Source organism: Amblyomma maculatum, chromosome 6 (genome assembly GCF_055883805.1).
Source record: "Amblyomma maculatum isolate TAMU_Amacu chromosome 6, ASM5588380v1, whole genome shotgun sequence".
Taxonomy (NCBI): Eukaryota; Metazoa; Arthropoda; class Arachnida; order Ixodida; family Ixodidae; genus Amblyomma; species Amblyomma maculatum.
Window position 1 is genome coordinate 176,886,160 of NC_139349.1, and position 144,179 is coordinate 177,030,338.

Below are 144,179 nucleotides of genomic sequence, written 5' to 3' on the forward strand. Positions count from 1 at the left end.
TCTAAGCGGGCATGTGAGAGGCTGTAACTCACCAGCCGAACGGGGAGAGGCAGGTTTGCGGCTTTGAACGTCAGGCACGATCGAACGTACCCGAGAACCGAGTTGTACATACTGCGCAAATAGTAACGGAGACCGATTCGTGTGTACGTCTTGAAACCTCCGGCGTGTCCGCACTGCGGATCGGCATGAAAAGCTGTACATATTTGAGTCCGTAAATGGCGCGGAATCATGAGGAGCCATTTCCGTCCACTTGAGTTGTAGTTGCGCCGGTAAAGGAGGTTATCCCGAATCTCATAGTGGGAAGCTTGGCGGCGAAGGGCGCGTGAAGGGGTAATCGGTGATTGGTTTAACAGGTGGTCAATACGAGGTGATCCATGTATCCTTCCGTTGTTTGGCAGGCATGTCACTAACGTCTATTGAAGATGCCACGGAGTCTAAGACGAAGAGGCTGGCAAGGTCGGCTGGAAGCGGTGAGCGAGATAAAGCGTCGGCGTCTTTATGTTTGCGACCAGATCGGTAAATAACGCGGATATCTTATTCTTGCAAACGCAGAGCCAACCGTGCCAAGCGGCCGGATAGGTCCTTGAGTGATGAAAGCCAGCATAGGTCATGATGGTCCGTGACTACGTCAAAAGAACGGCCGTAAAGGTAAGGGCGAAACTTTGTGATTGCCCAGACAATGGCCAAGCACTCCTTTTCCGTTACAGAGTAGTTCGCTTCGGCTTTGGTCAGAGTACGGCTGGCGTAATCGACTACGTATTCATCGAAGCCAGAGGGGCGCTGAGTAAGCACAGCTCCGATGCCGACCACACACGCGTCGGCGTGCACTTCGGTTGGCGCCTGGGGGTCAAAATGGCGCAGGATTGGCGGGATTGTGAGGAGGCGGCGCAAGGTGTTGTCGGCGTCGTCGCATGCTGGTGACCACAGCGAAATGTCCGAGTTATTGCCGAGGAGCTCAGTCAGCGGGGCGACAATGGAAGCAAAGTTCCGTATAAAACGCCAAAAGTATGAGCACAAACCAAAAAATGCTTAGTTGCTTGATGGTAGTAGGTTTCAGGAATGCCGTCACAGCTCGAAGTTTAGCGGCATCAGGACGGATACCATCTTCGGACACAACATGGCCCAAAATGGTGAGCTCACTAGCAGCGAAACGACACTTCTTCAAGTTGAGCTGCTGACCGGCGTTTGCAAGACATGTCAAGAATTGCTTCAGTCGAGAGAGGTGGGTCGCAAAGTCCGGCGAGAACACCACAATGTCGTCAAGGTAACAGAGGCACGTCTTCAACTTTAGGCCACGCAGAATTGTATCCATCATACGCTCGAATATAGCTGGAGCATTGCAGAGACCGAGCGGCATGACGGTAAATTCAAAGAGGCCATCGGGGGTGACAAACGCGGTTTTAGGGCGACCTTCCGCAGCCATGGGCACCTGCCAGTAACCGGATCGTAAATCGAGCGAAGAAAAGAGTTCAGGACCTTGTAAGCAGTCCAATGCATCATCTATACGCGAAAGAGGGTAGACGTCTTTCCTCGTCATTTTGTTTAGGCGATGGTAGTCAACGCAGAAGCGAATAGAACTGTCTTCTGCACTAGGACAACAGGGGAGGCCCAGGGACTGTTAGAAGGCTCAATCACTCCATTCTGTAACATGGTATGAACTTGGCCTTCAATAACTCGGCGCTCGGTGGCCGACACTCGATAGGGGCGGTGACGCAGAGGAGCATGGGAACTGGTGTCAATGTGGTTGGCAACAGTTGACGTGCGGCTCAAAGCAGGCTGGTGAGAGTCGAATGAAGAATGGAACTGATGAAGCAGCGCAAGAAGTTCAGAGCATTGAGGTTCATGAAGACTGACATCGATGGAGCGGAGGAAAACTTCGGTAGAGGACTGGTCCAGCGCAAGAACAGGCGGTGTGAGTGCAGCCAAGTCAGCGGGCTGTGAAGCGGGTGTTGCGTCACCAGGGAGAATAAAATCAATGAGCTGGATGGTGCCGAGGCATTCACCGCGACGCAGGGATACGGGAAATGAGAACGGATTACAAATCCGGAGGCCAGCTGACACAGAAAGTACGGCGTAAGGCAGGAGAAGATTTTTGCGGCTTAGAAATGTCCGAGTTATTGCCGAGGAGCTCAGTCAGCGGGGCGACAATGGAAGCAAAGTTCCGTATAAAACGCCAAAAGTATGCGCACGAACCAAAAAACTGCTTAGTTGCCTGATGGTAGTAGGTTTCGGGAATGCAGTCACAGCTCGATGGCGATGGGATGAAAAGTACATCAGTACGGCGGGATAAAGCACAAGCGGTGGGCACAAGAACGAAAGAGCACGCAGGGAGATCAGTATCTTCGGCAACGAGGACTTTGGGAAAAGGAACATCCGGCGACGGTTCGTCTAGCGCAAAAACCTCTAGTTCGGCACGTGCACAGTTGATCACCGCATTATGACGCGGCAGAAACTCCCAACCCAAGATAAGATCATGAGAGCAGGAAGGCAAAACTACGAACTCTATTGCGTACAAAACTTCTTGAATGATGACTCGAGCGGTGCACACCGCTATAGGCTCTACAGGCTGATCACTTGCCGTGCATAGCGAGAATCCTCAAATACGTGTCGTTGCTTTGCCCAATGAAAGGCTGTCACAAGCTGCTTCACCTATTATACAGCGGAAGATGCGGGAGCTTATGGCTGGAATATAGAGCGAAATCCACGGGACTCTGTCGCTCCTCTGGACAAGATTCGACAAGCCGATGGGGCAGCGACCGCCTGTCCTTGACGCGGCTGCTGCATAGTCGGCCGAGGGTATAAAATAACCGACAGCAGCACGCCCTCACCAGTGCGTTTGGGAAGATTCAAACTTCCGGCCACTCCGCGGTGCTCCGGAAGCGTATTGTGTTCTTCGGGCCCGCGATCGACGCATCGTCCTCTGCACCTGTACGGCCGCCGCTACCGAGCAACACAGCCTTCGACGCCTCAGCAAACAAGAAAGACGTGAGAATTTCATTCGCCACGGACTGTTGTTCAATCGAACATTATTTTCGCTTTGTTAACTTTTGACCTGACTTAGTAGTATTTTACGCTGTGTTCTTATGCAACTTTTGCTCATACTTATAATATCTGAAATACCTGCTTTATTATCTTTATAGTCTTCATATTTTTTTTATCACAGTGTTTTGTTCATTGTCGGGTTATTTTTTTTTTCTCTTATCATTTATTTCTTCGTCTTTATCAATATCTTGTCGTGGCGTTGTATTCTCTTTCATTGTACTCTATTATTATCAGTGTAATTTTGGTCTGCTATTTATACACCTTCAATTGTTTGTAAAAGAAAGTGACCTATTTGTACTTATTCCTCAATCACACACCGACACACGTGCTTCACGGGTTGACCGGCCTAACTTTTAAATGTGTTCACAACCCTCATAGAGGAACGACGGGTAATCGTGAAGGGGATCCCGCACCTCTTTTGACCGTAAAGGCGGGGGTTTGTGACAAAGGCAAAGACTTGCAGCCATGGCAGAAACAGCAGCGCCGGTGTCGACCAGAGCCAGTACTATAACACCCTCAACAGAAACTTAAAGTGGATACGTGAGACCTTTTACAGTTCGCTCGTTGCGCAGTTCTCTCCTCAGGAACTGCGGGATTCAGTTTTTCACATGCGCAAGATTGGGACGCCGGCTCAGAAGAGATAGGGAGCGACGACGCGGCGAGGTTGAGCGGTGAGGAAAAAAGGTAGTACGGTCATTCGCAACGGAACCTGCCGATGAATCGGCGGCTGCGCACTGATCCCGGGTTGGCTGCCAGGAAGCTGATGTTCGGCGCGATAGAAAATCATCGGGAGTGCAATTTCGGCAGTACCGGGCAATATGGCCAGCACATCCACAAGAATAACAAATCGGACGGTTATCACTTGTTCGCCATGGATTGCGGCGCTGCGGACGAGGTGGAACGAAAGGCTGTGGCGCCTGAAGGAATTCCTTTACAGGCGCTAGAGGCGTAGCGTACACCACAGGGTAGCTAAGGGGCTATGGTCGGGCAGCGACAGCAGCTTAAGTCAGCGGTGCGACAGGAGTGGGGGCGCATGTCATTGGTGGAGCGACAGGTGGAGTGACGTCGGCGTATCCGAGGGTCTCAACGTCTTGTGCAGGCTGAGGAATGGGGGCTGGCGGATGGACAGGGGGAAGGGCGTCCGCCACGCGGTCGGCGATGACCTGTCGAAGGGGCGACAAATTGCGGGATAGCTCGCAATTTGTGGGCAATAGTGATATTCGGCGAGCAACGTCCTCTCGGAGGAAATCTGAGCTGCTGCAGCAGCGATGAGGTCTCAGATGTAGCGGAGAGGCCAGAAAGTGATTCCACAGGCGCGGAAGGCTGTCGAGGAGGGAGTCGCTGCTTGCGCAACTCATCGTAGCATTGACAAAGGTTGACAACTTGTGCGACAGTTGTCAAATCCCCGGATGTTAACGTGAGAAAGGTGTCACAATCGATGCCCTTTAGGATGTGCTTTATCTTTTGTGGTTCAGGCATCTCGGCGTTTACGCGACTGCATAAGTGGAGCACATCTTCAATGTAACTGGTAAACGTCTCTCCGAGCCGATGCGTTCGATCGTGCAAGCGTTGTTCGGCGATGAGCTTGCGTACAGTAGGTCACCAAACACGGCGGTAAGGTTCGCCTTAAATGAGTCCCAATTCGTGATTTCGTCTTCGTGGTTACGATACCACAGGTTGGCAACTGCGGTGAAATAAAAAATAACGTTCGTTAACTTTGTTGCGTCGTCCCACTTATTGTACGAACTCACTCGCTCGTATGAAGCAAGCCAGTCGTCACAGTCGGTGTCGTCTGTCCCACTGAAGAGCGCAGGGCCTCGCTGGCGTAAGGAGGCAGAGCAGACGACCGGCGGGATCATTGGGTCGGTTGCTGGGCGTTCGTCTTCGGCCATGTGAATTACCGGTAGCGTGTGGGTGCGAAGCTCCAGCGTGAGGCAAAGGTATCAGGCTGCACCTCCACCAAGTGTAAGAGAAGGTTTAATCTATACGCTGAAGACGACGTCGATGTCGGCGAGGAAGCGCACGATGATCAAACCAGCATGACGATCTGCGCGATCCCAATTCCACACTACCATTGAAATAAATGACAGCTGGATTGTGTCAAACTCCTCATATACTTCAAAAGACTGGCAATATTAGATAACGCAGGTAATGGAAGTGGAACACTCTTCATCGCTAGCACTAAACATTTCAAGAGGTAGCTCCAGAGCAGCGTTGAATAAAAAAAACGCAACTGCGTAGGGTGAACCGGACTTTCAGTATGATCTCACTACGATGACTTCACATAAGCTTGCACAGGCCCTGTAGTAGTCTAGGTGGTGCTGGCAGTGCCTACCGACCACCGCCACCCGACGACACGACTTGGTAGCCCATCTATCGCAACTGGTATGACGTCACTGTGACGTCAGCATCTCATCTGCGGCGCGCGGTGCTTACCGATCGCTCTCACCCAACGACTCAACTTAATACGATATGTGCCACTGAAAGCCGCGTAGCGGCGGCGGTCGGAATCCGAGGCGGGCCCCACGCGGAAAGCGTGGGCGTGGTGCGCGCGTGCGATCTGTCGTTTGTGCGCGTCTCGCGGGCACTTCAGCAGTGACAGCATGTGCAAGGGGATCGCGCTGTGTAATAGTGGACATGTGTTCGATATCACAGCCGTCTGGGACTACATCGCCTTTATATGCATCAAGTGTCTGCTGAAGACGAGCGTCAACAAGGTTGCGTACGAAGTGGGGCTCATTTTGAGTTCCCCGCTTTCATTACATCACAATGCCAATTTGTTTATTCCTTGACCTATGAACCAATGTTCTTCACTTAATGATACACGTTGGCTTCGTTTACATGCAATATATCGCTACAGTAAACTAGGCAGCATCGTCGAAACTGCGAGCGGTTTCGTGCCGGTGCGACCGCAGGAAACGCCAGCGAGCTTGCAAACCAGCATTCTGAGCATATAGAGCTCCTGTAACAAGAGTTCAGATTTTTCATTCTTGCGCTATTCGGTCGTCAAAGATACCGAGCGGGTAGAAACTTTGGGGAAGGGAGATATCAGCGGAGGAATTATCTGAAAAGCTGCATCACAGGTTAGCCAAAGGCATATTAGATTTAAACTTTATATCCTATTTTATTAATTTAATATCTTCATTTCATTCACATTGCCCTCGCGCCCAACTGCAGAATTACAGGGCGCTTTATAACCAGTTCTAGAGCCCTTAGTCTGAATAGCCAGTGCAGCGACATGCTATGTTTTCGCAATCTTGCCAGACAACAGGAACACTGGCTCTGGGCTTCAAAGTAATTGCATGGCAAGATTCAAAACGCATATTGGCAAATGTCTGTTCAATAACACGAGACAGTGGCTCAGGCTACTGGGGATCGAGTTATTGGGACCGAAGTCGACTGCGCCGTCCGCGCTTAGGTGGAGGCAAAACGCAAAATGCAGCCGTGTGCTGTGGGATGTCAATGCACGCTTAAGATCTTCTGACTAAGTGTTTCACTGATCTAATGCATATTGTATCTTCCCAAAAAGCGGAGGCGACCAAGTTTAAACAAGAAGTGTTCACAGAAGGTGCATTGAGATGCAGAAAACACTGAAAACATAATATCATTCAGCCCGGCCACATGATCAATTTAATGCCATTTCTATCGAATGACATTCGTTCAAAATGATATTTGTTGGCTGCTACACGAGAAAATATAATGACATTTGATGAAAACAACATTAGGTACTGAATGAGTTTGCTCATTCGAATGCGATCAACGAAGAAGTATGTTATCTCTACACCAGATACTTGGTGAGAAAATACACCAAACATTACCGGTCCATGGGACTGCAGTGATCTCTGAGAAGTGAACTTCATCAGTGACAGTGAACCTTTACGTCTTTCGACACACTGGCTTAAAGCGTTTCGCACTTGAAACAAGGTTTTTCTGAGTTTTCACGTGTGCAGGAGACGACTAGTTTTCATTTTTGAACCCCGTGAAACACGGTAACTCGAACCACCTTTGCAGGCTGAAGTGCTCGAAACTATTTTGCTCCAGAAGGAGCGCAGCGGGGTTTGCGGAGCCTCTTCCAATTGCACACCCCTGTGAGAGCCGGGCGCCAGGCCGGGGGACGCTTGTACCCAATTTTACCGGTCCAGCCTTGTCCTGTCTTCTTCTTTCCTATGTCTCGTCCTTTGGCTGGTTAAGTATGAACCCTTACCAACGTGCCTAGTCCTTGTTGAATTTCATTACAAAAGTGCCACCTGCATTAGTACTACTGTGCTCCTATAATTTTGCAGCTAGCCATCTATGTGAAATATACCACATAGCATCGTAAAAAAAGATACTGGCACCCATGGCTGACAGCCAACCCTTAGCCACCGCACTCAGCGCGGGCGGAACAGGTCGCTCCTGCTGACGCGGTCCGTCGGCGCCGAGTCGCCGACAAAGCAGATTTCTTTCGCCACCTTCACAAAAGCATGCACTGTTGATCTTAAATAATACGCGCCTAATGTGATGAAGGAATCTAAAAAATATCTTTACTGAGGATCGCTGTTATGTAACGAGATTTTGGAAGGAGTGATAACAGCAATAAAAGCAAATTTCTGCTCACGTTAGCAGCTGCCGCGAGTGTGATGCAGCTCATCCGATTTCGTTCGCTAGCTCTGCTGCTAAAACGTCGCCGAAGTTACACCTTCCGTTTACAGTAAGACAATTTGTGAGACAATTGAGAGGATACTAAGGCAGCTTTATGAATATGAAATTTACTATGCAGCTGCCGCGAGTGTGATGCAGCTCATCCGATTTCGTTCGCTAGCTCTGCTGCTAAAACGTCGCCGAAGTTACACCTTCCGTTTACAGTAAGACAATTTGTGAGACAATTGAGAGGATACTAAGGCAGCTTTATGAATATGAAATTTACTATTTCCAAAGCGCTTCCAGCTACGGCTTTGATGCGAAACCGTTTAGGCGTTTAGGCCTAGCGACGACTAGGGCCCAGCACACCCAGCACATGGCTAGAGCGCCGTCGTCGGCCGCTTTCGCGGGCAGCGTCGTTGCGGTAAGGTCGCGGTATCTGATATGGCAAGCGTTACAAATTTGCCGTATGCTTTTTGATGAGGAAAAGCTCGGGCATTTTTCGACGGGCCTTAATACGCCGAGCGAACGATCTGGCGAAAATACGTACGGGAGTCAGCGTAGGGCGATACTTGAAGGTTCTACAAAAGCGCAGTCGTACAGTACATCAAATATTGTCTATTTTACGTGTTGCTCTTGACACTTGTTTTAGTGCGCGTATGTTGTTGAAACACGTACGCGTTTCGCAGTCGAGCGCAGACGTGCGAACCTTCTGTGACGTTTCGTAAACAAACGCCGCCGACACTGCTGGTAACTTCGTAATTGGCAGTCCTAATCAACAGGTTGTTTACAAGGGATGCAAAACATGAATGTCAATTGAAAGGCTGCTTTCGTTTACAGCGCAGTGATTTTCGCAACCTATTGAAGGCGCACCAACATTTGCATATCAGTCGCAGTTACTATAATTTGGAAATGACATTAGCTTTGGTCGTGTAGCAGCGCGTCGAAAAAATATCTCGAACAAATATCATTCCGTCGGTTTGCTTGCTTTCTGCGTTGAACGCCGCGATTCACGGCAGCCGTCGTTCTCGTTCAGTATAACTGGAAACTTATACAAACGTGTTCTTGGCAAGGTTTTATGTGCGTTGGAAAAACCACGTGTTCCTGGCAAGGTTTTGTGTGTGTTGGAAAAACCAACTGCGCAGCAATTCTTCCCGGACATTGCTAAATGTTGACAGCGGCGTTATATTCGTTAAACCGCGATCAAAGGCGCAAACATGATGCGCGCGCCGAGCCCGCCTATGCTTTCCGGGTTTGGCGACAGGTGGCGTTCTCGGCATCTTGTGCATCGCGTATAGCCCATCTCTCGCAGCTGGTATGACGTCACAGCATTTCGGATCATTAAAGGTCAAACGTGCCTACCGACCGTGGCTACGCGAAGGCCTGACAATGGAAGTAGTATTTCTTTCGCAATAACTTTAGCGCGCAATACGGTTTGATGCGCACAACATGGACTTCGTCGTGCTCCCGGCGCCTTGTAGTCGGGTTGACCTTGTAGTCGAGCAGTGCGAAGCTTTGAAGGACTCTGTATGGTCTGAAGTAAAATACCGCAAGAGCTTTTCACTCATTCCGCGGCAGCGTATCGGCGTCGAAACCTACACTTGGTCTCCCGGCCTGTACTCTGCGTCCCGTTGCCGCAAGTTGTATCGTCGGCATCACTGCATTGCTAGTTTTATTGCGATAGCAATACTGCGCCAGATTTCAAGCCGTCGCTTATCACCGGCGGATGCCAGGCTTGACCTTGAACAGCTGAGGCGAGGAACAGCATAAGCCGAGCTCCGCCAGATGGCGGCACCGTCGGCGCGCCGCGCTAAAGCCCGGCGCGGTGCTTCGGCGCCGCTGCCGCGCCGAACAGATGGTTCGCTGTTGCTTCGGCCTCGCCGTGACTTCTTCGCGGTCAGTCACGCTACGCCGGTTTCGCTACGCAAGACGAAATATATCCCCTTTATACTTCCGCGCTGGGCGCCGTCAGCGGCTGTGTTTGCAGCATGGGCAGAAAGATCGCCAACCCGCGGGCCGTCTTCATCCCGTTCGCAGCCTCAACCGTTCACGGGTAAAGTGATCTCGGAGCTTCTTCCACAACTTATAGCGTTCTTCAACTACAGATAAAAGCTACAGACAAAAAAGATCAAAAGTTACAGTATAACGGGGTGTGTAGTAAGTGGGAAACTCGATTAGTCTGGCAAGCATAGAAATAAAACCGAACACAGCAGTAGTGAACAGCTCATCTGTCAAGAAACCGCTGCTCTGCCTTATCTATTCACATAGGCGCTATTAGCCCTGCTGGACTCTCAAGTAGAGTCGCTTCCTGTCGTACACACTAGTGTTAGCAAAGGAACGAAAAAAAAAACAAAGATGTGAAAGAAAAAGACTCGACACACAAATAAAATACGAAAAAGGACAATGGCTATATTAACAGTTAACCATTCGATTACAAATACACTTCTTCGATTCGCACACGCACTTCGCTCACAATTTTCAAGCGTCCATTCTCTGTGCTGAAGCACCGCTCACTGCTTCGCGCATTTCTTCACGCTCCCACTCTCATTGTCGACGCACCGCACACTGCTGCTTGGTATCCCGTGGTCGCACTCTCTCGCGCCAAAACATGGACGCTGTATTCGATGTGCACTATAGGCCCATTCCAAACGAAAACAGCACAACCAAAACAAGGTAAACACGGACGGACGCCATGGCGTCCGCCAACGCGGCGCCGAATCGTCGGAGGCCCGCTCCAGGTGGCAGTTGTCAGTTTACATCGCACTCACGGGACGCTCACGTGTGGTTCAAGGTTCACACAGCCGCCACCCAGGCGGGAATTCCCGGTGCAATAAGTCAGCCGCTGGCTTCGATAAACCTCTCCACCAAGCTGTCCGAAGCAAATTCAATTCACGTCGCTTATGCGGCCGTCCCCACCTTCCTCTGATCGATGCATTGTGGGTCGACGCGGTCGGCGGCGCCGATGCTCGAATGGAACAGGAGCCATCTCTACACCGGGCCCGTCGGGGCGCGCTGGTCGCCGCCGGTTACGTTGGGCGCTGGAGGTCGCGAAACTATCGACACATTGCTTTCGCCAGCGTAACGCACCGTGTGCGAGCGCAGAGAGAGCGTGTGCGAGAGGTGTCGACAAGTTGCGACAAGAAAACGACAACGTGCACAAGAGACAGTGGAAGAACGTGAAGATCGTCGTTCTAAGCGCCGTGCACAAGATGAAGCTCGGCAACCACGTTCTAGCTCTCCGAGAGCTTCCACCTCATCGGCTACTGATGAACACATGACTGCGCACGAACGTCGCAATGCCACCAAGCGAAGACAGCACGCTGAAGAATCGCCGGAAGAACAGTAGTAACCATTGTGTGTCATGAGTTACTCTATAACCAAACTATCGAACCACACAACCTACGCCACAAGCGAACACACAAGCGTAGCCAGAGCTAAGCGACTGCCAATTTGTTTTACGCGGAGCCGGGCAAGCCGTCGGGCTTTCTCTGCACGGTGAGGGTAGGCGGCGACGTCCAGATTCTCCTCGTCCATTACTGTGCGGCAACATTCCATCGAGCATCATCGTGGAGTCCCTGCCACATACAAGCTTGAACGGGGTCATTATGGTTGTCTCCTGGACGGCCGTTTTATACGTGATCACGTACGGCATGATGGCGTTGCAGGTATTGTGCTCGGCATTGACGTACATTGCGATCATGTCTGCTATTGCTTTTGTGAGGCGAGCCGTAAGTCCGTTGGTTTGGGATTTGTAGACAGTTGTCCTCCGGTGACTGCATTGGCTGTATTGCAAGATGGCCTGCGTGAGCTCCGTCGTTCCGTGATGAGCACTTCAGGAGCGCCGTGTCGCAGCGGGCAATTCGTTCGACGAAATATTTAGCAAGCTCTGCTGCAGCACCATTGGGCAGGGCTTTCGGTTCAGCATAACGGATCAGGTAATCGATTGCCACGATGATCCAATTGCTCCCCTCTAATGAAGTGGGAAGGGGCCGAGGAGGTCTATCCCAATTTGTTGAAAAGGCTTAATCGAGGGCGATATTGGGTTCAGTAGACCAGCTGGTCTGACACTCACGTCAGGTTTTCGTATAATGAGCAACGTCTGCAGAAAACCGCGGCTACTAATATTTCTCTTGTATCCTGCGCAACGTCTGTGCAAACCCGAGATGCCCCGATGTCGGCTCATCGTGCAGCGCCTGCAGAATCTCCTGTGTGAGGTTTTGGGGCACAACAATGAACTGCATGGTTCTATTGGCTGCGAAGTTGTTCATGACGACTTCATTGTTTAATATGAATGAAGATAACTGACGCCAGAACACAGCAGGAAGAGAAGCGAGCTTTCCTTTGAGTGAATCAGCTAGGATTTTCAACTCATAGCCCGAGCGCTGCTACTGTGCAAAACGGCAGACTCCTACTTAAGAATATGTCCGAAATAAAGCGTTTTTGTCGTCTTCTTTCGGTGGCGCGTCAGCGGGGCTCGTGAGAAGCATTCTTCATCGGAATGGTGGCGGCCAGACTTGTAGAGGAATGTGTTGCCGAATTCTTGAAGTCGCAGGCTCCATGGCGCAAGGCGGCCGGGGGGACTTTTTATGTTGGTGAGCCAGCACAGAACACGATGTTGTGTTGTGTTGTGGTTTATGGCACATAGGCAGCTAAGGCCATCATGCGTCCATCTCGGGGTTCACATATCTGTTTTGTGAAAGGAAGAAATCGATTATTTTAATACACTAGAGTAGGTTTAGGATGTTGGCATCTTAAGAAAAATCAACGAGAGAAGACATTTTAACCAGTAAAATTTCTCCCAAGAGCATGATGGTCGCTGACAACCTTGAATGGTCGTCCGTTTACAAATAGGGGAGAAATTTTGATGTAGCTCAAATGATGGCAAGGCATTCTTGCTCCGTCGTCGACTACTTGACTTCAGCTTCCGGCTAGGAATGGCTAGCGCACGCGATAACGTTTTCATGTCCGTCAATTTTCTGAACAAGAACAGCGCCTAGGCCAACGCTGCTTGCGTCGATATGTACTTTTCTCCGCATTTTTGTCGAAGTACCCAAGTACAAGAAGGGACTGTAAGCGGCGCTTAATTTCCTTGAAAGCTTCATATTGCGGCTCTTCTCATTTAAAATGTACGTCATCCATTTTTGCTGCCTCAACGTTTCGGAAATGCGTGAACAATTCCTTACAAATCGCCGATAGTAAGTGCATAGCCCGAATCTGCGTAGAGCTTTCTTGTAGTAATCGACGCAGAAGCGAAGGGTGACATCTTTCCTTTTTACCAATGACTGGCACCGCACAGGAACTCTTTGATGGCGGTATGAAGTCGTCCCGAAGCATTTGTACTACTTGATCGCGGATGGCCTGGTGTTTTCGTGAGGATACAAGGCTTTGGCGCAGATATGTGGCGTGTTCATCCGTGACGGAGTGGTGCTTCGTCACAGAAGTTTGTCCCACTTTCGAAGCTGATGAAAAGCATTCGCTGTAATTTTGAAGCATAGCTCGTATATCTGCTCTTGCCTGCTTCGGGGTAGTGCTGGTTTAATATCGAACCTGGGATGGTGGCCGTGGTCAATTTGGTCAATTCGGAGGTTCGTCGGGGAGTGCGATGACATCACTGATGTCGGCTAATTCTTTGAGCAAAGCGACCGTTTCTTCCCTTGTTGAAACGCCGGTATTCTTTGGTGCCGATAATCTTCTTGGTTACCAGCACCTGAGCTTGTCCTTACCGGAAATGGGTGATACCTCTTGCGATGCCAAGTCCTCTATGAAGTAACAATTGGGTGTTTTTTTCGTCGACCCCTTCAGCGATTTCGACCATTTGTACCCAAGGGACGATGACACTTGATAGGGGCGTTACGGTCAATTATTCGTCGAGGACGTTGAGAGTGACGTGATGTGTCGAAGTTCTCATAGCAGGTATGGCTTTGTCCGTCGAGAGCTTCCGTTTTTAAATGAAGGTTGATGATCACCAGTTGTTCATTCAGAAAATCCGTACCCAAAATTTTGTCACGCGAGCATTGCTCTAGGACGACGAAGCTGTAGGGCGTACCTCCATTTACTCTAACCGTTGCGGTGCATCGCGGTGACGGCGGTGACGGAGGTTACCACCAGCGGTACGGATTAGCGGGCCATTCCAAGTGGTCATCACTTTCTTGAGCTGGGTGGTGAAAGCTTCACTGATGACAGGATAGTCGGCACCGGTATCCACTAAGGCGGGACATGCGATTGTCAACAGCTACTTCGAGGCCACTTGTCCATGTCTTCGTATTGCATATTGGCTACGGTGTTCGATGTCGGCTTCATCGTTTGCTGAGGTCACGGCCGGAGCACACCGTTGTCACTTAGCTGGACGCGATGTCAACATGGAGTCTGGTCATGTTCTCTTCAACGTTGTCGTCGCTTGAAGCGGCGATTGAATGGCTGCGTGGTCACACTCTTCGTCGGCGGCGGCAGAGGATATGCGTGTTTTCGCCGTGAAGCAATCTCCCCTCCAAAGGTTGCTCTATTTTGTCCTGCGCAGGCTAGGGACCCGTCCTTGCACCTAGCATCGTCTCGGCCACGTAGAGCGCGACCGGAACGGCGATGGGGAGCGTGACAGACAACTTGGCGACGCGTGCTGTCTTCTTCTCAAGAAGTCAGCGATTTCCTGTGCTCGCTTGCCAGGATGTGGTCATGGGGCATCGATGGCGAAAGCACTCAGACCGATATGCCTGCACGGAATGTGATGAAAGATGTGTCCTGCCTCACCACAATGGAAGCAGAGTGGTCGGTTGTTAAAAGTCTTCCAGATATCACATTTCCTGCAGCTTGAGGGTCGTTCGTAGGCTTGGCGGGCGCGGGCAAAGAGCCAGCTTTCGGAAACAGGACAGTAGCGGCGAGCACTGGGAATGTCGCATCGGGGCGCAGGATGGCGTAATGCAGCACAGTGATTCATTTCTGTTGGTTCTTGCGTTGAGATGTCGGAGCCGTCACCTGAGGAACGCCCAGTAGTTGCTGGGCTTCCTCACAGATGACGTCCATGAGTGACAAAACCTGCGGCTGCGCTTTTGACGGCAAAAGTCGGCGTGCTTCTTCACGAACGACTTGACGGATCATCTGATGATTATCTCTTCTTGGTGTGCTGTCGTAGTGGCTTGTACAAATCTTTTTCAGAGGCCGCTTGTAGAGTAGCGCCCTTGCTTCTAAGGTATTTGAAATATTCACTGCTTCCTGGGAGAATTCCACCACAGTCTTTGGCCGCTGGCGAAGAATACCTGCAAAAAGCTGACCTTTCACATCGCGCATTAACAAGTTCACCTTGGTCTCTTCTCTCATGCTGAGATCGGCGCGGCGGAAGAGGCGCTTCATCTTCTCAACGCTAGCTAAGAAATGTTCATTTCGAGGCTGAATTTTCGATTGGACGAGTGCCTGGGCTCTTTTCGGAGGGAACTTGCAAAGGCCCTCACAAACTCCGCTTTTGAATGTCTCTCAATCTATCGAAGATGTGTCATGATTTTCCAACCACCTTCGGGCAGGGAGTTGAAGAGCAAATAGATTTGCCAGAGTTTCGCAGCGTCGTTGCAGCTATTGAATTCTGCCACACAGTCGAAAAGATCCATCCAGTCTTCCGCATTTCATTGGACAGTCCTTAGAAGATGGAGGGCTTGTGCTGTCTACTAGGCCATTGCCAAAGTTGACGCCTTGCGAGGTCGAAGGGTCCGGCAGAACACTGCTCGGATTGAAGCCTTTGAAGCCAGCGGCTAGCTTGGTGACCTGCAAGCTGGTCCCCAGGGCGACAGGAAAGATGACGAAGTCTTCACTTGAAGTGGTAGGCCGGATATCAAAGGGCAACAGTTTCACCATATGTCACGTAGTGGTGACAATACGGTCGACAATAAATGAGGAGACTTGATGTTCACAGGATTCAACTCTTTGTCGGGCTGACTTGCTACCGCAAAAGAACTGAATCATTTGACGGCGACGAAAGCAAAAATGGTGCTCAGCAGTCGTCGATCTATTAACTCAGTCATACCCACAAACGCAACCTAGAGCATTTCAGAAACATAAGTGAGTGGCCGAATTCTTGGAGATACATCTGGGCGTAACTTGCGCGACAAAGAAACTGAGAAAGCCGCATCTGGCGACAACGAGAATGATCAAAGAGCATGGATTGATACGTGTGCCAGAATCAGAGTGATAAGGCCGCATGCCTACGGCTGTCGAAAAAAAAAGAACAAATAAAGATTTGAATGGTTTACGGCAAAATCGTGCGTGCACTGAATTCCTTGCCACTCTGTGGTACGTTTATCAAAATTGCAAGTTTTAAAGAATCCTACGGGTGTGCACTTGGAAGACTATCAGGAATTTTCGCTAGGTTCTTTTGCTGAAAAATCGAGGTTCGACATCTCAGCCTGCAAAAGAAAGTAAATGGTTAGTAATCGAGTGCTTTGAAGAGGGTGCGGCAGAACCGCTAGATGATGTGATGACTGAGGCCTGGATATAGGCGATACTTTTAGATGTAGCAAGTAGCAAACGGTGCACGTGTGAACTTTCTCTTGAGTACTGCCAAGCCTGAATTTCGCCCTTAAAGTCTGCACCAGTTGCCAAAGATATGGAAACCGAATTCAATCATGCAGAATAAGGGGGACATCATACCACAGTTTGAGACCTGTTTGTAAGAACTTTATAGCGCATGAGCCCGGATATTACTGGTATAGAACCTGTCATGCGAATAAAGGCCCACTAAGATAACATAGATAACCAATACCTATCCACAGAGGCAATGCATGTACCAGGCGGTACCTGGCCCCGACATTCTCAACAAACGTTTTTTTTATAAGAAATATTTATCACAAAGAGTTTGCATGCACACTTTGTTCATCAACCGCACCACTAAGCATGCGCGTACGTTGGCCAGGGTCGCATGAAAAGAGCGATTTCTCCTTTTCTCTTGCTCCAGGGCCACAAAGCTTCATGAAGTAGTAACGCTTAAACTACCAAATAATGCTGCAGGTTGGATTGACTGCTCGGCAGGTTTCACTTCGAGCGACTCACCGCAGCGCCATCATCACCATGAATTCGAGTGTCGAATTTTCACAAGTGGCAGCGGTGAAGACAGCATCCCACGAAGAGTTGAAGAGCCTCGTCGTCAGGTGAACCCCATGGCCGATGTCGGAGCCTACGTTCTCCGCAAGGCACGAGGCGTAGAATGCACGCAGTTTCAGCTCAGAGGGTGTGGGAGGCGGCGGCTGCGCCACCGCCACAGTTGTGACGGGATCCGAGTCCTGCTTGGACTCGGTGGCTTCCTGGTCATCCAGTGGGGAAAGCATGAGTTCGCTGAACGCTGCTTTTGACGCTCGGACAACTCCGTCAGTGACCGCGTCCTGTGAGCCATTCCAAGAGCCGCACACATACTCGTAGAAGTCGTCGCACGGGTGCACCCTGCAGGATTCAAAAAGTACCAAGCACACTCCAATTCTTAAATAAACTATGCCAAAGTGCGACTCATGTATGAGTGGTCAATGGCCGAAATCGATATGCGTACTTATTTTTGAGGTTGGTAACTGCCGCGACTGCTGTGCCTTCGCGCTACATTTACTTTCCTCTGATGCAACTTATTGAGGTCACCGCTCGACAACGTCCTTCTCCTGTTTCCTCACAAAACCAAGATAGTTTCATAATGATCATGCGGCGTGGTTCTGTAAGCGAACAGAAAACTCTACCCTGTGATGCAGTCACCTGGAGCTTTTATTTCTCTGGTTTTTAAGCACTTGCTTATAACATCGACCGTTTTACTGTTCGAACTGCACATTCTGCCGAACCGTTTCACTGAAGATGATGTGGCGCAGAAAGCGTGTGCTCGACCCCGTTTACCAACAAACTCCTCAAATTCTTTTGCACAAAACTGTGGCCCGTTATCAGTGACTACCTTGGTCGGCAAGCCATGACTTGCGAACAAGGAGGGGGCTATTTAAATTGTGCTTTGCTAGTTCGTTGACGTAATGATTCTAATTTAATAGGAATCTAGAACTAAAAAAGGTCTTTTTCCTTTTTAAGCAAGGTCTAGATGTACCCTATCCCAACTGCTTAAACCTCACTTCCAAGTTGAAAGCGGCGTTAATTGCACCACAGATTTTGGGATTTGGTAAATTTCTCACTCTTTCAATGTTCTTTCAAGGTAATTGCCTACCTGTGGCCCCCAAACAATTGACTTCGCAAATGTTTTCATCTTTGTACTGCCGATCTTTGTGGTACAAAGACTACTGATGTTCCACACAAAACAACTGCAATCACCTAAATGCTCATATTGCCTAACAAAGAAAGGCTGGAAAGGTGTGTCCACAGCACGCGGCCATCAATACCTCACCATTTCCCGAGCAGCACTTAACTCAATGTTTCCCAGTTTAACGCTCGATATATTTCGGAGTTAGAGTTTACTAACAGGCAAGAAATAAATATTTTTTTTTTCCTTGTCACCGGCTTGAAGCAGTGGAAGGCGTGATAAGCCATTTGCGTTAGCTATCTTTGTTCCTGCTCTGTTCAAAATGCGAAAGTTGTAGTTGTCAAGAAAATTTCCGCATTGATGCACCAGAGCTGCAGGTAATTCACTGATGTGGTTCTCTACCTCCAAAATGACGGTAAGCGACTGGTCACCAATGATCGCGTTGAACCTACGCCCATATAGATATTTATGACATTTCGTTGCTGCAAAAACAACTGCAAGATATTCTTTTTCAAGCTGAGCGTAGCTAAGCCGAGCAGGAGCCATTGATAGAGATACGAACACAATCAGTCACTCTACGCCGGCAACCACGTGTGACAGAACTGAAACGAAAAGTGTAAGCAGAAGAATCATATGTCCGCTCTATTTCCTTCTTTACATCATACAGTTACAAAAACTTGTATTCAAAATCAAATTTCTGCACCGTCTGAAACATGCGTCACACTGGCTCCACCATCTCCACGTGCTGCTTTTCCATAACAGTTGGGGGAGGGGTTCAAGCAAATTTGCTATGTCAGTCAAAAGTTTGGCGTAGTAGTTTACTAGGCCCAAAACTGCCTTCAGATGAGTCATGTTACTAGGTTTTGACCAACTAAATGGACTGGGCTGGTTATATTCCGTGAACAATTCTCGGGATATAGCCAGATCTTATACATAGCATTCATTGATTACGAAAAAGCATTTGACTCAGTAGAAACCCTGCCGGTCATGCAGGTATTGCGAAATCAAGGAGTTCACGAGCCGCATGTGAAAGTATTGGGAGATATCTATGATGGCTGCACAGCATTCATAGTTCTGTATAAGGGAAGTGACAAAATGCCTATAAAGAAAGTAAAAAAAAAAAGACAAGAACTCTAGTACTATTCACAGCTTAGCTTTCTTACAGGAAGTATTCAGACTTTGGAATGGGAACAGTTAGGGATAAGGGTTGATGAAGAATACCTCAGTAATCTGCGATGCGTGGATGACATTGCCGTGTTAGGTAACTCAGAGGATGAACTGCAAATTATGATTGATGACCCAGACAGGAGACGCAGAAACGTGCGCTTAAAAATTAATATTGTTACGGACGAGGAAGGAGGAAAAAGTGGACAGTGTCGCGGCCAGGAGCGCTTACGCTAGGCCCGCCAACGTTTTCATTAAACGTCATGTCACTTTAATCGAACATCATCTCTCAGTTCTCTTTCTCTTGTGTTCACCAGCTTGTCGCCACGTAAAACGTGGTCGGAGATGCGGGGTACTGCATCATCACCCCCTCATCCTGGTCCGGAGCTTTGGCGCCCTGCGACGTCTCGCGCCTTCGGCTGAAGTTGCAGAGGCATCGCATGGCTGGTCCCCAGCCTGCCGAACCCAACAAGACCTTGCCGTTCCTCCACCCCGTCACCGGCCCCGATCACAAGACGCCACGAAGGAGACGTGCATGAGACGCCACCCACACGACCACAAGACACACCGAGATAGCAGATGACAGCGTGACCCTACTGACCCGATTTGCCGACCTGTGACCCCAAAGACCCAAGACGCCACCTCGCATGAACACATGACCCCTGCCCATGCCATGCGGTGCGTGCCAGGGCCTCGGTCATCGGATCTTGGCGACCAGTGGTCCGAAAGCATATTGGACCAAGCTTCATCTGAGAATCATCGCGGAGGCAAGCAGTTTTCTTTCTTCTTCCTTTTCATCTTCAGCCATAGGCACGCCCATAGTCATGTCACGGACTCATCAGTATCGAACAATTTCCTCGTCTACGATCGGGACGATCGCTCAGTGGCCGCGGGTCATGTTACGAACGAGGAAGGAGAAAGAAGCGGGCAGTGGCGCGGGCAGGCGCGCTAGCGCTAGGCCCGCCAACATTTTCAATCAAGGTCTTCTCAATGCAATCGAACGTCATCTCTCAGTTCTCTTTCTCCAGTGTTCACCTGCGTGCCGCCACGTAACAATATGCAGGAGACAAAGGTAATGTTCAACAGCCTTGAGAAGGAACAGCAGTTCACAATAGGTAGCGAGGCACTGGCAGTAGTAGACGACTGTCTACTTGGGCAATTAGTAACCGAAGATCCAGACAATGAAAGGGTAATAACCACGAGAATAATATTGGGATGGAGCGCATTTGACAAGTACTCGGATTATGAAAATCAGCTTCCCGGTATTGCAGTCCCATGTGCATGTCCACCATAGCAATTCTTGTGCCTGCTTATCCATCTCAAGCTGCAGGTAAGCCTTATACAAACCAAGTTAACATGGTACCTCCAATCAGTGACGCGAATATGTCCCCTGGCAGAAGCAGAAAAGAGTGGTCAGGTTCAATACCATTATTTAGAGTCACTCTGTAAACCACACATATCCTAAACTGCTTTCTTTAGGCCAATCCCTAGCATGGTAGCCCATGTATTGTGACTAACTCTGTACACCACACCAGCCTTCTCAAGTTGGCCAAATTAATTCTCCAAGTGTTCGCGCAATGCAAATGGTAGTGGTGTCGACTTGGAGCACATAATTTTGCATTTCGATACTACAAGTGAATTCCTAGCTCGAACACATCACCGTACATTGTAAAATAATTTTATACACTTAAAGGTGCAACGCTGTTGTCCCCTCCTTTTTCACACCTGTCGTGGACGGATTCCTCGAACCAGGCATTTTTTTTTTTTTGAACAAATGCCGGGGACGACTCGTATTTGTTCGTCGTGTGCGAGCGCTGCGCCCAGTTTTATGACTACGGGCGAACGCCTACCCAACGCAGAGGGAGGCTGCAGGCCGGCGCCTCGAGGATGGCGAAGAGGGAGGCGAACGTACGCCCCGCTGTGCGCGCAGCACCGTGGGGGGCGGTGGCAATGCTAGTAAAGTCCCTCGCTGGTCGCGGTCCACGCCTCGGAGCGGCGGCGGATCTTCCGAACGGCCGCGCGTCTTCCGAGAACTGAGCGGGGCTTGGAGCGCAGACACAGTCATCGCGGGCAGCGGCGAGGAGGACCCGGAGAGGAGGAAGGACAAAGACACGCGACTTGGAGAAAACAAGACGCGGGAGAAGCGACTCGGGGGCCGTGCAGAAAGGCTGTACCCTGAAGACGTCTAGCCTTTACTTAGCTTGGGCATAATGTAAATAAGCGTTGTTTGTACATAGCAAGTTCTCGTGTACGTGGTCCGGTGCAGTCGAGAGGCAAGAAGTAGAAGAAAACAAAAAAACCTGGTTTAGCGTAACTACACCCTTTTGTGCTTTTTATGTAAAAAGGGTGCAAAGAATCCCTTCACACATTTAACACCTAATTGCACCCTCTATGGCTGCAAAGGTGTTAGGGTGTTTGGCTCCACAGGGTGTAAGGATGTTATAGACATGGCAAAACAGTGAAAGAATATTACATTACTGATTATACTGATGAAGAAATGGTGTTAAACCAAAATTATAATCACAACTCACAAAACATAACACTAATACATTATCAAATATTCATTCAAAACAATGCATTTACCTTTAAATATATTTCTAATTTTTGTCAACACCAAGAAGCAAGGGTAAAAATAGTCACAAACCCACAATCATGCTGTATTTGTTTTATATTTGTCAAGTGAAGCAAGTCAGCTTCATTGTGTGGGATATTTTGCAGCCCTTAAAGGCCCACTGTCCACCCTCCGGTCGAAAATATTTTCTTCCCCGGTGACTGTGAGACTTCGCCCCCAGAACGCATGGCCGAAAAATGTGTTTGAAAGGAGTAGCTAATAACACAGTTACAGCCCCCCCAATCACCCGATTCTGTTGTGTTTCTCTCCTTCCGTTCCCTCGCAAAGGTTTTTCACTCTCCTACCAGGTCGTCTAGCCTCCACAAGACAAATTCCCCTGGCTCCTCCGCGTTTGGCGGGTAGTGGGGCGTGGCACTCCGCCTGCGCGAAAAAAAGAGGAAACGAGTGAGGGAGCGCACGCCTCTGGATTAAGTCGGGCCGTGGCGAGGGAAAAGCGCGCAGCGAGAGGTAGACACCCATCCCTCACCCTCAGACAGCGAGATGGACCAATGGACGCCGTTCGCGTGAAGTACGTCATTACTGTGGCTTGACGGGCCAGCGCAGGAAACGGGGAAGCTGGCTTCCCAAAAGAGAGCATGAGAAAGCTTTGATTTGAATTTTTTTTTTTTGCTTTGCGGCGCACGTGTCACTGTAGCATTTTGCACAGACTATCTCCGGTACCTGATCGAAACACTGTGCTTCTTCGCCTAAAAGGTCCATCCCTGGACAGTGGCCCTTTAAATTTCTTTACCAAGCCGAGGAGAGTCTATTCTATAACCGATTGGACTCAGCTTTCGTTTCACGTATATGCCCTGAAAAATGCCTTAACGACTATCAGAAAAAGCTAGAAACTGCTTTCACGATACTATCTGCATAACTTCTAACAAAGTAGTAGAAGTCTTGTTACCAATGCTTTGCGTTTCAAAGAGGTGAACTATCAGAGTAGCCTCTAGGTACCAGCACTCTATCCTTTAAGTACAAACAGATGGTAACCACCACAAAAAAGTAGAGTTGCAACAAGCATAGATTAGTACCTTTTACTAGATGTCTTCCAGTGTCATGCTTTCTGACAATCTGATTAAGTGGTAATGCTTTATTTCGATAGGATGCATACGGGAAGCATTAATTGTTCCTGACAAAACTATCGCTCCAGAAAGAATTACTGCCCTAGGTATAGGCATCAGCTCAGCGCTGCTTGCTATATGTAATGCATAAACTGCCTCACAGTGTTAAGAAACGAACGCTGGCACTGTAATAAGTCACTTTTCAGAAATTTATTGCACAAGAATGACTATCTTACCAACGTCACCAGAGGTTTTCTTTAGCAGCGATGTTTCCGAGAAAGCTATGTAGCTTTCCTTTGTATGAGGAATTACTCCCTTATGCATTTACTACATCTTTGGGAATTTTCCTAAATATTCGACCGGCCGCATCATCTCGTGTTTTCTATATACTCGGATACATTACTTTTGTGGAGAATATTTTAGCAAAAAGCCTTTGCAGCTTCCTGAACTGCGGTTAGCACAAGTTGTTTCAAAGACAGACTCGCGAGAGCTAGGCGTACCGGCGACGCGGAGACTGCGGAGAACGAAGCCATCTCCGCGTCGTCGTTTAACCTGTAAGCTCGGACCAATAACGGGCGAAGGCTTATATCTTCCCTGCTCAGCGCATTACCGATGGGAGGGCAGCGACGCAACCGTAAGCTATCAAAACAAAACACGAAAACGAGCTGTCGCTCGGGAAGTGCGACGTTTACACACTAGCGATCTCGTGTTTCTGGCTTCGCTCTCGCGAGCCAGGGGTGCCGTTTCTAATGCGATGCCTTCGTGGTATTCGAGCGGAAAGGCGCGCACCGCGCTGTCGACTCTCGACTGAACGTAAATACTCCCGCGGCGCTCTCGCCGGGCCGGCCCAGAGGCCGGAGAACAGTAAGGCTCATCCGGCGCTGTCGGTTCTAAAGTTGATGGAAACATCGCCGCAGCACGCGGCGTTCATGTTGATGAGCGGGGTAGCAATAAATTCTCTTCTTTTCCCGCACTGCTTACGGCCATTGGGGTCCGGACACTACCCTCGTATTTCTTGCTGCCCTGTGTGCCTTTGCACGCGTATGCATTGCTAGCGAAAGTGGCTTTCATGAGTCTTTGTTAATTTGTTTTGCCTCGCCCCTGATTTCGAGAGGGTACCTGTGCGTCATCTCCACAGGGGGAAAGGGCGAACGATTGGTGGGAGGCACGCAGTGCTCGCGAGGGGCCAATCCTGAAGGTGCCGATGTTGTATTGGCTATTTAAAATGTTGTTTTTTCATTCTGGTTGGCTGGAAGAAGCTATTTTCCTCCGAATGGCCACGACATTGGTCCCCAGGATGCTCAAAATGTAAACTTAAGCGGGGTGTTTGGGTGCGAAGGGGACAGACTTACTGCCGACGTACATCCGCTGACTGTGTTTGCGGAGGCAAATTGTGTTTTTGACCCGTGCAATAAAGTGCCCGTAGCGCTCGAAAAGTTGTGCCTACCGTTTCCTGCAAAGTGTCCCCGGATCAACGGACCATCTGAACACCACAACATCCATATACGAAAGTTAACTGGCGTAGTCGAGCAGGATAATCCGGCGGCATTCTACGGAGCAGAGAAGGACATCGGCGCTACGGGGCACGAGCTGAGGAGGACGACAACCTGAACAGAGGTCCTGCAGTCACGGTTCGGACGGCGGCGACATCCTGGTGTGCGACCTCACAGCTACAGCTGATAACCACAACGCCCGACCGTTTGCTGGAAACAAGACACACCTTCGAGAAGGCCTCCGTAGCTCATGGAAGCGAAGAGGTGGAGCTTGAAAGGAGACCACCAGACTCTGGCGGAGCAACGACCAGCAGTATCCTCGGGTGAAGATACCATGACGACAGCTATCGCAACCGTGGCTCCAGCGGGGCAGCACTCCGTCGCTCAAGCGGCCACTAGAGTCGAAGAAGAGAATGAACTGGGGGTTGCGTGGACATTGCTTAACGAAAACACCTAGCGACGCCTGAGCCAGTTCGAGCCGACATGCGGTGCAGGCCATCTGCGGCACTATTCTTCGGGACCGACGCGGGACAATGGCAGTGAAACTCAGGTGGGCCCTTTCCTGTTTGCTCCGAGTGCGGTAATGTCGGTCACCACACGATCCCAGTCTCAGCGCGCAGAGGAATCTGGGAGTGTGGGAACCGATGCTGCTAATCCCCTGAATGTGTCTAACTCGTAAGGGCAGAACACTCCGGAGGGGGAGCAGAGCATGGTAGCCGCGAGCATCGATGATGTTGTCATGCGGCTCAGAGAAAAGAAGCTCGAGATAGAGAGGCTCAAATTGGAGATCCATTTGAAGAAACTCAAAATGGAGGTTGGGACCTTCGAGGGTGGAGGTCGCGACAACAGGACGAGATTGGGAGTTTAGGCGGATGAGCTCAGAGCGGTCCTTGCGCCAATGCCCGAGTGAGACGAACTTGTGCCTGCATGGTTTAAGACAGCCGAAAGCATGCTCTGAAACTGTTCAATCCCTGATGCTGTTTCTGTTCAAATTATACTGCTTTTCCTAAATGAGAGGAGCCGCACGCTGGTAGCCAAGAAGTCCAACAATGGGTACTTACATATAGAGAAATCCGAGAGCTAGTGTTAACTGAGTTGAAACTCAAACCAGGAGAGTACAAGCGCAGACTTTATGCATGTCGTAAGGGTACAAAATATGGGGTCAGTTCATGACCAAAGTGGAAATTTTGTTGGATTAATATCACTGTAGAATAAGCATCACTACATTAAAATGACTTGCGTCAATTGGTGGTCGCGGACCGGGCGAAACAGATTATTTCTGACGAGCTACGCGCATATGTCTTGCAGCCCGAAACCGAAGAGTGGTTTAAGCCTGCAAAGATCGCCCAACTCACTGAGAGGTTTGAGGAAAGCAAGCTTGTACACCGTCAGGCAACAACTGAGGCACCTAAGAAAATCGGTGGCCATCTGCGGGAGGCAGGTAGAAGATCAGCCGACAATGAGCAAAAAAATGAATGCTGACTGGCCCCAAGATGCTTTAGGTGTGGAAGCCTCGGGCATATGCAGCGAACTGTCCGCAAATTAAGCCAAGGAGGGCAGCAGGTCAGGATTCAGGCAGGAATCCCCAGGTTCCTAGACTCTGTTGTGCCAGGCCGGCTGAAGCCCTCGGGCATTTAGGCCGTCCAAGCTTCACCGCGTCACCGGGATATATGGCGCCGCCGTGTCACGGGATGGACTTTTTTCTTCTCCCCCTGCATTTGCGGTTTCGGGAGGAATGTGACCTCGACAAGCGGGAGAGAAGGAACCAGCGTGGCTGCTCCAGTGTGCGCAGGCCTGGATGCGCGGCCGACCATCGGACACTTGTTGCCATCGGCTTCGAGATGGGTCCCGGGACCTGTGGCCCCATTTCTGCGACCTTGGGACCTGCAGCTGCATCTGGACCGCCTGCTGTCTGACAGCGATATGTGACTGTGTGGGCGAGGCCGGACCACAGGAGATGCGAGTGTTTTCGGACAAGTGTGTTGCAAAGCGACTGGGAGATTTCTCGAGAAGCTCTTAACGGAGGCAGGCTGCCGTCCTGCTCTCCGAGTTCTTTGTTCATACTGTATATAGCTGCATAAAGCTCTTTTCCTTTGTTCCTCCTAATTCCGTCTCCTATCGTCAACATGATTGCTGGTCCAACTCCGACACCACGCTACCCGTGATTGACAATAAGTGGCAGCGAGAGAGATAGAAACATGCGGGATCGCACAGAAGTCCAGGTTGACATGGGTGGAGCTTATCTCTGGGAAACATCTGTTCCAAGCTTGCCTTGATTCAGGGGCAGATATAACACTACTGAGAAAAAGCGTTGTCCCCGTTGACGCGAGAGTGCAGGGCTCGGGGAAGGTGCGACTGCGTGGAGCGTTTGGCCACACTGTGCAGGCCGATGTTATGTACGTCCCCCTCAGTTTGGTTACGGAGGATGCTAGCGCGGACCCACAAACATTAATACTTTGTGCCGTTACTGATGATCTGACCCAAGGAGTAGACGCTCTGCTGACCCCCGATGTATTTGAGGGACTGACCAGAGTGGGGGAAGAGGAAGTTGATTTGGCCAATAGAATAATAAGGGCAGAGAGTGAAACCGAGCAGCATGATGTTGTCGAGATGGACGCGCCTGAACTAAATTTCGAACTTGAGGAGGTCGCTGTGCGAGCCCCTGGAGACATTCAAGCGATGCAAACTGAAGTAACTTCTGCGGTGGAAACAGCCGCAGCTGATTGCCGAGGAGCATAGAGCGGACTCATATCTAGCGGACGCTTGGGAGTAAGCGCGCAGCGGCACCCATAGCATGCTGATAGATGAGGGGAAGCTTTTACACCGGGAGGTGGTCGACGGTAGGCCGTGTACGCAGCTGGTCCTCCGGGAAACTCGTCGTAAGGAGGTGCTTATATTGGCGCACTATATGCCATGTGGGGGTGTCACCCGTTAATAATTAGGAGGGATTATTAACGATGCGCCCTTAACAGTACTCCCAGGCACCCTTAGGGTGAGTGGGGGTAGCTGTTCCGGTCGCGAAGGAGATGCCCTAGACGTCCGTGGCAAGCTCAGCCGGAATTCAACTACCTTGTAGTGACAGAAGGGGCTGGCCGTTTGGTGCCAGCTGTTGCCGGTTCTAGCCAGAGTAAGGTTCGGACTCAGAAGTAACAACCAAAACACAATTTATGCACAGCAAGAGACAATACAAAGGAATACACAAGAACACTTGAAATTCACAGACGAGAGGTTCACAGAATACAAACGCTAAGCCTGCAACTACAGAGGTGTTCAATATAACACAGAGGCTTTACAACACAGATGAAATACGAGAGAGTCACATAAACAAACACCAAATTGTTCACCGGGCACTGTTGCAGTCCGACGCCTCGAGAGTCACGATGTAGCCGCCATGCAAGACGAGCGCCGCTCCCTCGCAGGTCCGTGGGCTTGCCAGCAGCGGGCGATCCCCGGGAGTCCAGTTGTCGCATTTGTGAACACGCCACAACCACTGACTGACTGCTGACTGCACAAGCGGCGCGGCCTCTATAAATAGGGCGCGCCGGGTCTTTCTGTTAAGGCGCGATAAGGCTAGCGCGCAAACAGCTTCGCTGGTTAGAGCGCTCCCTTTTCCTCCCGTCGAGCCGCGTGTCTTCATTGGCTAGAACCCGTAGAAATCTCTGGAGAGCTCTGGCATATTCCAGACTGATGAGTCACCTTCATCGCCGGGTGATGAGAAAGAGGGCGACGGCGAGGCGTACTAAGCTACGCGCTCTCTCGTGCGGGGAAAGGTTTTTCTCGAATCTTCTGAAAGTTTCCATGCGGCGACGCGCGGGCCTCGCGCCGCGCCGGCTTAGTAAAAATGTGCGCCGATGTCGTGACAGGGGGGCACGTTTCTCAAAAGAGGACCAAGCAGCGCATACGTAGTGCATTTTTTTGGCCGACGCTTGCCGCTGACGTTAAGACGCAGACGTGCCCCACCTGTGAAACTTTTGCAAACAGGCGTTCCACGAACAGGATGCCTATCACTCCGTTGACGCTTTCGCAAAAACCATTGGAAGTGGTATATATGGACCGCCCCCATTGAACCGGCTTCAGCGCGAGTACTGAAGTACGTTGTTTGTGGAATAGATCTGTGTACGAGATGGCCTGAGGTGATACCACTCCAATCTCTGACCGCCCCAGCGATGTGTCAGGAGCTAGTGGACATATTCTCGCGGCTTGGTATTCCACACCTTATTTTCTGCGATCAAGGGTCTAACTTCACCTCAAGTCTAACTAGAGATCTGATGGAACGCCTTGGGATACAAATGAGGTTCTCAACGGCTGACCACCCTCAGAGTAACGAGATAGTACAACGCTGGAACGGCACATTCAAGGCGATACTCAGACACGTGGTACATAAACACGCGCGTGAATGGGACCGATTTATCCCTGCATGCCCTGGGCGTATTGAGAGGTGCCGCACGAGATAACAGGGGCATCCCCGTTCGAGATGATGTACGGACAAGTTCTGCAATGCCCGCTCACTGTTCTACAAAAACCTTGGACCGGTTTGATGACGCCCCCGGTGGGTTTAATAAGGCGGCAGCTGCTTACGCGGTTCAGATCCGGCAGAGGATGACTGAGGCAACAGAAAGAGCAGACGAGCGGATCAGCCAGTTGCAAATGGCGTACGCGGAAAAGTACTACCTTCGGGTCCGTGCTAAAGAGTTCAACATTGGAGAAGACGTGCTGATTCTATAGACAGGCCAGCAAAGCAAAAGCAACCTGAATGGATAGGCCCGGATAAAGTCAAAGAACGAAAGCGACCGGATAGCTATATCCTCCAGTTTAAGGACGGGTCAGAGCGATGGGTGCACGCAAATCGCATGAGGAAATACTATGTCTGCGCAAACAATGTCGGAGTGATATTTCAGTCTGACACGGAGTTTGGCAGTGTGGAAACGTTCCCAGACACCCGCAGGCATGGGAGCGGCATGCCTGATATATCAGAGGAGGAGGAAAGCCTTAATGAAGACCAAGTGACACAGCTCAGGGAGGTTATAACGCGGCACGCCGTTCCCTTCTCGGATAGGCCAGGACAATGCAAGCTTGGCGAGCACAAGATAAACCTCGTGCCAGGTACGAAACCAGTGAAGGCTTATCCGTATAGAGTGCCCGTCGCACTCGGAGCCGAGGTCGAACGGCTGATAGAAGAATTGATAGAGTGAGGCCTAGTGTACCCATTAGAGAGCAGCTTTGTACACCCGATAGTCTATGTGACGAAAAAGGATGGGACGGTGCACTATGCATCGATTATCGTCAGCTGAATGCGCTGTCAGAGGCAGATAGTTTTCCTATGCTTAACGTAACGGAACTGCGCTTCGCGGTAGTCGGGGCTAAGTATGTCACTATCCTGGATATGGCGCGGGGCTATTGGCAGATCGCCGTAGAGCCGGCTTCTCGTAAGTACACGGCGTTCGCCTCGCGGAAGGGGCTGTTTGGGTGGCGGGTAATCCCATACGGGCTGCGCAACACAGCGGCCACGATTCAGCGCGTCATAAATAAATAAATATGCCTGCGCTTACATAGACGATGTGGCAGTGTACTCGCAGACGTGGGAGTCGCACCTCCTATACTTGAATAAGGTGTTGAGGACAGTTTCAGAGGTCGACCTGACGATTAATCCGGCCAAGTATAAGTTCGCACAGCCCAGCGTGAGGTACCTGGGGCATGTGGTGGGATCCGGGGTTCATTCGGCCGACCCAGAAAGGGGGGACGCAATTCTGAGGATGAAATCGCCAGTGACGAAAAGGGATCAGTGCAGCGCGCTAGGGCTGTTCAACTATAACAGGGACTACGTTCCAGCCTGCTCTGAGTTGGTGCACCCCTTGACAGAGCTCACTAACAGGAGAGTGTCAAACACGATCCTCTGGAACCAGGATGCTTAGCGCGCTTTTAACGCCGTCTAACTGATACGGGAGTATGATGTCGATTGTAGCAGAGGGGTGACGGCCATAGAGGAGAAAAAAAGAAGAGAAGCCAGTAGTAGACTGTGTTGCGGTATTGTATGCGTACGTGACATACGGAAGGACGAGGTCCAAATTTGAGTGGTTGGAGGAGACGTACATAGCATGTCGCCAAGGGTATGATTGAAACGCTCAGTGAGGCCATTAGTCTGAGGATGATAGGCGGAGGTGGTTCTATGAATAATGTTGCTCTTGGTGAGCAAGGCCAGAACGTCAGTGAAGAAAACGCGTCCTCTGTCGCTGAGCAGCTCTCTAGGTGCGCCATGGCGAAGAACAAATCGCAGCAAAATTAAGGAAGCTACTTCTGATGCTGTGGCAGATGGAAGTGCGGCGGTTTCTCCATACCTCGTCAGATAATCAGCGGCTACGATAGCCCAGCGATTGCCTGCCGCAGTGTAGGGAAGCGGCCCGTACAAATCAATGCCGACGCGGTCGAAATGGCGTGGTGGGCTGGGTAACGGCAGCAACTCTCCAGCAGAACGTTGAGGAGATAGCTTGCGACGTTGACAGGTGAGGCATGAGCCAACGTACTTGAGTACGAAGGTGTAGATGCCCCGCCAGTAGTAACGCAGCCGGAGACGAGTGTGGCTTGAAGACGCCCGCGTGGAAATAGTCACAGAGTTGTGAACGTAGCTGCCGGGAATAACTAGCAACCACTTGCGGCCATCTGCGCAGTAGTTGCGGCGGTAGAGAAGGTTATCACGAATGGCGAAGTGGCAACCATGGCGGCGGAGAGCACGCGATGGAGAAGCAGCTGTAGGATTGGAGATAAAATCGGGGATAGAATTTATCCAAGGAACTTGCCGCTGCGCTGACGGCATGTCATTGATGTGAAGCGATGTCGGGGAATCGTCGGAAAAGGAAAGGCTCGCGGCCTCAGCTGTAAGGGGGCAGCGGGAAAGTGCATCGGCGTCATGATGCTTGCGGCCGGAGCGGTAAACAACGCGGACATCATATTCTTGAAGGCGAAGAGCCCATCTTGCCAGTCTGCCGGACGGGTCTTTTAGTGAGGAAAGCCAGCAAAGCGCATGGTGGTCCTACTACGTCAAAAGGGCGACCATAAAGGTAAGGGCGGAATTTAGTAAGAGCCTAAATAATCGCTAAGCACTCTTTTTCAGTGACAGAGTAATTGGATTCAGCCTTCGTGAGTGTACGGCTAGCATAGGCGACCACGTATTCAGTATAACCTCATTTGCGCTGAGCGAGCACAGCGCCGAGACCAATACCACTGGCGTCTGTGTGGACCTCAGTAGGCGCTGTGGGGTCGAAGTGACGTTGGACAGGCGGTGCCTTGAGGATAAAAGTACAGATTAGAATAGCTCAAGTCAGTACAGCAAGCAATCGCAGTTCATACATATAAATAACATTATATGTATGAACTGCGATTGCTTGCTGTACTGACTTGAGTTATTCTAATCTGTACTTTTATGCCCTGTCCTACAAATGGAGGATGAAGAGAAGTCACTGACGTGCGTTGTGTTCACCAACATGCTAGAACATGCTGCTGACTTCCTCGTCGTTGACAGCACCTGTTTCATATTATTGATGGTACCCAAGGACTTACTGCCAATATATGGCTTCTTAACACTAGAGTTCATTGACAGCATTTTCAGCTGGGCAGCTGAGAATAATTTTTAGGAGGCTCTCAATCGAAGTGGATGCCGGCTGCACTACGGTTGATCGATATTTAAATCATAATTTATTTAACTTAACCTGGAAAGTGTATCTTATTTGATGATTCAAATGTTCTTTTGTAACAAGCCGCTTCTTTCTGCTGAATAAATTTTCTCGCGCACTGCGTACCGCATATCATTGTATATCACCCTACCCACACATTTCAAGACTGTATCACCAATTGCAGATATGCAATGCCACATTGACATTTCAAGTGTGTATTAGGCAAGTGTAATAATGTAAACAAACCCATAATTGAAAAGCATGCATGCGAAGCACTAATTTGGAGCACCTGTGCTCGAAAGGGCCCAGGTGTGCATAGCACCCTTTTTACCAAATTGTGTAACACTAGCGCCCCTTTTGACAAAGGGTGCAGAACGCCTGCAGCACCCTTCTCTGTAAAGGGTGCAGATGCAGCACCTTTTTTGGAAAAGGGTGCAGATGGGCATGATGCACCCTTTTGTAGAAAGGGTGCAATGCTGACCTATGTACCCATTAAAAAGGTGCGTTGGTTCCTTCATGCAGCCTTTCTGAAGGGTGTTAGGGGGTTGATTAAAGAATGGCAAAACATCTTTAAGGGTGTAAATTTTTTAGAGTGTAAAGCCGTTTTAATTTGTTATTTGGCTTTCGCTGCTACCATCTGCCTGCCCTCCTGCAAGTTATCAATGTCATGTTGCAGCTGCTGAACAGCATTGTGCAGGTCAATTTTTAGTGCCGTTATCCAATCGCGAGATAAAAGCGTTGGCATGCGGTTTGTTACTTTAAGAGGCAGATCGTAGTTTCGGTTCTGATAAGATACCTTGAGTCTGCTGCTCCTTTCATTTTGATTTAAGTACCATTATATATGACAAGACGTATGTTGTCTTTCGAAATTGAGCAGTTGGAAAAATTTTCATCACTCTTTCGGGCATTATGGCCACAGCGGCTCCCGTGTTTAATTCCATCGGAACCTCCTTGCCATTTGCATTTGTTTTAAGCCCAATAGGTGGTGAGCCAGGAACTTCGTCGGACAAACTTTAAGCAAATCGGTTTCCGCCAAGGGCTCCTTCTCAACTGTGTGCACGGCCTTTTGCATATTTTCGCTACATGACCTCGCTTTGAAAATTTGAAGCATATAGTCTTGAGAAAGCGCATTCAGTCCGCTGAATATATGTCAGACACAAAAAGCGTCTTTCCAACTTCCGTTCCTTTAGCCATATTGGGGGCCACGCAGCTCGCTGTGAGAGGCCTTCTCCGTCGCGTGTTGACGACCTTGCGTGGTGGATCCTAAATGCCAGCCGATATCCGCCGGACTGGTGGCTGACCCCTCGGGTAGCATTTATCGAGTGTCTTTCAGAGCCAGTTCCAATGCGGTGAAAATTTTGCACACTCGCTCCCAGGTGAATTCGTCACTCAACAGGGCAAGAAGATGGCATCGGATAGAATCCGCTCGCATTCCAGAAATCAGTCGATCCCGGAGCACTTCTTCCAATAAGCTTTTAAACGAGCATGTGGCAGTCAGTATTCCTTTCGCTGGCAGAAATGATATCGTTCGGTAACCACGGACAGTTTTGGTGCATAGTACTGCCGGAGAACATCTAGTTTCTTCATGCTTGACTTCCGTGGGTTTCTTCGGCCGCAGAAGGCTATACGCAGTCACGTAAGCCTTTTCACTTAGGACGGTTAAGAAGACTTGCAACTTCTTTCTTGCGTCTATTCCGTTGACGACTGCGTACAGGTGGAAGCTTTCCACGTAGACGTGGAAATTGCCACAGTCTGGACAGAAGTCGCCCAATGATCTCAAGGCGGCGTTCATCACTGATGTCCCCGCTAACCGGGGCGTCGTCGTCGTTTTATGGGGTTGGTAATCTCTTCATCCTGAACGCTCCCATCCTCGTCGCCATATTATTCAGAGACGCTATGAAGTCAAAAATTTCTTTTGAAAGCATCACAAACATACAGGCAACAAAGATTCGGTGCCTTTGTTTTATAAGGGAATCCTGAGTGCAACCGAAGCATGCTATTGGCTAGCTATACAGTAACACACGTGAACAGTGACGGCATACATCCGATAGCGGGACACAGCAGCAAAGCGTCAAGCTTCCATTCGCATTATACGGCACGAAATCTGAATAGACCGATCCCACCGGCCAGTTTCACGACGCCGCCGCTGCCGCGGTGCATGCTGGTAGATGTAGTCATTCGGCCGCTCCGCCCGCCTGGAGTGCCTGCGTGCCGCGTTTCCGAACATTTTTTAACTCCTGTGTATGCTCGAGTGCATTTGGAAAATTCATGTGTTACGTTCCTGGATGCCTTAACAATAGCACAAGGGAAAAGCAACTCCGCTTTTAAGTGTAGCTTGTTCAACTCGTTCGGTCCAAAAGCCGTCGGCGCCGTCATCATCGTAATAGTAGTAGCAGTCGACGAGTGTCGAAAATATTCGGGGGCTGCGGCAAAAAATCGTATCATGCTGATTTTTGTTGTAGTGATTGATCACATATTAGTGTGTGATTGGCGATGATGAGTTAATAAAATTATAATTAGTTGAGTATTTGTTGAATTGGGGAAAGAAAAAAATATGAAAAGGTGTTCAAAGGTGCTAAAAGACTCAAAATTAAATGTCAGTGGTTGCTGATGCTATCTAAAACATTTAGAAAATGCAATTCATCCATAGTCAATTGAAATAAATGAAAAAATGCTAAATACGAAAGAGGGCTTGGTAGGTGAAAAAGTGCTCGTAATAGATAGCCAATTCTTGATGATGCTGATTAAGAAAATTTGGAATGTGCAATTGATAAATTAACTTTATTATCATGGTGGTACGTCAAGACCTTATTTTCTTTATCGATGTAACGTGCTACACGGGCACTTGGAACAACTTACCCAGGTCACTCTGGCCAAAACTCAGGTAAACATTCACAATTCCACTGTGTCAGCGGTATCTCCGAAATCTCACCGATTTTGCGCGGACACAAAGACACGTCACCTAGTCTACTAGAAGTCAGTAGATATCACTGTTGCAAAGGTCTGTTAGCAAATATCGGCTTTGTGCAAAGTCCAGATGACAATTGAAACACAAAGGACAGGCGCCACAATTCAAAACTGTCGCCATCTTCCATTGCATCACTATGGCGTTCGTCACTAAGCTAAAATAACGTGACACGCATCGCAAAGTACGCGCGTGCTAAAACAAAATTTCCAAACAATCGTTTTCCATCAAACTATTCATACATGGCTCAAAGATTCGATAGCGCTTCGCAATCACTCGGTAACAACAGAAACAAAATTAAGGGATCACTTCAGCTCCGCCGCTATGGATGTTTTTCGCTTTCATTTTTTATTTTGTGTTATATTTATTTTTTCTGCTTTTTATTTCTTTTTTGTTTTTATGTCTGTTTATGCATTAATACTTAGTATCAGCAAAAATTGATTTTCCATTCTTAGCAGCTTTATACATTTGAAAGGATTTTTCATTTTGTTCAATTATTTAAAATAATAAATTCATAACCTACACTGAAATTTCTTCAATAGCATCTTCACGCATTGACTTTTCATTCTCAGCATTTTGAAACCTTTGAACCCTCTTTCACCTTTTTAATTTTTTTCAATTCGTTTAATTCATTGTTTGATTAATTACAAGCACTAACTTCCCTTAATTAGCATATTCAAGTATTGGATTCTGATTCCTATTATCCTGACACCTTTAGGCCCCATTTTCGCATTTTAATTTTTTGCGGTTATTTCAAATTATTGGTTCATCAATTACAGTCTAAATTTTCTTAATTACCATCATCAAGCATTGACGTTTCTTTCCGAGCTGTGTGGCATCTTTGAAGCCCCGTTTTTTTAATTTTTATTTTTTTGAATTAATTGACCTATTACGCACTCTAAATTTCTTTTATTAACATCTAAAGCATTGCCTTTTCATTCTCAGAATTTCAACACCTTCCATCCAGTTTTTCCAATTTCTCTTTTTCTTAATTTTTCAAATAAATAATGATCAATTGCAGCCTCTATATTTTCTTAATTGCAGTAATCAAGAACCGGCTTTTAATTCTGAGAACATCCCCTCTCTTGTCTCTCAATAAAGTTTTTCCATCAGCCAGTCATCATTCTGAGCATTTTGACATTTTCGAGCCCCCTTTCTCCAGTTTTTCATTTTTCAAATACTTAAATTAATTTATAAATTACACTCTGAATTTTCTTAATGAGCATCACCAAGCATTGGCTTTTCATTCTGATAATTTGACACTTTTCATCACCCTTACTTCAAATACTTTTGTTCATTTGTCATTTCTTTATTCGTCAATTAATCAGTTATTTACAACTACTTCTTTAACTCGTCATCGCCTATCACACACCAATCGGTTATCAATCACTAGAACCACAAATTGCCATGATATGATATTTTTTGCTCAGCCCCCGATTATTTCCCACATGTGGTGCCGGCTATGCCAACGCCTTTTCAACCCTACAAAGTGTATATGCCATCGCTAAAAGAACAACAGAATGGTTAGAAAGTTTGCCTTGCTTAAAACAGCGCAATTTTCTAAAATAATGACTTAACAAATATATCTCGGCAGCGAAGTATAAGAAATGTGCGGTAAGTTCGTGTGAAGCGGTGATTCCAGGAGTGCAGTGGCATGTGCACGCGCTGACCAGCGGACTAACATGGCGGCGGACAAACTTCCGGGAAACCGGCGCATGCGCAGGTTTGTCGGTGGGATCCGTCTATTGATTGTTATGAAAAAAAAACGGACGCTTCGTAAATAAATTCTTTGCATAGGGTTTTGCAGCAAGGTGGTTATCCTGCTTATGATGGGCCATCATAATTATATTACTTACTAAAATATTTGGCTAATACTTTTTATATAATTTATAGGAAAAAAAACATTGTATTACGAAACTAAATATAAAAGATGAGCCGAGCTTTTATATTTTCTTAATCGCCAATGTGGTTCAAATCATCGTCATCATCAGCCGGACAATACCCGCTGCAAGCCGAAGGTCTCTTCCATATTCCTACAATTAACCCGGTTCTGTGCTAGCCGCATCCACTTGACCCCTGCGAAATTCTTAACCTCATCCGCCCACTTAACTTTCTGCCGCCCCCTGTACGCTTTCTTTCCGTTGGAATCACAGTTGTTACCCTATGCGACCTTCTGTTATCCTCTCTTCGCATTACATCTCATGCCCATGCCGATTTTTTCTTGATTTCCACTAGAATGCTAGTAACCTAGGGTTATTTGTCTGACCCACTGTACACGTTTCCTATCTCTTAACGTTACAACAACCATTTTTCTTTCCATAGCCCTCTGTGTTGTCCCCAACTTAAGTAGAAGCCTTTTCGTTAGCCTCCACGTTTCAGCACCATAGGTGAGTACAGGTAAGATGCAACTGTTGTATACTTTCTTGAGCGGTACTGGCAAGCGGCTAGTCATAATCTGTGACTACTTGCAAAATGCGCTCAATCCCAATCTTATTCTTGTTATTGCCCTTTCATGGTACGTATCTGCGGTTACTACCTGTCCTAAGTAGACATATTCGCCTAATTCTTCCAGTGCTTCGCTACCTAACACAAAATGCTGTTCCTTCCAGATGCTGTTGAACATTACCTTAGTTTTCTGCATATTAATTTTGAAGCATACCTTTCTCATTGTCCTGTCTAGGATATCAATCATTCTTTGCAGTTCATCCCCTGATTTACTTAGCAAGGCAATCCCATCAACGAATCACAGATTATTGAGGTATTCTGTATGTATCATCGAGGGCGTCTTCAAAAGGGGCGGTGGCGTAGTAGGAGCATCGTCGTTACTCGTCGTCGGCGGCTGAAGATCTTCGTTAGTTCGCCGTGTAAATGTTTACCTACACATGTTGCTGCCTTTAGTTTATCCTACGGGTGCTAGGGGACCTTGTTTGCCCAAAACCGCGGCCCGGCGACGCAAATTGGGCGTTGTACGATGAGGAGAAGCGTGACACACGTCTTGGATACGAGTGCTTTCCCCTCTGGAGGAAGTCATTGATTTATTCTGGTCGCTCGCCGGGACGTGGTCGTGGGGCATTGATGGCGAAACCACGCAGGCCAATACTCCTGTAGGGACGGTAACAGAATGTGTGTCCAGCCTGACCACAATGGAAGCATACTAATCGGTAGTTAGATGTCCTCTAGGCGTCGCATTTCCTAGGGATTGAGGGTCGTTCGTAGATTTGGCGGGCGGGGGCAAAGTGACCCATTGGGGGTAAAGAGCGCAAAAAAGACGCGGACATAAGTGCAAAAACTAGCGCTGACTTTCAACAAAAGTTTACCGCTTGTCCCGCAAACATATATACTTGGAGCAATCAACAAAAGAAAACGCAATGACATTGATAAATATAAATAGATGATATCTCCAGCTGCGGATGACAATAGCGGCGTCATTGCCTTGCATTCAGAAACCTCAATTCCTTCGCTGTTAGAGCCACCGAGGCACTAATAACACAATCATCATCTACCTTCGCGATTTCAATGGCTTCCAGAATTTCACGGGTTAATTAACTGCATGCGGTGTTTCGTTATCACTCTCGTTTGTTCAAATTGAGGCGTGCAATTAACACAATCCATGCAGTGAATGCCGAGGTGCCCTTTCACTGCTTCGTGCACATTGTAATGGTGCTCTTTGAGGCGCTCATTGAGGCAACGTCCCGTCTTCCCGAATATTGTTTACCGCATTACAATGTGCATGAAGCAGCGAAAGGGCACCTCGGCATTCACTGCAGGGAGTGTGTTAATTGCACGCCTCAATTTTAACAAACGAGAGTGATAACGAAACACCGCAATCAGCTACCCCGAGAAATTCTGGAAGCTTTAGAAATCGCGAAGATAGATGATGATTGTGCTAGTAGTGCTTCGGTGGCTTTAACAGCGAAGGAGATGAGGTTTCTAAATGCAAGGCAATGACGCCGCTGTTGTCATCCGCAGCTGGAGATATCATCTAATTATGGTTATCAGTGTTATTACGATTTCTTTTGTTGATTGTTCCCAGTATATATTGTTACGTGGTGGCATGACAAGCGATGGAACACGGCGACACAACAGAAACAGAACGACGTGATGACATGACGATGAAATATATGCTTTTTAATGGCCAGCGGGCCTGGCGCGAGCGCTCCGCCCCGCGCCATTGCCCGCTTCGTCATCTTCGTAGCATTACCCGGGGCCACCGAGCGATCGTCCCGATCGATTGCTAGAAACCCATTGCATGAAGTGACGATGAACAGGAGACACAGGATTAGGACATGAAACGCTGGACATCACAATGAATGCGAAGATGGGATGAATACTTGCCCGGAGCATCAGGTCCAGTCTTCACCGTTTGCTGAAGGCCAAAACTCATGGACACACCGAACGCTTCGTCATCTTCATAGCAATATGTTCGCTGGACAAGCAATAACCTTTAGTTGAAATGTCAGCGCTCGTTTGTGCACTTCTTATCTCCTCGTATTTTTTAGGCTGTTTACCCTCAATGGGTCACCAACTTGCCCAAGCGTCTGTTTTGGCCAAGTGACAGCGTTCAGGTGGAATTTGTTCGCGTCAAGGGGGTTTGGTGGGTCGCGTCTTGGTGCAGGACTGGGTGCGGCAGTGACGTAGCTCATAGCTTGGGATTGCTGCTTTGTATCCGTCAAGGTAGGATTCCCAAGAGCCTGCTGCATTTCTTCACGGGCCACGTCCATAAGTGTCGCTACTTGAGGTTATTAGAATGATGGTGCAGCTTTTCCCGAACAACCACGGAGACAAGGGCTCGCGGGCTATCGGCGATTGTAGGTGATCCGTCGTAAAGGCTTCCATAGGCTGCTTCAAGTGGTCGACTGCATTGGCCTCAATAGTCTCCTCGATGAACAACGCTTCTTTTTTGAATTCGGCCACAGTTGCCGGCGGCCTCCTAGTAAGGCCTACAAAAAGTGATTCCTTCACATCTCTTATTAACTGTTTCACTTTCTCCTCCTCCGTCATGTTTGCGTTAGCGCGGCGGAAGAGGCGCTTCATTTCCTCGACGTAAACAAGGACAGACTCATTTGAGAGCTAAATTCGTGATAGGAAGTGCACCTGACCTCTTATTTCTGACGGAACTTGCAAAGATTGTCACAAACGGTGCTTTGAATGTCCCCCAGTCCTTCAAAGGCCTCATTTTCGAACAGAATTTGTGCAGGTCCTTGAATGGCAAAGAATACTTGCTGAGTTTTGAAGCGTCGTGCCAGCTATTGATGCTGCCATGCGGTCGAAAAGATATATCCAATCTTCCGCGTCTTCAGTAGGTAGTCTTTGAAAGATGGGGGATTTCACTAAAACAATCAGAGCTATAGACTGGGCCATTATCAATGTTGGGGCCTTCTTCCGGGGTCGAACGGGGTTCGGCAGCAGAACGTGTTCGGGTTAGACCCTTGAAATTGGCTGCTGGCTCAGAGACCTGCAGGCTTGTCCCCCAGGCCGACAGGAACAATGCTTAGGTTTTCACTCGAAGAGGCAGGCCGGATCTCAAAGGGTAGCTCCACCATCAGATGTTACGTAGTGGTGACAAGCCCGGTAGCCACAACTGTAGGCACTGGCGTTGCACCTTTATTGGGCTGACGCGCCCGCAAAATAACTAAGCTAATCGGCTACGGCGATAACAGCAAACGTGTTCGGCGATAGTCGAACTAAGAATGCTCGTTTCCCTCATCAGCGCTCAATTTAAAAACGACGAAAAAACATCAAGATAGAACAGCGAACGGAGACTAGAACAACCTTGAATATAGTAAAAATACGAGCGCGTGGTAGAAATCCTTCATCTGCCATAACAAAGGAAATGATAAAGCCACGCGTCTCGCGAGAACGAGCATGAACAAGCAAAGAATACAAATTGATTGTTGCGCTAGAATCAGTGATACGATCACGTGGCGGCGGCTGCCGAAAAAGAAAACATTTGAGTGGTTCGCGGCAATATCATAAGCGACCAGAAAAATATGGTGGGCTTTGCTTTGGGAAGAATCTTGATACATATGTTTTGTGTAGTCTTTATTCAATAAATGAGATATTTTTTGTAGTGCGCTTTGTTAAATGCGGCCGACAAATGCTGAGAAATTATTTTTTTTTTTCGCAGTGTTTGACTATACTGTTGACGAAGTTTTTATATACAAGGTTTCTAAGCAAAGATGAACGAAACTGTTTAGATTAATTTTGCATGTGCTCTCCTCAAATATAAATAAACACAAGACTGGATTAATTTCAAGAACATGTTTTCACATTCTTTTTCCCCGGACATCGAAATATTGAAACCATATTCCCCCAGCTGCGTCATATATCGCAGATGATGCATATTATCATCAGCCTCTGTTTAGGTTCATTTTTTGCAATACCACGAGTTTTAGCAATACTTGCCTCCCATTTCCTTCCTTTCTTTAATGCTGTTTGCTATTTTGTGATTTATTTCTAATATTTTTCACTCATTGAATATTGTTTTCATCATATATGAACTATGTGTTCTTGCCGCTTTATATGTATATTTCTTGATTGTTTCTTCATTCTCTTTTAAAATATGTTGACACTTGTGGATGTTAAAAGAAGATGAAATAAATATAACTTTGTTAGGAGTCTTACGAATGGCCCACCGGTATAATTTTCGTTTTAGTTTCTTGAATATTTAGTGGAAAGTACATACTTATCCTTAAAAAATCCAGCATAAACTTTAGTTATGAATAGAAATGCTGCCGGGTGCAAAAAATCTAGTCCGCGCCGGTGCTACCGGCGGGACAGGTTGAGCGTAGACTTCTATTCGACCAATATAAAGAAGGTCACAGTTCAAAATCATCCTGTGAAAGCGCTCTCTGTGCGTTCGAATGCGTCGGAAAACAGCATCTTTTTGAGCGCATGGACAAAGCTGTGCCAGAACTAGCGCATTCAGCAATGCCCAGAAGACAGCTTTACGTTGCCGCAGGCTCGGACTATGCGTAAGCACTGCAGCGGAAGCGCCGGAACAGTGCAGTTTCTACAGCTGTTGACGCTGATCTCGTAACCAGTTTCAAACCGAAGTTCCAAGCAAAGGGGGCGCGTATTTGGCAGCGTTTTACAAAGTCTCGGATGACAGCGCTCATCGCGGCGCTTTTTGGCGCACGGAGTGCGCTGTACTGTAATTTTTATTAAGCTTTGTGCGTTTTTGTTTTCGATGAATAAAGGGAGTTACGATCAGGCTAGTCCGTCGGAAAGACCTGGGTCGTGTCATTCGCCTAGTTCGCAACAACTCTCCTGCGCACACCTTTTCGTTTAAAACCACAATCTAAAAGTTATGGACGAGCACGGAACAAGGGTAGAGAGGGAGCTTCAGCTCACAAGCCGAGGCAAAGTTTCGAAAAGTTTTCATCCTGGCTGATTAACATTATACATTATATTGTTACGGGGATGTACTTACTGTAACGGCGCTGCGATGGGCTTAACTCGACGATAAGACTTCAGCAGCTGTGCAGTATCCACTCTGTCAGCGTCGTCCTCTTTCTCAACGCTTCGTCGTGCCCGCGTTCCTCGGTCGTCGTCTTTGTCAGTGAGTACATCATTTTGGTCCCGCGTTTCCCGGTAACACTACCCTCCTCGGCAAAAGGCAACGTCCCGGTGCGTATTAGGCGTGCGGTGTGGAGGGGGAGCAATAAGGGTTGAGGGGGGCGATATGTACGATTTCGGAAGTGGGTGTACAGTCGGTGACTTTGGGTGGAGCGGTGCAATCTCATAGGTCACGTCGGGCACTGGGAGTAGTACACGGTAAGGACCTGTGTAGTGGGGCAGAAGTTTTTGACACAACCCCACACGACGGCACAGAAGCCAGAGCAACACCAGAGATCCGGGAGGATAGTGCGCATCGCGGTAGTGAGCGTCGTAGCGGCATTTTTGAGCTTCTTGAGAGATGGTGAGATTGTGACGAGCAATCTGGCGAGCAGCGTCGGCTCGGGCGATGGTATCGCGGGCATAGGTTGTGAAGGGGCCAGCGGCGGGAAGCAAAGTGTCGAAGGGCAGTAAGGGGTCTCTTCCAAAGAGAAGATGGAATGGAGAGTACCCAGCAGTGTCATGACGCGAAGAGTTATATGCAAAGGTGACAAATGGCAGACTAATGTCAAAGTCGCAATGACTGTCGGATACGTACATTGCGAGCATGTCGGTGAGTGTGCGGTCGGTTAATACGCTGCGTAAGGCCGTTCGTCTGAGGGTGATACGCAGTGGTGAACTTGTGCCGAACGAAGCAAGAACGAAGTAATTCCTCAACACCTCGGGAAAGGAAACAGCGGTCACGGTCGGTAAGTAGTTGACGGGGAGCACCATGGTGAAGTGTGACGTCGTACGAAAGGAAGTCAGCAATGTCTGTGGCGCAGCTGGTTAGAATGGCGCGTGTGATGACGTACCGCGTGGCATAATCGGTAGCCACAGCGATCCATTTGTTTCCTGAGAAGGACTCGGGGAAGGGCCCTAGGAGGTCAAGGCCAACGCGAGAAAATGGCTCAGTCGGGATAGCAATCGGCTGCAGGTGTCCGGGTGGTAGCACAGGGGGTTTCTTCCGGCGTTGACAGAGGTCTCAAGCGGCTACATGACGTTGGATAGAGCAGTAGAGTCCAGGCCAGAAGAAACGCCAGCACACGCGGTCGTATGTGCGTGAGAGGCTAAGATGACCAGCTGTAGGGGCGTCGTGCATTTGTTCGAGAACAGCAAAGCGCAGGTGTTAGGGAACTACCAGCAAGTGCTCAGCACCACCAGGTCGCATGTTGCGGCGGTATAGCGTATTCCCATGAAGGAAGGACAGGGCGAGGGAAGAGTCACGGCTGTGTGTGCGGAGGCGGTCGATAAGAGAATTGAGGTTTGGGTCCAAGCGCTGTTAGTTGGCTATGTGGGAAAAGTCCGATATACAGAAGACACAGGGGTCCGACTCATGGTCAGTAGAGGAAGGGGGATCGATGGGATAACGGGACAGACAGCCTGCATCCTAGTGGAGCCGACCGCATTTGTATACAACGGAGAAGGTATACTCCTGCCAGCGCAGTGCCCAGCGGCCGAGGCGGTCAGCAGGATCTTTGAGGAAAGAGAGCCAGCATAAGGCGTGGTGATCGGTAATTAATGTGAAGGGTCGGCCAAACAAGTAGGGTCTGAATTTCCCAACGGCCCAAACGAGAGCCAGGCACTCCCGTTCCGTAATAGAATAGTTCTGTTCTGCTGATGACAGGAGACGGCTGGCGTAGGCAATCACGCAGTGTTGGCCGCGTTGTCGCTGTGCAAGAATGGCACCAATGCCGTGGGCACTGGCGTCGGTGCGAAGTTTCGTCGGGGCAGACGGGTTGAAATGGGCGCGTTGTCGCTGTGCAAGAATGGCACCAATGCCGTGGTCACTGGCGTCGGTGCGAAGTTTCGTCGGGGCAGACGGGTTGAAATGGGCCAACACAGGAGGATTGGTGAGAACAGCGATGAGGGTGGAAAATGCGCTAGCCTGCTCTGGTCCCCATGAGAAAGGAACGCCTCTCTTCAGCAGATTGGTGAGAGGACGAGCTACAGCAGCAAAGTTTGGGACGAATCGGTGAAAATAAGAGCACAGTCCTATAAAGCTGCGGACATCCCGGGGTGAACGGGGAGATGGAAAAGCACTGACAGCGCGAACTTTGTCGGGATCGGGTTGCACGCCGGTGGCATTCACCAAATGGCCAAGCACTTTAAGTTCGCGGCGACCAAAACTGCACTTCGTTGAGTTCAGTTGAAGTCCGGCACGGCGGAAAAGTGCCAAGGTGGAAGAAAGGTGACGAAGATGGCTTTCGAACGAGGGCGAGAAGACAATCACGTCATCCAAGTAACATAGACAAGTCATCCATTTGAAGCCGCGGAGTAAGGAGTCCATCATTCGTTCAAACGTAACAGGGGCGTTACAAAGTCCAAAAGGCATAACCTTAAATTGGTAAAGTCTATCGGGTGTGAAAAAAAGCTGTCTTCTCGCGGTCTTGTTTGTCAACAGAGATCTGCAAGTAGCCGCTACGAAGGTCGATGGAGGAAAAGTAGCGGGCTTCATGTAAACAGTCCAAGGCATCGCATATTCGCGGCAGCGGATAAACATCTTTCCTTGTAACCTTGTTCAGATGTCGATGGTCGACGCAAAAGCGCCAACTGTTGTCTTTCTTTCTAACGAGCATGACAGGAGATGCCCAGGGGCTGTTCGAAGGTTCGATGATATCATTGCCCAACATCTTGTCGACCTCCTGCTGCATGACTTGGCGCTCAGAAAAGGACACACGATAAGGCCTCCGATGTAGAGGTTTTGCATCGCCAGTGTCAATGCGGTGAGTCACAACTGATGTTTAGCCCAGAGAACCGGCGGCAAAGTCACAAATGTCGGAGAAGGATAACAAAAGGTTGTGCAGCTCCTGAGCGTGTTCGGGGCTGAGGTCAGAGGCAATCATTGCGGAAATAGGGTCGGTAATTGTGGTGGGGAGTACGGGTGTTGAAAGGACGCTTGAATGTGGGCCAGGGGTGAGTGCACAAATGGTGCAGTCTGTGAGAGGGGACAAGGTAGCAAGGGATATTCCTTGGGGGAGAACTTGGGGTGATAGACTGAAGATCAGGATAGGAAGGTAGGTGCTGTTCGGTGTAACGCGTACTATGAGATGAGGACAAACGACGTTGCAGTCAAGAAAGACCTCGGTGATAGTGCAAGCAACATAGTCACCGTCAGGCACAGGCGGGAAAGGTGACAGAGGTAGGTAAACAGCAGAGTCAGGGGACAGGCGAGCGAACTCGGTGGAGCGAAGGCGCGGTGTAAATGGAGGATGTTAGGAGCAGACAGGTAGGTCCAAACGAAGAAGGCCGCTGCAGCAGTCGATAAGGGCAGAGTGGGCCGTTAAAACGTCAAGGCTGAGGATCACATTGTGAGGGCACTGGTTGAGGACGGTGAACAAAACAGGGATGTGATGACCGGCAAGGGTGACTCGGGCAGTGCACAGCCCAGTGACGGCAGCAGTACTGCCATCGGCAACACGAACGGTGGGTGAAGCGGCGGGGGTCTCTACTTTCTTGAGGTGACGGCAAAACGATGAGCTCATGATCGAGACTTGGGCACCAGTGTCAATGAGGGCAGAGACGGGAACACCATCCACGAACAGGGAGAGGAGGTTACATGGCGAAGAAATGGGCAGTAGAGGATTTCCAGGTCGGGGTACCAATGCAGCGTCACCTGAGGGGGCTGTATTGGCTCGTTTCCCGTGAAGCGGCCGGCAGAGGACGGCGAGGAACTGCGGGTAAAAAGAGGTGAACGGGAACAGCGGGCTGGCGGGGAAGGAGAGCGACTGGACACGGGAGGAGGCGGAGTGGTATCGGTGCGGGGCGGCTCATAACGAGGCGTGAAACGGCGGTGACCGTAATCGGAGTAGCGGTCATCGTAAGCAAAACGTCGAGGTGGCGGGTTCGACACAAGCTGACACTGGATCTCCGCAGTGGCCGTCACCTCGGAACCGTCACGATGACAACCGACGCGGCTCCAAATCACCCCGCACCTCCACCAAGATGTTACGGGGATGTACTTAATGTAACGGCGCTGCGATGGGCTGAACTCGTCGCTAAGACTTCAGTAGCCGTGCAGTATCCACTCTGTCAGCGTCGTCCTCTTTCTCAACGCTTCGTCGTGCCCGTGTTCCTCGGTCATCGTCTTTGTCAGTGAGCGCATCACTTTGGTCCCGCGTTTCCCGGTAACAATATGAAGCGACGTTATATGAATTGAGAAGTAACTAAATGTTCATTACTTAACGTCGACCAACTACTCAGGTAGGCGGAACTAATTATTACTGATTATTTTCTTGCATTTCTCCTAATGACGTTCACTAGACATGCTTACAACTATGTTAGCTAAGGCCCCCTTTTGATATAGTGAGTCATGCTGATTTGATCGTATTCACCGCAAGATTGACCTAGAGGTGGCGCCACAGTCGCTCCAATAGTGTGGATCGGCAGCTGGCGGCGCTTGAATAAACGCACTCGGCGTACGTCTTCTTCAGATTTTAGGGCGGGTTTGTTGACGATGAAAACGTGCCTTATTAGGGATTCACTGTTTAGAGTGTTCCAATATTGCAGAAAAAAAGCCGTGAATTTCGCCAACGCAGCAAAAAAAGAAAAAGATGGGCGGATTTTAGGAAAGCAAAGCATGCAACCACCCGTCGAAGATTTTCTGGCATTGCTTTGCACGCGTTTTGCGTTGTACGGCGTTCAGTGGCCTGATAGTTAGGCCTGAAAATGGCCTATCCTATCGCCTTTTCAACAGCGTGCGCGCGTCCTAAACGAGTGAGACAGGCAAATTTAGTGTCAAGCCCACGGAATACAAGGTTCGTGCTCTGACCTACAGTACTTTAGAATGAATCGAGGCAGCCTAGTTCATAATGTCGTACTTGACTCTAAGATTACGCAGATGCTCTGCTGCGCGGTGGGTTGCCGTATACTGAGCGCTCATCAACTCTGACTAGATAGTATTCCCCAAAAATGAGATTACGCCGACACTGCACAGAAAAAATCGCCGCACAGGAAAGCTGACTGCGCAAGTGTAGAGCGGTGAGTGGATTGAGTTTGCCGAGGTAACAAGGCGGATGCTTCTTGCGTCAGATAATCTGGTGTTGCATGATGAAATGACTCTAAATGATTTCCTGAAACCGAGGGATGTATAAGGAATTTCTGATGTCTCTGATGTTTTAAATGAATTAGTAGTGTAGTTATATTTTTTCAATGAGAGTGAATTTCACCATGTGCTTTTACACACTCGACAAAACATAGGACAATCAGCGATTAATTTTCAGTAACGTTAAAGTGCAAGCTACGAATCAGTAGCTACTAAACATCGTAAAAACTGCGCTTGGTCGCTATCATCTTCCGGCAAGGAATTTTAAAGGTTGAAGATTTCTTTATCATTGTAATTATTGCTGAGCAGTGACTTGGGGGTGGTTGTCTCCTTTACTTTCAAACCAGGTACCAGATATAAAACTACCTGGAAAGGAATGGAGTTCATTTTATGATGTGACTATAAATATGTATTTATTCCCGAACTAAACACCGATGATTAAGCCCGTATGAAGCTATTTTACTTCCCTTGTTAGAAACAACCAGTTTGCTCGAAAGAAAGCACAGACGAAAAGGGGTTCTAGTGATTCTAATGGGCTACCAGTGTACATTCATCTATGTGTATTATATATTATTTAGTGTAATAGGGTGCTGAGAAGATTTGTTTGTCTAAAGCGAAATGTGTTCATTACCACTGCTACCTATGCGCAGAATCCTTCAACAGAAAAGAAATGAAATGCATATATGGGTTTAACGCCCCATGCGACATCGTCTATATGACGGATGATGAAGGGGCGGGCCTCAGTGTCGCTGACCACGTGGCAGTCAAACCCCATAGCTGAGGAGCGCCTTTCGAAACGACCGGGATGGAACCGCCGTTCTCCAAATCAGCAGTCGAGTGTCCTATCACTCAGACAACGCGACAGAGGTTTAATAGTAAAAAAAAGTACTCGGAGAACTCTCTCGTGGATACTGAAGGCACAGAGCTTCTTCAAATTTGATTTTGCGATGCAGCAAGCAGTCTGCGGTCGCATGTTTCCGTAGTTTCAGTGCAAACAGAAGCGGGAATTAAAATTTTTGACCGTTTTCATTAAGTTGTATTGACGGCAGCAACCTGTTTTTGCATAGACCAGGCGCCTAACGACAGCAGCGCTTCGTTTGAGACACCGATTCTCAAAGAATCTGGAGCGCCGAATACCGCGACTGATGATGTCTTTTCCAGCGTAACATACTCGATATGGACAGTATTTTTTAATGAAACATGGGCTAATAGCCTGCTCATATTTCTTTTGCAAGAGGCAGATAGGTAGGCAAAAGTGCACAAGAACCGCAAAAGAAACAAAAAGCACTCTTGTACACGCCGCATGCGCGCACATAAACCACTGCGGGCTGGCAAGCGACGCGAACCCGCATCCACACTTGGCAGGATTCACCATTATGCCGCTAGGTGGCGACTCTGCTCGATCTCGAGGACAGCCGTGTGGTGCGGACGCGTGCTCCATCGCTCCTCCGATTGCACGTGGCTACCGGAAACGGACGAACTGGCGACAGCGGGAGCTTCCGAAGCGTCAAATAGATGAGTTCTTTTTTTTATTAACTTTATTTCGTTTTCAGCTAGTTAGGTTAGGTGCAGCCTAAAGAATATATTTTAGCTCTTGGTCCTAGCGGCCTGGTTTTTCGTGCCGGCAGCTAGGTTTTCTTGGCGTTCATTGTTTAGCTATCTTGTTTAGATAAATATTTTTCTTTCTAGCTATTGGCATTCGCAGAATTGATTTTCAACGCGTGTTTGCTAGTCGTTTCTTGTGTCCTCTTTTGGCAATTTGTATATTCTAAGAATTCGTAATAGTTATAGTTCAGTCGATGAGCGCTTAAGATGTGCAATCAAAAGAAGGTAAAGTGTACTCAGTGTGAGGCGCAGGTTAACCTCAAAGAAACGCGTTTTGACTCTGTAGGTGAAGCGGAAGGCAGCGACTTTTTGTGTCGGTGTTGCGTACTGAATGCACGTCTAGATAGATTTGATCAAGAAAGGGGCAGTTTAGTGTCTCGTGTGGAGAATTTAGAAAATGAAGTACGTTTTCTAAGGACGGAAAATCAGAAACTGCTTGGACAGCTTACTCAAATTGAAAAAAAAAAAGGGCCGACTTTGTCCTTGGAACCAACAAGGACGAACATTCCAATGCGGGCCACGTGGCTGGGGCCAGCACTGGCATGGAAGGCATAAGCAAAGTAGGTCAGGCGGATCCGAACCGTCAGAGTTTTTTAGAAGCAGCTAAGACGCCGGAAAAAAAGGAAGAAGGAAGAATGAAAATTCCAGAGATAAGGACACAGATAACCGAAAGCAGGAGCCAACAGTTGGGAGAGGGAGAGAGAAGGCCCAGGTGCTCATCGCCGGAGATTCTAACATGAACAGGTGCAAGCGAGATATTAAGAACGTGTAAGCGGTGATAAGAGAGTGTTGGTTGGAGCCTTCCCAGGGAGAACAATGAGGGCAGTGCTAGAAGAGAGCAAAAATAGGCTGTTGAAGAATTCCGCAGAGCGCAGTATGGTAATAGTAGCTGCGGGTCTAAACGATGTCCTAAATGGTGACGCTGCAGGAGTGGTGGAAAGTTTAGCTAAGGGAGTTGACGAGATCAGGGAGATAGCACAGCAGACGCAGATAGTTGTATGCACAGTACCAGAGGTGCTAGGATTGAACGGAAAGATGGAAAAGGACGTGGTGACAGTTAATCAGGACATAAGAAAGTTAAGCCTGGAGAAGCGTTTCGAAGTGGTTGAGGTAAACATGGCGGTACATAAAGCAGGTTTTGGTAGGGCTTTTCAGCGAGATGGCATTCATTTTAACAGAAGGGTCGGAACAGAGATCGGCTGGCGCTTGGCAGGCAGGGCTGTAGCTTTTTTAGGGGGTCCGCGAGGACTCCGTGAACAGAGGTAGTTAGAAGTGAAGCAGAAGAAAGTGTAATAATGGCGGCTGATCCCCAAAAATGGCAAAGAGTAGGTCGAGAAAGAAAAGTGCAAAAAAGAAATTTAACACTAGGATCAGCTACATAAACATGCAAGGAGGTAGAAAAAGAGCGAAATGGCTAAAGATAGAACAGCAGTTGAACGATGACAAAATAGGTGTGTACGCTCTTTGCGAGACTCATCTCAGGGATCTAGAAGATCCGCCGTTTATAGAAGACTACGACTTGGAAGGGTGCAACAGAACGAGAACAGAAAGAAAGGGTGGAGGGGTAGGTATGTTGATACACCAGGGAAAAAATTGTCAAAGAATTAAATCATCTTGTAATGAACATATCTGGGTTTCAGGGACCATTGCCAGCATAAGGACGTGGCTAGGGGTAGTTTATTTAGGAACAGGACATCAATGCAGGCAAGAAAACAGGGATCTTGTTGAATGTCTCAGAGACGATATTAGCCGGTTTAAAGACGGGGCCAATATTATTCTGCTGGGGGACATGAACGGCCACATCGACGATCTGGATGGATACACGGATTGTAACGGGAAGCTAATGCTAGATTTCTGCGAGCGACACGATCTAGTTATATTAAATAGAGAAACAAAATGTGAAGGCCAAATCACGTGGGAATTCCGCAACAGGCAGACGACTATTGACTATTGTCTAATGTCGCAGGAAATTTATAGCAAGGTCACAAAAATGGAAATAGACGAAGAAGGGGAGTGTAGTCTGGGAAGTGATCATAAACGTATTAGTGTGCAGATGGGGCCCTTGATGAAAGGAGATATGGAACTTAGACAAAACGTAAAAGCAAAATTAAACGACGATCAAATAGCGCAGATAGCAGCAGACATAGAGGAAGCAATAGAGAAAAGCCCTATAGAAGACTGGGATTATGAACAGGTAGAACTACTCATAAGGAGTAAAATTCAGGAGGTTAAAGTAGCAAACCGCTGGAATGGAAAGAGGAAGCCACGGAGCTGGTGGAATAAGGAAATCAGGGAAGCTATTGAACAACGACGGGCTGCTTCAAGGGAACACCGAATGGCAAAGAAAGCACAGGCTTTCAGGAGGAAATCGACCAAAAATGGGGATCATATCGACAAAAGAAACTTCAAGTGCAGGCCCTCGTCCAAAGTAAAATAAGACAGTCCACAGATCGCTGGATGGCTGATATACACGATGCCTCTAGAGGCGGAGCAAGAAAATTCTGGAACCATATAAGCTGGCTCGGGAAGAAGAATCAAAGAAAGCAAGATCGGATTCAAGATAACGAGGGAAATTGTTTAAAGGGAGACAACGCAGTGAACTACATTACATCAGTTATAGCCGAGTCATTTAAGAGCGACGATAGGGTAATCTCCGCAAATCAGGAAGCAACACAAGGTAGCAGAATACAAAGCACCTTAGAACTGACCAATCTAAACTGGAAAAAGGCAGAAAAAAATATTCCTAAAAGCACATCTACAGGAATAGATCGAATTCCGATCAAGCTGATTAATGAACTCGGTCCAAAAAGTAAGGAAACGTTGTTAAAAGCTTTGGAAACAGTCATAACGAATAAGCAAATTCCGGACAGCTGGCGGCAGAGTAAAATGAATTTGATTTATAAAGGGAAAGGAGAAAGGATGCAGATAAAATCCTACAGGCCGATTATCATAACATCTGTTATGTACAGGTTAGCCATGCAGGCGGTGAAATTAAAGGTGCAAGCATGGGTTGAACGTAACAAGGTACTCGAACTTCAGAAAGGCTTTAGAAATGGTAGGCGCTTAGATGATAGCCTGTTCGTGCTTACCCAATTCATCGAAATATCTAGAGTGGAAAATAGACCTTTGTATTTGGCCTTCCTGGACATAAACGGGGCGTACGACCACGTAAGCAGGGAACTCCTGAGGAACGTATTAAAAGAAGACGGTATCGGTTATGAGATAATAGAGTTCCTACAGGAAATATACCGGGATAACAAAGTAGAAATTACGTGGGAAGGGATAAGAAGTACGGAGGATGTCAAAGTATGCAAAGGATTAAGACAAGGCTGTCCTCTATCACAGGTGCTGTTCATGCTTTATATGATAAACCTGGAACGGAGGATACAAGACAGTAACCTAGGTTTTAACCTGTCATATAGATTAGGTGGAAAGGCGGTAGAGCAACGCCTCCCCGGTTTGATGTATGCAGACGATATTGTGCTGCTAGCTGAGAGTCTGGAAGAATTGCAAACTCTAGTTAAGTACTGCGGAGACGAAGGGGACGCTCTAGGCTTCAGTTTCAGCGCAGTTAAGTCGGGTCTGATCATTTTCAACGGCTCAATTCATCAGGGTCTTGAAATACATGGCCTTGAAATACCTAGAGTAGCAGAATATAAATATTTGGGGGTATGGATAAACGAAGGATTGCCATACATTCGAAAGCATGAGCAATCACTTAAGGCCAAATGGCGAAGGAATGCGGGGTAATGAAGCATAAGGCATTGTGAGGATACAATAGGTATGAGGTTTTGAGGGGTATTTGGAAAGGAATTATTGTGCCCGGACTTACTTTCTGAAATGCGGTTTTGTGCCTAAAATCAGAGGTACAGTCGACATTAGAAACAAATCAGAGATCCGTTGGGCGATTAGCACTAGGTGCGCAAAGCAAAACTACAAATGAGGCGGTACAGGGAGATATGGGCTGGGCATCTTTCGAAGTACGGGAAGCTCAGAGTAAAATATTATATGAGGAACGCCTGAGGAAATTGGACAGTAACTGATGGGCAGCTAAGGTATTTAAATACCTGTACCTAAAAAGCGTTGACTCACAATGGAGGAAAAGAACTAGGAAACTAACTAGTAAGTATGCTAGTAACAAGGACGGAGAAATAAAGAGCATTAAGCAACAGGTGAAAAACACAGAAGGTAAAAATTGGATAAACTCGATGGAAAAGGAGTGTGGAATTGTACCGAAAGGGGAAAATGCCGATCAAGAAGGAAGCTTTTTTGATAACTCAAGAGGCATTGCCCTACTTTTTGAAGCTAGATCAGGGTCCCTTAGAACACGCAGATACAGAAAGAAATTTAACAATAAAGATTACGCATGTGCTGTATGTGGTAACTCCAGTGAAACAATTGACCATATTATACTCGAATGTAATGGTATCCATCCAGAAGTTGATGCAGGCGCAGTCACTGTTCCTGAAGCTCTGGGCTTTAGAGATACCAGTGGCCGGGTGAATAAACCGGCGGTAAAAACTAGCAAAAAACGACAGGAAGATGGGTGGCTTAAAATCAGAGAAGTGACGTAATGTTAGTAATGTAGAAACAAAAATTTAATAAATAGAATGATGGTTTTGTTAACCAATCTAAATCAATAATTAAGATATGGAGGAAAAATAAGCATGATAGTTAATGCTACCAGCCTGTTTTAAAGGGGACACTCCTATATTCCATCCATCCATCCGAGGTTGACAGGTGACAGCCGTATGGTGCGGATGCGCGTTCCATCGCTCCTCTGATTGCACGTGGCTACCGGAAACGGACGGAGTGCCGACAGCGCGAGCTTCCGAAGCGTCAAATAGATGAGTTCTTTCTTTCTTTAACTGTATTTCATTTTCAGCTAGTTATGTTATGTGCAGCCTAAAGAATTGATTTTAGCTCTTGGTCCTAGCGGCCTGGATTTTGTGCCGGCAGCTAGGGTTTCTCGGTGTTCGCTCTTTAACTATTTTGTTTAGATAAATACTTCTTTTTCTAGGCTAATGGCATTCGCAGAATTGATTATACGCGTGTTTGCTGGTCGGTTCTTGTGTCTTCTTCTGCAGTTTGTATATTCTGAGAATTCGTAATAGATATAGTTCAGTCAATACATGCTTTAGATGTGCAATCGAAAGAAGATAAGTTTACGCAGTGTGAGGCGCATGTTAATCTTAAGGAAACGCGTTTTGACTCTGTAGGTGAAGCGGAAGGCAGCGACTTTTTGTGTCGGGGTTGCGTGCTGAGTGAGCGCCTAGTTTATATTTCATCAAGAAAGGGGCAGTTTATTGGCTTTTGTGGATGATTTAGAAAATGAAGTACGTTTCTTAAAGGTAGAAAATTAGAAACTGCTTGGACAGCTTCCTCAAATGAAAAAAAAAAGAATGGCCAAGTTTATCCTTGGAACCAACGAGGACGAACATTACAGTGCGGACCACGTAGCTGGGACCAGCACCGGTATGGAAGGCGTAAGTAAAGTAGGTCAGGCAGGTTTTGCCCTTGGAAACAACGAAGACGAACATTCCAGTGCGGGCAATGTGGCTGGCACCAGCACTGGCATGGAAGGCATAACCAAAGTAGCTCAGGCGGATCCGAAGCGACAGAGTTATTTAGAAGCAGCTACTAAGAAGCCGGAAAAAAAGGAAGAAGTAAGGAAGAATGAAAATCCCAGAGAGACGGACACAGAGAACCGAAAGCAGGAGCCAACAGCTGGGAGAGGGAGACAGAAGGCCCAGGTGCTTATCGCCGGAGATTCTAACATGAGCAGGTGCAAGCGAGATATCTTGCAACATGTAAAGGGTGATAAGAGAGTGTTAGTTGGAGCCTTCCCAGAGAGCACAGTGAGGACAGTGCGGAAAGAGAGTAAAAATAGGCCGTTGAAAAATTCCGCACAGCGCAGTATGGTGATAGTAGCCGCTGGGCTAAATGATGTCCTAAATGGTGACGCTGCAGGATTGGTGGAAAATGTAGCTAGCGGAGTTGACGATATCAGGGAGATAGCACAGCAAGCGCAGATAGGTGTATGCACAGTACAGGAGGTGTTAGGATTGAACGGAAAGCTGGAAAAGGACGTGGTGACAGTTAATCAGGACATAAGAAAGTTAAGCCTGGAGAAGCGTTTCGAAGTGGTTGAGGTAAACAGGGAGGTACATAAAGCAGGTTTTGGTAGGGCTTTTCAGCGAGATGACATTCATTATAACAGAAGGGTGGGAGCAGAGATCGGCTGCCGCCTGGCAGGCCGGGCTGTAGCTTTTTTATGGGGTCCGCGAGGACTCCGTGCACAGAGGTAGTTAGAAGTGAAGCAGAAGAAAGGGTAATAACGGAAGCTGAGCCCCAAAAAATGGCAAGGAGGAGGTCGAGAAAGAAAAGTACGAAAAAGAAATTCAACACTATGATCACCTACATAAACATGCAAGGAGGTAGAAAAAGAGCGAATTGGGTAGAGATAGAACAGCAATTGAAGGATGGCAAAATAGGTGTGTACGCTCTTTGCGAGACTCATCTCAGGGATCTAGAAGATCCGCCGTTTATAGAAGCTTACGTCTTGGAAGGGTGCAACAGAACGAGAACGGAAAAAAAGGGTGGAGGGGTAGGTATGTTGATACACCAGGGAACAAATTGGCAAATAATTAAATCATTTTGTAAAGAACATATCTGGGTATCAGGAACGATTGCCGGCATATGGACATGACTAGGGGTAGTTTATTTATGAACTGGACACCAATGCAGGCAAGAAAACAAGGATCTTGTTGAATGTCTCAGTGACGATATAAGCCAGTTTGGAGACGGGGCCAATATTATTCTGCTGGGGGACATCAACGGACACATCGACGATCTGGATGGATACATGGATTGTAACGGGAAGCTAATGCTAGCTTTCCGTGGGCGACACGATCTGGTTATAGTAAATAGAGAAACAAAATATGAAGGCCAATACACGTGGGAATTCCGCAACAGGCAGATGACCATTTACTACTGTCTAAAGTCGCAGGAAATTTATAGCAAGGCAACAAAAATGGAAATAGACGAAGAAGGGGAGTGTAGTCTGGGAAGTGATCATAAACGTATTAGTGTGCAGATGGGGCCCTTGATGAAAAGAGAAATGGAGCTTACACAAAAGTAAACGCAAAATTAAACAACGATCAAATTGCGCAGATAGCAGCAGACATAGAGGAAGCAATATAGAAAAGCCCCATGGAAGACTGGGAATATGAACAGGTAGAAGTACTCATAAGGAGCAAAATTAAGGAGTGTAATTTAGGAAACCGCTTTAATGGAAAGAGGAAGCCACGGAGCTGGTGGAATAAGGAAATCAGGGAAGCTATTGAACAACGACGGGCTGCTTCAAGGGAACACCGAATGGCAAAGAAAGCACAGGTATCTCAGGAAGAAATCGACCAAAAATGGGAATTATATTGCCACCTAGCGTTGTCAGGTGGCGCATGACTGAGTGAAGAACGACGAAGTGTCGCTTGCGGGTTTTGCGTCTGTGCTGCTCACCGCTGTTGTATCGGAGCTAACCCCTTTGCTATTCTTTATATCCTCAATCACCTTGTACGTGACATTCTGGTGGAGGTGCGGGGTAAGATCACCTATGCAAGAGTCTCCATCTGAAAGACGTCGCGCCAGCCCTGTGCCATTGGACACCCCCGTGCATCGCTGCAGTCGACGGCTCCAGGGACTGTCTCCGGAGTTTCAGCCATCACCCGCCGCCATGACATCTAGTGCTTCTGCTCAGCAGGTAACGGGCGTCGCACCGGCCTGTAACTACACCTTGCAGGCCCCTCGAGTACCGAAGCCTTTTCATGGTGACCTCTTTGAGGATGTGGAGGACTGGTTCCTTCAGTTTGAGCGTGTCGCTGCTTTGAACCAGTGGGACGATACTGCCAAACTAAGGAACGTCTACTTCAGCCTTGAGGATGGCGCCCAGATCTGGTTCGAGAACCGAGAGCAAATGTTAACATCGTGGCAGGAATTCCGTCGTCAACTGCTCGAGGCCTACACTAGCGCGGATCGTCGCGAACATGCAGAACGTGCCATTCACTCCCGCATCCAGATGCCGAATGAGAGTGTCCAAGCATACGTCGAGGACATGACGCGCCTCTTCAGGCGAGCCGATCCCGCCATGTCCGAGGACAAAAGGTCAGGCACTTAATGCATGGTTTGAAAGAGCAACTGTTCGCAGGACTTGTGCGCAAGCAACGTCGACTGTAAATGAATTTCTTGCGGAGGCCGCCATGATGGAAAGGGTGCTCCAACAACGTGCCGCGGCTTATAACCGACCTCTCCATACTGGCACAACTGCGGAGTCATTTGCATCTTCCGAGCGGCATCCTGACGCTTTGCGCGAACTAATTCGCAGTGTCGTGCGCGAAGAACTGAGAAAATTCTGGAACCCCCTGCAGCAATCGCCAGCTTCCGTTTCTGCTATAGTGCAAGAGGAGGTACGACAGGCGCTCAAGAGCCCTCTTTCGCCTCTAGTTACGAGCCCGCCATTGCTGTCGGGGACCGAAAACCGTCCCACATATGCGGAAGTTCTGCAGAGTCAGGCTCCTCCTTCACCGCCACCCATTCCCGCGCCGCCTACAGTTCCGCTGCCCTCGGTGCAACCAGTGCAGTACTTCAACGAACGTCCCCTGCCCCGACGAAAAGCCGACATTTGGCGCACGCCTGACCGCCGTCCACTCTGCTTCCACTGCGGTGAACCAGGCCATCTCTACCGGGATTGTCCTTATCGACGCCTCGGTCTTCAAGGCTTCCGCATCGACTCGCCTCCTCCCCGGTTTGGTCAACGACCCCGCGTTATTGAAGAGTACCTGGCGGAACAGCGTTCATCTCGTTCGCAGCGTCAGTCCCGCTCCCCTTCACCAAGGCGCTCATCGACGTCTACCCAAGGCTCCTCGCGAGAGGGGCAAGGCCGCTCGTCTAGCCTTGGTCGGGAAAACTGAAAACAGCGACCTTCGGGGGCGAGGCCGCTGGTAGTCGCTGCGTTGAAGACCTCCCGTCGTCGCCGCTTCGATCCGACCGCGAGCTGCCGGTGCCGTCCCCTAGGGAAGCCAAAAGCGTTTCTCTGGGCATTCCTGTTATTTTAGACGGTCGCACTCCAGTCAATGCATTAGTCGACACCGGTGCGGATTATTCGATTTTGAGTGGTCGCATGGCGACTGTTTTGAGGAAGGTGCTCACTGCTTGGCCAGGTGTGTACCTTCGAACCGCCGGCGGTCATATAGTTACCTCAAAGGGGATGTGCACGGCTCGTATTCAGATTAACAGATATACGTTCATCGTTAGTTGCGTCGTTTTGAGTGACTGTTCCCGTGACCTTATCCTCGGCATTGACTTTCTGCGAGAATACGGAGCAGTTATCGACCTGCGAAATAGACGTGTCATATTTTCTATGGGACAATCTGCCGAACGAGATAGTAACAGTCCTTGCAGTGCCGCACTTCGCGTTTCCGCCGAGAGCGTCTCGCTGCCGCCGCGAAGCAGTGTTCTTGTGGAAGTCACCTAAGACGATTTCCGTGCCGGCGATGCTGTAGCGGAAGCGAACCATTCACTCCTGCTTGCTCAAGGCATCTGCGCTGCTCGAAGTTTAATGTCGCTTCACAATGGCCGGGCTGCACTCCTTGTCACAAATTTTTCTAGTGAGCACCGGCACTTGTTTCCGAGAACTGCTATCGCTTTCGCTGACCCTGTTACGCACGATCCGGTCTGTTTTACATCCACGGCAGTCGAAACTAATGAGCCATCTCTTGACAACATCGACATTAACTGCCTTTTGTCGAAGGAGAAACGGCGGGCCTTAGAGCTACTGTTGCTGGACTTCAAGCACTGTTTTGCTTCTTCCTCGAAGGTTCGTCAAACGCCCATCACGCAACATCGCATCATTACTTACGAAGACGCTCGCCCTATACGACAGCAGCCTTATCGTGTGTCTGCCAAAGAACGAGAAGTGATCCAGACGCAGGTTCAGGAGATGCTGGATGATGGTGTTGTGCAGCCTTCACAAAGCCCGTGGTCCTCACCAGTAGTCCTGGTCAAGAAGAAAGACGGCACTCTTCGATTTTGCGTCGACTATCGGAAATTGAATAATGTGACAAAGAAAGATGTATACCCGTTGCCGCGCATCGATGACTCACTGGACAGATTGCGACGTGCGAAGTATTTTTCATCTATTGATTTGAAAAGTGGCTATTGGCAAATCGAAGTAGACGAAAGAGACCGAGAAAAAACCGCATTTGTAACTCCAGATGGCCTATATGAATTCAAAGTACTCCCATTTGGATTGTGCTCTGCCCCAGCTACATTCCAAAGGATGATGGACACCGTCCTCACTGGCCTCAAGTGGCAGATCTGTCTTGTGTACTTGGACGACGTAGTTGTTTTTTCCGAAACATTTGACCAACACCTCGAACGCCTTCGAGCTGTACTGGAAGCGCTCCGCTCTGCTGATCTCACGCTGAAGCCCGAGAAATGCCACTTCGGGTATACACAACTCAAGTTCCTTGGCCATGTTGTGAGCGCCGATGGGGTGCGCCCGGATCCCGAAAAGACTTCTGCCGTCGCACGGTTTCCCGTTCCAGCTAACAAGAGGGCTGTTCAGCGCTTTCTCGGCCTGTGCGCATATTATCGGCGGTTCATTGCGGACTTCTCTCAAATAGCGGAACCTCTAACGCGCCTCACAAGGAAGTACACCGCTTTTGTGTTGAACTCTGAGCAGCAGACGGCCTTTTCTTTGCTTCGCGAGCGCCTTCAAACATCCCCTGTTCTGGCGCACTTCGATGAAGCGGCTGACACAGAGGTGCACACTGACGCCAGTAGTATCGGTCTTGGCGCGGTCCTTGTTCAGCATCAAGACGGGATTGAGCGAGTAATAGCCTATGCTAGCCGCACACTCTCTCGCGCCGAAACCAACTACTCCACCTCGGAAAAGGAATGCCTGGCGGTCGTGTGGGCCACTATGAAGTTTCGCCCCTATCTTGACGGCCGACCATTTAAAGTCGTCACGGACCATCATTGTTTATGCTGGTTGGCAAATCTGCGAGATCCATCGGGACGACTTGCACGCTGGAGTTTACGACTTCAGGAATTTGACATAACTATTGTTTATAAGTCAGGCCGCAAACACGTAGACGCTGACGCGCTGTCACGAGCCCCCGTTGACACTGACGATGCTGCAACCGATGGCGACAACGGCTTTCTAGGAGCTCTCAGTGCATCTGAGCTCAGGGATCGACAAAGAGCTGATCCAGACATCCTTCCATTCATCGATTATCTGCAAGGGCGTGATACGACGCTCCCTCGACGCCTATCTCGACACATTGGTTCATTCTGTATGCAGCAAGGCGTCTTGTATAAAAGAAACTCCCAAGGCCAAGAAAGAGCTTTCCTCCTGGTAGTACCATGCGAGCTCCGTGCGGATATTCTACTTGCTTGCCACGACGAACCGACGTCTGGTCATTTGGGTCACTCACGGACGCTTGCTCGAGTCCGCAACATGTATTACTGGCCAGGACTCTCCGCAACTGTGAAACGCTATGTAAGAAGCTGTCGCGAATGCCAGCGCCGTAAAACACCGCCCCTGAAGCCTGCCGGATTTCTCAACCCCGTTAGAGGACCACGTATTCCGTTCGACCAAATCGGCATGGACCTCCTTGGTGCTTTCCCTTTGTCGCAGGCGGGAAACAAATGGATAGTAGTCGCTACTGACTACCTGACCCGATACGCTGAGACGAAGGCAATCCCTCATGCCACAGCTTCCGAAGTAGCCGAGTTTTTCATGCATAACATAGTCTTGCGGCATGGCGCCCTTTCGTATGTCATTACCGACAGAGGGACAGCTTTCACTTCGCAGCTCATCGACCACATATTTGAGTTGAGTTACACGACGCATCGCAAGACCACAGCGTACCATCCGCAGAGCAATGGTCTTACCGAAAGGTTAAATAAGACGATTGCGGACATGTTATCAATGTACGTCGATGTGCAGCACAAGACCTGGGACGAGGTGCTGCCGTACGTCACATTTGCGTATAATACAGCCCAACAGGAAACAACGCGCTTCACACCATTTCGACTTGTGTACGGGCGTAAGTTCAGAGCATGCTCGATTCCATGCTCCCATGCCCAGACGATGACCAGCTTCCGCCAGATGCCCAGCAGTACGCCACCCGCGCTGAGGAAGCCCGCCAGCTTGCCCGTATGCACATCGGGCGGCAGCAGACCTCTGACGCGGACCGCTACAACCTCCGGCACCGCCAGGTTCACTACAAACCTGGGGATCAAGTCTGGGTGTGGACACCAGTTCGCCGTCCAGGCTTGTCAGAGAAACTCCTTTCCCGCTACTTCGGGCCGTACAAAGTGTTGCGTCGTGTGAGTGATGTCAGTTATGAAGTTATTCCAGACGGCGCCGCACTTTCAAAACATCGAAAGCCCAGCTCGGACATTGTGTACATTGTGCGGCTGAAGCCGTACTACCAACGATAACGCACGGCCACCTCCTGTGACGACTCTCTTACTTTGCACACCGTTCTCACCGCCCGTGTTCACTTTTTTTTTTTTTTTCGGAAGGGGGAGTAATGCCACCTAGCGTTGCCAGGTGGCGCATGACTGAGTGAAGAACGACGAAGTGTCGCTTGCGGGTTTTGCGTCTGTGCTGCTCACCGCTGTTGTATCGGAGCTAAACCCTTTGCTATTCTTTATATCCTCAATCACCTTGTACGTGACAATATCGACAAAAAAAACTTGAGGTCCACTGATCGCTGGATGGCTGTCATACACGATGCCTCCAGAGGCCGAGTAGGAAAATTCTGGAACGATATAAGCTGGCTAGGGAAGAAGAATCAAAGAAAGCAGGATCGTATTCAATATAATCAGGGAAATTGTTTAAAGGGAGACAACGCAGTGAACTACATTACATCAGTTATAGCCGAGTCATTTAAGAGAGACGATAGGGTAATCTCCGCAAATCAGGAAGCAGCACAAGTTTGCAGAATACAAATCAGCTTAGAACTGAGCAATCTAAACTGGAAAAAGGCAGAAAAATATATTCCTAAAAACTCATCTACAGGAATAGATGGAATTCCGATCAAGCTAATTAATGAACTTGGTCCAAACAGTAAGGAAACGTTGTTAAAGGGTATGGAAATAGTCATAACGAATAAGCAAATTCCGGATAGCTGGCGGCAGAGTAAAATGAATTTGATTTATGAGGGAAGGGAGAAAGGATGCACATAAATTTCTACAGGCCGATATGTACAGGTTGGCCATGCAGGCAGTGAAATTAAAGGTGCAAGCATGGGTAGAAAGTAACAAGATACTTGGAGAACTTCAGAACGGCTTTAGAAATGGTAGACGCTTGGGTGATAGCCTGTTCTTGCTTACCCAATGCATCGAAATATCTAGAGTGAAAAATAGACCTTTGTATTTGGCCTTCCTGGACATAAACGGGGTGTACGACAACGTAAACAAGGAACTCCTGTGGAACATTTTAAAAGAAGAAGGTACCGGTTATGAGATAATAGATTTCCTACAGGAAATATTACGGGATAAAAAAGTAGAAATTACATGGGAAGGGTTAAGAAGTACGGAAGGTGTCAGAGTATGCAAAGAATTAAGACAAGGCTGTCCTCTATCACCGCTGCTGTTCATGCTTTATATGATAAACCTGGAACGGATGATACAAGACAGTAACCTAGGTTTTAACCTGTCATATAGATTAGGTGGAAAGGCGGTAGAGCAACGCCTCCCCGGTTTGATGTATGCAGACGATATTGTGCTTCTAGCTGAGAGTCTGGAAGAATTGCAAACTCTAGTTAAGTACTGCGGAGACGAAGGGGACGCTCTAGGCTACAGTTTCAGTGCAGTCAAGTCGGGTCTGATGATTTTCAACGGCTCAACTGATCAGGGTCTTAAAATACAAGGCCTTGAAATACCTAGAGTAGCAGAATATAAATATTTGGGGGTATGTATAAACGAAGGATTGGCATACATTGGAAAGCATGAGCAATCACTTAAGGCTAAGGGGCAAAGGAATGCCGGGATAATAAAGCATAAGGCATAGTGGGGATACAGCAGGTATGAGGTTTTGAGGGTATTTGGAAAGGAATTATGGTGCCCGGACTTACTTTCAGAAATGGGGTTTTGTGCCTAAAATCAGAGGTACAGTCGACATTAGAAATAAATCAGAGAGCCATTGCACGATTAGCACTAGGTGCCCACGTCCAAACCATAAATGAGATTGTACAGGGAGATATGGGCTGGACATCTGTCGAAGTACAGGAAGCTCAGAGTAAAATATTATATGAGGAACGCCTGAGGAAATTGGACAGTATACAGATGTGCAGCTAAAGTATTTAAATACCTGTACTTAAAAAGCGTTGACTCACATTGGAGGAAAATAACTGGGAAACTAACTAGTAAGTATGCTAGCCACAAGGACGGAGAAATAAAGATCAATAAGCAACAGGTGAAAAACACAGAAGGTAAAAATTGGATAAATTCGATGGAAAAGAAACAGAGTCTGGATTTATACCGAAAGTGGAAAATGCAGATCGGGAAGGAAGATTTCTTTAATAACTCAAGAGGCAGTGCCCTACTTTTTGAAGTTAGATCAGGGTGCCTTAGAACACGCAGCTACAGAAAGAAATTTAACAATGAAGATGACGCATGTGCTGTATGTGCTAACTCTAGTGAAACAATTGACTATATTATACTCGAATGTGATGGTACCCATCCAGAAGTTGATGCAGCGGTGGGATTTAGAGATACCAGTGGCCGGTGAATAAACCGGTGGTGGAAACTAGCAAAAAACGACTGCAAGATTGGTCGCTCAAAAGCATAAAAGTGACAATGCTATGTAGTAACAAAAATTTATTAAATAGAATGATGGTTTAGTTAACCAATTTAAATCAATAATTAGGATGTAGGGAAAAATGAGCATGATAGTTAATGCTACCACCCGGTTTCAAAGGGGGCGCTCCTATATTGCGTCGGTCCGTCCGTCCATCCGAGCGAGCGAGCATGAATTGCGATTCGCTAGATGTTATCAGGGAATAATACCTAGCTCCTGATAGAGCAGTGAATCAAAGCTGCAGAAAAAAAAAAGAATGTATAGCTTGAAGCTTTCTCGCACACATCAAAGCCATACAACCATAGGTGATAACCAGAAGCCTTGGTTTAACAAGACATTGAAACGACTAAAAAATAAAAAGCACGGATTCTTGAAGACACAACAGGCTCCATTTATTACCAGGGCGAAAAGGACACCTCGACAGACCAGATCTTCCTCTGGTTGCAATTCTCTAAAAAGAATCGAATTCATATAAGCTGATAGACGACGCGATCGCAAAAATAAAAGTTTAGTATTGAGTTTTTCCTTCTCATTGCTGGTCCAGTTGTTGGCCCTCAACCCTGCGGAGTTTTGTTACCAGCGGCAGTGACTCGATCTTATTTACAAGTCGTCATTACATCTAAGCCATTTAAACTCACAAAAGGCTCACAATTTCAAATATGCTTGTCAGGTGTTTTCAAAAATTATATTCGTATGCTTGTGCCTCTTCATCATCATCATCATCATCATACTTTATTATTCCCTTAAATATCCCTATCAGGGACATTACATAAGGGGGGGGGGGGGCGACAACGGTGAGAAAGTGTCATACATTGGCATAAAAAAAGAGGACAAGAATACAAAAATGCATAACATTGACAAATTAAAAAAAAAAAAAGTTAAGGGAAGAAAAAAAGCCAGGCAACCGATACAGTGTACACAAAATACAGATAACCATGTAGCAAGGCACAACAAAATAATGATACGTAGTAAAACCAACTATAGTAAACCAAAGAGGCAAAAAGATGAATTACAGAAAATTAGACGTTGACACGACAGGGCACGTAAATCGGATCGCTAATAATGAACCGCAAGAAAAACTGTCTATAGTAGGTCGAAATGATCAGTGAGTAATTGCCTAAATTTGGAGGGATTAGACTCGGTAACAATGCTTTCGGAAAGTGTGTTCCATTCCTCTATGGCGATGGGGAGGAAGGATTGGTTGAAGGCGTTTGTGGAACCATGCAAACGTTGTATGCTACGGGAGTTAAATAAACGGCGAGATCAGCGGAAAGGAGGGCGTAATAAGTTTTCTCGGAGTGCAGGAAAGTTGAAATACAATTTATGTAGAAGACAAAGGATCGCACGCTTCCGACGAAGCGCTAAGGGCTGGAGGCCGAGAGATGATTTCAAGTCAGTAACGCTGTGTCGAGCTGAATACTGGGAAGTTATGAAGCGGGCTGCACGATTCTGGATGGCTTCGAGCGACTCGTTCAAGTAGGCCTGGTGAGGGTTCCATATTACTGAAGCATATTCTATTTTCGGGCGGATGTATGTTTCGTTAGCTAGTTGTCTAACTGATGGAGGGGACATAGCCAGTGTTCTTCGGATGAATCCAAGTGTTCTGGAGGTGCTAGCACAAAGTTTTGTGATATGGTCCACCCAAGTTAAATTGTTCGGTATTTCAACACCGAGGTACCTGTACGAGTTTGTTAGTGATAATGCAGTGGAGTTTAGGAAGTACGGGAAGTGAATAATGGAGCGTTTACGTGAAATGTGCATGAATTTACATTTTGAAATATTAAGCTGCATGAGCCAGTCAGAGCACCATTTCTGGAGTTTATTGATGTCGGCTTGTAAAAGTTCCTGGTCGGTGTTATTGGAAATGCGGCGACAAATTACGCAATCATCGGCAAAAATGCGGACGGATGACGAAATCCCATGTGGCAGGTCGTTGATAAAAACGAGGAAAAGAAGCGGAGTATATAAGAATACTTCGTTTCAGACGTGGTAGGAGAGAAGTTGGTAGGTGTTCAAACGAACGATTTACTGTTCCCAGCTCACATTTGGCGTCGACGCCCAAACCTAGCACACATTTTTCTTAATTGTTCAGCGATCCAGTGGTAACATTATCCGATTTTGATTGTAAATGTCTATAGCAATATTACGTATTTAAAAAAAAAATGATGCTCTCAAATTGTGAAAAATTAGGGATAAGTGCACAACGCTAGGTTGTATCGCATGCGTAAATAACGATAATTGTTTTATTTGCCGTCTCTGGCCTTATTTGGGTAACAGGTCGGTCGGTAACGCATTTCCCGGACTGGTGTACTCGTCTATGGGCAGTTGTGCAATGATTCTGATCCAACCGGATGGAGAGCAAATATTCTAAATGCACCCCCGAAAGATGCTCTAGCCAAGATGCCTGACTCGATCGCCCCTCCGCCTTCGTCCCTCCGCGGTTAGATTGACTGGTGCTGCCCACAACATAAAACCTCTTCCGAGGTGCCGCCTGCTTAGGCTGTCGAGTCGCTGATGAGAAGATGGAGTGCAATCAAGTGAGTGCCTGATTTCCCGCAGCGTGATGTATTGATCGGCCGAGCTTTCGGTTCCTGGACCTCGAAGCTTGCTTTCCGGCCAACCTTCCGTTTCCCAGAGGTCTTCTCTTTACCAACGCCGGCAGCTCCTAATCTTTATTGAGGACGAGAGCTTTGCTGCGGAGCTTTTCTATCAAGGCTACTAGAGGAAAGCGTGCGCTTGCGACATGCATGCCGCCTGCGGTATGCGCCTCGCTTCTAACCACCTCTCACCTTCTTTCCCATTTTCTATCTGCGCTTGATAGTCACTGGGACATCGCAAGGATGTGCGCCGGTTCTTGCACGCTCCTTTTCCTTCCAAAGCGACAGCGTGTATAGACGCGCTTGCTTCATGTCGTGGTGGCGTTGGGTAACACATATGGAAAGGTAGGCAAGCGGCAAAGGAAAAAAAAGCCAGAAGAGAAGGTGCAGCGTGGAATTCTAATCAGTTAGCCTGTAGTGCGTCAAAAATGATGTTTCTGCAACGCTCCACATTGAGAGATCCGACACAGCGGCCTCACGGCAGACAATATAGCATCATCCTGCACAGTTAACGAAGAGAAAAATAAATAAACGTAAACAAAAAAGTGCATCGCCTATCGAAAGCAGTTTTAGCGGAGATTTTTGGCGAATCACCTATTGACTTAACCGGTCATTCCGTCAATGAGATTGAAGATATACAAGCCGAAGGTTTCACCGTGGCCACACCGATGCCTGACCTTCTTTTGTCGGAGTCAACTCTGAAGGCATCATCAGAGGAAACCCAATACAACGAAACATCTCCGAGAGTGATTTAAAAATGTGATAATTTTATGTGGGTCGAGAACGTTGTCGGCACTCATCGACGAGTAGCTGCTCTACTGTCGGATGTATATTTGGAAGAAGCCCATCGAAATCAGGTGCCATTAGAAACGGGGTTCTCCAAAACCAAAAAAGCTTCGAGCAAGTAATACGCGTTGAACGGTGGGTAGACGGTTCAGTGAACTTTCAAGGAAGGTTTTTTGGTACCACCAAAAAAAGGAGACCCTGAAAAAGCGCAACATGTTGATCCTACCCTTACAAAAAAGCTTAATGAGTTTCTGATTAAATGTTAATTGCATTTCTCATCATGCACATTAACATTTCTATACATTTTCTTGATGCATATTTAATGAGTTTCACAAGAAAGTTGGCCACCGTGTTTCTGGTTGGTACCTAATGTGTGCATTTCTTGTGTGTTGACCAATGAGCGCCTCATGGCTTTCACTTTTGGATAAAAAGTAAAAGCTAAAACATAGCGAAGCACCTCAACTACATTAAAAAAAGCTAAAAAATAAAAAAAATAAAAACTAAGCGAAAAAAAAAAAACTGCACCCTGGCGCGATTCGAACATGGTACCTCTTATTCCGTAGCTTTCTACGCTAACCACTCGGCCACTCGGGAACTGGTAACGTTGGTACCGTATTTGCTTCTTATGTCTGGACTGCATTCATAAGATTGGGACTTAATGTTTCGAAGCATGTTTCGAAGTGTACAGGCCATTGCGGCTGCTCTAACAATTACAACTTCTTGACCATTAGAACTTGCATCTAATGTTCTGGATACCTATGCGCACTATTTTGTCCACTGGAGTCATTTTAACATGTCGAGTTTGGCATCGCTGGCAAATTTATCAGCGCTGGCTCTTCGGTGGTTGCTACCTTGGGCGTAATTTTAGCTGAACACGGAGCTGTAGCACGAACCTTTAAGGAAAAAAAGTGCGACCAAGCTTCAATACCGGCAAGCGCAGCAGCGCCAACACTATTTTACTGGTAACTAAATCTTATTTGTATCTAAACATTTCGGGAAGCGATGCGATGACTGAGGGCTCGGCTAATCTATACGCAGAGCAAGAAGGAGCTCGAAAGCTTAAGAAACACGCAAAATATCATGCATTATAAAGAAGGCATTGCTTCTCGTGCCCTGGTCGCGCACATGCTCCCAGGACGGTCCAGTTCCGAGTCAACGAACGGCTCGGGTTACGTCCGCGCGTCGTCGTCGGCGCAGGCCTCTCCAAAACGGCCTGCTCGCAGGTGCGAGGAGGCATTGGAAATGGAGCGACCTTGGGTCCGTTTGCTTGGAGGCGGTGTGGCAGTGCGTCGGTTCGCGTACACAACAATATCCTTGCCCGTAACACCCTCAAGCATATTGTCCAACCACAGCACCCATTCGCTTGGCAAGAAGTGATTTGCAATGGCACAAACACCCAAGACGCCGGGTGTAAGCGTGTTTTGATGTTTGAACAAATGTCCAAAAAGTTGTTTTTGTTTTTACAGTGCATGCTAAACAAAAATGAAAACATAGTAAAGAATATACATTCGCTTAGTGATGTATAATTTCCCTCATTTGAGAAAGTCAATGCATTTCCACATTAACTCCTATACAAAAATACTGTTGTGTTTTCCAAGTACGAAACTTCTTGCGTAATCTCAAATGAAAGTCTGTTGCGGATCTCATGTTAAAACACATAAAAATTGTTTCTTAGGCAACATCCTACATATGCTAATCAGAAATGAAAACATAGGGCTTTGAAAGTGTGCAGTTAACAAAGAAATAATATATATTGTGAGCACTGTGTGGCGCTTCATCTTCCACACGACTGAACGTGCTGCTTCATCTTCATCCTGCTCCCTCTTGTAGATACCCATCGTCATCGCGGAGTGTGTTTGGCTGCAGTGTGCGACCAAGGCTTCAGGTCTGCAATAAAGCCTGATCCCCCAAGTCCGACCTTCGCGTTACCTTACACGTGGTGGAGGTGCGCCTTGATTTCCCCGCTGCTTCGTCACCTGCATCCACCTGGAGCTTCGTTCTGGCCGCCGTTTGACCCCGACCACCATCGTCATGACTCAAGAGGGCCACTCCGCTAATTCGGCTTCTACCAACTCGACTCCAGCTCCCCTTGCCACTTGGACTGTCAGCAGCCGTCAGCGCGACCCGCAGATGTTCGCCGGTCTCCGAGGCGACGACGCTGATGACTGGCTCGACAGCTACGACCGGGTCAGTGCTTTCAACCGGTGGGACGATTCGCTTAAACTAATCAATGTGTCCTTTTATTTGACGGATGTGGCCAAAACGTGGTTCCTAAATCATGAATCGACGATTCCGGACTGGGCTACCTTTAAACAAAAGTTACGGCAGATTTTCTGCGCTCCTACTGTTCGGACGGAGTCCGCCAAGAAGAAGCTAGAAGCCCGACTTCAGCGGCCCAATGAGACCTACACCTCTTATATAGAAGATGTACTTTCACTTTGTCGGCGCATCAATGACACAATGCCAGAGGCCGAGCGGGTTCGGCACGTCCTTAAAGGTATTGGGCCACTCGCCTACAACGCCCTGGCCGTGCAGAACCCTACCACAATCGATGCCATCATATCCACTTGTCAACGCCTTGACGAACTACAGTCAATACGCCTGCAGCCTGATCCCACTTCATTTGGTTTCACTGCCAACGCTGACCTCCGTGCACTTATTCGCGAATTAATTCGTGAAGAGCTCTCGGCTCAAGGTAATTTGTGCCGCCCTGCATCTGAGCCACATCCTTCAAGTGCCGGCCTGCGTAGCATTGTCAAAGAAGAGCTGGCCTCAATGACCTATTCGCCCCCAACATCGGTCGCTCCCACCATCTGTCAGGTACCAACGTACGCCCAGGTCACGACCTTACCGCCTGCAGTTGGAGCGTCTACGCCACCGGCGCCTACCACTGCTCATGTCGCTGCATTGGCACCACCTGCCGCGGCGCCGACATACTACCCCAACTGGCGCCCAACCCGCCCTGTTTGTTATTACTGCGGGTACCGAGGCCATATTTCCCGCTTCTGTCGTCGCAGGCTCCAGAATGAACGCCGCGGCCACGACACATTTGAAGCAGACTACCCTCCTCGCTTTTCCGGCTCTAACCCCCGTTCATTCCCTGATTATCCGCAACGTTCATCACCCCCGCCAGAAAGCCCCGCTCCGCCTGCTGGTTACAGGCCTTCAAGACGCCGTTCTCCTTCGCCTTTTCGCCGCTCAACCTCGCCTCTCCGTCAAGCTTCTCTGACGACCCCCCGCCTATCGGAAAACTGACCACTGCAGTTTTAGGAGGGAAAACTGCACTCTTCGGCCATCCCAAAAATCCTCCGGAACGTCCCTGGAACATTATTTTAGTGTGGGTTGAAGGTTTATCTGTTGAGGCTTTGGTTGACACGGGCGCCGCTGTTTCTGTGATACACACTGACTTGTGCTCCCGCTTATGAAAAGTGAAAACGCCTTATGATGGACCCGAACTCCGTGGAGCTAATGGGGCAATAATTCGGCCTTTTGCTAAGTGTACTGTGCGAGTTTTTGTTGATGGTGTCCGCCACCACGTACAATTTGCCGTGATGTCACCGTGCGCTCACCCCATTATTTTAGGCTGGGATTTTCTGTCTGCCGCATCAGCCAGCATTTCGTGTCGCGACAGGGTCATCTACATGAACGAGAGCGATCCGTCTTCTGAACCTCCCGTGCCCCGTCATCGCCTGCTTGCCGCTACTAACTCAGTGTTTCCCCCTGGATGCGAACAACTTGTCGCGCTTACTTCTACTGACATTGATAACGGAGATGTGCTAATCGTGCCTTCTGATCGCCATCTGACCCGTGGAATCGCGCTACCACCAAGTCTTGTCCGGTTTGAGCATGGCACAGCGCTTGTCGCTGCTTCGAACACTTCTCCAGAGCTCATTGTGCTGACTAAAGGGACATGTTTTCCTTGTGCCCTGGACATTCATCCGGTGTCCCTCACCACCCTTACCGCCCCCTCTTCCTCACCAGCAGCTTCTTCCGATGCCTCTCTCTGTGTTCTCTTTGGCACCATCAATCCTGACCTTCCTGCGACTCACCGCCAAGCTTTGCAGGAATTACTTCGAAAACACCAAGCCTCCTTTGATGCCACTTCTCCGACCTTGGGCCGAACGTCTTCTGCACAGCACCGCATTATTACAGAAGGTACTTCTATTGTTAGGCGCCGCCCTTACCGTGTTTCCTTATCAGAACGCAAAATCATAGAAGATAATGTGAATGATATGCTCCGACGAGACATTATTCGGCCCTCAGCTAGCCCCTGGTCATCTCCGGTTGTCTTGGTCAAAAAAAAGGATGGGTCCGTGCGTTTTTGCGTTGATTACCGCGCACTTAACAAAGTCACTCGCAAAGATGTTTACCCTATGCCACGAATTGACGACTCCCTCGACTGTCTTCAGGGCGCCGAATATTTCTCCACTTTGGATTTGCGTTCCGGTTACTGGCAGATACCGATGCACGAAGCCGACAAAGAAAAAACCGCATTCGCTACTCCCGATGGGCTTTACGAATTCAATGTCATGCCTTTTGGACTTTGTAATGCCCCCGCTACGTTTGAGCGCATGATTGACACTGTTCTTAGAGGACTTAAGTGGAAAACATGCTTGTGCTACCTGGACGACATAGTTATCTTCTCTGCGACTTTTTCTGATCATTTATGCCGCCTTGATCAAGTATTAACGTGCCTGGCATCCGCTGGTCTCCAGCTGAACACAAAAAAGTGTCATTTCGCCAAGAAAGAAATCAAGATCCTGGGCCACCTCGTCAGCCGCGATGGCATTCGACCCGACCCTGACAAGCTTGCTGCAGTTTTGAACTTTGCACGCCCTCAGCGCACTAAGGAACTACGCAGTTTCCTTGGCCTGTCTTCGTACTTTCGCCGTTTCATTCGCAATTTCGCTACCATTGCTGCACCGCTCCACCGCCTCCTTACCGACAGTACTACTTTCAATTGGTCCGAAGAATGCGAAAAAGCTTTCCAAACCCTAAAGAATGCCCTCACTTCGGACCCTGTTCTCGCTCACTTCGACGACACTGCTGCTACCATTCTCCACACCGATGCCAGCGGCCTCGGTATCGGCGCCGTACTTCTGCAACGTGACACCGCTTCTCGGGAAAAAGTAATTGCGTTTGCCAGTCGAACTCTAACACCAGCGGAACGCAACTACACTATCACAGAGCAAGAGTGCCTCGCCGTCGTTTGGGCAGTTCAGAAATTTCGCCCCTACCTCTACGGCCGCCATTTCACGATCGTTACCGATCACCACGCTCTGTGCTGGTTATCAACCCTCAAAAATTTGACTGGACGCCTGGGCCGTTGGATTCTGCGTTTGCAGGAATACCACTTTGATGTCATATTCAAATCAGGTCGCAAACATCGAGATGCCGATGCTCTTTCCCGCTGCCCGCTCCCAGAATCTCCACCTAGTGCTTCTTCGCGCCTTCCTGCGTGCACCCTCGGCGTCGCAATGTCGTCCAGAGCTCCAAACATCCCCTGTGCTACTCCTGCCGCTGCTCCAGATCGCTACGCAATTATTTCACACCAGCAAGCCGATCCCTACTGTCTTTCCCTAATCAACCTTCTCACCGGTGCTTCTCACCCTCCTACCGCTAGGATGCGCAGACAACTCCAAAATTTCAAACTTGACAACGGCGTGCTGTCCCGTTATATTTATTGCTCTGAAGGCACCCGTTGGGTCCCCGTTATTCCGAGAGCGCTTCGCACCCGTATCCTGGCGGCTTTCCACGATGATGCTACAGCCGGTCACTTAGGCTTTCATAAAACTTACCACCGCGTGAAAAGCCGTTTCTTCTGGCCAGGCCTCGCCTCAAGTGTGGCAAAATACGTCGCCTCTTGTCTGCCATGTCAGAGCCGCAAACGGCCCACTTCTCCTCCTGCTGGCCTACTACAGCCGCTACCTTGCCCAGCTACTCCTTTTGCCGTTGTTGGCATAGACTTATACGGGCCACTTCCATTGTCCGCACGAGGTAATCGCTGGATCGTCACCGCCATCGACCACCTAACACGCTACGCTGAGACCGCTGCTCTGCCTAATGGCTCAGCACATGAGGTCGCGACCTTCTTTTTGGAATCGCTCGTACTACGCCATGGGGCCCCTCAAGTGCTTCTCAGCGATCGTGGTCGGACATTTCTGTCGACGATTGTAGCCGAAGTTATTGAGGCCTCAACCACACATCACAAATTGACCTCCAGCTATCACCCCCAGACCAATGGGTTGACTGAGCGGTTCCACCGCACGCTTTCTGACATGTTGTCTATGTACGTCGACCAGGACCACCGAAACTGGGACGTAATACTTCCTTTTGTTACGTTCGCCTACAATACGGCTGTACAGCGGACCACAGGTTACACCCCGTTTTTCCTCGTTTACGGCCGTTCTCCTGCTACCTTTCTTGACGCCTCTTTCCTTTCTACACATGCCAGTTCCTCACCCTCTCTTCCTGACCAGTTCCTTTCCCGAGTGGCCAAATCTCGCCGGCTTGCTCGCGTCAACACGGAAGCCAGCCAGGAAGACCGCAAGTGCCGCTATGATGCAACCCATCGCCAAGTTTCGTTCCGTCCCGGCGACGAGGTGTTACTTTGGACCCCATTACGCACTCCTGGCCTTTCTGACAAGTTACAGCACCGTTACATTGGTCCTTACATAGTTCTTGCAAAAACCTCCCCGGTCAACTATCGCGTCTCCCCTGTTCACCCTCCTCCGGACAGTCGTTACCGTGGCACTGAAGTTGTCCACGTTTCACGTATGAAACCTTTTATTCGGCGCAATCCTGCGGACTAACTGCGGCCAGGCTGGCCGCTTTAACTGCGCGGGCGAAATAGTGTGAGCACTGTGTGGCGCTTCATCTTCCACACGACTGAACGTGCTGCTTCATCTTCATCCTGCTCCCTCTTGTAGATACCCATCGTCATCGCGGAGTGTGTTTGGCTGCAGTGTGCGACCAAGGCTTCAGGTCTGCAATAAAGCCTGATCCCCCAAGTCCGACCTTCGCGTTACCTTACAATATTCACTTAGTGATGTATACATTTCCTCATTTGAGAAAGTCAATGTATTTCCACATTAGATCCTACCCAAAAATACTGTTGCGTTTTCCAAGCACAAAACTTCATGTGTGATCTCAAAGGAAAGTCTGCCGCGGATATGATGTTAAAACACATCTAATCTTGAATCTCCTTTGAGTGGTTGATGACTCATCAAAAACACATTACGTGGGTAACAGAAATTCAATATCCATTTTTGTAAGGGTATATCTCACGATATATCCGCCCAGCCAGCATCCAAACTAATCCAGGAGCGCACAACAGAGAACATTGGAAGTGCATTCAGTGGCTCTAAGCAAGACAAGGAAATCAAACAGCAGAGATAATCAGCCTCCATCAAAGAGATCAGAAGTGCAAATTGTGGAAAGAACATGAGAGAGGAATACGCCTCAACACTAATTCTAGCAGACACGCCAATATTTGTAGACCTTACGAAGCAGGCCGAGGTGCAAACGAAGAGTTCGTCTACGGTTTTATTACCCAAAGGCGAGACCTAAGTCATGCAATGCCGCAAGCACTTGTGCAGTGCGCAAGGGTGGTGAAAAACGAGAACGAGTCATCGAACTGCCTGGGAAAGTGGCGGTGATAGTCTCACAAGCATAGAAAAAAAAAACAAAGGCCAGTGCGCATGAAGCAGACACGGTGGAAACTCAGAGGGCTGTGTTGCGTGAAAGTGCGTGAGTAGTGCCAGAGTGGTGACGTCTAGGCTCTGCTTCTAAGCTGCAAGCTAAAGATGTGTATTTCCAGTCCTGTACCTCGTTCTTGGTGCACCAGCGTTTATACATTGGCCCCATCGAGTCCTACACGGGGGTCATTAAGAAGAAGACACTGAAGCTGGAACCTCGCGAAGTGGGCCTCAATCCAGACATCCACCTGAACTGGATGAAACCACCAGTGCTCTGGGCATCGATACTGTCCATCTGCCAAATCAACCGTTTTCTCAAAATAGCACGTCACTTGGAAGCAGAGCAACTGGTGTCACAGATGACACTAGGAGGGTCGGGAGAGGAGTCGATTCCGTTTAAGAGCCGGATCGCCTGGACATTGTGCTACATTGACGAGGGCCCGTTAGCTACGATGACTCTCAAGCATATATGCGATTATATCTGGAGCAGTTACAACCATCAGGTGGACCACGACGCGAAGCTGAAGCAGATGCTGAACTACCGCAATCACCTGTGTTCTAAAACTCTTACAACAGCATCTTGGACAGCATCCATCATAAGGGGTGCCAAAGGCTGCGGTGCCACATTACTTTCTGGACTCCTACATGATTTAGCTGGAGCTAATGGCATTCTAGTGGAAATTAAGAAGAAAGGGGCATGGGCAGGGAATGCAGTGCGTAGAGAGGACAACCTATGGTCACTTAGAATAAAGGGAAGGGAAGCGTAGCAGGGGGTGGCAGAAAGTTAGGTAGACGGATGAGGTTAAGAAGTTCGCAGGAGCAAAGTGGATGCAGCTATAAGAAATCGGGTTAATTGTAGGTGTATTGCAGAGGCTTTCGCCCTGCAGTGAGTATAGTCCGGCTAATGATGATGACATGAAGCAAGGGACCATCGTTGAGCGATATATTGTGGTCACTCAGCGCCGACGATTCAGCACAGTCTGTTACTGGGCGATAAGCAAAATAATGCGCGGAAGAACTTGGGCATAGTGTGGGCTACAGCGCGTGATTCGAATCTGCGCTGCCACGGTCCTGCTGCTGAAGTTGGAAGCCGGTCCTCGCGGAGTATCTCATGTCATCATTGATGAGATTCATTAGCAAGATATCAGTACCGACTTCAATGTGGTGGTCATCAGAGACCATAGATATGACACTGCTCCAGCGACGAGCTGTCTTACCTGAGGCCGCACAGCGGGTCGCAGATTCGCGCAGGAATCTGCAAACAGAACGAGGAGAAGGAATACGAGGTTTGGGACTGGGGGCGCACTAAGGGGGTCCGAGCGCAATATTGACTTACTGATAGCCGCGGGGACAGTCAGGGATTAAACTCACTCAGAGAGGTCCTAGTATTTTCCCTTTTTCTTCCAGAGGCAATGTTGCGTCCCCCACCTCAATTAGGTCGCTATGAATCTAATTTTCCCAAGGGATAGAAACTAAACTCTGAGCCTTCTTGTGACCGTTTAGCTAGGATCCTGGTGGTGTCGCCTGACGACACCACTGTATCTACTAAACCAGAATTGGTGGAAAACGTTTTACGTCATCTGTGAGGTGGCGCATTTAAAGAAGTTAATAAGTATTATACAAGGTTTAGGAGCCTTGAAATATTTCTTTGGTGCAACAGCCGCCAGCATGGCCTTATCACACTGACTATTGCACACGAAATAACCTTGTGCTCGTTATTCCTGCTCACATTGTCGCGTAACGCGGCTTTATTATTTGTAGATCGGAGATGCGCTGAGATTTCTCTCGAATGACTGCAGGCAAGCAATATCCTTCTGTATTGTTCCTAACATTTCCGATATCCTTTAGGTGGTGTATCTAAATGTTTCTGCACCGAAGTAAAATGGAGCACTGCCGCATGCAATGGGGATTCATAGTTTGACGACCAGAGAGCAGGTTTGCTGCCTATCGCCACTGACAAGTTCCTTAGTTCTTTTGCATGGGCAAGCCAGCCCAATAAGGAATCGATTTCAGTGCTACTACGGCTGTCTTTTTTGTACCCACGGTATTGCCACCAACATGCGGCAATAGTGCGATTTGAACGCCTCAAAATGTTCCGGACATTCTGACATGAAATGAATCGCACTTATAACAGAATTTCGAGAGTGACAGAAACGAAAGCCTCGATCTCGAGCAGGATCATGTTAGGCCAAGCAACGCAGGCACATTGTTACGACTTCGGTAATAAGGGCTTTTTACGCGAAGTGTGCACACCTCGTTCGGTCGATTAGCCATGGTCGTTACCGATATTGAGACAAACGGTGTAAGAGAAGGCACGCTAGTGATATTCGATCAGTATCTTGAAGAAACTATATTCTTCTCAGCAGCGAGCATAGTGTCGTATCATTTCAATTCCCATTAAACATTACATTTATGATCATTAACGTGACAGGAACTCGAATCTACGGCACATGAAAACTGCAGGATTCAACTGAGAAGATGCTGCGCCTTCGTTTCAGCAAAAATTATATAGAAACATTCAGAAGTATTCACGGAGAAAACATTTGTTATAGGCGCTTGCAGCGTACCCTTAAGGCGTTGCTTGAGCGTCGAAGTATTTTTCTGTTCAAATAATGTAGACATACAAGTAACATGTTAACACAAAATAATACATGCTAGTGAGCACGCGCAGGATGACGTCAGATTACAGTTAACGGCACAAAATTGTCCTCATCACTTTATCAGAGAAGCAGCCGGAAAAGACGTGCGATCCCCAGAGCTTATTTACTACGCCGGTTCGGCTCTGATCTATGGTTTGTGCTCTTGTGTGGATTTAGGAGACTCTATACAGTTCTTTTTTTTTTCGCGATTCTCCTCTGGGATCTGCATTACAAGTTCTTTGGTCAGACAATTACAGCTGCTTTGTTTTTGACAGCTGGTAGTGCTCATTTTTTTCTAGCGTGAGCACTGCGGTCAGCGCCGCACGCTTCGTTCTTATTGTAGCTACAGCGATTTTGGCGCCGCCCTTCGTACAAAAAGCGAATTAAGAGATTTTAATTTCACGCAGAATTGCACACGCGTATGTTTGGACTGAGAAGATAAGCAAAAATTTTGGAGCCCACTGCTAACGCCATTGTTTAATCCTGTGTGACGCCTACTTGTATTTCGCTTAGTTCGGATTTGAATAAAATTGATGAATTGCTGCTCTCCCAAGCTTTCTTTTTCTTTCCATAAGCAAATGCTATAAATGGAACGTTTCTTTTGCTTCATTTCAAAGAAAAAAAAAGCAATTGTACAATTAAGATTAAAACAGCGATTAGCCCAATGACGTGACCGCAGCGGCGAAAATCGAGCCACGCGGTTGTCACGGCCCCATTCTTGGCGCCTGACAAGTTTCTCGACGTATTCGTAACCACACGTGGAGCTTTTAAGTATAATGATCAATTAGCGCTAAAGCCCATTTAACTAACTCGATGGGGATTTACGAGAACAATCGGATCTCGATCTCACCCGGCTAAAATTTTCAAGAATGTTGGAGCATACAGACCTAGCGAAGTTCGGCTTCACACATACTCAAAAGGCAAGTCGTCCGCACGTGGCTTTCAAAATGGAGACCGGTTCCCTATATGTGTACCCGCTAATAACGCCAAGCAAACGAAGGCAGCCACCATGCACAACATGCGCGGCGTGCTGCTGTTACTTCACAGCTCGGAAGAGCACGAAACATTCAGCTTTATAGCGCGCAGCTCTGGAATAGGGCACTCAAGTTAAGCTTCCTCCAAGAAAGGAAAGCGACAAGCGTCAACGGCTGGACGAAGAATTTGCGAAACTTTATTCAGCGCTTGCCTCCATTGCAGCCGTCTCGGTGAACAAAAGAGGAGTGACAGTCGGAGCTCGCGAAGAGTGCAAACTCAGTCTGCGCAGTCTCGCGGAAGATCGGAACAAAAGACGAAATGCAGAAACGCGGCTTCGCTCGAAACGAGGAACCAGAGTTGGAACAAACACGGGACCAAGCTGGGTGACCCAAGTAGCTTCACTGTGTCAGACGTTTCTAAGCACGCGTCTCTTTTACAGAGTTAGCGCTCGTGTTTTCCCTGCCGTACTGCACACACCCCGCGGCAGAATTGCGAGGAACGCGTCCGTGAAGTGTTTATCTCTTTCGGTTGCGCCTCAGCTTCTAGTCGTTCCGTGCGTTATCGCGCTAGCGGGGATTCTGATGAGCAAACCGTTGCTTTGCGAATCATCTTTGCCGCCCTGCGTTCTCGGGGTTGCGTGATACGTTTATCGCCGGCGAGTAATCTCCGCCCCAGTCAGAATTCATTCCTTACTCGCACTTCTCTTTTCCACATTGCGCAGACTCGTCCCTACGCTTCCCGAAATTCAAAATCAACTGCGCAATGAAACAGGCGTGCTATGCTGGGCTGAGGAGAACAGGAAACAGGAGTCTCCCGGCAACACCGCCACGCATTCGCCAGTCTTTAATCATAGAGACAGTGTTCCTGGCACCATTTTCTTAACAGCACGCCTCGCTTCTGGAAGCTTGGGCTTTGCCGTAGTGATCCTACTGTACATCTATTTGTTTAGTTTATTCTTTTCCGTCCATATTCAGGAAAATATGTTCACCACAATGAACTACGTTCAAGCCTAAGCTTTACCAGTATTGTTCAACTTTGAATAGAAGTCGGTAATGTTTGGTGGCACATTCGTGCTGTTTCTTTCCGCCGCAGCTTATAACTGCAGTTTCTGCGGTCATATATAAATTTATACTTTTGAGGCACGTGTTTCAAATTTCGAGCACACCGAAACACGCAGCCGCGGTCTCCATTGCGGGAAAATCACCATGCCAACAGCAACGAAGGCAGTTATAAGCTTTTGTAGTAAGCTGCAAAATCAAACGCTGCCACTTCTGGGACTTCTTATCAAATACAGCGCAGCGCGGAGTCACTTCGCAAAGCTCGTCTAGAAGCCAGCTTTCTTTTGATAAAACTTGACTAGAGCGTCTGCAGCAAGTTTATTTGGTTATCTTCATTCCTTCCAGATTCGCGCAGAATTTTGGAATGGTTTTATGTAGACAAAGAGCTATGCAAGTATACAGCTTCAATAACCTCAAGCTACCAAATTTACTGCGATACATGATTCTTCTGCACTAGATAACACAATAAAAAGAAACGCGAAGAGTGGCAACTTCTGATATAAGTAATTTATGCCCCAGCTAGAAGGAAAAAATAATATTTGGTATAGGAGCTGTGAGAAACGGTAAGTGGTGCATAAAGTAAAAAGAAAAACATGCAAATACCAATACCAACGGCATCACCATAAGCCTGTTTGTGTCCAGTGCTAAACAAAGGCCTCTCTCTCTATGCTCAAATTAGCCGAGTACAGAACCAGATGCCACCCCCTCCTTCAAGCTATATGCGCATCTCCCGATCTCTCTTTCTGCGTGCTTCCTTTACCTTCTTTTCGATTGGGATGTACTGTTGAGCGAGTTGGGCGGGTTTACTACATTAGCCACTTGGTCAACCACAACTGAAGTACTCACATCGGCTAATATTAGCCCATGTTTCTGCTGTTTTCGCTCGACTAAGATAGGAGAGGATCATTTTTGAGGGCCGAGCTGCGTAAGCTCGGCAAATAACTCAACAACCTGTGGCCCTGGGATACACGCAGTCAGTTCGCTGAATGAAGCAAAAAGTTCATTCGCGAATGTGGTTTTCGCCAAACATTTCACATACCGTTAACAGTATAAAGATCATATTCGATACTGCGCAGTGGCAATTCTGCTCAATAAATTACATGATGATACAAACTCTTGTTCCGTGCGTAGGCTATGCAACCTGGCACAGGAAGGTTTAGTGACCTGATCTCATACTTGATCAAATTCGATTAACTTTTCTGCTGCCGCGCTTTGAAAACGTGTTTAGGCCTAAAATCTAGTGGCCGCCTGATTTCATACATGACTTCATTCTTGAAGCGCTCACATCTTCCATTATTCCGACTGAGCACGCGTAATAATGCATGCAATATGTTCAATGGTAACAGTAAGCGTTTTTAACGTGCCACACAGTTGTTGCAAATGCCGCTCCGTCATTTGCGAGCACATATAAAGGCAGCAATAAGTTGTTAACACTTCGTATTGTTCCTTTGGATACCGAACTCGAATAAGCGACATATATAACCACTCGATAATGTCAAGAAAGTTTAACTGCACGAGAAACCATATTATATGAATATGGCAGTGCACGTTACATATCTCCATGTGGTCGAAATTACTGCGTAGCGCTTTATTACGACACCTCATTCTCTTCGCTCTTTCACTCCGACCATAATCCCTTTCCCTTATGGTGCAGCACAAGTGTCCACGGAAAAGGTATGACAGATACTGCGCCTTTCCTTTCCGGTATTCAAGTTATCATCGTCACCAAAATTGCACTATCATCAGGCCGTGGCTGTTCACCGCTTCATACCAGAGGAACCGCGCGAGCAAAGGATGAGGAAGTTCCCACCGGAAGGCGCTAATGGAGCCTGCAGCAGCTACAAAAGGCTACGCGAGCCACTTCGACCCTGCAGTCAGCGGCAATCTGTTGCAGCGCTCTGACTTTTACTCTATTTGTTGGCAGGTGAGCTGCATATATATATATATATATATATATATATATATATATATATATATATATATATATATATATATATATATATATATACATATATTATTTTTTTTTTTCACCGCTGACTGCAAGGCGTTTCTATGACTGATAGCAGTGCAGAGTGTGATTTAAGCGATGCGATGTTTGAAGATGAGTGTAGCATTACTTGCGCAGAATGCAGTTTATCATCATTTTGAGCAGCACTGTTCCGGTATTGCTGAGTCGACATACACATAAATGGGGTCTGTGAAACGGGAGAAACGGCGTTGTCGTGCATGTCGCGGATAATCTAGAGCTACTGTTCCTTCTGAGAAGCTGTCGCAGGACCGCTCTACAGGCATATTAGCAAGGTTATCATCCCTCGAAGATAAGCTGACAGCTATCCTTGGCCTAAAAGACGTCATTGACAGTCTTGCACTGATACCAATGCACGTTGATAAGTTGACGCTCACTTGTCAGACCATGCAGACCACGAGTGTTGAATTAAAAGCACCAGTCACGTTCATGGCATCACAATACGACAAGCTTCTGGAACAGTGCAATAGCAACTCTCAAGCAACGATGAAACTTGATCAGAAAGTGGTCTGTCTTGAGGAAACTGTATCGGAGCAAGCAAAACTGATCAGTCTCAATCTTAACTAAATGACACTGAACAGTATGCTCGCAGAGCTAACTTGGAAATAAGATAGTTACCAGCGACGAGCGCGGCAGCGTCACGAAACGACGCGCGCTCGCCAGGAGAGGGTGGGGGAGAAAACACGAAGCGCTTCCCTCGCTCCCCATACAATGCTGCGACACCACAGCATCGTGATGGCCACTTAGGGAAGGGTAACATTCCGAACGGGAGGAGGAACGAATTCTCGTCGTCTGGTCCCGAGAAGCCCGATTACTTCTCGGTACGCAATACCGAGATGGATAAAACCGCGGTGCCCGGAAGGCGAAAGCCTCTCTTGCCTCGGCTGAGCTCGGAGACCCTCGACGTATTGCCCCGATATTCCCTGCCTGCCGACGATTACGACGACTTGGTGAGCCACCCGAACTCTTATGTTATCGGATAGAACATTCTTCCGCATTGTGTGTGGTTGCCTTACGTTAGGGTTAAAAATTGTTACCTCGCGTGCTCAGTCGTTACCTATTTCGTCCGGACCTGCCATGGGTTGAGGACACGTGTAGTGTACGAGTAGCGCCTGCGTGCAGTTGGTGCCGGAGCTTGTCTACCCCGCCGGCTGTGCGCAGTTATGACCCCATAAGTACTGTTTAGAAAAAACGCTACGAACATCCATTATTAATGAAGACAGCGATGTCAAGGTGAAGACAAAAAGAGTTAAACAACTTCTGCATTCTACCTAGAGGGGAAGGGAATGAAAATGAAGAAACGGAGAAACTTGAAATGGTCTGAATGACCTCATGCACTTTCGCGGAACGCGCAGTAGGGTGTACTCTAAGAGCTCAGGGCCCATAATGTGGCCATGAAGGACTTTGTACAGAAAAAGTATATATACTATTAAACGACGGCAGTTAAGAGAAGGAAGATTCAGTGGGGTACTCCTGGTGGAGCGAGAGGAGGAAGCTGTGCAAGGAAAGCAATATCAAAATATCCGTCAAATATTTTGCTGTACTCTGTCAACCTTGTCCCAGTTCGATTTGCTTGTGCCATTCCAAACAACCGACGCGTACTCCGAAAGAGGCAAGAATATGGACAGGTAAAGCTTTAAGAACGAAAGTGGAGTACTGAACTCTCTGAAAAGTCTGCAGACGAATACCGAGTATGCGCATAGCACGCTGAGCAATGCGTTTAGTATGAGAGGAGAAGCGGAGGGAGCGGTCAAAAATACAGCGCTGTCATTAATTTCATCAATGCTGTCCAACCACGCAGAATTCACAGAATAATGGTACAGAAAGCTGTGCGTTTTACGAGTAAATGAGATCGCCGTAGTTTTGAAAGAATTGTGGAACTCCACTGGTTGCAGGGTAAACGAAGGAAGCCTGTCCATTGACACTGACAAGATTCAGACTGCGACGCCAGAGAGTAGAAGCTTTTTTATGGAGTAATGAGTGGGTAACAATGTCGAACGCTTTGCTGAAATCACAGTACTCAGTATCATCCTGACCTTCCTAAAGGACTGCTGCGGAGGCATGAGTCATAAAAGTGAATAGGTTTATTGAAGTAGAGCGACTCGATATGAAGCCATGTTGATTCGGTAAGAAGAAATGTTTGAGATGGAAGGAAAGTACGTTGTGTAAAGCTAATTCGAAAATCTTAGAGGCTGCACATAGAAGAGAAATCGGACGATAATTGGAAACATCATATTTGTTTCTTGACACGAAAACAGTAAACAAGCGTACCATTTTCCACACGCCAGGAAAGGCATCATTTTTCAAACAATTATTAAATACAGAGATGTTCGAATGCCATCAGGTCCAGGAGACAAAGATGGCCTCAGACGCTCTAGACACGCAGTTAACAAATTTTCATTAAAGAGAACGAAATTAGATGGTGCACAAGATTTGAGGCATACGGAATCGCATTGTGGAGGTTTGTATAAGGAAGAAAAATTCCTGGGTAAAGCTGTCGGCAATATCCCAAATTCCTGACCACTGAGAGTCAACTAAGTTGATACTCAAATCCGATGTAATGGAAAGCTTGCGAAGGTATCACCAGAACTGACTAGGACGACATATGAGGCGCTCCTATCTCAAGACTCAAGATAAGACTCGTGGTCTCGCTTGTATAGGCGTTCCTTACGTTTTAACGTCGTTCTCAGTTCACATGAAAACAAGAAAGTTCATCAAGTTTCTCAGCCAATGGAGTTCAAGGTTCTGTATTAGACCCGCTTCTCTCTGTTTTATTAATGACGTTTTTTCCGTGATCAAGAACTCCTCGTTTCTCTTTTACGCTGATGCTAAAAAAATATTCTAGGTCATACATTCTTTTTGTAAGGCCGCGATAAACGGCACTTTTTTTTTTGGTTTAGGGGAAACTGACCCTGTAAGGACTCGCGAAAATGTTCGCTCCTACGCAATCTTCGCTACTACCCCGTCGGACCAGCCGCCGACGACGCGATTCAAGCTCCAGTCACGGTGAGGGATTAAGGAACGGTGCCGCAGCTTCGCGACACCTTTCTCCCAACGCGACTAGGAAGGGCACCCGCTTCCCATTCAGGAACTTCAAGAAAGATTAACCAAACAATGCCCTTCTGTTTGGACGCTCGGCGCCGGCTTACCCCTCAGCCGTGTCGGCTTCTGTCGTCAATTGACGCCCCCACGCGCGTTTTGTCGAGGGAGACTAACCAAAGGATGCCCCTCTGTCTAGACGCTAGGCGCCGGGCTACCCCTCGGCAGCGTCGGCTTCTGTTGTAGGGGCGACGGACGCCCCCACGCGCGACTTGACGGTCCCTTACAGGCCCCCGGTGGCTAGCAAAATAGCGTCCTCGTCTCAAACACCCCCCACCCCCTTCGCGGCGCTTCTTCGAAAGAACGCGGCAGTTAATGGAGCCGTTGGACTGATGGCGTCTCTCCCGTTTCTGGCAGCAGCGACGGCTACGACCATTTCTATTTTTCCATGTATACCGTGGGATAGAGAAAGGAGAACGAGCGCCGATGGGGAGAGGTTGTTAACCCTCGAGTGGAGAGAGTGTCCAGCATGCACGCTGCATTTTTTCTTAAAAAATTAAGAGCCTGGGTTCGAGATTACGGCCATTCCATCTGGATTGGGTCTTATTTATCAACGGTTCCGATTGGCTGCGTAATTTTGAGGCGGACCCTGTGAAGCGACTGCCCTCATGTCTTTTTTGTCGTTGCCATGAAAAAGCGGCAATCAGACCCGGTTGAGCAGTTCTGTCTAGTCGAGCACAAGCTGGCGACTCCATGCTCGGCACGTAGCTTTCCTCTGTGTGAGCTAAGCGGTTCTCTGTGTGAAATGTTTTGTGCTTGTGATGTACCCTTTTGCTAGGGCGGTGGCAGCTCTGTGTGAGGCCACCAGGGTGAATTCAGTTGTCATTTGTGTACATAAACTGAACATATATCATCTCTCTTCGTTCAGCTTCAAGACTGCCTGACTTGTCATCTTACTTCATCAACCTGCCGAACACGAAATTAACATCACTGGCGCCGTACGACAGGGTTCGGTGACGAGCGACCACGAGCATCAGCCAGAGCACCCAGGCCCTGGGAACCCACTAGGCAACGAGCGTCCGCACGTCCAGCCAGAAGCAGCAAGGTGATCCAGGCCCCGAACCAGAGGCTGCGTTCTGGGGAAGGACTCCGACGAAGCTGCGGCACGAAGGGACGGAGGCCGCAACTGACGACACCAGCACGGGTAAGCGGGATTTCTTGCGCTTTGTTGAAGGAGCTATGGCTCAAGTGTAAAGTGGCGTATGGTTTTAACACGGAGCATGATGGCGAGCGTAGGTGAGAAAGTGACTGCGGGAGATATAACAGATGACAATGAGCAGTCGCAGCAAGCGACCACTCAACCTGTAGCAGGAGCGCTACGTGAAGTAGCGGAGATGTCAGTATCCGATGTGGTTGCAATTCGCCAAATAGAACTAGGTTTTGAGCTGGAAAAATTGAAAATTCTTCCACATGAAAGCCTAGAGTTACAGAAACTTGGGGCTTGATCCAGTGGTTGCAATGGCGATAGCGGGAAGCGGGCAGACGTGTGTAAGGTCAGACATTGACGATCAGCTTTGCACGGTGCCCGATCTAGTCTCCCAATGTGCTGAAGTCCTTAAGGGACGGAAGCTGCCGTGTGACGCGGACGTGCCGTTATGGTTAGAGGAATTCGAGCGAATTTTCACGGCGTACAAGGTAACAAACCACAGCCGCGTTCACTTAATCATGCCAGCACTATAGCTGAGCGGGTTAGGTACCTTCACATTAACCTCAGGGACGATGAGTGTGGCAGCTGCGACTCGGTACAAACAGCCGTTTTAAAGGAGTTGAAGCTTATCCCCGCAGAATACCTCGAACGCTTTGAGCGCGCGACGAAACGCCGCGATGAAACTTGGGCGCAGTTCGCTTCGCGCCCTAAAACGTACCTCCAGTACTACCTTCGCTCACGCGACGTGGAAATCAAAGACGACCTGGCATCATTGATCATCGCAGATCGCATGAAGGGTAGCTTGAGCCCTGCGGGCTTAGAGTAGGTGCGTCTTCGTGAGGAGGAGAGGTGGCTAAAACCGGATGAGATATCTGACGTTCTCCACTCGTTCGAACAGGCTAAGGGCAAGGGGCGCGCAGCGAAACAAATTGTCGTATGCGCGGAAAAACCAGAAACCTCTGCAAGCGGCGCACAGTGATGGCAAACGGCCGATTCAATGTTATGACTGCCGCGCATCTGGCCACCGGGCCAAGGAATGCCATCACGCTTCGCAAAACGCGCAGAAGGGGAAGCGCGCTCGAGCTCAAGAAGTAGCTGTAACCGACATAGAGCCGTGCGAAACACCGGCGTCAGTAACCTCAAAGACAACCCTTGAACAGAGATGAAAACCCACCAGTCATTCAACGAGGTATGCAAATCGAAGCTACAGCAGGTGGAGATTGAGTGCACAGGGATACTGGCGACAGCTATTATTGATACCGGTAGCGAGATAACCGTGATCAGGGAAAACCTCGTGCCAACTCTAGGTCGGGAGCCATCCGGCTCGATAAAGCTAGTTTCGACTTTTGGCGAGACGGTTAACGCAAAACTGGTCACTCTTGCGATAGGCATCAGGCGGCTTACCGCACACATAACAGGGCTCGAGGCAGTAGACATTGTATGCGCGCTTTCTGATAAGCTGGTGGAGGGAGTAGGTAGTTTGCTCTCCAGGGAGGATTGGGAACTGCTTTCGGAGATAGACAGTCGTTACGAGGCACTTGTTGCGAGTGAGGGCCGCCCTGTTCCTGAAGCAGTTAACGCGTCCGTCACCATGGCGGAGCAGAGCGCAAAGCTGAGCTCTACATCACACGAGGAGCGAGCAGCGGGGGCCTGAGGCAGACAAACTAATGAGTGGTGACCAGGGTCTAGCGACTGAACAGTCCTGTGAAGTAGACCGGGAAGAAAGCGAGAAGGAGGATGTAATCTCGATCCAGGATGACGCGGACGTAGCCATAAAACAGCGCCAGGTATTCAGATCCGACGAAGTATCAGACGAAACCCTAAAGAAAACGCGGGCTGAAGCAAAGGCAGGGAAGGCCGGCATGTTTGTTTCAGACGGCTTGTTGTATCACTGGGACTCGTTCTCCGGTAACAAAGTCAAGATGCTCGTGCTGCCCCTTAGCAGGCGCGAAGAGGTACTCTCCCTTACGCACGAGTCCCTTTAGGGAGGCCACTTGGGGCCGAGAAAGAAAGAGACGAATTAAGTACAGCTTTTTCTGGCCAGGCTCAGAGGGAGAGGTAACGCGATACTGCAGGACATGTCACGGCTGTCAAGTCCGCTCAGACAGGCGAGTTAAAGACAGGGTTCCCATCACACCTCTCAGCAGACCCGAACATTCGCTTCAGGTCGTAAATGTCCATATAATTGGGCCGCTCGATATTCCGTCAGGCAGGGGTAATAGGTACGCTCTCTGCCTCGTTTACTTGTGCACGCGGTAGCCGGAGGTAGTCTGTTTACGATCCCTGGCCTCTAGGGCAACATGCGATGCCTTGCTTACGATTTTAGCCGCACGGGCATACCTGAGGTTGTCTGTGCAGATCGGGGAACAAACTTCACGGCGCAGCTAACGCTTGAGATGTAAGCAAGACTCGGATGCGCGCCGCGTTTTTCGACACCTCAGCACCCGGAGAGCAACGGGACAGTGGAAAGGTGGAATCGCGTTTTAAAGAACATGTTGTTCCAGGTTATTGAGAAAGATCCTAGAACTGGGATAGACTGGTCCCGTTCGTTCTCTGGGCGTACAGGGAAGTCCCCCATGACACTACAGGCGTGGCGCCGTTCCGGCTCTTATTCGGTAGGAACCCTATCGGACCACTAGCAATTCTGCAGCGAACATGAACAGGCCAGCAACCCCTCCCAAACACACTTAGGGAAGAACCCGCGAAGTATTTGCGACAGCTACGCGAGCAGCTAGAAGTAGCAGCAGAAGTAGCGGGTTTGACGGCGAGCGCACGTCAGGGAAGTTACGCGCAGGCATATAAAAGGCGCGCACGGAGCAAGCCGTTTGTCGTCGGAGGCCAGGTATTGCTCTTTGACACAGACCCTGGCAGTAAAATGGACCCACAATGGCTTGGTCCATTCGTCGTAACTGCGCGAGAGAGGCAGCACTCGTACAGAATAGACAGATGAGAGAAGGCTAAAGCGGTAGTGCATGCGAACAGGCTGCGACTCTACTACACACGTGTCAGCCATGTCGGAGTAGTTTTCGAGGAAGACGAGGAGTTTGGTGAAATCGAGTACACCCCTCGGTCTGTGCCTGAGAGATGTGTTGGTTGTCTAATAAATGCGGAGAAACTCGCACACCTACCTGCTCAGAACTGCTTCGAGATCTCGGTGGTGTTAGCCGCTTACGCTGATTTGTTCAGCGAGACACAGGGAGTCGCATGGGTTGGTGCATATAAGATAGAGCTGCACGAAGGCCACCAGCTCAAACCCACTTTCCCATATCGCGAGTCGGAGTTATTAAGGAGTGAGGTGAGCCGCCAGGTAAACGAGTTGCTGGACCTCGGGCTGGTATATCCGGTGAAAAGCGAGTGCGCCCCTCTCGTTGTATGCGTGGGTAAGAAGGATGGATGTGTGCGCATGTGTATTGACTATCGCGCTCTAAACGCAGCGACGCGCACGGATGCCTTTCCAAAGAGCTAATCATGAGGGTGGGCCGCGCTAGGTATATGACTTATCAACTTGCAACGCGGATAATGGCAAGTGCCGGTAGCTCCGGAGAGCCAACATCTGACCGCTTTCGCAACTAATGAGGGACAATATGCTTGGCGCGTCATGCCATTCGGGCTAAAGAACGCCGCGGCCATTTTTTAGCGGATAATGAACACCCTCCTCTCGAGACATCAGGCTTATGCGGCCGCATACCTCGATGACATCGCCATTTTCTCTTCCTCGTGGGCTGAACACTTGCAGCGCTTGAAAATCATTTCTGATTTGTTGCGCGACGCCAAGCTTAAAATGAGATAGGAAAAATGTCAGGTCGCACAGGCGCACATTAAGTACCTAGGACACATAGTGGGAGACAGAATCCATATGCCCGATCCAGAAAAGATATCGGCCATGCGAGGCCTCATTCCCTCCTCAACGAAGAAACTGCTCCGAAGTCTGCCATAGGCTTATGTGGTTGCTACCGCAATTAGGTTGAAGGCTAGGACCAGGTGGCCGCTCCACTCACGTCTTTGACGGGGCGAGGTGTATCTAACACGATTCCGTGAAGCGAGGAAACTCATAACGCGCTCGATAGCCTCAATTCAGCTCTGCGCGAAGCTGCAACGTTCAACACCCCCGACATTAAAAGCCCATATTGGCTGATCACCGACGCGTACGATGTCGCAGCGGGGGTTTGTTTAGTGCAGGTGGGAGACGAGGGACTGGAAAGGCCGATAGCGTTTGCCAGCCACCGATTCACGCCACCGCAGACCTGCTGGTCTACGATCGAACAGGAAGCATTTGCCATTATCTGGGTGTCAGGAAATTGGTGCACATTTTGTTAAGCCGGCGCAGCGCGGCATCGAAATTTCCACAAGGTTCGAGAAAAGCGTCCTTCCCCGCGCGAACGCGTAGTTGTGTACGCGTCGCCGTCACCCTCTTTCTCATCACCCGGCGATGACGGTGATTCACCAGTCCGGAAGATGCCAGACGTTTCCAGAAAATTCTACGGGACCCAGTCAATGACGACGCGCGGCTCGACGGGAGGAAAATGGAGCGCTCTAATCAGCGAAGCTAAGTGTGTGGGCGTGCTAGCCTTAGCGCGCCTTAACAGGCAGATGCGGCGCGCCCTATTCATGTAGGCCGCGCCGCTTGTGTAGTCAGTAAGTCAGTGATTGCGGCGTGTTCGCAAATGCTTCGGCGTGACTCCCGGGGATCACCCGCTGCTGGCATGCCCACGGACCTGCGAGGGAGCGGCGCTCGTCTTACATGGCGGCCACATCGTGACTCTCGAGGCGTCGGACTGCAACAGTGCCCGGTGAACAATTTGGTGTTTGTTTATGTGACTCTCTCGTGTTTGATCTGTGTTGTAAAGCCTCTGTGTTATTGAATACCTCTGCAGTTGCATGCTTAACATTTGTTTTTCAGTGAACCTCTCATCTGTGCAATTTTAGTGTGTGTATTCCTCTGTATTGTCTCTTGCTATGTATTAAGTGTGTTTTGTTTGTTACTTCTGACACCGACCCTTGCTAGGGCTTGAACCGGCGCCAGTTGGGCACCATACGGCCACCCCCTTCTGTCACAAAAAAGGTAGTTGAATTCCGGCTGAGCTTGCCACGCAACTCGAGGGCATCTCCTTTGCGACCGGAACAGCTACCCCCACTCACTCTAAGGTTGTCTGGGAGTGTGCGCGCCGTTAAGGGCGCATCGTTAGTAATCCTTCTAATCATTAATGGGCGGCAATTATTATGGCGTCCGTGACAGGACGTTTGGTGCATTTAAGCATAGAGGTCGGAGAACGAGTTTGAAGAGTTTACGAAGAGGTCGTAAACAGTGTAACAGCAGAGTGATAGCGAGAGGTACCGCGCTGAAGTGGTTGTGAAGGTCCATTAAGCAGTGCTATGTGTTACATTAGGCAGTTCAGACTGAAGATGAATCTTAAGGAGAGTATTGCGTCGGGCCTAGAGAAAGATCTTAAAGGAGCTGCACTGCGAGCATGGATGGACCAAAAAGAAAGGAAGGTTCTAGAACAGGCTATGAAGGAAAGAGAAGAGGCTGAGAAAGAAAGAGACAAAGAGAAGTACGAGAGAAAGAATGCATCAGGAAGCGAGCCGAAAGAGAGAAAGAAGGGCTCAGGAAACGAGCGGAAAGAAAAACAGAATGGCTCAGGAAGTAGGCCGAAAAAGAGAGAGAATGGAACAAGCGTAGGCTTGAGAAAGGAAAAGAATTCTTAAAAGAGAGAGATATTCTTCTTAGGAAACTTGCTGAGGTTCAGCATTTGAAATGTACCACCGAGCCTACGGAGATTACCTTTCCTTATATTAAGAGGTACAACGAAACGAGTGATTCGTTGACAGCCACAGGTGTGGAAATGAGCCCCAGAATTCAGAGTGAGATTGTGGAGCAGCCCGTTCCTGCAGCCGAAATTTAAGAAATAGAGGACCTAACTCGAGCTAAAATTTCTCATTTAAGTGAGAATGTTTCCTTTGAGACGACAGTTTCTTCAGAAGCTGCAAAGGCAGTTGTTGAGCCAGAATGCTCATTCCATGTGCTCTTCATCCGAAGAGGAAGGGCAAATTTCCAGCTTCACATCGGAGTGCATGAGTGACCCGGAGGAAGAGCTGTCGAATAACAGCCAGCACGAAAGGTCAGATGGAGCTGAAGCTCAAAACAGTACTGTTCCAGAAATTCAAGAGCTGGTTTCGGGCGACGGCTCAACTTCTGCGGAGGTTCTTCCCGCTGAGGAACATGAGGAATATTTTTTCACACTGGAGAGCGTCAGTGCAGGCCCTAGACTGGGAAATTCAGAAATGGAAGAAAGCGAGGGCTGCATTGCGATGAAAGAATTCAAGGAAACCTTTAAGGAACAAGAAGTCCTTAAAAGTGAGGAGAATAAGTCTCCAGTAGAAAATTAGTCCTACTTTAGGAACGTACGACTGAAGGCCGTAAAGAAAAGGAAGAAAATTGAAAGAATTGAAAAATTGAAAGTTCGCAAAAAGACGCTTCTCCCAGGCAACAATGCTCTGATTATGCGAGTAAAACCGGAACAAACGCTCCTCAGCCAGCTGTGCGGCGAAAGTAAGAAAGAAAACTCAACACTACTGATGTAGGCAAAGTCGAGCGGGAAGAGTCCCAAAGAAAAACAAGGAAGAAGTTCCTGAAGGACTAGAAGTGCAAGCGCAAGGAGAGCAGCCCAATCCCAGGAGAAGAGAAACGGCCGACAGGAAACCGTACTAAGCATTCTAGCGCTAGCACTCTCTACAAGCGTCATACTGGTCGCACGAAACACAAGGGCCAAATTTCCGATCGGGAAGCAGATTGGAATAAGAGGAGATACAGAAGCGGGAAAAAATCGCGATTGAAAAGACTCTATACTAAAAGGAAAAGGAGCTGAACTCGCGAGAGGAAGAAACAACAGAGCCTCGTTAAAAAGAGAGCTTGCTTACCTGAAAAGTGGAGAGGAACTGATAGGTTCCAAGGAGAAGGTGCATCCCGAGTGTGAAAATATAGGCGGAAGTGTGCCTTGAGTTTGAGGACAGCTCATTGGGAAAAAAACGTTGTGCGCTATTGTGTTGCTGAATTTATGTGTATTCTGGCAAAATTATAGTTAGGCTTGTGAACATCATGGAATTGATGTGTGAAAAATTTGTCATCACAGTCTGAGAAACTTGTGAGACTTTTAATGTGGGAATTCTAAATGTCATTGCAGTTTGTGAAACTTGTGCAATTAATGGGCGTTATGTGTTCATTGCCCATGTAGGTTGTGAGCTGATGCATGTGCGCACGAGTTCGCGTGCATTGAGAACAGAAAAAACCTATTTGCGGTTTTAATAGGTCCTGTATGAAATAATATGGGAGTATACAGGAGCCGAATGGGGCATAGAGGATCCGTAAAGATGCATTCAGGACTTGTAGGAGGACGCTCAGGATATGCATATTGGTCCTTTTTCTCCTTTCCAGACTCCTTTAACTCCTGTATATCACATTGGGGATATTAATTATGAATTATGAGAGTTGTGAGTAGGTTCTGTGTACCATGATACAGGAGTTGGATGGGCTCCTTAATCACTATTTATTTATGCAAGGTTGAAACGGCAAAGTTTGATATACGCGTGCGGTGTCCCAGCTAAATTGAATCAAGAATTAAAAACAAGAAAGCCTTTTTCAAATTTGAATGAAATGAACACGAAAGTTTATTTTGTATTTCGATCTCTGCATGCGCTCCTGTGAGCGCATGCGGTAATTACAATCAACACTCGCAGCACGTCTTCCGACCTTATGGCGCACGTTCATATCTGCAACTTATGACGAGTCTGCAAAGGGAAGTACAGGGAATAAATTCGCCTTTCCACATAAACATAAGTATGCTCGAGCATAGCTCAAAACACACGTTGCCGCCCACCGAACTATTCATTGATAGCTGCATATCAACAGTGATGTTTATGTAAGGGTTTGCATATGCAACAGGAGTGGTGGGAAGTGAAATACTGCCGCCGCCGCACCGCTGGCAGCATGTGAAGTTAAAAAGTGATATATGACATGCGTCTCCGTACGAGATATCTTTGTAGTAGAAAGAAAAATGTGCTCTAACACGGCGAAAAAAATAGCCAGTACGTAACATATTTGCATATTCTTAGGAGTACGTGCAAAAAACGTATACGTTTGAATGATAGAGGATATTGCTATCTGTGTTGATAGAAAAGAAAAAGGTTCAGCGTTTTACAGGGCAATCGTCGAAAGATGACCGCACTTGAGAAAAAGATGAAAGTGCGAAACAGCAAAGTAGCAATAGAAAACGACGAATATAAGCACACTAACCATCTGTCGCCGTGGTGTAGCAGTTAGCTGCTAGGATGGTATGCGGTGTAATCCGTGAGATCGTGGTTCAATTCCTGGTGCAGCAAATGTTTTTCTATTTACATAATTTTTTTATTTACCTGAACATCCTTTTAGACTGCATCCGCATTTTCCCCACAATGAGGGGCGCTGGCCACATTCCTGCGACTCCTACTACTCCGTCCACTCTCACAACTCCTACAACTCCCATATCCAATACCTCGATATGAATAGGTCCTTTATATATAGGTTTTTTCAATAGGGTTGGGTCTTATTAATCAACGGGTCCGACTGGTTGCGTAATTTTGAGGCGGGTCACGTGAAGCGACCGCCCTCGTCTTTTTTTGTCGTTGCCATAAAAAAGTGCCCATCAGACCCGGTGGGGCAGGTCTGTCCAGTCGAGTACAAGTTGGCGACTCCGTGCTCGGCACGTACCTTTCCTCTATGTGAGCTAAGCGGTTTTCTGTGTGAACTTTTTTGTGCTTGTGATGTACCGTTTTGCTAGGGCGGTGGCAGTCTGTGTGAGGCCACCAGGAAAAATTCATTTGTCATTTGTGTATATAAACTGTAGATATATCATCCCTCTTCGTTCAACTTCAAGACTGCCTGACTTGTCATCTTACATCATCAACCTGCCGAACACGAACTTAACATCACTCTTTTTAAGATTGCTTGCTTTTGCAATCGGACATATTTTACTAAATGGTGTGCGACAAACGAACTTACCCTCAATTCTTCCAAAACTAGGGTTGTGTCATATACTCGTAAAACGCATAGCTTTTTCTGCCATTACTCAATGAATTCTGTGCTGTGGGCAGGGTCAATGAAATAATGACCTTGGTGTACTTTTTGACCACCCCCTCAGCTTCTTCTTCTCATACTAAACGCATTGCTCTGCGGGCTTTGCCAACACGTTACTAGAGCCAGCTCCAGTTTGTTAACTCCCCGCCTCCGCTGTACATCGCAGGCGGAGCCCAGACGCTTCCCGGGTAGGTGGCGCGGCGGTCGAAATCTGCTCCTGACTGTCGCCTTGGAACGCAGCTGGATGGACGAAGGGCAGCATTTCCGAAGTAATAATCTTTTCTGAAGCAATAATGCAAGCGTTGTTTTTCTTTTTTTCGGTAGCTTCAGCCTTCATAGTCACGAAACAGTTAGGAACTAATGTAAAACCTTGCAAGCAGCCATTGTCAAGGTGCAGCAGTCCGCGCGCGGGATGTTTGTCGGGTTTTCGGCAACAGGGAAGACTACACATTTTGTGGTATATTTTGCGCGATTTATATGACCATTCAATCGCCACACGCCTGATTTTGAGAAACTAGCTGTGTGCTCTTTGTCGAAAAGCTTCGAGAGCAGGCGTTGCAATTTTTTCCTTACCACACTTGGCAATTAGAATAATGAAGTATCAGAATAGCGGCATGAGGATCTGCCGATCGTGCAATTTTTTAGAAAGAATAAGAACCATTGTCAGCTTATGGTTATTGTTGGTTAAGTAATCTGAAATGAAATGAGCGCGCATGCGTACTATCAATTGGCAATTTTATAGCGTAGCTTTATTTGTTTCTTACCCGCCGTGTACGGAATGTGTCTACAGAATGTGGCCACAGTGGCTATATATATTATTGCACTTGACAAGCTATATTTCTCGGTTGTTACGCTTTAATTATTTAACTGTGATTATATTGAACGCTACATTATTAAGTAATATTACGTTGGATTGCTTTGTAAAGTATACCTTAGCTGGACTAACTTTACGACTAATTTAGTTCCACATTATTTTGTTATCCGTGATTAAAATATATATTCATGCTGTAGCATCAAATCCTACATCTTTGGACAACTAGTATCGAGTACGATGGTACTGCTGAATACACCACACATGCTGACAGATAAGTTGGCGTTGCATTTTGCTGTGAACAGAAAGCCCAGAGGGATGAAAGCATAGACAAACGCAGGCGACCGCGCTGCATACTTCTTTTTTTTCGCTTCAAGTTTTCGCGCTAAGTTCTTCGCACCGCACACTGTTTTATCTTTTTTCAGAATTGTCGGAATGTAACGGGCCCGGTCAGTGTAGGCGGGTCTTTGAGCGCGCGCCTTAGTCATCCATTGACTGACGGTGCACAGTATCACGGAGAGGGACTTTTAAGCACGAAAAGGACTCATGGACATACGCACGCCTTAAAAATGATCTTGTAGGCAGAATGAGTAGGGTGGTTGTTTCAGAGGACTACATGAGGTCGGGCCGGGCCTAAAAATGGCTGTTTTTCCAGGCCGGGGCTGGGCTTGAAGTTGCGGACCCAGGCCAGGCTAGAGCTAGGTGTGCAGTCTTTTTTCGTAAGTGATGGAATCCCGTTCTTAAAATCGTTCAAGTGGTTTATGAATAAACCACTAAATGTACATTTGTTAACGCCAAATGAGGGAAAACCCATTTACTTCGGACGCACACGCTTGTTCAACGACACAAACGAATAAGTTAAAACGAAAAAGCGCAAAGGTCTGCAGCGCGCTCTACTACTGTGTAGGTCTCATGGACAGTTGCAATGTATGACAACAAAATTGTTTTTATCAGCACGCGCCTACTAAAGTAGAAATTTTAAGCAATCAGGGAGCACCAAGGAGATTATATTGAACTATATAACCTCATTGGTGAGCACACATCCCTACTGAAAAATCCTGTATAAAATTCGCACAGGAAATTGTATACAGGTATACTGTACAGAATCTGGGATACAGGATTGTGGGCTATTTCAGGAAATTCCTGTACTGCCCTGGAAAGTCAGGAATGAAACCGCGCGGAGCTCTGATACCGGAATGGCCTGTGTGGTTGATGGCCCTCGTTTCCGGAAAGAAACGCGTCGCCAGGCTGGGAAAAGCATGTAACAATATAAAATAACAAGACTACATTTAAAAAGAAATATATAAAATAAAAAAAACTTTTCTTGCCAAGTGTGGATCCGAACTCCGGTCTTGAAACGGGCACCTTAACCCCTACTTCATGGCGGGTTACGGTTAGAGTGGTTATTATTCAATATATGTAGCTTATTTTGCTCTTTCGTACTTTGTATATTTTCCTTGGTTGAATTCGTGGCTCTAATTAACCGATCGCCCTTTAAACAAGCTGAATCGTTTTCCAGGCTATCACGAGGGTTCACAAATGTCCCGTATCTTTATAATGCGTAGCTTTATTGCAGGCAAAACTCAGGATATCATAATTCACTAGTGCTGACGTGTTTTTCATCATCTGCGAACGCTTGTAAGATTTCCTACATACAGAGATATCCGGTGCACTAATACTTGTAATAATGGGCGTTTAGCTTCACGTGCTACCAGCGGAGTAGCGACGTCAATGAATACACTTCCGACTGAGCGGTTTCAATATGTAAACATTCGAGAACGCGTCGCCCGGTGTGCGGCTATCTGCGCATCTTTCGATGGTCAGCGATGTTTGTTTATTTTTTCTCGAGCAGTTTTTAGTCATCACTAGCGAAACGATACGTTCGCGCTTCCACTTTCGTGTTGTAGGCGGCAGATCTTCAGTCGCAGATATGAAGACGCACCGCAAGATCGTACGAGCTGCAGCGACTGTTGTACGCGCAAAAGCGACGCGACGCGCGTATATGCTTGCTAGCGCACACTTCGACGGCTTCGTATTTTCGAGGTATTTGTGAAACGAAGCGCGATCTTTATATACAGAATAGTTGTACATATGTTTGGTATCATGCTTATTTAGTTCGCTGGCGTGTCCGGCATGGTCATTCTGGTTGAGCTTCATCGATCGGCCCGGCTTCTGTTCGGAAGCGGAAATACTCTGCCGGTATCAGTTCCAGAAATAATGCGTTCGTCCGGTTTCCGGTTAATTGATACAGGAGGAACCGAAATGAAACCGCGCGGAGCTCTCATTCAGCAAATTCCTGTATGGTCCATGGCCCTTGTTTCAGAAAAAGAAAACACTGAACGCCAGGCTGGAAAAAGCATGCAAAGCTATAAAATAACATGACTACATTTTAAAAAGAAAAAAAGAAAATTCGCAAGTCGTGATTCGAGCTTCGGTCTTCAGGGCCCGCAAGCACAGTCTTTAACCGCTACACCTTTTTTTCTTATTGCCTGCTTAGACATACATCGCTACACAACAAAAGTGAAAGAACACATGTACATAGCGTCGGTATGGGCTAAAACTTCCAGCCAAACCTTGACTGATGTAAAGGGGCTAAAAACTCTTCATGTGCATAAGGGCTCTATTCTCAGTACCCATTCGGGCACCGGGCACACATTCTTGTGGGTTGCCACGAACGCCGCAATGGATTCCCAGAAGTACTGGCGTGCCGGCCTTGCATCAATGTCGGCGTGTCGCGCTGCCATGCAGGCTTTCCATATACAGTGCATCAGCATTACTGCGTCGAAGGGGACGCCTTCATCATTTTCCACAGCTAGGAAACGAATTCCTCGGGGGTCTAGTGGCAGGTCTTTTTTCACTGTTCTTTGCAGTATGTCCCAAAAGAACACGCCTCCCAAACACTCCAGGAAGACGTGCTCGACGGTTTCGGGCTTTCTGCATAAAAAACAATGCACACCCCAGGGAACGTACAGTCCCTTTTCCTCCATCCAGGTTTTTACCTCTAAGGTTCCGGTGTGCAGCCTAAAGAAAAAAGACTTTGCGCCTGGAGCCACATGCATTCTCTTTACTCGCTTTAAAACGTCGCTACCGGGATTGGCACTGTACATGGTGCGATACAGTGGTACAGGAAAAACTACGTCTGCAAGGTCCTTGTACAACTTTTTGCGCTTTACTACAGCTAAATAATCGCGTGAGAATCGCGCACTTAAGAAATTACAGGCCGCCACGACCTCCCTGAGAAAACCAACAACACGTGCTGTTACGGCTTCGGTAGAAACAACAAAATCGGGTAGAAGTTTGCTTAATCTGATCTGTAACACAGTGGGTAAAAAAGGGTCCTTCACGTCTCGAAGGAAGCAGAAACGGTTAACTACCTGCCGCAGGTATAAATGCGACAAGCCAAGGCCTCCATTACCAACACTACGGAAGAGGTTTGTACGACTTGTCCTCTCCCATACCGACCCCCACACAAAGACAGCGAATATGCGGTGAAACTTTTGCACATTAGCGCACGAACAGTGCAGAACACTTAGCACATACCACAATTTACTCACAAAAAACACATTGCACACAGTGCTGCGTGCGAACATGGACAAGTTCCAACCTTTCACCCTCTCCGTCCTATCACGCATTTCCCCAACTTGATTCCGCCAGTAGGGCTCACTGTCGCGATAAAACTCTAACGGAGCGCCTAGGTACTTCGCGGGTGTACTAAGCCATTGCATGTTGGCGAAAGTATCAGGGGTCTCTGGCCAAGTACCATGCCAAAATCCAAGGCACGTAGCCCAATTGACAGCACTTCTGCTGGCAGCACAGAAACGCTTCACAATATCCACAGTTTTCAAAATGCTCTCATAGTCAACGCAGAAAACCGCAACGTCGTCGGCATATGCAAGGAGTTTGACCCCGGCTTGCTGTAGTTTGAAGCCTTTGCTTCACAATATCCACAGTTTTCAAAATGCTCTCATAGTCAACGCAGAAAACCGCAACGTCGTCGGCATATGCAAGGAGTTTGACCCCGGCTTGCTGTAGTTTGAAGCCTTTGATATAGCAAGTCCCGATGATACTGAGGCAAAGGGGTTCTATGTACATATCAAAGAGTAGAGGCGAGAGTGGGCAACCCTGGCGCACAGATTGTTGCACCTCGATGCGCGCTCCCACCGACTTGTTGATTATTAGCCGCGTCGTGCAACGACTGTACGCCATTTTGACACCCTCTGTGATGACTGTTCCAACGTTTACATGTTGCAAAATGGTAAACAGAATTTCATGTGGCACTCGATCGAACGCTTTCTCCAAATCGAGCTGGAGCATTGCGACGCGCATTTGTAGAGCATCGCAGCAATCCAGCACGCATCTCGCCGTGTGGATGTTTGTGAATATTGATCGGTCTCTGATACCGCACGTCTGATGTGGTCCAACTATATCCTTCATAACCGTTTGAAGTCTTTTAGCGAGTACTTTCATGTATATCTTATAATCAACATTGGTTAAGCTAATAGGACGATAGGCAGTTACTTGCCTTAATGCGGCTCGGGCGGGATACAGCGGCGGTGGTTATATTTCTGCTTATGTAGTCGACATCGCTCTTTTGTACTTTGTGTATTTTTGTAGGCTGTAGAATAATTGGGGTCGTAACTGCACGATGGCCTTTTAAACACACTGAATCTTTTTCCTGGCTATCCCGAAGAGTTATCCGTGTGTTTTTGTTATTTTAGTGACTGGCCAATTTAAGCCTCATAAGAGCCGCTGGAATACGATTAAAAAAAAAAAAACATCTCTCCGCTACGATAAACGACATTGAATAAGTGCGTACAGACATAGGAATCTTCGGGTATTCAAATACAAATACATGCACAATAAACAATTGTTTTGCTTTTCGCCTCCATAGAGTTGCGGAGTGCGGCATTGAACTCTTCAGACAAATATGTAGCTTTTTTCTTCTCCTGCCCTTGCTAACGCAGGTTCTTGTGGCATAGTTGCAGGAGACAGTGATTGAGCAAATAAAGTGCCAGAGCTAATTGCTAATAAGAAGCCATATTTTTATGTGGCGGCCAGCGATGACAACAAAACAGGACAGAGAGAAAATGCTCGATGGTCGTGAGATGACGTTTAATGAATCTGTGTGCGGGCCTAACGCGCGCGCTCCTACGCGCGCCACTGCCCTCTTCTTCCTTTTTCGTCCGTAACATGACCCGGGACCACGGAGCGATCGTCCCGACCATAGACGAGGAAGTTTACCGATGATGATTCCATGGCATGATGATGTGCGTGTCTGGATGCTTGAAGAAAAGGAAGAACTAAGAATAGAGCGGCTTGCCGGTACGATGTGTGATGCGTGGGTGATCCGCCTCCCCTGGAGCTGTGAACCATCCGTCACCAGAGTCCATGGGACCGATGGCTCGAGGTTACGTCGGGCAGCTTGGGCGTGGTTGTGTATTTGTGACCATGGTTCCTCCGGGTTATTCGGGTCTTTTGGGTCCTTCGTCTCGGTTCTGATTGGTCTGCTTGTTCTCTTTGTCTTTAGGTCCGGGCTGGGGGCTGGACGGTGGTAGTTGGTCACGTGCTTGAAGGGCTGGGGCGAAGGTGCTCGGCGATGTCCCTGGGCCCTCGGTCGATGGTCCTGGCTTACAGATGGCGTCGATGCTCCAAGGCGAGGATGGGGATGACGTACGCCGCACCTCCAACCGAATGTTACGTGGCGACAAGCGATGACAACAGGAGAACAGAGGACAAAGAAAAGATGCTCGATGGTCGCGAGATGGCGTTTAATGAATCTGTGTGCAGGCCTAGCGCGCGCTCTCCTGCCCGTGCCACTGCCCTCTTCTCCCGAATGTTACGTGGCGACAAGCGATGACAACAGGAGAACAGAGGACAAAGAAAAGATGCTCGATGGTCGCGAGATGGCGTTTAATGAATCTGTGTGCAGGCCTAGCGCGCGCTCTCCTGCCCGTGCCACTGCCCTCTTCTCCCTCTTTCGTCCGTAACAATATCTTAAATTTCTGTAATTTATAGCTTTTCAACCTAAAATTTTGGTTTGTGATTACAAAACATTTAGGCAGTAACATTTATTTATTTCAAAAATACCATCAGTCCTATTCAGGACTAAGGATTCGGTTGGTTACATTAAAAGTACGCAGATAGTAGTAAACTAAAAACAATTACGCGTGAAATACAGTCATGACCAAATGGAAAAAAAATTGTGACCAGAATAAAATAAAAAAAATAGGTGGACAGTTCCTCGTGTGGTAGCAACTATGTCCGAATTTAGCAACCAACTAGCCCAGATAATAGATTTGGTACTACTGTCTCGCGCTCTTTCTATAAAAAAGGAATACTTCATGCAGGGTTTTGGAATTTTTTTCTACGTGGTTATTTGGAATGATGACTTTTTATCTACTCTTGCATGTAAATGCGGACTAAATCATTTATGATATGAAAAAAAAGCAACAAGAATTTCTTTTTTCGCCTTAACTGTACATTTTTAAGGAGTCCAAACAGACTGACTTCCGGGCTTGGGCAAGGCAGAGACTTTGATGAGCCAGCCCGTTTCAGAACTGCTTCATGTCAGGCCTGGAGCTATGAGCCCGGGCTGGGCTCGGTCTTCAAATGATGGGCATGGGTAAGAAAATTGGGCCTACGCAGTGTTCTAGTTCATTTCTTATCCTTCTCGCTAGCGTTATTAGGTGCAGTGGCAACGTAGCACCTCACGCCGCCTACATGAATGAAATCCATGACTCAACTTAGAGAACTATGAAAAAAGGATCAAGGAAATATGAATGCTAAATTAATCATATTTGCGGAGCCGCTAGGTGTCACGGCGTCAAGTCACCGCTTTTGAACCCGCGAGCGCGCGGCTGAGACGCTGCAGCCGCCGACCGGTGCTGTGAAGCTTGTTTCGCCTGCAACGCCAGTCGCCGCGTAAGACAGTGGCGGCGTTGAGTGGCGCACCGGAGTTTTTAAACTGAAGCTGATTCTAGTAACATTGGGCTATGCGCACACTCGGATTCATCTACATACTGTCGAGAGAGTACTCTACTCCTCTTTCTTCCTTAAAGCTGTACCTGTCCACATGTTTGCCGCTTTTAGAGTACGTGTAGGTTATTTGGAATGGCACTTGCAAATCGAACTGCGCCAATGTTGGCAGAGTACAGTAAACCATTTTCGATGTCGCTTTCCATGCGCAACTTCCTCCTCTCGCTCCACAAGGAGTACCCCACTGAATCTTCTCTTCACTGCCGTCGTGTCAGAGTAGATATGATTTTCCAGTACGAACTCCGTCATAGCCTCATTATGTGCCCTCAGCTCTAAGAGCACATCCTACTGCGCATTCCACGAAAGAGCATAAGGTAATTCAGACCATTTCAAGTTTCTTCGTTTCTTCATTCCAATTCCCCTCTGGACAGAATGCAGAGGTTGTTGTAATGTAGTGTAATGCTACACTACGCCGGTCAGAGAGGAGTTTCGCGTGAGTCTTGGCTATCCATTATGCTCAGGCACGAGAGCCGCCAAATTCGAAGCGATCATCCAGAAGTCTCATGCCTTAAAAAATAATATTATAAACCTTGTCTTCCACCGAGCAATCGTACCTCCATCCCTTGGATCCCCAGCCCAGCGCTTTACCACTGCGCCACGCCCCGAATTTTGTTTTCTTTATTGCCGGTCAACAAAGTACATACAGGCATAGAAATCACTAACCTACCTTTGACTTAAGCAATGTCTTAAAACGTTTTCATTGGGATCAATGCGTCAATCACATTCATTCACTGAGGCTGCTCAGGCTGACTGCGGAGAGCATCTCTGAGAAATGTGACACTTTCAATGAAGATGTCCCTGACCGATCGTAAATTTTCTTCGGCGTGCCTAATGCCATCCACGTTTTCCAAATGCTGTGGAGGTCCAGCACCATAATCATTGCGTATGGGACCACGTCACTTTTTACGGGTAGAAACCGGATGCCGTAAGGATTATTGGGTATACTTCTTTTTTTAAAGTTCTTTGTAATATATCCCTGTGAAAAACGGGATACCAGCAGTCTCTAAAAACATGATCGATGGTCTCTGGTTTTTTATATATTGTGCAGTTAAGTAACCGGATGCCGTAAGGATTAATGGATAGTTCTTTTTTTAAAGTTCTTTGTAATATATGTGAAAAACGGGATAACAGCCGTCGGTAAAAACGTGATCGATGGTCTCTGGTTTTTTACATATTGTGCAGTTAAGTGTCCAAGGTAAAAATATACCTTTATCATCAAGCTATGTTTTTACGGGAAGGGTACCAGAGTGAAGCTTGAAGAAAAACGATTTGCCGTTTGGTTTTACCGGCATCTTCCGAACTCTCTTTAGGACACCTTGTCCTGGGCCTCCACAATATAGGGATTGGTATAGAGGTATGGGTACAAACTGTTTGAGCAAGTCCTTATACAATTTGTTTCCTGGATACACTACTGAGATATATTCAACCGAAAAGTAGGCACGCGAAATTTGTAACGCAAAAACAACTTTTGTTAAAAATCCAGTGACAGCGCGATTTCTGACCGGATAACTAGACACAACAAAGTCCGGTATGACGTTACCTAAGCGCATCAGCATCATTGTGCGCAACAAAGGGTCTGTTTGACCACGCAAAAAAAGAAATCGTGATACAACTTGTCTCATAAACAGGTTTGAAAGACCAAGGCCACCCTTTTGTATGGGAAGAAACAAATTATTGCGTCTAGTTCGCTCCCAATTAGAGCTCCAAATAAAAACTGCGAATAATCTATGCAGTTTCTTAACATTCAAGCGGGACAAGCATAAAAATTGCAGCAAATACCACATTTTAGTAATCAAAAACAAATTGCAGACACTTGCACGTGCGAGCACTGAGAGGTTGCGCCCTTTCCACCCATCCGCTTTTTGCTTAACCTTTTGCGTTGTGTCGTTCCACAACTCCCTGCTGCTCTTATATTGTTCTTATGGTACACCCAAAAACTTCACTGGAACAGTCGTCCATTGCATATTAGCAAACATTGCCGGTGTTTTATCACATTTACTGTGCCAACAACCAATGCTCTTCTTCCAATTTAGTTCACACCCTGTCTTTTGAAGTACTCACACGCAACTCGAATGACTTCTTTAATGCTTTCCCGATCTGAGCAAAAAACTTCGTAATCGTCCATGTAAGCCAGTGCTTTTACCTGCGTATAGTGGAGAATGAACCCGTAGACATGTTCATTATGTATCAATGATAACAGAAACGGCTCAAGATAATAATAAGTGTTCGCTGAGTGATGAAAAGAAGTACGCGCCTCAGAATGAAATCAAACACATAAAGTAAAAAAACGAGGTAGCAAATGTACTGATATAATTCACTTGGCTTTTGTTGAGCAGTCCCGGGAATTGTTTGGGCGAAGACAGGTTCAAGAAGAGGAGTTTATAAATACTTCTTGCCCCGAATGCCGAAACTAGAAGATGAAACTAAAAATAAGCTGCAGAGGCCAATCAGCATACACGGAAACTGAAAGAGCTATCGAAGAGTTTAGCGCTGATAAATCTCCCGTTCCTAACGGCTAAGGTGCCGACTTCTGTAAGAGTTTCAAAGGAGAAATCACTGAGATTCTTCATTGCGTCTTTACGAAAATTTATGACACAAAATAATGCCCCAGTCATTTAGAGCAGCCCATGTGGTTTTATTACCTAAAAGTGAGGACGATGGTAAATTGCTGTCGGTTGGGTCTTATCCTCCGATAAATCTCATAAATGTTGATTATAAAGTGTTTATGAACATACTTGCCAGAAGAGTGCAAAATGTTATAAACGATCTTGTAGGATCTCATCAAACGTGCGATATTAAAGGCCGCACCATAGGAACAAATGTGCACATTTTTTTCCTGGGTTTTGATGTTCCCTTTTTTACTTTCTTTATCTGCACACGTCTGTCCAGATGACTGAGCTTTGCGCCTGTGTTCATCCTTTTTTGTTGGGTTTTTGTTTTTTGACACCTGTACGGCGATAAGTATTGAAGGTATTTGTATTATGCCCAGACAAGTGTTTTTGATTGCATTCTTACGTGGCGGCAAGCCGGTGAACAAAGGACAAAAGAGGACAGAGAGATGTTGGATGACCGTGAGATGACGTTTAAGGAATGCGCGAGCGCTCCTGGCCACGCCACTGCCCTCTTCTTCCTCCTTCGTCCGTAACATGACCCGGGGCCACAGAGCGATCGTCCCGATCGTAGACGAGGAAGTTTACCCATGATGATTCCATGGCATGATGATGGGCGTGTCTAGAAGCTTGAAGAAGAAGATGAAGTAAGAATATAACGGCTTGCCGGTACGATGTCTGATGCGTGGGTGATCCGCCTCCCCTGGAGCTGTCAACCACCCGTCACCAGAGTCCATGGGACCGATGGCTCGAGGTCACGTCGGGTAGCTTGGGCGGGGGTTGCATGTTCGAGTCCGTCGGTTCCTTTGGGACATTTGGGTCTTTCGTGTCTTTCGAGTCCTTCGTCTCGGTTCTGATTGGTCTGTCCGTTCTCCTTGTCTTCAGGTCCGGGCTGAGGGCTGGGCGGTGGTCCTGGCTTACAGATGGCGTCGATGCTCCAAGGCGAGTATGGGGATGACGTACGTCGCACCTCCCACCAAATGTTACGTGGCGGTAAGCCGGTGAACACAGGAGTATAGAGGACAGAGAGAGGATGTTGGATGACCGTGAGATGACGTTTAATGAATATGCGCGGGCCTAGTGCGCGCGCTCCTGCCCATGCCACCGGCCTCTTCTTCCTCCTTCGTCCGTAACAGTATTTTGAAAGTGTCTCACTGTAATGCTGCCGAAACTCTATGCGGAGGGAAGGCCTCGTCAGGCTAGCAGCCTTTAACCTCCCCTTCACTGTTTCCTGTATAGGAAAGAAACCAAATGAACTATCAAACTATCAAACATTGCAAGAACGGTTCTTGACTGCTGTGACGCTTTTCCAGAACGAGTTCATAGGATGCAGCTTCATCTTGCGAAGGCTTTCGATAGAGTGTCGCACGAAATTCTTTTCGCCATACTAGAACATGTAAATGTTGGCTCGCTGATAACACAAGGTGTGCGGATGACGTATGAAAGCTGTGTCACGCGTATCATTGTGATTAAGCCGTTATCAGAATGTGTGCCTGTCAGTTCTTCAGAACGGCAAGGTTGTCCGCTCTCACCCTGGTTTTTGCTATTTATCTGGCGCCGCGCCCCGGATCGTGGAACGCTCTTTATAATTCCCCGTGTCTACATGATAATGATAGCGGTATTCCGCGAGTGACAGGTACTGCGCATTTCCTTTCCTGTAGACGAATTATAGAACTGTGGTGAACTTTAATGCGTTCAATGAAATGCTGGTTGTGTTAGAAAAGGGGCGCGCGATGCACCATCACTACAAAATGCTTTCCCAAAGACTTCGCCAGGAAGCTCAATGACGTGCTATGGCCGCCGTTAAACAACAGCCACAGAAGCCGTATGAAAGCGAGGAAGAGGACGAGGAGCATGAAAGTGATTTCAAGACGCGTAGGTGCACTGAACCGACCATAAATCTCAGTGAATGTGCAAACGCAGCACCGAACATAACCGTAACTTTACGCTACGTATATCCAGGAATAGCAGAACTAAGCCACAGCCAATTTTTTTTTGTCTTAACCATGGCATTTCCTAAACTCGCTCTCAATTTAATCTGATGTTCGTAGCGTTGTATTGTAACCAGTGTTTTATCACGACTTCCGCTTTCTAGCCTAAAGATTGTATTCACTTCACTTTTTTCCCTGTTCAATGCGGTTTGTAACTTGAACTGATTTTTATCCGTTTGTTATTGGTATCTTATTTTTAAACTTTATATTTGAATCTTACTGCCCCACGCCCAATTGTATTTATTATAGTCCTTGTATTTCTAGCCTGTGTATGTGCGAGATTGAAATATAAAGTTTAAGCATAAAATATCTATAAGAAACTGATAAAAATCAGTTCAAGATACAAAACAGCATTGAACAGGACAAAAAGCAAAAGTGAGGTATTTAGGCTAGAAATACACTACAAATTTGCTGCACCTGGAGTGGTTATTTATTTTCTGTATGTTTATAAATTACTATAGTCAATGAATGTTCTTTATTTCTTTTATCTTTTTTTGTGATGTGCTCTACAATTCTTATACCATATGTCTGCAAGACCATGCTACTTCATTCTCTCCGTGACTATTTTGTCCTCATTTTTATTTCATGTTTCTTGTATCTGCTTCTGTCTTCAATCTGTGCGTGTAAAATGCGTCGCATTTTTACTTTATTTGTGCGGCAGCACAAAGACCATATGGTTGTTCCTGTGCACATTAAATAAAGATTAATAATAATAATAATAATAATAATAATAATAATAATAATAATAATAATAATAATAATAATAATAATAATAATAATAATAATAATAATAATAATAATAATAATAATAATAATAATTATTATTATTATTATTATTATTATTATTATTATTATTATTATTATTATTATTAATCAGCCGCTCAGGAGGAACTCGCAGCGGAGCGTCAGGCGTGGCGAATCAGCAATGCAGCCATCAACTTCTTCGTCCTCGAGTGCGCCAGCACGCGATGCGTGGCAATGGCTATGAAGACGAAGATTACCACGCTACATTATTATTATTATTGTTATTATTATGAGCACACTAAGGAATGCACTGCAGGAGTGCGAAAAAATTGCCGCCTCCTCGAAGCTCGTCGCCCCTCTTTGCATTTCTTGCTTTTCTCTATTTATCTCTTTTCATTCGCTTCCTCACTATTTGTCCGGCGTTCAGTGTTACCTTCTCCCTACAGTTACACCCAAACGCGTCCACGCAGCACACAATTGAGCACCGCGTCATCCGGCCTCGCGACGAGAGCCACTGGAGTAGGAGAGGGGCGCCACCGGACGTCAAAAAGTCACGAGTTGCCAATATGCGATGTGACGTCACTGTGGTAGTCAAGGACCTACTTCCTGGTGTAGAGAGGGGCGCCGCCATCGCCGCTGACGTTACCTATGCTAGGCTGCGCCATGACGTAACCGGTGTCGGTCCCCATGGCAACCGCACTGTTTTGACGTCCTTACATCCTCATTAGCCGGAATATACCCACTTCAGGGCAAAGGCTCCTCCCACATTCCCCCAATTAACCTAGTCCTGCGCTAGGTGCATCCATCTGACCACTGCGAACTTCTTAACTTCATACGCCTATCTAAATCTCTGCCACCCCTGCTACCCTTTAATTCCCTCGGAATTCAATTTGCTACCCTAAGCGACCATCAGTTGTCCTATCTACGCACTACATGCCTTGCCCAAGCCCATTTCTTTTCCTTTATTTCCATTAGAATGTGATTAACTCGAGATATTTCTCCGACCCACTCTGTACATTTCCTATCTCTTCAAGTTACACCTACCAATATTTAGTTTCATAGACCCCTGCGTTGCCTTCAACTTAAACAGAACCCTTTTCGTTAGTCTCCACGTTCCAGCCCTGTAGGCAAGATGCAATTGCTGCATAGTTTCCTCTTGAGCGATTCCGGTAAGCAGCTAGTCATAGTCTGCGAGTGCCTACTATATGCACTCCATCCCATTTTTATTCTCCTTGTTATTTCCCTTTCATGGTCCGGATCTGCGGTTACTACCTGTCCTAAGTAGACATATTCGCCTACTACTTCAAGGGCTTCGCTGCCTGATGCGGGATGCTGTTACTTTCCGAGGCTGTTAAACATTACCTCTTGATTTTCAAGCCTAACTTCCTGCTATTCTTATCTAGGTCATCAATCATTATTTACATATCATGCCTTGAGTTACTTGAAAAGGCAATGCCATCAGCGACTCTCAGATTACGGAGGTATTCTCCATCTACCCTTATCCTTAACTGCTCCCGTTCTAAGTCTCTGAATACTTCTTCTAAGCAAGCTGTGAATAGTAGTGGGGAGATTGTGTCTCCTTGCCCAACACCTTTCTTCATAGGAATTTTGTTACTTTCTTTATGCATAACTATGGTTGTTGGTGCAGCCATTATAGATATCTTCCAGTACTTTCACATATGGCTCGTCCGCACCCTGATTTCGCAATGCTTGCCTGACCACCGATGTTTTCACTTAGTCAAATGCTTTTTCGTAATCCATAAATGCTATGTATGACAGCTGGTTATATTCGGAGCATTTTTAATCACCTGGTTAATGGTATGAATATGATGGATGGCAAAGTACCTTTCCAAAAACATGCCTGATCGTTTCCTTGATTGCAGTTTAAGATTGTCCTGATTCTATTAGCGCAAAGCTTATCTTATACGTAAAAGAAAATAAGCTGACTGGGCAAGTGTTCATGTCCTTAGCTTCCCCTTTCTTATGAATTAAGATAATGGTTGTGTTCTTCAATGGTTTCGCTACCTTCGATGACATCAAGCACTGCGTATAGATGGCCAGTTTTCCTAGTACGATATCCCCCCCCCGTATTTCAACAAATCTGCACTGACCGGATCCTCTCCAGCCGATTTCCCCCTTTTCATGGTTTCTTATCTTTATCCTTCGTCACTTTCCGAAAGCCTGACTGAGCTTCACTTCCACCAATCTAATTATTGTCCTGACTACTTCGGCTGCTGTATAGATCAGTATAGAACTCGGCGTGTACTTTGAATATCCATTCCATTTTCGAGATGATCCTGCCCGCCTTGTCCCTTAGCGTATACATTTAATTTTTGTCCATGCCCAATTTCGTCTTCACTGCTTTAAGGCTGCTCCTGTTCTGTAGAGCACGCTCAATTTTCCCCATGTTATACTTCCTCATGTCGGCTACTTTAAGCTTATTCATTAGCGTTAATATATCTGCCAGTTCTAACCTGTAAGTTGGAAGCTTTCAGACGTTCGCGTTTTTTAATCAAATCAGTCTTTGTCTCCTTAGTTAGTGTATCGATATCCTCTCTATCTTACTACATACTACTTCCGCGCGCTCAGTATTGATACCTCTGAAATTATAGCACAATTGCTTCTAGGCTAAGGTCATCATCCTCGGCTAAAGCTGAATATCTATTCTGCAGCGAGAGACAGAGCTCTTCTGCCCTCTCCATCAGCGCTATTTCGTTGATGGACTTCTTTCTTAATATAGTACTTACATCACTACATATGCGTAGCCATTCTGCGAATTTGTTTTCTCTTTTTCGCTCTTTTACACTCTAATTATATTTTTATTTGAATCACTGACACTCATTACAGACTTCTGATAACATCGAATATTTGTTCGGCTAATTAGGTCAGAACCACATCAACTTCCAGTTTGCGTGACGTCACATCTATAAGGCGTCGACCTTAGCTGTATGGCTATTTTGGGGCCTGATTGCTTTTACTGTTATATGTTTCGATAAAGTTAACAAGTAATCATGCTACTGCCATTTTTTTTTGTTTATCATTCTCCACTATCCTCTGACAATTAGTCACTCATTTGATCCTAACACTTCCGAGCACGAAATAAGACTGTACAACGTTTTGCACATGTGACCTTCCCGATAGCCTAATAATGCTTTAGCGTTCATAATAAAGTTCGTTTAGCAAAAAACACTCCACTAGTCACTTTCTTCCTAAGGTCAGACTAGCGCTTCATATTCATTCATTACCACTTAAAACTGCTGACTTGCCTTTTCTGTGGTAATGAATGGACTGCCGTAGAGCGCTTTACGCGCCCCGAGTATGGAAATAGGCTTTCCTGTAGTATGCTGTGAAAGGCTTCAAAGTATCTCGTCATCTCGATGTTTTTAGGATGCTGCGGCATCGCACTGTACGTTTTTTCATTAACATTATGTCAGTGCATGGCTCGGCCTCGTAGACCTCGCTAATCTAATGGAACGCATCGCTCTGGGGAACTTTCCCGTTTGCCTAAATTTAGGAATGATTTGAATAAATCAGACAATTAATTTAGAACCATCGCCGTTGTTCACACAGCTTTTAGTTAACCCTGTATGAGCCGTAGATCCCTTCCCGACCCTCCGCTGGCGCTCAATGGTTCGCGCTGTTGGCTGCTGAGCGGCGTTTCGATGTAGGCCTAACATGAAATTCACTCGCGTTTTTCGCGACGCCACTTGACGCCAAACTACTTGCTACATGAATTCGTTTCGATTTTTCCTCTGCAGCGCCTTCTCACGCTCTTTCATTCCTTTCGTCATGATGTGATGAAGCCTCTAGAATTGTGAGCGAGTCGGTTCACCATTTATCTCACCAATTTTATTCATCTTTATGCAGATATCGTCCGTAGCGCCAACATACTTGAGAGTCACTCACCTGCCTTTGGGCGCCGCCGCTTGTCGCAGCTCCTTGAGCGCCCGCCGACATCCATCGCTGAGGCATGTGTCGCCGGTGTCTTTGACATGCTTCTGGTGCAGTATGCCGATGCCGAAGAGCAGCACAGTAGAGACGGTCACGAATGCTCCTTCAGCTGCGAGGAAGGCGCCGCACGGCACGGCCAGCGGCGGCGCCACGGGGTCGGCACGCATCGCCGCCCGCGCTCGACCCATGCGGCGTTCGTAGGTGCTCTGCGACGAGGTGGTCATCGTTGGTGCGCTGTGTAGGCACTCAGATTTCCTTGCTTGTCACTGACACACGCCTTGGGTGCAAGAACGCAGGAAGCCTACGCTGGCAAAACAGCAGGGAGACAGAGGGCCGGAGCGGAATGTTTGCACGCGCTAACTTCTTCTCCTTTAGTTCTTGCGCCCATTCGTTTTTTTTTTTTGTTAAAAAAAAGGCGATGTGCTGTAGTTATTACTGTGGTCCGGCTGCATCGGTGAATTAAAAACTGTGCATTTTATTTACAGGCCTTCACACAACTCAGTGATGAATAAAATAATATAAAGATCGCAATGTAGGAAAAACTTCTACCCTAATTGAGGTTAAATAAGTCACAAAATTATTTGAAGCAGATATTTGGGCAAATAAAATAAAACATAACTTCTAAAAGAGTCCGACCAGTGCGAAGAACCGCAGGAAGGATCCGTGTACTGAGCCGCAGGTCACCTGGGCGAAAAACACTTTTAATGGTAACCTAATTACTTGCTATATTCGTCTGTACCTGGCCGATGTCGGTTTATTGTAGTAAAAAAAAAAAGAAAAATGAACAGACAGAAGAAGGTGTGTTTTAAGTACGCACTGATCCTCCTGTGCTAATTGTTGCGAAATACGAGACCGAGTATAGAGTACGGACCAGGGTATTTCCTTGCTAAAATAATTTTCTTCTGATGATAACATAGTATTGTTCCTTCTATATACAGCAAACGTTTTATTATCAGTAATGTTTATTGTATTGCCACTAAAGTCTCATTACAGTCACGGTTAGCGTTTATGGCGTTTTTGCCCTTTCAGCGTAACCTGAGAAAGTATTCGCTCGTGCATATTTAATCGACATCTTTATCAGCAGCAGCAGGACTATACCCGCTGCAGGGAAAATGCCTCTCCTATATTTCTTCAATTAACCAATCCTGTGCTAGCTGCATCCTACTGACCCCTGCGCACTTCTTAACTTCATCCACCCACCTAAGTTTCTGCTGCACCATGCTTTTCTTCCCTCGGAATCCAATTTATTATCCTAAGCGAATGTATCGCGTTACGATAAGACGTGGGCCAGCCTAAGCTGCGTCACTCGTGCCACTCGGCACAGGGCTCGCCTCTTATCATTGCCCTCGCCAATCGAGCTGGCCGGGGCCTATATAACAGAGCACGGAATAAAGGCTGGTCATTCGCCTTCCTGATGTCTGCCTGTCACTTCACCGTTCACGGAACCTTACATGGTGTCAGAAGTGGTGCCCCTTCCTCGACAGCGCCCTGAACAGATAGAAGACTTCGACGCCAGGCTGCAAGGATGGAGCTTCTGAAACCCCCAGAACCACTTCGCATCACAGGTAACGATTCCAAGAATTGGCAGCTCTTTAGACAGAAGCTGGAACTATACTTTACCGTAGTGAAGCCACGTGACAGTCCGTTGAGCGATTCAGCAAAGACTGCGATGCTCTTGACTTCAACCGGTGACGACGCTATCGAGGTCTTTAATAGTTTTACATTCAACGATGGCGAAAGCAAACAGGACTATCAGACCGTCGTAAAGAAGTTTGACAGCTACTAGGGCGCACAGACGAATGGGGTGTACGAACGATACTTGTTCCGGACTAGATTCAAGGATGCAGGAGAAACCTTTGAGCAGTTTTCACGGGACGTGAAAAAATAGGCACGGCACTGCAATTTTGAAGGGTTGACTGATTCCATGATCCGCGACCAGATAGTAATTGGAATCAATAATGAGACCCTCAGGGCAAAACTTCAGGACAATCAGCTGGCCTTGCCCAAAGCGGAACAAATCTGCAAAGCATTCGAAGCAGCAGCTCTTCAGAACGAATCATGGGGACAGAAAGGAAAACAGGTCGATCCTGTGAAGGAGACTCAAAGAGAAACAGGCTACAAAACAAAGTAAGGTGCTCGAAGTGTGGCAGAGAACACAAGCCACTCAACTGTCCTGTTAATGGGAAGACATGTAGAATATGCCAGGGAAAGAATCACTTCGCCGTACGCTGCCGAAAACCAGCACAAGTAAGGGAATTGAGAGATGACAATGATGAACACTTAGACATCTTAGACATCTGCGTGGACAGCGTGGCAAGCCGACGGGATTGGATGGTTAAGGCAAATGTTAGTAATGCAGCCGTTTTGTTGAAAGTGGACACGGGATCGCAAGCAAACCTATTGCCTTACTCTGTATACAAGAACATCAAGCCTACGCCACCGCTCAAGCACAGCAGTTCCACCCTGCGGTCCTACAGTGGATGCACAATCAAGCACTTGGGCGTTATCGACCAACGCGTGGCTATCGGCGAACAAAATTGCAGCTTGAAAATTTCCGTGGTCAAGAAAGGATGTCAGGCGCTTCATGGTATCAGGCGGCGGAACGGCTCGGGATGATTTTCCGAAAAGTGGATTCGGTGATAAAGAACAGCTCCAAAAAACTGCTTGAAGAGTACAGCGACATTTTTCAAGGCACCGGGTGCGTCCAACGCCAATACAAGATGGTGCTCCGTGAAGGTTCCGTCCCAACCGTTCAAGTCGCTCGGCGTGTACCCTTGGCACTGCGGGAGCCCCTGCGCCACGAGCTGCAACGAATGCAAGAGGCTGGCATCATAACAAAGGTCAATGAGCCAACGGACTGGGTGAGCCCTTTAGTCATTGTTAAAAAGGAAGACGGAAAGCTAAGGCTATGCATGGGTCTGAGAAAGATTAATGCGTGCATAAAGAGAGACCATTACGAGATGCCGCGGAGGGAAGACATAGAAGCAGAGTTGGCCGGCGCGAAAGTTTTCAGCCGTCTTAGACGCAAAAGCTGGCTTCCATCAAATCCCTCTTGACCATAAGACTTCGCTCATTTGTACTTTCGCAACACTATTTGGGAGGTACCGTTTCTTAAGGTACCTCCTATTTGGCATCTCTTCCGCGTCTGAAGTCTTTCTGAAGATATTGAGCGAAATCTTTGAGTCTCTGCCGGGTGTGCACGTTTACGTGGATGACATTTTGGTATGGGGAACATCAAGGGAGGAGCACGATCAACGCTTAAAATCTGTATTTGAATCATCAAGGCGGGCCGGCCTCGCACTAAATGCAGAGAAGTGCAAGGTTGGAGTCGAGTAAATCGAATTTTTAGGCGACATAATTTCGAAAAAAAGGTATAACGCCTAACCAAGCACTGGTCGAATCCATAACTGAAATACCTGTTCCATCAGATAAGAAGGGAGTGCAACGTCTACTCGGCGTGGCAAATTATTTTTCGAAATATATTCCTTCTCTGGCACTAAAGACGCCGCAGTTGCGCAGTTTGATTAAGCATGACGCAGTTTTTGAATGGACTCCCAACCACGCGCAAGAATGGCAAGAAATCTGCAATTGCCTGATTGCAAATGCAAATGCTTGCAATCTTCGACCCTAGCAAAGAAACAAAAGTGGCGTCAGACGCGTCACGGAATGGTTTGGGCTCGGCCCTACTGCAGCTTCATGGCGATAACTGGCGGCCCGTGGCGTACGCGTCACGAACGCTCCCTTCAGTTGAGCAGCGTTACTCGTAAATCTAAAAAGAAGCTTTGGCAGTGGCGTTCGGCTGTCGGAAATTCATCTATGGCCGACATATTATTTTAGAGACCGACCACCGACCCCTGCTTGCAATCGCTGAAAAATCAATTGGGGACATGCCACCAAGGCTTCAAAGGTTCCTTCTGCGATGGCTGAAGTACGATTTCACTATGCAATATGTTCCAGGAAAACGACTCCTTCTGCCCGACATGCTGTCACGAGTCGCAGCAACCACTACAGAAGATGACGCAGCAGGTGAAGGTGACATCGAAATCCATGCTGTGAGTACGGTGAATGCTTTCGTGAGCGACACCAAGCTAAAGCGGCTTGTGGACGCCACTAATAATGACCCGTACCTTTGAGCAGTAAAAGAAAGTATTTATGCTGGAACACGCATACAAGGAGAACTGAAACCTTTCGCCAGCGAACTTTCTGTAGTGAAAGGTATCGTGCTAAAAGGCAGCAAAGTGATAGTGCCGGCGAGCATGCGGAAAGAGATGCTGGAACGAATTCATGAAGGCCACATGGGCATCAATAAATGTAAAGCGAGGGCACGAAGATTTGTGTTCTGGCCTGGCTTGAGTGCACAAATCACTGCTATGACTCAAAAATGCGCGGTCTGCAGACGTCACGCTTACAGCCAACCTGCGAAACCACTGCTTATGAGGCCGGTACCAGACTATCCGTGGTATAGGGTTGGCGTCGACATATTCCAGCACGGGGAAAAATCTTATCTGTCTGTGTACGATGCCCTCTCAAATTTTCCAGAAGTCGAGGAGCTCAACGACACGTCGTCGCCGTCAGTCATAACAAAACTGAGGGCTATATTTGCAAGATATGGAATCCCGATGGAAGTGCGCACCGACAATGGGCCCCAGTTAGCCAGTCGAGACTTCCGCCTTTTCGCAAGCAAGTGCAACTTCCGTCATGTGACATCTAGTCCGCACTTTTCCCGTTCTAACGGCTTAGCGGAGAAGGGAGTACAGATAATCAAACGGCTTTTGAAGAAAACAATAGAAGCAGGTGACGATTTTTCTCTTGGCCTCTTTAGGTCGACTCCTCTAGAAGATGGACGGTCTCCGGGAGAGCTGTTACAAGGAAGACGGCTGAGGTCAACTTTGCCAGATTTCAAAGACCAAACCAAGACGGTAGTACAGAAGCATGTTCAGACTAATTATTCACGAGGCCAGCTTCCACCCCTTGAAAAGGGCCAAACTGCCAGATTCAAAAAGAAAATGTGGTCGCACAAAGCGAAAGTTATCGCCACAACGCACCCAAGGTCGTACAAGATCTTAACCGAAAGAAACAAGGTCCTTAGGCGGAACCGGCAACATCTGCTTCCCATAAGCGAGCCTTTCAATCCGGAGGCGCTTGACTACGATCTCGTGGAAGAAGCTGATCACCGGACCACACCGCCTGCAACAGTTTCTGAAACTTCGAGCACCACTCTTCCGGCTACAACAAAAGCGCACACTCCTCCCCCGAGACGATCCAGTAGGCAGAGATGACCTCCCAGCGCCTTCAGTACGACAATAACTTTAATCAAGTCACCTGCAGTAATGAGTTTTTTGTTTTTTTCGAGAGAAAAAAAGATGTATCTCGTTACGATAAGACGTGGGCCAGCCTAAGCATCGTCACTCGTGCCACTCGGCACAAGGCGCGCCTCTTATCATTGCCCTCGCCAATCCAGCTGGCCGGGGCCTATATAACAGAGCACGGAATAAACGCTGGTCATTCGCCTTCCTGATATCTGCCTGTCACTTCACCGTTCCCGGAACCTTACAGCGACCGTAGGTTGTCCTTTTTTCGCAATACATGGCCTCCCCATGACTATTTCTTCTTCTTGATTTCCACTAGAGTGTCAGTGACTTGAGTTGTTTCTCTAACCCACTCCAGTTACGCAATCGTAATAGGGCATAATTTGGCTATCCTGGCGTAAGCGAACGCGAGCATCACTTTCAAATTTATACTCATCAGTTGTAGGACTGAATGCATTTAAAAATAGACACATGCTTAAGCTGGTGCATAAATGCCTATTCCTCTTCCTTTCGAATATCACTTGCTCTGTCCACACAGCTATCAACGCGTCAAATTCGAATTAGAACTGGATTCTTTTGTTTAATGTCTCAAAGCGATTTAGGAGAGATGCCGTAGGGGAGGGTTCCAGAAATATGGATGACGTGAGATTTTGTAAAGTGTACTGACATCGCACAGTACACGGGCGCCTTCCTTTTCACCTTCATCGAAAGGTGGCCACCACGGTCAGGATTCGATCACGCATCTTAGGGTACAGTAGTATAACGCTCTAAGCATTGCAAGACCGCAGCGGTTTCAATGAGTCAAATTCTCATGTGCTTTCCAGTAAGTGGTGAAATGCAGCAAGCAGTGTAAGAAATAAATAAAGCAAGTATATTGTATGTGCTTGTTTGAGCGTGGTCCTATTGGATCTATTTGAGCACGTGTCGCTCTTGCCAATAAAGAGCTAGACGGGATTGCTTGGGCTCATTTTGTGCCACCTAATTGCTGCCGTCACTGTTCGATAGTTCGAAGCTGAGCGCGCCGATATCCCAGATAGTTGCTCAAGGGTTAATCGCCACTTTTGCCCTCTGCAGGGAGGAAAAAGAATTAGTTTGGAACAAAGCTATTTATAAATATGTGTCGAATGTATATTGTTAACGCTGTCTTGCTCTTCAGCTGCAACGTTGGATGTAGTGCAGCCAAGTTGCAAGTATTTTTGCTACAGCTCCATTGAAGATATCGTTAAACATTTAGTAAATTTCATTTGATATGAATTGAAATAGATGTTTTTGCACTGCATATGAGGTAAGCAAATTTTAGGAGCATTTTTGTTAATACCTGCGCAGGTGGTGACAAGCTTTACTGAGGTGAGTCTTAGCCTAGTGAAAAATCCCGTATCGCGCCACACCGGTTTGAACCGGTCCTGTATTATCCGGTATAAATTTCCTACCGTTATGACCAGTCCTGTATGAAGCATAAACGGGTTTATGCCGGAAAGGTCATGTCCGGTATGAATCTCAATCCGGTCGGTCTGGTCAGATATAGAGTTAATATAGGGCTGACCAAATCCAGTATGCATCTCATACAGGACATCCCAATCCGTCATGGATATGAAAAAGGGCGGACCAGTCGTGTATATATAGGACAGGTCATGTCCGGTTTAACTGAAACCAGACAAACCCGTCATGAATGGAACTGATACGGGACAGAGTATTTCCGCTTCGCAACCTAATTCGGGCGGATCGTGAATCTCAACCAGAATGACCACATCGGAACATGCCTTCGCGCTAAATAAGCATGAAGGCATACATATTATACTTTACAACTTTTCTGTATATGTGGAGTACGCGTTGTTTCGCAATTACCTAGAAGATGTGAAGCCGTGGATGTGTGCGGTAGCAAATAAATATAAGCATCGCATTTTGCTTTTGCGTGTGCAACAGTCACTGCAGCTTGTACGATCTTGCGGTGCATCATATCTGCGACTGAAGATCTGCCACCTTCAACGTGGAAGTTCAAGCTAGAACGTAGCGTTTCGTAAGCGAGGACAAAATACGCTCGGGAATAAATGAAACATATCGCTGACCATCGAATATGCACAGGTCAGTCGGACATCGGGAGTCGCTTCCTCTAGTGTTTACATATGCAAAGCACTTGTCAGAAGTAAATTTATTGACGTCGCTGCTCCGCTGGCAGCAGGTAAAGCTAAAACAAGCAGGATTACAAATGTTGGTGCACCGCATACATCTATATGTAGCAAAAAGTGCATGCGTTCGAAGACGATGACAAAACATATCAGCACTAGTAAATTGTGACGTTCTGAGGTTTGTCTGCAAGGAAGCGAAATGGAAGCGCTCCATTGTAAAGATTAGGGACACGGATAACCCTTCGTGATAGTCAGGAAAAGGATTCAGCGTGTTTGAAGGGCGATCGTTCAATTACGACCACAAATTCTACACCCTACAAAAATACACAACGTACGAAAAAACAATGTCGACTACATAAGCAGTAATATAGTCAGAGTGATCGTATCCCGCCGTGGTGTAGTGGTTACGGTGCCTGCTTTTTTGTGAAGACCGAAGTTCAAATCGCATATTACGTTTTTTATTTTTATTTTTCAAATGTGGTCGTGTTATTTTATAGCTCTGCATGCTTTTTCCAGCCTGGCGCCCAGTTCTTTTTCTGAAACAAGGGCCACGGACCATACAGGAATTTCCGGAATGAGAACTCCGCGTGGTTTCATTTCGGTTCAGCTTGTATCAATTAAACAGAAACCGGACGAACGCGTCATTTCTGGAACTGATACCTGGCAGAGTATTTCCACTTCTGAACAGAAGCCGGGCCGACGGATGAAGCTCAACCAGAATGACCATGCCGGACACGCCAGCGAACTAAATAAGCGCGATGCCAAACATATTATACAACTATTCTGTATATAAAGAGCACGCTTCGTTTCCCAAATACCTCAAAAATACGTAGCCGTCGAAGTGTGCGCTAGCAAGCATATACGCGCGTCGCGTACGCTTGTGCGCGTACAACAGTCGCTGCAGATCGTATAGATCTTGCGGTGCGTCTTCATATCTGCCACTGAAGATCTGCTGCCTTCAACGCGAAAGGGGAAGCACTAACGTATTGTTTCGCTAGCCATGACAAAACACTGCTCGAGAAAAATAAGCAAACATCGCTGGCCATCGAAAGATGCGCATATAGCCGCACACTGGGCGACGAGTTCAAATATGTTTACATATTGAAACCGCTCAGTCGGAAGTGTATTCATTGACATCAATGCTCCGCTGGTAGCACGTGAAGCTAAAACGCCCTGTATTACAAGTATTACAAGTGCTGGAAGATATATATAGTGGCGGCACAACAACCACAGTTCTGCATAAAGAAAGTAACAAAATTCCCATAAAGAAAGGTGTTAGGCAAGGAGACACGATCTCCCCAGCACTATTCACAGCTTGCTTAGAAGTATTCAGAGACTTGGATTAGGAGCCGTTAGGGATAAGGGTAGATGGAGAATACCTTAGTAATCTGCGATTTGCTGATGATATTGCCTTGCTAAGTAACTCAGGAGATGAGCTGCAAAGAATTATTAGTGACCTAGACAGGAAACGTAGAAAGGTAGGCTTGAAAATCAATATGCAGAAGACTAAGGTAATGTTCAACAGCCTCGGGAAGGAACAGCAGTTTACGTTACCTTATGACCACCACGCCTACGCCAGTTCCCAGTGTCTCTTCAATGGTTCCCACATTTCCTGTGGAGGTCCATAGGGTGATGTCGTCAAGAGTTCGAGAGGGCGCGAATGGCTCACAGAGCATTCGTCATGGGGATGAGAGTAAAGTTAACAAAAGCGGAGAGAACACAAATCATTGAGGGGTACCTCGGTTTCCAAGGGTGGAAACAGGGGAACAGATACCGATGCTTGCCAGTGCACCTTTTCTATGTTCCACACCTTCTTTCAAAAATAAGTGTTTCAAACATTATTCAATGTGCGCCAAAATCATTCCTACCGATACTGCTACTCTCCATTAAAAACCTTTCTCAGAAAGGTACATGCCTTCTGATGTTTCAATCTTCCACTTACTTTTACCCTAGCGACCAAAATATAATGCAGATGAGCTGTTCTAATATTCAGCTAATTTCTGATTGAGATGGATAAAATAATAGCTAGACCATCGCTTCTTTAACTGCTTGCATAGGGCTAGTCCTGGCCACGCTTCAGGTCATTGTGAGAATTTCATATACTTCTATTTTTCGTAGGCGCTGTACGACTGCTTGTGTTAATCACAGGCATCGGGGCTAGCTAAAATACGAACGCGCATAAAAAATAGCGTGCAAGAAACTCTCTTGCAAGGTAGAATGCATAAATGGTAACGGCTTAAAATTACTGAAAAATATGTAGCCATCAAAGGGCAGTAAGTAAACAAGCGCTAACAGTGATACGCACTTATTTAAATATCCTTTGTTTCAATGCAGCAGTAGCGCCACTAGCATTCCTGCCGAAGCTATGCACAGGTGGGTAAACTCTACAATTGTTGCTAGTAATAACGACTATGTTCTCAACTGACCACATAACGGTCTAGAATTTTTTGTTCAGCAAACGGAATTTGTATACATTCCAGTGGCTAATACATGCTAGGAAAGGAAGTCATTATCTTTCAAACCACGTGACGTGCGAATAAAAAAATGGTCAAGCATACTGTGTTTAGCCCAGAACCTACGGCATTTATCGAAAATAATAGAGAGGGGTAGCGGGCCTTTTAGTTCATCTCAAAAACTTGCATATACGAAAAATGGCTGTAATAGCCGTAGGGAAGGCTGCGATAGAGTCCGTTCTCAAATATTTGCGACAAGAATAGGTTATGGCGGACAAAAATCTTTCCGGTGCACTTTGACAACTTGCCTGTGAAGGCAAATGCAAGGACTGCACTTTGTCCCACCAGTGAATTCCGTAAGCTCGGCCCTTATTTCGCCCTCAGCCAATTTCATTCACCTTTACTAAACTACTACACTACAAACCACCCTAATACACCGTCATACTACCGTGCCATGCTCTGCCACGCCATACAGTATCCAGTATACTCTACCATACAATACCATACCAACATGCAGATTGAATATCAAAAGATTACTCTTCCTGTCGTTTTTCAGCACGCTGTGTGAGCAGAACATGCAAACGATATTGCTTTCTCTTATAAAGACGTAACTTAAGCGTCCGCCAAGTTTTTCAGCAGTACATGAAGAAAGATATTATTGCCACCTGGGGGTTTGAGGTAGCGCTTGAAAGACGAAGAAGTTGTAGACTCTCGTGAGCTTCTTCTAGCTAGGACTGTGGACTCTTGACTCAGTGTCTCTGTGTTACCGTTTCCCGTGAATCCCGGTCTTGACTGTGTGTCTCTGGCCTGTTGCCGTTTCCCATAAATCCCTGTCTTCGTGACACTTTTGGTGGAGCCATCTGGGTAACTGACCTCTCAATGTCGCACACCCCTCCGCGAACCAACGGCACCAAGCTTTTGACTGTGGAAACGCCAGTACATAGCGTCAGCCGGAGGATCCTGGGCCTTCCTCCCGAACACGGGCCCTTAGAGTCTACTTCAACAACGAGTCTCCGGCCAGCGCGCAAAGCACTACGTCGGTCATGCAAGGTACTCCTGTTAACCTTCAAAACCCTCGAGTGTCGAAATCGTTCCATGACACTGCGCATGAAGACGTTGCGGACTGGCGAACTCAGTTCGAATGCGTCGCATCCTTTAATCAGTGGGATGACAACTTAAAGCTCCGGAACGCCATTTTCTGCCTGGAAGACCATGCTTTAACATGCTTTGAGAACCGAGAAAGCAAATTAACATACAGATGCCAAACGAGTCCGTCATTATGTATATTCAGGACATGACGAAACTATTTCGACGTGCGGATTCCAACTGAAAGCTGTGCCCTCTGATGCGTGGGGTTAAAGATCAGCTTTTTGCTAGTCTTGTGCGTAGCCCACTAACTACAGTTACCTCATTTATAACAGAGGCGGTCACAATGGAAAAGATGCTACACCAGCGCTGAACTGTCGTAGACAGCCCAGCGCTGTCTTCCTCGCTACGACTGCTGCTGAGCCTCTTACAGCTGTTGTAAGCAATACCGGCCACCTCGGAGATCATATTCGAGCCATTGTACGCGAGGAACTGCAAAATGTTTGTGCCACGTTCCGACCCGGGGTGATTCTCTTGCACATATAATCCGCGAAGAGATTCAGCAAGTCACGCAGGCATCTGTGCTTGTTGCTGAAGCTCAAGGTACCCTTGTTCTTGATTATCCTCGTCCGACTTACGCCGGCATTCTCCGACGGCCAGTCCCAGTCCAAGCTGCGTTGTCTACATTACCATCTACCCAGTGTATGACCGTCAGGCAGCCAACGTAATACATTACTGTACCGCAACCAATGCGGTATGTGCGACCACCGCGGTCACATATACAATGAACGGATGTCTGGCGGGCCCCTGAGAGCCGCCGCCTTTGCTATCACTGTGGGGAACCTGGTCACATTTTCCGGTGGTGCCCTTATCGGAAACTCGGACCGGATGGTTTTTGCGCCAACGCACCTATACGCACGTTTGGTCAACGACCTCGTCACATTGGAGATAACCTCGCACAAGAGAGCCTCCCGATGGCACTCCGACAATTCAGGTCTCCATCCCCACGTCGGCCATCACCTTCAACAATAGGTGACCTCCCGCGAGTACCGCCTGGTCGCTCGCCAAGTCCCCGCCGGGAAAACTGAGTAGAGCGACCTCCTGTAACGGGGCCGCTAAATGACAGCACAATGATGTCCCCACAGGGAGAGTAGACATATATTTTGAAGCAGAAATGACAGCATTTGATTCACAAGGCCGGTTATCACTGAACATCCCTGTGTGCATCCTTATTACATCAGCGCTTTAGTAGATACCGGAACAGAAGTTTCAATTTTGAGTGCGAAACTGCCAGCGCATCTTAGGAAGGTAATGACACCATGCTGTAGCACGCAGATACGCACGGCAGGGGGCATGTAATTACTCCTGTTGGACAGTGCACAGCTAGAATCCAGATTCGTACGTCAACGCTTGTTAGCTGCGTCGTTTTCCGGGAATGTTCTCGTGATTTGATCCTCGGTGCAGATTATTGTGGGAATAAGGCACCATCGTCGATCTTCGACAGCGAATGGTCTCGTTCTCAACGGAGAAAACGGCTGCCAGCCCCATCGACGGCCAGCGTACATGCGCCCTACGAGTTTCAGCCAAGTGTGTGCTTCCCCGCTCCATCGTGTTTGTGAGTGTTGTGTGCGACGGGCTACGTGACGGGCCCATAATTGCTGAAGGCAACCGTTCGCTTTTATTTTCTCATGGCATCTGTGCAGCTCGAAGCTTAATTATTCTTAGCAATGGTCACTCTGAGCTTCTCGTCACGAACTTCACGAATTAATCTCGCCACCTCTCTCGCTCTACTGCCATCCCTTTCGCCGAACTGTTAAGCGAGGTTTCCGATTGCTTTGCGTCTGACATTATTTATACGCCTGGCGTTCTAGGCCACATCGATGATAGCAGAGACCTTTCTGCTTGTCAACAACGCGACCTGCGTGCCTTACTGCTGGAGACCGCCCCGTGCTTTGCATCGTCGTCGAACGTCCGGCAAACGTCTATCGCCAAGCATCGCATCTTAACGTCTGATGATGCCCGACCTATTCGACAGCAGCCGTACCGTATTTCGGCCAATGAACGTGAGGCAATTCGGACACAGTTCCAGAAAATGCTTAATGATGATGCTATTCAGCCGTCTAAAAGTCCGTCGTAGCCAGTCGTGTTGGTTAAGAGAATTGATGGCATGCTGCGTTTTTCGCAACGCCAAGTTTCTTTCCTCCGTCGATTTAAAAAGGGGTTATTGGCAGGTAGAGTTGATGAGCGCGTTTGGAAAAAAACTGCCTTTGTCACACCCGATGGCTTATATGATTTTAAAGTATTGCTTTTCAATCTGAGTTCAGCGCCAGCGACGTTTCAGAGAATGATGGACACCTTACTTGCTGGTCTTAAATGGCAAACCTGTTTGGTTTATTTCGACGATGTCATCGTGTTTTCAGAAACGTTTGACCAACATCTCAAACGGCTGCGAACGGTATTTGACTCTTTTCGCTCGGCCGATTTGACACTCAAACCGGAAAAATGTCACTTTGGATATCAGCAGCTGAAATTTCTAGGTCATGTGGTTAGCGCTGACGGTGTCCGGCCTGATCCTGACAAAACAGCCGCTGTAGCCAACTTCCCCATTCCTACCACGAATAAAGCTCTCCGATGTTTCTTGGGCCTGTGTGTGTACTATAGCCATTTCGTTGCTGATTTTGACAAGATTGCAGAACCCTTGACGCACCTGACACGTGATGACTTCCCGTATGTCTGATCTTCCGAGCAGAAGGAGGCATTCACCGAGCTGCGCCAACGGCTGCAAACCCCTCCCGTTCTTGCACACTTCGATGAAGACGCCGCCATCGAAATTCACACCGACGCCAGCAACGTCAGTCTGGGTGCTGTTCTGGTACAGCACCAGCAAGACGAGGAAAAAGTGATCGGTTATGCCAGTTGCACCCTTTCTCGGGCAGAATCAAACCATTTAAATTTTGAAAAGGAGTGTCTCGCCGTCGTCTGGGCCACAATGAAATTTCGGCCTTACCTCTGCGGCCGTAAATTCAAAGTTGTGACAGACCATCATACTTTGTTTTGGCTGGCTCGTCTCCAAGATCCATCAGGACGTCTTCCACGGTGGAGTCTTCGCATGCAGGAATTTGATTACTCTATCGTTTATAAATGTGGACGTAGACATGAAGATGCTGACACACTCTCTGTATCACCCGTGGAGTTGGCCCCTGAGAGTACGGACGAAGACGCCCATTTTCTTGGCATTATCAGTTCCTCTGATTTAAAGGCTCGGCAACGGGCTGATCGATTGTACAGCATCTCGAAGGTTTGCGAAGAACTTGTCATCCTTCTGTACGCGTGACGGAATCCTCTACAAGAAAAGCGCCGGCAACAGTGACCGAGCCTATCTTCTGGTCATCCCTGAAGATCTCCGCGATGAAATCCTTCACACTTGCCATAATGAACCCACCGCTGTACACTTGGGATTTGCACGCACACTTACCAGAGTGCGCCAGGTGCACCACTGGCGCAATCTTGCCGCTACCGTTCATCGATATGTTAGAGGTTGCGCGAGTGCCAGCGACGCAAGACACCGCCATTGAAGCCAGCGGGTTTTCTGCAGCATATTCCCCCACCGCTAGATCATTCGACCAAATTGTTATGATCGTTCTCGGCCATTTTCCTCTATAATCAGTGGGCACTAAGTGGATTATCGTGGCTACCGATTATCTGACACATTCGCGGTAACTATGGTGGTGCCACGTTTAACATCCTCCAAAGTGGCACAATTTTTCATGACGCAGATTGTTCCCCGCCATGGCGCCCCTTCGTACGTCATCACGGATCGTGACAAGGCATTTACAGCGCGTCTTCTTGAAGAAGTTTTCAAACTAAGCCAGACACATCACCGAAAGACTACTGCTTTCTATCTTCAGTCTAATGGCCTTCCCGAGCGACTAAACAAAGCAATAGCGGATATGCTCGCCATGTACGTAAATATGCAGCATAAAACATGGGACGAGATATTGTCTTATGTCACATTTGCATATAACACGACCATCCAAAAAACAACTCGATTCACTCCGTTTCGCCTGGTATAGACGGACGCGATGTACATACCATGCTCGACGCTATGCTGCCATGTGCGGCTGACGACCAGCTGCTTACCGCTGACGCAGAAGAATTCGCCACCTCGCCCGTATTCATATTACAAAACAACAAGCAACAGATGCACGCCGATATAACGACCGACATCGCTACGTCGCGTTCCAGCCTGGTGAGAAAGTCTGGGTAGGGACACCTGTCCGGCGCCCAGGCCTGTCAGAAAAACTTCTCAATCGTTACTTTGGATCTTACATAGTTCTGCGTCATCTATCAGATAATACTTACGAGGTTATTCCAGACGGAACTGTAACGAGTTCTAGTCGTTCGTTCTCTTCTGACGTAGTGCATGTACTTCGCATGAATTCGCATGAAGCCGTATTTCACCTGCTGAAAGCCGTAATTACTATCCGGGTCAGTCTTTGTTTTTGTGAGCTTGCATTTTTTTTTCGAGGGGGAATAATGCCACCTGAAGGTTTCAGCTATAGCACTTGAAAGATGAAGAAGTTGTAGGTTCTCGTGCGCTTCTTTTTTTTTTTTTTTTTTTTAAGTCGATATTTATTGCCTCAGGGCATCAGTAGGTTATGAGATGAAGGATGAATAAATGATTAAATGAATGGAAAAAGGTTGGCTGATTTTATGAAGTCCAGAAGTGAGCGATGATAAGGTCCCTGCGTCCAAGTGACGTGTGAGGCAGGATTGGTTGCTGAAAGGCCAGCTATTCTCAGGTGCCGGAATCGTGTTGGCTTGAGTGCTGGGCAGTCCCACAGCAAGTGGTGGATGTCGGCCTCGACATCTTCGTTGTTACAGATCGGGCATCCTGGGCGAGGATATAAGTGTTGGAAGTATGACCACGTCCTGGTTACTGCTGGTGTAAGGGCAACACCGACCCGGATCCTCCTAAGCGCAACCTCCTCTGCACGGGTGAGACCACGGGGAAGGGATATCGCACACGGAGGGATAAGTGCACGTGTGCGGCGCCGGAGGTGCTCCTTTCTTGACAAAAGGAGAGTAGCGTCGTCGACTTCGAGAAGCTGTGGGATTGATGCGTCTTGGTTCACGAGGCGGGTTGCAAAATCAGCTTGACTTTGGGAAGGCAGCAGATCCCGTGGGACCCACTCAATGCGTATTGACTGTGGGATGCGCGCCGCAAGCTGGTGGATGTCCTGGCAAATTTTAGGGCAGCGGCTGACACGTCGGAGCAGACGTACTGCTTGAAGTGCGTCAGTGCGGATTACAATGTGGGCTGTAGGGAGCATGGTTATAGAAGTCACGGAGCAGAGTGCCTCTTGAACTGCCACAAGCTCAACGCAGAAAGATGTAAGTGGTTCCGAAAGCTGAAACGTAGTTGTCTGATTCAGGCTAGGCCTCCGTGGACAGTGGATTGCCGTTTTGGCTTCACAGCCTTGCAGGCTTCCATCTACGTACACTACTACGGAATCCTGAGGCAGGTTAGTATCTTGCTCTTCAAATCTCTGGCGTAGCAACGATGCAGAGTTGGCAGACGTCGGTCTGCGGATGTCAGTTGGCTTGTTGTCTCCTAACTGTATAAATTTCCAGGGAGGGAGAACTGGCGCAGGTGGCTGAAGAATAATGTGTGACGTTGCATACGCCCTCGGTGCTTGCGTGGAATGTGACAAAGTGGCCTTGAGTCTGCGAGCATCTCGGCGCTGCTGCACCAGTTCATCGATGGTGTTGAGCTGCGCATTCTCCTGTAACGCTACGACCGGTGTGATTCTTGGAAGGCATGTTATGGTCCTCATAGCTTCTCGATTTAAGGCTTCAAGGCGATCCCATTGTGCCCTTGTAAGATGCTGGAACTGGGCCTGATAAACAATACGGGGCTGCAGAACCGCTCTCACTAACTGGCGTGCAACAGACGAGCCAGCGCCACCCGTTTTAGGTGCAATTCTTCTTATTAAACTTATAGTTTGAAGTGCTTGCTTTTTTGCCTGAGAGAGCCAAGCAGTCGCTGATCCTGATTGGTGAATTGTTAAGCCCAGAATTTTCAGGCTCGAACTTTCTTGTATTGGGGTGCCTGATAGAGAGAGACGAATTGGATTTGAGGCAAGTTTACGGCGTCCCCAGCGGTTGGCGACTGACGTGTATGAAGTTTTACACACAGAAAGTTGAAGGCCAATGGAGGAGGCGTAATCAGAGGTTACGTCTAATGCTGACTGAAGGGCGGCCTCTTGAGTGAGAAGATCATGGTGAGTGCTTCATACCGTGATATCATCTGTGTACTGCAAAAACTTGATTTCAGGGATATCATGTAAGCGCCACGCCAATGGGATGAAAGTAATATTGAATAACGTCGGAGACAATACTGATCCCTGGGGCACGCCACGTAGTGAAACGAATGAACCAACAGTGTCATCGCTGAGGCGTATTGCAAATTTTCGTCCATCGAAAAATGATGCGACAAAAGTGCGTACTCTCGGAGGGAGATGGAGCATGTCAATGGCATTCAGGATTGCAGCATGTCTGATGTTGTCATATGCCTTTTCAACATCCATTGCTAATATGGTACGTACATCGCGGCTGCGGGTAGATGACAGAACTGCTGAGGCCAAGACAGCCAACCCGTCCTCTGTACCTATGTATGGACGAAATCCAATTTGAGCAGGGTGATAAAAACCGTGCTGTTCAAGCCACCAAGAAAGTCGTGTGGCTAGCATATTCTCTGCGAGCTTGCAAAGCGTTGATGTTAAGGAGATTGGTCGCAAGTTGGCGAGGTCCGTTGGAGGCTTCCCAGGTTTGGGAGTAGGGATCACGACAGCGGTTTTCCAGCTCTCGGGTACGACACCATCAAGCCACACTTTGTTTATGGTGTCTAGTAGTTGAGGAAGTGCAGCAGTACTGAGGTTCTTGTAAACCTCATACTGAATTTTGTCCAGTCCGGGCGCTGTTTTCCGTTTCGCATCGTCAATTGCAGCCAGCAGCTCGCACATCGAAAAGGGGCTCGCAATTCCATCTGCGTCGGCAGCAGATGGTAATTTCCATGCGTCTGCAGGAATACCTGCCAAATTAAGGTTTACAGCTGAAGGAGGCAGTATATAGTATTTTGGGAAAAATTTTCGAGCAGCTTCTTTGGCGAAATCACCCGGCGACAGATTAGCCGCAAAGCATGCTGTTGCTGCTGCGTCAGTAGAACGACGACCATGTTCCATTGCACGAAACGTTCGCCATAGTGAGGCATTCGATGATTTATCAGAAAATTGTTCACACCATGCATGCCACGGGCGTCGCGATAGATCGCGTTCATATCTCCGAGCCTTCGCGGTGAGATAATTCAGTCGTGTACGTGCCTGCCCCGAAGTAGGGTCTCGTGTAGCAGCCAGCTCAGCTTGACGGCGGGCTGCCCACAGGTTAAGCAGGCCGAGATCTGGTGCCGGTCGACCTACATCAATCCAGGTAGTAGTCGTAGCGCTGTTTAGTGCTCTTTGTATAATACGGTCAACAAGGAGTGACGGCGAATCTGAAGACATACTGTCGAGACATGAGCGAAAGCTGTCCCAGTTTATCACATAACATTTGCGGCGTAAAGGGCGGAGGCGGGAGGGATGGAGACCGATGAGGATAAGGTGGTGATCACTTCTCCAGCAGTCCGGCTCCATGTGCCATGAGGGAGTTCCTGCGCCCAACCACCACGTCAAGTCTGGAGCATAGGCAGCACTATGTATGTGACGCACAGGCCGTGTTGCTGTCCCAGGGTGATTAAGCAGAACAAACAGGGCATCAGTGAAGGCGTCCCGCACACGCCTACCACGAGGGCTTGCAGCCGGATACCCCCAATCTGGGTGAGGGGCGTTAAAGTCGCCTCCGACTAAAATTGGACACCCGGGGTATTGCTGACGAACACTTAATAACCAGCCAAGATTAATACGGGAAGAGGCGCCTCCAGCTGGTCGAACGTAATAAGAAACAAGAACAACTGTTCCTTTCAGAAATTTCGCAGCAACTGCTACTACCTCTTCGTATGATGTGCACCAGTTTTCGAGAGAAAGGCGTACATAAGGAATACTCGTTTCGACATATATCGCCGCCTTTCCCGGGGGAGAAGCAGTCTGCACGCGACGGTCGGTCATTGAAGGGGACACGTAGCCGCTGAAGCCAGGAATAGATGGCAAGGCGTTCGTTTCCTGAAGTAACATAGCCCACACCCGAAGCTTGTTAAATCGCAGTCGGGTCCTGAGCTCGGCAACCTTCGTGGAAATGCCTCTACAGTTCCACTGTAGTACACCAGGACGACCGGATTTCGCCATTTTTGTGTGCTAGTCCAAGCGCTGTAGTATCACAGATGTCAGGTTGGATAACTGGTTGACCATGTAGCGGAGCAGCGATGTTGCAGAGTTATCATTGGGCGTTGTGGTACACTGGGAAGAGGCAGCAAATGGCCCTGTTGCGCGGAATGAAGGCGGTTGTGTTGGGCAATTACTAGATTTGGCGGTTACTTCTGCGACTCGCCGACGTCGAGCAAGCATTTCGCGGTGTTGTCGGAGCTTAGAGACCTCTGCTAAGAGACGATTGATTTGCTCATCCACTACAGCCATATCGTCGTCTGGTAGATCACTACACTGCTGTATTGGCTGTTGTCGACGGCGTTTCTTGAGCACCGTATCATTAGACTTTGTCTTAGCTGGAGGTGCATTCGAAGCGGGCTCAGGAAGCTCTGGCCACTCGTCATCATTCCACTGAAGAGCTGCAAAGCGATTGGATGTCTGCACCGGTGTCATGTCCTCTATTGGCCAACGCTTAGTGTTCCGAAGACGAGCTTTCTGCGTTGCCTTTTGCTTTGTCGGACAACTTGGAGATGTTATCTCGTGGTCGTCCGATTTGCAGTGGCCGCATCGGTACGTAACTTTTCCTTCAGACGCACCTTCATCGGCAGTAGCAAAGGGGCAAGATTTGCGCATGTGCCCTGCCCGGAAACAGTTATAACAGTAAACCACACTTGGTTTATACGGCCGTGGCCTTAATATGCAGCCGTAGTAGTACAGACAAGCTGGGAGCGTCGGAGGGCCTTGCAAGGTGATCATGCAGGAACGCCCCTTTCCTATTTGTCGGGCCTGTATGACTCGGTGCGTTGGGCAGTACAGCTCACGTTGAAGGGTGGTTTGATCTTCGTTTATGTCGGCGTTGTAAACAACGCAACGCTGCAAGTCGGAGCCTTCAACTAGATACACTTGCACAGGCACTGAGATCTCACTTGTGACTGAAATGTAACTAAGCGTTTGGGCACGTTCCACCGCAGTAAGTGTCGGGAGCCACACAGCTATAGTGTTTGACTTCTTCCTTGCCGTGAAGCCCCGAAAACCTCTGGTTCCGAGACACGCGTCCAAGTTGGCCTGGATGATCCTGTTTGGTATATCGGTGAGGCTTTTGTTGGCAAGAGATTTAATCGCCACTTTCTGCGCTTCTTCTAGCTAGGACTGTGGACTGTTGACTCTGTGTCTGTGTTACCGTTTCCCGTGAACCCTTGTCTTGACTGTGTGCCTCTTCCCTGTTACCGTTTCCCATAAATCCCTGTCTTTGTGACAATAAATATTACATGCCCCTCTTTGTATGTTGTGTGAAAGTTTCCCTCCAGTCAACAACTCTGGTGAATTTTGAGCAGGCGAAATTGAAATTGACCATTCCAAGCAGAGCTGCACTTTGCATCAACTAGAAAAACCATAAGAACTAGCCACTGAGAAAGCATCCTACAGAGCCGACACATTCGCTTGCGTTAATATTACTAAATTAGGCTATTTAAGGTGTTTAATTTTCTCTTCGTCGAAAATTGAAACTCAGTGAAACGAACAACGTTTTTATTGGTTGATTGCCTCAAAATTATTTCACAAAGAGCCTTGTTAGTGGCGTGCTCACTCTCTCACCAAAAAGATCAGAATCGTGAGTCTGTACTACCGCCGGCGGTAAAGTTTTATGATCTGCCTAAATAGAGAGAAAGCATCGCTAGAAAAACTGCATCTAAGCAGAGTTTGAACCAAATGTTGTGCTTATTATATAGGCACCTGGCCCTCATCACTCGTTTCGTATTCGAGAGCTGCCTGCTCCATTTTAAAGGCTCTGCGTGTTTCGCAGGTGAGCTGAAAGGGAAGCTTTGCGCTCAAAAACCTTGATGACCTTCGCGCCTGCCGACGGGCACAATCTCACATTCGGCGATACGTAGACAAGCTTAGTCGGCAGAGATGGCGTGACTTTTGTTCTACGCTGGATGTGCGCCAACCAGTAGCCAAAATTTGGCGGATAGTTCGCGGTATGCGCTCGCCCCTCCAACCGCTTAATAATTTCACAGCACTATCTCTGCATGAACGAGAATTTATTAAAGAATTCTCAGAAGAATACTGCAGACTATATCAACGGGGTCAGGGCCTTCTGCTCACTCCACAGGTGGTCTGTCAGACATCCCCCAGGCGGCAGTGCCAGCGATGGACCTACCTTTCACATCTGAAGAGCTGTCCTCAGCTATCGCGTCGGATATCTGGTGAGGTCCCCACGGAATGGAAGTGTGCGAAAATTGTGCTTGTTTCTAAATCTTCTAAACAACCAACAAGTTAAGCATCCTTCCGACCCATCGCCCTACTGAGCCGCGTAGGTAAGCTTATGGAAGGAATGATCTGCAAACGCGTCCCCTGGTTCCTTGAGAGACGAAAAGAGTGTCCTCAAGAAATAAACGGGTTTCGCCAAAATATGTCTGCAACTGATAATGTCATCGCACTTTTCTCATCACTTGAACGTCACGCTGGGTACATCCCGACAGCCGTTTTCCTTGATATCAAGGCTGCCTTTGACTCTGTGTTTCATCATGCTATTCTCGCAGCCTTGGCCAGCCTTGGCCTCGGTGGAAAGCTTTACAACTGGATTGGACACTATTTACAAGAACGGCAAATATTTATGACCACTCCACATGGTCCAACTCTTTCGCGCAGTGAATAGGGGAGTACCTCAATGAGCTGTGCTCAGCCCTCTCCTGTTCAATATTGCCCATATATGTTGAACAAGAGACATTCCACGAGGAGTACGCATAATAATTTTTGCAGATGATATTTGCATCTGGAGTGTATTACGTTCGCGTTATATATACGCAGCAACGAATTCAGAGAGCGTTACTGCACATCTCAATGTACCTGGCTCCCCGTGGTCTTCGTCTCTTATCAGAAAAGAGTGTGGCTGTGGCTTTCACAACAAAAAGAATGACTCGATGCCCGCTCCTTTTGGATGGACGATCACTATCTTACGTACGATCACACCGATTCCTAGGTGTCATGCTTGACAGTGACCTCTCTTTGGCACCTCAGATTAAAAAACTCTGCAAGAGAATGACTGCAGCGACACATGTTTTTCGATTCATGGTGGTAACATGATTGGGCAGCAACTGCCGGTCGATGGTACTGCTTGAAAAGGCCTGCGTTGAAGGAGCGTTTGCGCTACTATTTACCGATGCTTCGAAGATTACGTCCAACATGCCAGACGATTCTAGAAGCCGCGCGCAATACCTGCTTGCGAATATGCCTTGGCCTCCCAAAGGAATCCTCTACATCAGGAACACTTGAGGAAGCCGGATGTCTCTCGCAAGATTTGATTGCCGCCCAAGAAACTATGCGCACCAGTCTCCGACATGTCCTCAAGGGAAGAAGAGCTTCTTAAACCGTGTCCACATAACTCAATGCAACTCTGGCTTTGGGCAAGCTGTAAAGCTTCTGCCCCTCTATACTATTACTCAGCCACGAAATCTACTACCACTCACATTTCCCCCATGGACATTATCGTCTCTGAAGGTGAATATGTATGTTCCTGGCATGGATGCGAAGAGCCGCATGTCACAGGCAGCACTTCTGCAAGCCGCTCTCGCCTACTTAGCCAATGAATATACACAGTACACCCACATATTCACCGACGATTCAGCTATTCAAGACACGTCCAACTGTGGCCTTTATGCGCCTTCAACAAACTATGTGCTGTCTTACCGGCTGCAGCGGAAGACATCATCTACGACAGCTGAGCTTCATAGCAGCAACGAAGCTGTTTCCTATATCCTGCGCCAGACCCCCAGCCGATGGGCTATCTTTACAGATTCCAGAGCATCTCCGAAAATCATGTATAACCTACTGAGAAAACCAATCATAAGCCTGCTTCCCTAGACATCGGTTATCTGCATCATTTGGCTACTGCAAAGATTTCAGTGGATACAAGCGCAGCTGTGGCATTAAAGCCAATGAAAAAGCTGATGGAGCGGCTCGTAAAGGCCACCAAAATCAACGACACTTCGCGAAATCTGATGCATCCCAACTGGCTACAAAATTGCTACAGAAGCAAGGTATCGACTTTGGAGCTTGCCGAGAAATCACTATTAATTTCTTTACTCGATTAACTCACATGTAAGGTCAAGACTCCCTCCAAAATTTTCTCGCCAACTAGAAACTCTTTACCACCTACTCCGCCTGAACGGTGCATATACAAATAGCTTGCGATATGTTTTGGCCAAATGAATAGTCCGCTTTGTGACAACTGTGGGTCGGTTGAAAGTGTGTAACATATCCTACTTGAGTGTCCTGCGTACGCTGACGAGCGTGCGTACTACGAACATAGCATGGAAAAGCTCTCCCCAGTGCCTTTAGCAATGGACATTGTTTTAGGTTCCTTAGCCTGCCCTAGGCAACAGAGACCTGCAATGAACTTTTATTTACGTATTTAAAAGACATTGGACTTTTAGACAAACTTTAGGTTCACCTTAAATGTTACTCTTTGGCATTTTTCACGCTGTGAACTCTAAAAGCACATTTATCGCACTATGCATTTCAATATTATATTTTATACCATTACTCCTCGATGCACCCTAGAACACATTTAATGACCGCATTTTATCTCCCCCTTTATTGCTTTTAATCTCCTCACGATCTTTTCCTACCCAATTCCACTTCCTACACACAGTAGTATGTCAGCGAAATTTAAACGCCGGTTAAAATCTCTGTTCTTCATTAAAGGGTCTCTTTCTCTCTCTGCTCCATTGGCGGTGGCGATTACTTTGAGTCAGCCTCGATGGGATAAAACGGCGTCTGTATACACTATGTACAGGGCATTATTTGCAGTACAAGATAGGCGCCGGAGCCGAAGGCTACTAGCCATACACAATTCTAGTCGGAAAGTGACGGGCGGGACGCCTGAAACACGTCCCCCCATGGCAAGCGACACTGCACTCGCGCGATGCTAGCAAAGGCATCAGTTTCATCGGCAGTCACTCTTCTTGTATGGACTGGGAAACCACTGCCAGTGAAATTGGCCAATCTGGAGGCTGCACATGAGGGCGTCCTGAGAGGTCCAATCAGCAAGTGCGATGATCGCCCGCTTCAAATGTGCCGCGGAGTGGAGGCATTTTGCCGGTTGGTGACCAGCGCCAGGCCATGGTCAGGCTGTCTCGGATTTCGCGGACGTTTTCGTTCAATGGAGCCTCAGGATGATGAGGAGCCACCTCCGCGGACACGCGTCACTTCGGCTCCGCAAAATTTGACCAATTTCACTGGACCAACGCTTTTTCGCCATCGGATTTTATTCGGAACTGGAACACATGAAGTGCTGGACCCCCTGGATATTTCAAGCGGTAGGACCATTTTTCGGATCTTTAAAGATCCGAAAAATGGTCCTACCGGACTTGAAAGTTCCAAAGCGGGTGCCAGCCCGCTAACCCTGACGGGACGCCCAGCTCGACATCGGGAGAGCATGGGACGCTAGGTTTATTGACGACGGCGGAGCCTAGCACCAACGCTTCTTCAAAGAGAGACAATATGGCAGGACTCAGCCAAGCCACAAGTGCGTCGTCCCAACCACCAAATGCCCTCCTTAACGAATTTCAAGGGATGGATGAAGACGACTTTGGAGACGCCGAGTCAGGAAGCGAAGACGGAATCCCGTCAGATTCCTCATCGAAGCGCGTCGGGTGCAACAACGATGCCAGTTGGGAACTTGTTCAATCCAAGCGCCAGAAAAAAAAAGCTTCAGAGACGAGGACAACGGAAAGGCACGGGAACCGCCCGGACCCCTAACCTCACGATGGAAAATCACTGGGTAATGCGACAGGCTGCAACAAGACTGGGCAGAGGAGCAGAGGAGGCCTAGGCGAATACTGCTGCCACTCCCCAAAAACGACATCAAAATAATTTTTCGACCCAAGAAAGGAATCATGGTGAAATCACTCACCACACACCAAGCAGCGCGCCATTATCATGCCGTGCGGCCAACAATGCAAGGACGAGGACATACTTGCAAGGCTTCGTACAGGATCCAACATCATTATTGTTAGCACCCCTCATGGAGAAACCGCTCACCTGGTGCGGCGTATTACCCGCCTTAAATTCGCCAGGAATTCGTGCGAGGTAAACGCTTACGTGGCTGCTCCAGAGGACGTCTTTCGCGGCGTATAATACACGGTGTTGACCCAGGTACGTCTCCCGAAGAACTCAAAGCACACCTACGAGTTAGAACTCAAGGAGTAATCATTCTCCAGGCAAGGATGCTTGGAAAATCCAAGACCGCAGTGATCACTTTCGACGGCTCGATCTTGCCGAAATTCGTAATATACTACGAAGGTAAACTACCATGCTACCAGTACCGCCCCACGAGGCAAGTGTGCTACGTCTGTTTCCAGCAAGGACACCGCTCTGACGTGTGCCCCACACCGGACATTATTGTGTGCGAACTGTGCGGAGATCAAAACCCTACGAAAGACCATGTGTGCGAGCTCAAGTGCCTAATATGAGGTGAGGCACATCGCTCCAGATCCAAAGAGTGCCCCGAGAGGCTGAAAAAAGCAAGACCAAAGCACAGCGGGGAAAGAGGGCGCAGTGACTAACGCGGGCGACCACGGAAACGATGGTTCAGCTCAGAAGGAGAGACCTCGAGGAGTAGATCAAGGTCCAATTCCTTCCCACCTCTGTCGCCAGTCGGTTCACAGGAGGGGAACAAACAAGAAAAGAAGAAAAAGAAGCTTTTCAAGAAAGGCGGCAGCCAGGTAAGCGGGGCATCTACCATTGATCCGCACTCGGTAGAAAATAGTAGCAACACGAACAATACAAACAACAAAAATATTCCCGTCAAAGAAGCTAAAAACGCGAGCAGCGATGCACTCAGACGCGAGCTTGAACTCGCTCGACTTAAACAAAATGAGCTCGAACGCAAGGTCGAGGAACTAACAAAAACACTAACGGCACAACAGCGGGAGCTTGAAATCACTAGAGCCCTTCCAAAACAGCCCCAAGCATCCAACAATGGAGATCGTGAAGCACGAATGCAACAGATGATGCAGCAGATGATGCAGGATATGATGCGGCAAATCCAATCTAAAATGCAACAGATGCAAGCACAATTTCAGGGGCAGATCTCAGAAATTAAAAGTGCTCTTCGAAAACAAAGACATAAAGAAAACATTAGGGAAAGAGCGTACAACCGTCCAGAGTTAACAGCGTTCGCTGTCGAAGAAGGCAACAGCACTAACACGTAAACATGACCAAGACGCGTCAGCAAGACCAAGAATACTTAGACATTTGGCAATGAAACTGCAGAGGCTGCCGCAAAAAACAGGCCCTACTAAACAATATATAAACACACAGCTTACACCCCCCCGATGTGATTGCGCTCTAAGAGACTGGAACCAAGCCCTCTTTACATGAGTAAGATGTTTACGAGTGGCAAAACGGAGGTAAAGCAGCTGTTCTAGTCATCAAAGCCATCACCGCAATCAGGCACGATACCATCGCCGATACAGACATGGAGCACGCGCTTGTCGAAATCATACTGAAAAAGCGAAAGGGAAAGAGCACATTCGTACTGAACGTGTACAACCCGCCTAGACAAAGAGAGGCCAAATTCTTCGAACTCTTCCACGGAGTGCACAAGCTGGACAAAGAAAATGCACTCATTATTGTAGAAGATTTCAGTGCCATGGACACGAGTTGGGGATACCAGAAAAAAAATATCAAGGGAAGAACATTAGCAGAGGTAGCCAAATATTTTGGCTGCAGGCTAATCACAGATCCCGCGACCCCCACGAGAATCGGTAATAGTGTGATCACGGACACTTGCCCGGACCTGCCATTCGTAAGGAAGAGTAGGGAGTCACAGTGGGAAAACATGACGGAAAACCTAGGCAGCGATCACTTTATCCTCCGGACGCGATTAGCATCGGAAAGGGTAAGATGCCGGATCGGACAAGCAAAACTCACGGACTGGAATGCGTTCCGCGGGGCTTGGAAAAAATCTGAAGGCGGCATCCAATCACTAGAAGAATGGAGCGGCATGTTGACAGAAACGCGAGACAAATGCACAAAAGGTGTAAGACGAACAACAACGCCCGAAGTAGACGGGCACCTTCTGCGACTATGAGAAGCCAGACGCAGTCTCACCAAAAGATGGCGGGAGCAAAACCACAACAGGAAACTAAAACTAAAGATAGCAGAAATTACGATAAAAGCCGAAGAATACGTAGAGCAACTAGCGAGACAAAATTGGGAACAATTCAGCGACTCGTTTAAGGAAACCTTGGGTACGGCCAGTACCTGGAATCTCCTAAGAGCACTAATCGATGCGACCAAAACAAAATAAAAAAACAATATAAGCATCCACAGATTCACCCACTCCTTCGAGGGTTGACACCGGCCTTTTAGAGCAGGCACGAAAAAATTTTTTCGGTGATCACAACCCCTCACGATACCAAGGAACCTATCGCGGAGCCGAAAACGAGAGACTCGACCACCCAATTACTGTGGAAGAAGTTTACGCGGCCATAAGGAATACGACCAGAAACAGCAGAAGCCGACAGAATCGACAACGCCCTGATCCAAAAGCTGAGGGACGACAAGAGCTCGTAAGCTTTCTAAACAAACACTGGGAGGCGGAGACGGTTCCCGAAGACTGGAAACACGCCGAAGTAATTATGATTCCTAAACCTAGCGAACAGCTCCAAATTGAAAATCTCAGGCCCATCTCGCTCACGTCGTGCCTCGGCAAGCTTTACGAGCTGGTGGTAATGCTCAGACTGCAAAATTTCATGGAAGATAATGACCATGTACCCCACACCATGTTCGGCTTCAGAGCAAAACTCTCGACGCAGGACGTGCTGCTTAAAATAGAAGATGTGCTCCGCAACGTACCTCGAACGGGTGAAAATGTCATAATGGCCCTCGACATCAAGGGGGAATTTGATAAGCTCGGTCACGAAGCGATCCTTAGAGGCCTAGACGACCTGGACTGCGGATGCAGAATCCACGGGTACGTCAGATAGAACTGCCATCATCGGCGTGGCAGACCTTCGATTGGACAAAATTCACGCGCCAAACAAAGGAACATCCCAAGGGTCTGTCATCTCACCTATCCTCTTCAATATAGCTATGATAGGTCTAGCACGAAAACTAGAGAAGATCGAAGGCATCAGGTACGCCATGTATGCAGACGACATAACAGTCTGGACGAACACCGGTTCCCTCGAGGAGAAGGAAGAAAAACTACAGGAAGTGGCCTCCTGTGTACAGAAATATCTCGGAGAAAGATGATTCGCATGCTCGACCGAGAAATCGGAAATGCTTCGAGTGTGAAGACGCAAACAAAACCGGACCATCCCAACCTGTGAGGACCTGAAACTCGGCATCTACCTAGAAGGAATTTCCATCCCGGAAAAGACCACAATAAGAATATTAAGTATGTGGGTTCAATCGAACCAACGCAGTAGTCACACTTTTACATTGCTCAAAACAACAACGCTACAAGTGACACGCATGATCACCCGCATCACCAACAGGCGGCATGGCATGCGCGAAGAGGACACACAAAAACTAGTTAGAAACCTGGTAGGGAGCCGAACTTTTACAGCCTGCCCTACCAGTGCCTCAACAAGATTAAAATACAGCAAGCGGATGCCCGGCTACGCAAAGCGTATAAGACGGCGCTCTGATTACCGCGCAACACGTCTACAGAAAATCTCATGGCGCTTGGATTGCAAAACACATTCGAAGATCTACGCGAGGCGCAGCTTGAGTCGCAAAAACTCAGGCTGCCGCAGACAACGACTGGAAGAGCGCTCTTACAGAGACTCGGATACTGTGAGCAGGTGCGAGAAATAGCGAAGACGGAAACGATCCCCGACGAACTTCGCAAGTCCCTCAAGGTGGCTCCAATCTCGATAGACATGGACCCTAGCCTCCACCAAGGTAGAACAGAAGCAAGGGCACGTTTTATTCAAAAAACATACGCTCCTTAAGACACGACCGTGTATGCACACGCATCCTCGAGAGGAGGACACAACAAAATTTCAGTGGCCACGGTGGTCGATTCGTCTCTACGCAAAGTGACCAGCGCCTCTATCCGACACTGCACAGTAGCAGAGGCCGAAGAAGTAGCCGTTGCTCTAGCGGTGGCGGAGGGCTATAGAACTGGGCGGTCGCTAAAGATACTCACGGACTCTCAAAGAGCCTGTCGAAATTTCATGAATGGTAGGACTGGTCGTCACGCTCTCCGTATACTCTTCCAAGTGAGCGACAGAATTAAAAACCACGAAGAAAACAAGACCAGACACAAAATTATGTGGGTGCCGGGGCACATGGGGGTGGCAGGGAACCAAGAGGCCAGCAGGATAGCTCGAGCATACGCTACTTTCCGAGCATCCGACAAGTCCGCGGAACTTTTGCCAGCACCCAAGGCATACTCGGCCATACTAGAAACCTACAGAGGAAGAAGAATGCGATATCTCTCACCGCACAGTTCTCTCACCAGAGAGGAAGCTGTCATATGGAGACAATTACAGACGAGTTCATGCCCAAACCTACACATACTAAACAAAATGCACCCTACCATATCCGCGGACAGATGTCCGTGGTGCGATGAAAAACGAACACTACATCCCATCACATGGGCCTGTCAAAACATAGATGTGGTCCCCAAAATTCTAAACTCGAGTACGGAGCAATGGGAGGCCCTGCTGTCCAGCGACCGCTGCGAAGACCAGCAAGGTCTGGTACAGCGAGCCCAACGGGTGGCAGTAACCAGCGGAGCCCTGGACTGAGGGCAACCGACCATTGTGCAGAAGTGGACGAGGTCGACGGAGAAAACTTGGGGATTCAACAAGCAGACATCTCTGAAGACGTCCCAAAAACAGCCAAGTAATATAGGGCTAAATAATGTTTTTCCTTCCTTCCTTGCTTCTTTCAATGAATCACTGATTTGCGGAGCATCACTAGGATTAGCAAATGGATGTTAGCAGGAGAAGCTTGATGTTCCGCTCGGCTGGAATTTGGTAGCTTGGCGGAGGGGGCAACATTAGTAATTTAGCGAAAGCTGTGATTGTTGCAGCAACAGTCTCTATAACTCTAACACTGCCTTTTCAACCTAAGATTTTTACAATTTTTAACTATATTTGAGGAAGTCACATTATACTTTTGGTGGACAACCCCGCCTGGGTGGCGCAGTGGTTACGACGCTCGACTACTGTTCCCAAGGACGCGGGATCGAATCCCGGCCTCGGCGGCAGCTTTTCGGTGGAGGCGAAAAGCAAGGCGTCTGTGTGCTGTGCGATGTCAGTGCACGTTAAAGAACCCCAGACTACGGCGTCTCTCATAGCCTGAGTTGCTTTGGGACGTTAAACACCACAAACCAACCAACCAACTTTTGGTGGACATCACGGAATGGTGGACACATGCACCTAAGCAGGTCAAGTTAATGTTTTCATATTTTTTTTAAAAGTGGTTTATAAGAAAGGAAAGCAGGGAAGTAAGAAAAGTGGAAGTGAAAGCGGAAAGAGTGAAAGAGGTTCTATAGGGGAGGAAAGGAGTAATTCAGGCAGCTTGAGTGACATTAAGCGACCTTGTATCGCAATGTGTGTCGCACTAAGGATAGAGGCAACTACATGGTGGCAGGAACAAGAAGAACAAGTAGGGTTTATTAGCACGCCCTTTTATAGGCGATGGAGGGGGGCGGGGCAGCAGCAGTGCCAAGCGTACAGTTTGCGGTAGCACTGATAAGACAATGCTCTGACACGATAAGGCAGACAGCGCATGCACGATACAGACCTGACACCGCACAACACACGGCTGCCTCTCAATTAAGAATAATTGCTTTGTAGGAAAGCAAAGGTGGTGTATCTATCACACTTCCTCTGAGACACCTGAACCGTGTCGTGTCGTAAGTGAAAGGAGAAAGGAGGGAATGATAGTGGAAAGAGAAAGCGGCCCCTTTTTTATTTGTTTACAGGAAGAGAAAGGTGCTGTATCCGCTACACTTGTTTCTGTGGACACCTCAACTGCGCCGTTAGGGAAGGAACATGTCAGTGAACGTGGAAAGGGGAGCGTTAGTGGAGGGCTTCAAAGTAATTTTGACCATCTGGCGATCGTTAACATGCGTTGACATCGTACAGAGGAGGTCGCCATTACATTAGCTGCAGATCATCCCACTTCCAAAGCAATTATTACTGACTAGCGGGGGGGGGGGGGAGGGGCTGCCGGAACTTACGGCAGGACTAGGTACCGTACCTAGCCAACCACCTTCTCCAAACCGCGTCTACGCCGGGCACGCCGCTCACCGGAATATCATTTCGGCTCCCCCGCCGTGGTGGCGCAGTGGTAAGACGCACGACTACTGTGCTGGAGTTCCCGGTTCGATCCCGACCTCGGCGGCTGCGTTTCGATGGAGTGGAAACGAAGTGGCGTCCATGGGTTGTGTGGTGTCAGTGCAAGTTAAAGATCCCCAGGTGGTCGAAATTATTCCGTAGCCCTCCACTACGGCTCCCCTTTCTCTCTCTCATTCCGCCTTCCTCCCTTCCCTTACGGCGCGGTTCAGCTGTGCGCTGAGCATGCGTGACAAATACAACAAATACTGCGCCTTTCTCTTCCCGTGAACCAATTATTATTATTATTATAATTTGGGCTCCTGCTCAGATT

The 144,179-nt window shown here is 47.8% G+C and overlaps 1 protein-coding gene across 1 annotated transcript; it reads right to left on the minus strand.

Annotated features, from left to right (window-relative positions):
- Positions 1 to 14,960: 14,960 nt before the first annotated feature.
- Positions 14,961 to 112,509, minus strand: LOC146187471 (uncharacterized). The gene is made up of 2 exons (XM_084605778.1): positions 112,168 to 112,509; positions 14,961 to 17,079 (listed from the first exon to the last, which is right to left on the minus strand). The coding sequence occupies exons 1-2, from the start codon at positions 112,434 to 112,436 to the stop codon at positions 16,689 to 16,691; spliced, it is 660 nt and encodes a 219-aa protein (XP_084461904.1). The 5' UTR covers positions 112,437 to 112,509; the 3' UTR covers positions 14,961 to 16,688.
- Positions 112,510 to 144,179: the final 31,670 nt, after the last annotated feature.

What these genes read in the sequence shown, in the direction of transcription:
- LOC146187471 (XM_084605778.1), bottom strand. Translation starts at nt 112,436, where the DNA reads ATGACCACCTCGTCGCAGAGCACCTACGAACGCCGCATGGGTCGAGCG. An exon ending in GCGGCGGCGCCCAAAGGCAG is followed by an intron (nt 17,080 to 112,167) that starts GTGAGTGACTCT and finishes TGAATCCTGCAG; the next exon opens with GGTGCACCCGTGCGACGACT.